The sequence below is a fragment of the Quercus suber genome, unplaced genomic scaffold (genome assembly GCF_002906115.3).
Source record: "Quercus suber isolate HL8 unplaced genomic scaffold, Cork oak 2.0 scaffold_143, whole genome shotgun sequence".
NCBI classification, from domain to species: domain Eukaryota; kingdom Viridiplantae; phylum Streptophyta; class Magnoliopsida; order Fagales; family Fagaceae; genus Quercus; species Quercus suber.
The window spans coordinates 213,974-337,935 of NW_027069604.1; the positions used below are offsets into that span (position 1 = coordinate 213,974).

At 35.3% G+C, this 123,962-nt stretch overlaps 10 protein-coding genes and 2 pseudogenes across 16 annotated transcripts; 10 read left to right on the top strand and 2 right to left on the bottom strand.

Moving 5' to 3' along the window:
* Window positions 1-973: 973 nt before the first annotated feature.
* LOC112026534 (ATP-dependent Clp protease ATP-binding subunit CLPT1, chloroplastic) lies at window positions 974-8,670 on the bottom strand. Its single transcript, XM_024059225.2, has 6 exons — window positions 8,125-8,670; window positions 7,973-8,008; window positions 7,769-7,878; window positions 4,373-4,552; window positions 1,631-1,758; window positions 974-1,556 (listed from the first exon to the last, which is right to left on the bottom strand). The coding sequence occupies exons 1-6, from the start codon at window positions 8,355-8,357 to the stop codon at window positions 1,524-1,526; spliced, it is 720 nt and encodes a 239-aa protein (XP_023914993.1). The 5' UTR covers window positions 8,358-8,670; the 3' UTR covers window positions 974-1,523.
* A 15,224-nt stretch (window positions 8,671-23,894) lies between these two features.
* Window positions 23,895-28,189, top strand: LOC112026700 (protein trichome birefringence-like 18). 2 transcript variants are annotated; one of them, XM_065776850.1, is made up of 4 exons: window positions 23,895-24,195; window positions 24,475-25,447; window positions 25,991-26,265; window positions 27,099-28,189. In XM_065776850.1, exons 2-4 carry the CDS (start codon window positions 24,730-24,732, stop codon window positions 27,906-27,908), a joined length of 1,803 nt encoding a protein of 600 aa, XP_065632922.1. In that variant the 5' UTR covers window positions 23,895-24,195; window positions 24,475-24,729; the 3' UTR covers window positions 27,909-28,189. The 2 variants fall into 2 exon arrangements, with proteins under 2 accessions (XP_065632922.1, XP_023915158.2); XM_024059390.2 differs by having other exon boundaries at window positions 23,895-24,164.
* Window positions 28,190-39,891: 11,702 nt separating this feature from the next.
* On the top strand, window positions 39,892-46,319 carry LOC112026391 (65-kDa microtubule-associated protein 3). Of its 3 annotated transcripts, none has more exons than XM_024059081.2 (13): window positions 39,892-40,298; window positions 41,733-41,820; window positions 41,967-42,173; window positions 42,612-42,863; window positions 42,984-43,193; window positions 43,290-43,445; window positions 43,549-43,708; window positions 43,799-43,950; window positions 44,038-44,125; window positions 44,500-44,573; window positions 44,725-44,799; window positions 44,930-45,218; window positions 45,651-46,319. In XM_024059081.2, the coding sequence occupies exons 2-13, from the start codon at window positions 41,749-41,751 to the stop codon at window positions 46,136-46,138; spliced, it is 2,223 nt and encodes a 740-aa protein (XP_023914849.1). In that variant the 5' UTR covers window positions 39,892-40,298; window positions 41,733-41,748; the 3' UTR covers window positions 46,139-46,319. The 3 variants fall into 3 exon arrangements, with proteins under 3 accessions (XP_023914849.1, XP_023914854.1, XP_065632921.1); XM_024059086.2 differs by having other exon boundaries at window positions 41,739-41,820; XM_065776849.1 differs by lacking the exon at window positions 39,892-40,298 and adding an exon at window positions 40,540-40,628.
* Window positions 46,320-47,742: 1,423 nt separating this feature from the next.
* On the top strand, window positions 47,743-52,733 carry LOC112026407 (AT-hook motif nuclear-localized protein 3). The gene is made up of 5 exons (XM_065776826.1): window positions 47,743-48,744; window positions 50,580-50,647; window positions 51,022-51,067; window positions 51,393-51,705; window positions 52,073-52,733. Exons 1-5 carry the CDS (start codon window positions 48,345-48,347, stop codon window positions 52,257-52,259), a joined length of 1,014 nt encoding a protein of 337 aa, XP_065632898.1. The 5' UTR covers window positions 47,743-48,344; the 3' UTR covers window positions 52,260-52,733.
* Window positions 52,734-55,501: 2,768 nt separating this feature from the next.
* LOC112026836 (protein CANDIDATE G-PROTEIN COUPLED RECEPTOR 7-like) lies at window positions 55,502-57,661 on the top strand. The gene is made up of 4 exons (XM_065776827.1): window positions 55,502-56,947; window positions 56,981-57,053; window positions 57,103-57,191; window positions 57,575-57,661. The coding sequence occupies exons 1-4, from the start codon at window positions 55,502-55,504 to the stop codon at window positions 57,659-57,661; spliced, it is 1,695 nt and encodes a 564-aa protein (XP_065632899.1).
* Window positions 57,662-60,226: 2,565 nt separating this feature from the next.
* On the top strand, window positions 60,227-65,688 carry LOC136061224 (probable cinnamyl alcohol dehydrogenase 1; annotated as a pseudogene).
* A 2,422-nt stretch (window positions 65,689-68,110) lies between these two features.
* LOC112030207 (probable cinnamyl alcohol dehydrogenase 1) lies at window positions 68,111-71,646 on the top strand. Of its 2 annotated transcripts, none has more exons than XM_065776852.1 (8): window positions 68,111-68,213; window positions 68,320-68,617; window positions 68,766-68,860; window positions 69,524-69,637; window positions 69,716-69,946; window positions 70,186-70,471; window positions 70,802-70,952; window positions 71,072-71,646. In XM_065776852.1, the coding sequence occupies exons 3-8, from the start codon at window positions 68,772-68,774 to the stop codon at window positions 71,266-71,268; spliced, it is 1,068 nt and encodes a 355-aa protein (XP_065632924.1). In that variant the 5' UTR covers window positions 68,111-68,213; window positions 68,320-68,617; window positions 68,766-68,771; the 3' UTR covers window positions 71,269-71,646. The 2 variants fall into 2 exon arrangements, with proteins under 2 accessions (XP_065632924.1, XP_065632923.1); XM_065776851.1 differs by having other exon boundaries at window positions 68,320-68,537.
* A 10,803-nt stretch (window positions 71,647-82,449) lies between these two features.
* On the bottom strand, window positions 82,450-83,682 carry LOC136068937 (uncharacterized). Its single transcript, XM_065776828.1, has one exon. The coding sequence runs from the start codon at window positions 83,680-83,682 to the stop codon at window positions 82,450-82,452; it is 1,233 nt and encodes a 410-aa protein (XP_065632900.1).
* A 1,967-nt stretch (window positions 83,683-85,649) lies between these two features.
* On the top strand, window positions 85,650-91,100 carry LOC112030208 (probable cinnamyl alcohol dehydrogenase 1). Of its 3 annotated transcripts, none has more exons than XM_024062902.2 (8): window positions 85,650-86,156; window positions 86,263-86,480; window positions 86,709-86,803; window positions 87,467-87,580; window positions 87,659-87,889; window positions 88,126-88,411; window positions 88,746-88,896; window positions 90,834-91,100. In XM_024062902.2, the coding sequence occupies exons 3-8, from the start codon at window positions 86,715-86,717 to the stop codon at window positions 90,932-90,934; spliced, it is 972 nt and encodes a 323-aa protein (XP_023918670.1). In that variant the 5' UTR covers window positions 85,650-86,156; window positions 86,263-86,480; window positions 86,709-86,714; the 3' UTR covers window positions 90,935-91,100. The 3 variants fall into 3 exon arrangements, with proteins under 3 accessions (XP_023918670.1, XP_023918669.1, XP_023918668.1); XM_024062901.2 differs by lacking the exon at window positions 90,834-91,100 and adding an exon at window positions 89,018-89,439 and having other exon boundaries at window positions 85,658-86,156; window positions 86,263-86,560; XM_024062900.2 differs by lacking the exon at window positions 90,834-91,100 and adding an exon at window positions 89,018-89,439 and having other exon boundaries at window positions 85,658-86,156.
* Window positions 91,101-94,223: 3,123 nt separating this feature from the next.
* On the top strand, window positions 94,224-99,515 carry LOC112030223 (probable cinnamyl alcohol dehydrogenase 1; annotated as a pseudogene).
* Window positions 99,516-108,320: 8,805 nt separating this feature from the next.
* LOC112030224 (triacylglycerol lipase 2) lies at window positions 108,321-110,654 on the top strand. Its single transcript, XM_024062913.1, has 9 exons — window positions 108,321-108,452; window positions 108,547-108,654; window positions 108,782-108,922; window positions 109,010-109,120; window positions 109,235-109,378; window positions 109,474-109,514; window positions 109,827-109,906; window positions 109,992-110,087; window positions 110,332-110,654. Exons 1-9 carry the CDS (start codon window positions 108,321-108,323, stop codon window positions 110,652-110,654), a joined length of 1,176 nt encoding a protein of 391 aa, XP_023918681.1.
* Window positions 110,655-113,772: 3,118 nt separating this feature from the next.
* Window positions 113,773-116,495, top strand: LOC112034240 (probable cinnamyl alcohol dehydrogenase 1). The gene is made up of 6 exons (XM_065776853.1): window positions 113,773-113,899; window positions 114,557-114,670; window positions 114,747-114,977; window positions 115,219-115,504; window positions 115,806-115,956; window positions 116,075-116,495. The coding sequence occupies exons 1-6, from the start codon at window positions 113,811-113,813 to the stop codon at window positions 116,269-116,271; spliced, it is 1,068 nt and encodes a 355-aa protein (XP_065632925.1). The 5' UTR covers window positions 113,773-113,810; the 3' UTR covers window positions 116,272-116,495.
* Window positions 116,496-123,962: the final 7,467 nt, after the last annotated feature.

Here is a 123,962-nt window from a genome sequence, read left to right on the forward strand (position 1 = left end):
CAGACCCTAAGTTGCTATGGGATTTTGCTGTACATTTGTGGATGTATTTTCAGTGGGTGTTTTGGGGGTTCAGTTAGAGGTTTAAGGTGGATGTTGGAGAGTGAAAGCCCTTAAGGATGGATCCAGCCTGTGGGGACAAAGGGAAATATTTTCTTTGAGTTTTTGCCTCCTTGATGATTCTTCTCTCTCCTTTAGAAAAAGATAAATATATAAGGTCTCTTTAGGGTTTAGGGACGTAAATAGAAATGAAAGTGAATAAGAATGTGATGTGTTACTTTTGAGGTCACTGGGAATCAACATTTAATTTCAATAAACCTTGACACACCCATTAAATAAAAGAAATTAACTTGATTTTGGTATAAATCACATGCATGACCTGATTAAAAAAAAGGACCAAATACAACAAAATAAATGGACCATAATAAAAATAAGACATACAATTTAGGAAAATCAGTTAAATTTCTTAATCAATTTTGATGCATAATCCTTAATGTCATGCTTGATTAAAAAGGCCTGATTTTTGCTCATGAGAAGCCGAATTAAATAGAATTTTGTGATCTTAAATATAGAACCAAAATTAATCCAATCACATAGTTAAAATTTAATTAAAACTCAACTAAATCTAACCAATCGCATGGAAATTGATGAAAATCAACAACAAAAAATGGGGTTTGGCTATTAAAATCATGAAATCCTTTAACTTTAGGGTTAAGACCTCTATCAAATTTAGAGCCAGCCAAAATACGGTATTAACACAAATGATATGATATATCAAATGAAATGAAATGGTATCACCTAAATGAAAAGATATATCAAATCAACTCTTTAAAATTCTAAATGAATATTATAGCTAAGATCAAGCTAGTCATGTAAGCTGGAGACATGACTCCAAGGAAAGAAAATAAAATCAAAATTCAAAAGTTGAACCATTGCAACAGAAACAACAAATGTGAGAAATAGATAGAAGCAAAAATGGTATGTAAAAAGCAGTGATATTTCCTTTAAAATGCTAGGCACATAGAAAAGGATAGTATGATCTTCAAGCTCTCAAAAAATCAATTCCCCTTTTTTTAGTACTATGCTGCAACTTACTCCACATCTCTACAAAGCACATTGATGAAGAAAGGGTTCATATCCATATGCATGGTCATTTCAAAAGTTCTAAGAATGCTTCAACTTTCAGAAGATATACAACAGGTAGTTGGAATAATGATGAGGATTAAGCCATTAAGGTAGAGATAAAGTGAAAATTCAAAGTTTAGAAGAAAATCTATCACTAAAGAAGGAACCGCACCCACCTGAGATTTTAAATTGCACAAAATTCCTTGTTTGAAAATTTGAAAATATCAGCACCTTCAGGTGAGTTAAAAAAGCAATTCGCATAAAAGCTGAAAGCTATCCATGTGTGGAACAACTTCCTCAATAACAAACTCTGCCAGGAAGCCATATCTTCAAGAAAGGTAGTGTAGACAGGTCCAAGCAACAAGCAAGTAGTATCTCAAAAATAAGTCCATTTGACTCTCCTACTTATGGCTCCAAACAATATCCACATCCATCTGCATCAACAAAAGTAACATTAATAGTCTTATCAAGGAGGTTAGTCACTTGTTATCAAAGCATATAGACTTACAGATTTGGCAAGCTCTTTGGCTTTCTCATCATCAAAACCAAGGGAAGCCATGATCTTGTGACCTGCTGAATCTTTTTCCGACCAAATTCCAAGAAGCATATGAGTAACCGTTATCTCCCCACTTTCACCTGCATTTCAAACCTTAGTTATGCAGAAAATATTCCCACTGCCTCAATTTTTACATACTAAACCTTATTGCAAGGAGGTTCATTGAACCATCCTCAATTTCTACATTTCCACCACATACAGGGCTACGAGATTCATAGGCACAATGAATTGAGTCTACAAAACATGGTAATTACATTCTCCCATACTTGAAAGAGCAATGCTAAGGGACAAGTCATGATCACACATAGATACACTATCAATCACAAATATTTGTTACACAAGTGAGCATTGATAGCATTAAAAGGCATTGGTGAGCAACAAGAGGCAGAGAAGGTAGACAAACTCAAATAGTACACATACATTCCAGGATCTCTGCAATGAAATTAATATCATGGCTCAATTCAGATTATTTGAGTTCCAAAAAATAAGAAAATTAAGGTATATCACAGAGATATGAGTTAAACACAACTTTTTCACTATTGATCAGTAAGAGGAAATATATTACAATGAAAATAAATGTACATAAATTTCAAGGAGACAAACTCAACTGTCGTCTAGGAATATCCCAGAAAACAAAGTACTAACAACTCAAACTTTTATTCTCTCCTCAAAGGTGTTCTTGCCCCTCGAACATTCATCTGTCTCTCTCACTCCAAATGTTCTAAAAGATGCAAGAAGGCACAACATTCCACACCCTTTCCAAAAAGAACTTGGTTTTCTCCTCCAACACATAAGCAAATTACACACCAGTCTCAGCATCACCCACCCCACACCAAATATCACAAAAGCAAAATTCCACATCTCTGCAGCCATCTCACAATGAAGGAGCAAATTATCTACATTTTCCCATTATTCTTACACATGCAACACCAATACAAAATCACGATATTGTGTTTTAAAAGATTATTCACTATTATAATTTTCCCCCAAGCTGCAATCCAAACAAAAACGGGACTCTCTAGGTGTGTTACCTTTCCAAATGGCCTTCCAAGTAAACTTCACTACAAAATTCCCCTCTCAAGGACACATAGTATGACCAACCAATAAATGGCTCATACCTATTCAACTTCCACCTCAATCTTTCTACTGTGTCATCATGCCTTCTACTTGAATATAATAGCTCAAAGAAGTAAGAATAATTTGTTACACCCCTAACTATAGGTTTTTTTTTTTTTTTTTTTTTTTAACTTTTATTCTCTCCTCAAAGGTGTTCTTGCCCCTCGAACATTCATCTGTCTCTCTCACTCCAAATGTTCTAAAAGATGCAAGAAGGCACAACATTCCACACCCTTTCCAAAAAGAACTTGGTTTTCTCCTCCAACACATAAGCAAATCACACACCAGTCTCAGCATCACCCACCCCACACCAAATATCACAAAAGCAAAATTCCACATCTCTGCAGCCATCTCACAATGAAGGAGCAAATTATCTACATTTTCCCATTATTCTTACACATGCAACACCAATACAAAATCACGATATTGTGTTTTAAGAGATTATTCACTATTATAATTTTCCCCCGAGCTGCAATCCAAACAAAAACAGGACTCTCTAGGTGTGTTACCTTTCCAAATGGCCTTCCAAGTAAACTTCACTACAAAATTCCCCTCTCAAGGACACATAGTATGACCAACCAATAAAGCGCTCATACCTATTCAAATTCCACCTCAATTTTTCTACTGTGTCATCATGCCTTCTACTTGAATATAATAGCTCAAAGAAGTAAGAATAATTTGTTACACCCCTAACTATAGGTTTTATACTTCACGTGCCAGCCAACAACACAAAGGAGCCTAAAGAATTACAAATAATAACTAATCATGTATAGAAGCATAAAGACTCCTTTAACTCAACAATGGAATTACTATGAGTAAAATCCGACGCTTCGGACAAGTCAAACAAGGTCCCAATCAACAAAGAGTGCAATTGAGTCACCGAACATTCCACATCTTCAAAACTAAGCCAGTTATGTTCCCTCCACAACATCCACATCAGACATAGGGTCTAAAATGCAATTTTTTCTATAATCTATAATTGCTTCCAACATGACAGTAAACTTTTGGTTTTATACCCTAGGCAAGTTAAAATTGAGTTGATAGACCAAAACTAGTGAGTCCAATAGAATTATGTGACCTTGCAATAGTCTCACTTGCATGCCAATTAAGTCTCCAATATAAACTTTGAAGTAAAATTCCACAAGGCTGGATATGACTTTCGACTATGATCGATCTCACCTTTAAGAATACCACAAGATTAATGTTAATTTGCACAATTCATGACATACAGCAACTATCTTTGTACATCATCCTTAGTGTGCGTTTGGCTACAGATTAAAAAGTCAACTTATTTTACTATTCAACTTATTTTTGCTACTATTTATGAGCTCCACTACACTTTTTGGTACTATTTATGGGTCCCACTGTACTATTTCAGCTAACTTTTACCTTTATCTACAGTACTTTCAACAAAAAGTTTTCAATTTCAACAAAATAAGCAGATCACAAACAGACCTTTAGTAAAAGAAAACAAATCAAAGAAAATTTCAAACCATATTTAAAGTTAAAATTTGCAAAAATCCCAATACAGCATAATCATGAAATCCAGAAATTTGATAAATAGAATCCCAAGACTACCTGACTTCAATTTCTCAGCAACAGCCCAATCAAGTGCCCTCTGAGCCGGTTCAGTCAATGGAGGATGCTCAGGGCTAAAATTATACATGTCAGATCTTCCAAGTAAGTTGACAGTTTCTTCTCGCACCTTAAAAAGTGTGATTCCATTAGCCCTCAAAAACTTTGCAGCTATACTAGTTCCTGTAAAAGATTTTTTTTTTTTTTTAAATTATCAACAAAATATTTCTAGTTCAGCAAAGCATACAGCAGCCAGTGACAGAGGCATGATGTGAGTTCATAAAATGAATTAACTCTTGTACTTCATTAACATTTAACATATCCTCCCAAAAGAAATTTTCACATGGGGAAGTTTTACCAAAATAGTGAAAATAAAGTAATCCCACGCTTTTAACAATATAAAATATTTACATTAGAGCATCCAAGAATCAAGGATGCCAATCCTTACAATTGTTTCAGGGCAAATGATGGGCACTTGGTTATTTTCTAACAAGAAGAATTCATTGCTTTTTTCTTATATAAACTAATGGCACAATATATAGACACACGCATGCATGTACATTGTATATAGGGCTGCAAGCTATAAACAAGCAAAGTTGAGCCGAGTATTGAAAGTTTAGGCTTAATTCATTTAATTTTATTTTGATCATGAGCCGAGCTCAAAGTCATCATCAATCTAGATTGCTTGTTCAAACTGGGTTCATTCTCTTGCCGAACAAGCTCGGTTTTGTTCATAAGCTACTTAATTAACTTATTATTTTTCCATATATAGTAAACATTGCGACTAAATTTTTTTTATCCCCTTCATAAATCTATGCTAATCATTAATAACTAAATAAATTTTGAAATTGTATAAATTGATTTAATTAGATATACTAATTTCATTATGAACTAATAAAGTAGTGTTTAAAATTACATATAATTTTTACTACAAAACTAACTATTTATATTATCAATAAATAAAAATATAATTTGTTATTTTATGAAATTATTTTCAAACTTACAAAATCTATCTCAAGTTTATATAAGTATATTTCATACGTGTATACATATAAAGATATAATATTACATATACTTAAACCAAGTCACATATTCATGAGCTTGCTCAAAAATATATTATACTTATCAAAAGAAAAAAAACACATTATTATATTTTAGCTTGGCTTGCTTAAGAGTCAAGCCTAAACATGTGTTTGAGCTTGGCTTGTTTGCTAAATAAACGAACATAAACAAGCTACAGTTCAATTACAACCCTAATTGTATATTTTCCCTCTCTACTTCAAATGTTCAGAAAGCAATTGCCACAACAAAAAAGCAAATAAGTGAAGGGTTATTTTGTTATAGCTTCAAATTTAACATGTTCATTCCAAAATGCTGAAGCTTTCTCTCTGAAAGCTCATCATGAGAAAATGCTCTATTTATTAAGAGGACCACACTTCATCATGTGCAGTTTTTTATTATTAAGGACATATTTCTATGGACCATGAATCAGTAGCTCAAAACCATACATCTGAGAGAATGATTTTTTTTTTTTTTGGTCCAGATAGCAGATACCTAATGTGGGAAGAAAAGAAGCTACTGGAATTTGTCAGAGAAAATGACTCCATGGTTTTTTTTTTGTTTTTTCCTCTTTTTTGACTTGCAAATCATTCTTTAGCATTCACTTATTTTTTGCAAATGACACTAACTACTAGATGCAGAAGGCAACACTTCCTTATTAAAGCCAGCAAAGCAGGATAATTGCAAGAGCAGCTTCTGGTGCTTACCCAGATAATGATTCATATCATCAGAAAATTGCACTTGAATACCCAAAAAAAAAAAAAAAAAAAAGCAGACAAACCAAAGAACCTCAACAGATGTTTGTTCCAATTAATTGAACTATTCATAAAAAAGAAACCACTATATTTGAAGGGTACTTCACTGCTCTCTATCTGTTGTTAGTTCTCTCATCTTGGTTAAAAAGTGCAAGGTGTATATCTAATTGCATAGACAACTAACTTGGATGATCCTAAACAGCATTGAGCAGGCTCCATGAAGCAATAATCTCTCAGAGAAAATTTACATGGGCCAAAGTAAAAGAAAAGAAGAGGGGGATCAATTGCCAGATATCAAAAGAGAAACAGAGCAAAACATGTAAAATTGTATGGAAATTTTATTGATATTAACAAGAACTTGAGCTGATCATTTGGACCTTTGAATTTTAAATGTGGATCTTGGACCTATGAATGGTAATGATCCCAAAAATCAAATAAAGAAAAAAGGAAGTGAGCTAGAAAAAAAGAGAAGAAACTAGGATAAAAAATAAGTGAAGTGACTTGGACTTTTTTGTTATCAATAACCACAAACCAATTATATACGTCAAGTTCCAGTAAATTTTCAGAAGTATTTCATGAACATTTCTTCAAATAGGACTCCAGAATGATCCAAGCGGCCTGAGTTCAGACATGGTACCTGGCTTCTTTGGAGGTTCTCTCAAAGCACGTGCAAATGTCAAACAAACTGAGCTCAATAAATTTATAAGCTCCTCATTTTTCTTAGCTGAGATTGTGCATAGCACGACTTGCAACTTTTTTTAGCTAAATATTACTCATATCAAATATATTAGTTGTACATCAAAAGATTAGGATTGCTGAGCAATCACTTATTTGACTTCTAAGATCACATCAATAAGGGAATTCCTGGAATTGACTAAAGTTTGTCTAGATGGCCTATTAGTGTAATTATATTTATGATCTTATACACATTCACACACAAACATAGACATATATGACTTATTTTGATGTAAAGGTTACAACATTTGGCAATCATCCTAACTCTGTAAGCAGTTGACAAATATTTTCTAGAACTCCAGACAGAAATGCACCACTTACCTTCTTGTCAACCTTTTATTGTTTTGAACCGTGGGTTATTTCAGTGAAAAAATTAAGCTAAGAATATTTCCATGAGTTTGAGTTGAGCTCAAATTCAAGTTCAACCCTTAGCTTCAGCTCGTTAAACTAATAGTTAGCAAAGCTGGATTACAATCAGACCTGTATGTAACCACTAGTCAAACTCCACCAAACTGTGGTCAACTCGAGCCTAGCTCAAACACTTTTTCAAGTTAATCAAGCCGAACTTAAGCATGCCCTCAGCTCAGCTCATAAGTAATGTAGCTCTGTTGCCAATTTTTTAAACCTTTTTTCTTCACCCTTTCAAAATTCTTGAAAATTCACATTCCTAGTCTGTGAATGCAGGTCCCACAAGTTTTAGTTTCCATCAACTATGGTTTCAATGCAACATTTTTATGAAGAACACCATGCTATAAATGCATTCAGGAAGCTAACAAAGCAACTAGATTGAGAAAAAAAGAAAAACAATGCAAGCTAAGAGCAACCTTTAGAGTTGTCAAAAATCACTAACCCTCAACCAAAATCCCCATGAGAAGCGATTCGGTCCCAGTATTCGGATACTTGATCTTCCTCGCCTCCAATTCCGCCATCCCAAACGACTTTATCGCCCTCGCCGACCATCTATTCACATTGCCCCAATCCCAAACAATCACTCACCCAACAGACAAAACAAAAACTAAACACACATAAACATAAATTGAAATTTCAAACTCACTTTGGGGTTTTCTCAGAAGAAGCCCCTTCTGGTTTCCTGGAAAGAAGAAAAAACAGAACCAGACAATTCATTTCCATGAAACCCTATGATAACTCCAACAATACATACATGCATACATTTACATGATAGAAATTGAGAGAAACTGAAATTACCGAATTGGGAGACTGGAGAGGACGGTGGCGATGGTCGGGCGATGCTTGGAGACGAGAGGTTTGGAAGTGGAGGGTTGAATGGAGAGCTTATTTCCAATTAGAGAGCTGACCAAATTGTTAAGAGGGTTGAGACGCCATGGAAGAGTGAGAGAAGAAGATGAAGAAGAAGAATCGGAAGTGAGTCGGTGACAAGATTGAGAGATTGGGAGCGCCGAGAGGGTGTGGGAAGTCATTTCTGAGTGAAATGGAAAAAAAAAACCTAGCGGATTGGAAATTGGAATGGAACTGGAAGGCCGTTGGGTTCAAGCTACGGACTTCAGAGAGAGTTTGAATGTGATTGGGTTTCTGGAATTTTCTTTTTTCGTTTTCTTTTTCTTTTGGCGGGTTTTGGATTTATGAGTTGGAGTGTGGGAGCAAGCAAAGTAGATTGGAGTAGGAGTGTAGGACTGTTGGAGTGGAGTGTGGGAGTCTCTCTCTCCTTCGAACTGAACCAGTATGGTGCGTTTGTTTCCTTTGAAATTTGGTTAGGACTTACGACCATTCTCCATTTGGACGGTTTGGTTAACGTTTTTAAACACATTTTTTCAGTTTTTAAATAATATTATACGTATTTTTATACATTTTATATATATATATTATCAAAAAATATAAATAACATTACTAGAATAACATTGCTAAATGAGCCCGTTTTAGGTAAAATTTCGTCGGAATTTAGTAAAAATGTGGTATAAAACTTGTGTTTTATACCATTAAATAAAATATTATCAATTCAATTTTTTACTTAAAACTCAATACATCCTACTACATCTAGATAACATCTTAATAAACACCCAATTGGATTGGATTTTCGTATGGATATTATAATTGTTTGAGTATGATTATGTCTATTCTTCAATATGTAATATGATGATGTGGCATGTTGGGATTATAAATAATTGTTTGAGTGTGATTATGCCTATTCTTTAATATGTGATATGATGATGTAGCATGTTAGGATTATAAAGTGTAAAACCCTTAATTTGCATCATCCAACCATAGGATGTCACATTAGCATTTTACAAAATAACGAATAGGTAATATCTCACACAATCGATGCCCACCGTAGTCCTAAACCCGTTTACTCTCTCTTAGCCAAACAACCGTCCATATCAGCCTCTCACTAGGTGCTGCCTCCATTGTCACCTCCCTTCACGTCTCACTGATCTCTAAACCCACCATTTCAAACCAACCCAGAAATGAAACCCATAAACCCAACCTTAACCACTTTCTCAAAGTCAAAATCAATGGTGAGTTCACCGTCAATTGTGGTGGTGGTGCTTTGGCAAAGGAGTGAGTTCCTCACAATGAGAATCATAGNGGAAGAGTGAGAGAAGAAGATGAAGAAGAAGAATCGGAAGTGAGTCGGTGACAAGATTGAGAGATTGGGAGCGCCGAGAGGGTGTGGGAAGTCATTTCTGAGTGAAATGGAAAAAAAAAACCTAGCGGATTGGAAATTGGAATGGAACTGGAAGGCCGTTGGGTTCAAGCTACGGACTTCAGAGAGAGTTTGAATGTGATTGGGTTTCTGGAATTTTCTTTTTTCGTTTTCTTTTTCTTTTGGCGGGTTTTGGATTTATGAGTTGGAGTGTGGGAGCAAGCAAAGTAGATTGGAGTAGGAGTGTAGGACTGTTGGAGTGGAGGTGTGGAGTCTCTCTCTCCTTCGAACTGAACCAGTATGGTGCGTTTGTTCCTTTGAAATTTGGTTAGGACTTACGACCATTCTCCATTTGGACGGTTTGGTTAACGTTTTTAAACACATTTTTTCAGTTTTTAAATAATATTATACGTATTTTTATACATTTTATATATATATATTATCAAAAAATATAAATAACATTACTAGAATAACATTGCTAAATGAGCCCGTTTTAGGTAAAATTTCGTCGGAATTTAGTAAAAATGTGGTAATAAACTTGTGTTTTATACCATTAAATAAAATATTATCAATTCAATTTTTTACTTAAAACTCAATACATCCTACTACATCTAGATAACATCTTAATAAACACCCAATTGGATTGGATTTTCGTATGGATATTATAATTGTTTGAGTATGATTATGTCTATTCTTCAATATGTAATATGATGATGTGGCATGTTGGGATTATAAATAATTGTTTGAGTGTGATTATGCCTATTCTTTAATATGTGATATGATGATGTAGCATGTTAGGATTATAAAGTGTAAAACCCTTAATTTGCATCATCCAACCATAGGATGTCACATTAGCATTTTACAAAATAACGAATAGGTAATATCTCACACAATCGATGCCCACCGTAGTCCTAAACCCGTTTACTCTCTCTTAGCCAAACAACCTCCATATCAGCCTCTCACTAGGTGCTGCCTCCATTGTCACCTCCCTTCACGTCTCACTGATCTCTAAACCCACCATTTCAAACCAACCCAGAAATGAAACCCATAAACCCAACCTTAACCACTTTCTCAAAGTCAAAATCAATGGTGAGTTCACCGTCAATTTGGTGTGGTGCTTAACGCAAAGGAGTGAGTTCCTCACAATGAGAACATACATGAGGAGAGAGAAGAAGAACAACATCTAGTCCCAAACCAATCCACATCTCATCGATGAAGATGATCATGATGATCTACTCACTTTGAATTAGAGGTTGTGGCAATGAGGTTGATGTTGACGATATGGGGTCGTGCGCTGAGAATGGGTTGCTAATATGTTGGTTTGATTTTTAATAGGTATTAGAAACTTTTTTTATATATACAAGATGAAATTCTACTATAGCTAATCTAAGTATATATATATTATGTGAATCTCCCTCCTAGAAACTTGAATTCCAGCCTTCCCCCCCCCCACACTCCACAAGTACTTATACTTATGGGGTGTAGTTGTGCCTATTATTTAATATGTAATATGATGATGTGTATGTTAAGATTGGAAGGTGTAAACTGGGTTTAATATTACATCCTTATATATATATATATATATATATATTTTTTTTTTTTTTTATAGAAGAGGGAGATTTCAATTGATTTATATAGCTATTAGCAAATTTTTACTTAAAAAAAATTATAGTTGTTTTACTTTGTAAGTTTTAAATGAAAATGTCTTTATGTTGAGTGTTGACTAAAACATTTTTTTCTTAGAAAATATCTTGTATTTTTTTCAATTTTATGAAATATAACAATGCTTCATGAAATTATATATAAACGATAAATTAATTGGTATTAAATTGTTAGGTTTAGTGCCTCCCGTCAAGGCTGACTCTAGGCCTAGGCCACTTAGGCCATGGAATAAGGGCACTCTTAAAAAAAAAAGGCACACAAATGTGGGGGCCAATAAGTTATTTTTTCACATAAAAAAAGAAAAAGAAAAAAGAGAGAGCTGTACATTTTTTTCATTCACTTTTAAGAAGCTCATATAAAAAACGATTGATACTAAAAATACTTCAAGTTTTATTACATAGGCCTTACAAATTATCATGTCACTAATCCAAAAAAGTAATTCAAATATTGATTTTTGTCTTTTGGTTGAAGTGTAACAAATCACATTATTTTTCACATCATTTTGTAAGTTTTTATAGTAAAATTTATAATAACTTTAGCATTTTACCAATAAATAATTATAGATTAATAGAAATCAAACTAAATCACCATTAAGTACCTTCTTTATAAATTTAAAATAAATAAATAAAATAAAAAATAAAACCACTGTAAGGACCAAATTCGATACCCCAACCCAAAAGATGAATGGACTTAGGCCCAAAAAGCTCAAAACAATGAATTTAAAGAGAATGTGTTGAAAAACTGGGCTTTAGTGAATTAGACAATAAATAAGGTAGATCTTGATGATAATAGAATGAAAATAGACAAGTTTAGACATGAGCAAATTATCCTCAACAAAGTACGAGGAGAATGGTTCCTTTGTATTGATAATCAAGTTAGGTTACAAGTTTTATTCTGTATTGCTACAATGTTTTTCTCTCTTTTTTCCAATCCCCCTTTTCTCAGGGGCCCTTTACATTATATATTTTCCTTTCAATGATCTTGGTCCTCTATTTGTTGATCATCCAGTGAGTGCTTGTCCCATTAGACACCATCTCTGGCCCTCTGTGAGTTGGGATAGCCAAGGCAATACTGTACATAGATCTTCTTCACATAAATGCGGCTAGAAAGTTAGCTGCAGCGCATTCAATGCGGTGGCAGCAGTTTTTCCTCAGATATTTCTGAGCTTCCACCCCTCTTGTACATTTAGAATACGTGTCCCTATCAGTAGAATCTCCTGGAAGGTCACTTTGAACGATAGGATATACATTTGATCTGTTCTTTGTTTATTCGAGGAGATACTCCTGCTCGAACCATCTTTCCTAGCATTTCCGTTTGCATCTTACTCATGGGATTCTGAGCTTAACACTCTCACTACTGTTTATCTGTCCTCGGACCAACCAACGTCCTTAGCCAAGGCCCAAGGCTCAATTTACAATTTTAAACCCTTATCCCTACAATAGCCCCTTAAACCTCCAGCTTTTTCCTCTTATCCGAGGAGAAAAACTGGGGTTTTGATTTTTGAGAGTTAAGTCCATTTGTTTATTTGATTTACACATGTGAGAACGCCGTTTAGCGTGCCTCATAATTGTTCCTAATGCTTCGGAGCCCGTGATGCGTTATTAATTACTCTAGGCAGCGCTTTGTTCCCCACATCCTACGGCTAGATGCAAATCCAACGGCAGGCGTTTCCCCTGGAATTTTGAGCGGGACAACTCCCACTCAATTTCACTCCCTATATAAGGCGCCTAGAGGGCTTATTTTTTCTCACTTTACAAAACTCTCAAACACTCAAGGACTCCCACACTCTCAAGAACTCTCAAACTCTCTAACTTTCAAGAACTTCCCACCCTCCAAACTTTCAAGAAGTTCCTGCAATGTCACTCATTCCTTTTCTCGTAAGTTTTCATTTTTTCTAGGTTCTTTTCTCCTCAGCCAGTCTCCTCAGCCCTCTATTCTTCGTTTCCTTTCTTTAAAAATTTCATCCACCTCCCTTTACTTTAACCAAATGGGTAGGTTTAAGCACCTAATGAACTCTCCCGCTGGTATGGAGTGCTTTAGGGCTAAATACCACATTTCTCAGGGGGTTGCCCTGCGGTACTATGCTCTCGATCAGATAGTTATGGATAGGAAAGAGGGGGAAGTCGCCATTCCTATAATTTCCCTTATTGAAGGAGGAATGACGCTCCCTGCGGATAGAGTGAGCTATGCCTTAGTAGTAGGAGGGTTATTCTTGGCCTTAGCATCAACATCCTTGATCTTGAGGACGGCTTCCTTGCCCTTAGCTTCTAGCAGGGTTTTGGTCTCCTTACCCTTATCCTCAAGAGGAGGTCCCCCCGACCAACTTCTCAGCCCTCAGCCATTTCAACCCCCTGGCTTTGGCTACTAGCCTTGTTTGGCCTTTAGTGGACTTTTGGAGGAGGAAGAGAGGCCTGGGAGATGGAGGGCTATCCCGAGAGAGGGAGAGTTGGAGCAAAAAGAGGAGGGAGATCCGCTGTAATCTCTCGAATGTCCTCATGATAGAACACGTTCTCAGCAAGTCTCAACTCGGAGGTAACAGGAACTCCTGCTCGGTTAAGCGCTTTCGCCCACAAGTCGTCACAGTAGTCTCTGCATACCTCTGCCAGCTCCTCCACCAGTCGGGTCTAAGTCTCTTGCACCCCACTGTCATAAAACTGCTTGTTCTGAGGCCTCAGCAGCTTTTTTGATTGCCTAAGCTGCTTCCTTAGCATTCTGCAAGTTTGCCTTCAACTCTAAGACCAGCTACCTTTGAGTGGCCAATTATATCTTTGTGAGATGAAGCTTCTTGCGTTGGTCATCGGCTTGGGTCTCAACATTTTTCAAACCTGCCTCGGCACTCAGGCGTGCGCTTTTCTCGGCAACCAGCTTGGTGGCAAGCTCCTTGTTCTTTTGCTTAGATGAACCCAGAGCCTTGTTGGCCTCAGCACGAAGATTGGCCTCGGCCTTGGCCTCATTCCATGCGTCCTTGAGCCATTCCTCGGCCACGAAGACTTGCTGGGTAACCTACACAAAAATACAACAAAGGAATCACACTTAGCATTGAAAAGGGGTAAATCAACGTTTATCTAAAAGATTTGACAAAGAACTTACAAAGGCAAGATCCCTCTTCAAAGACATGAAGAGGTCTGGCTGCCTCATATGCCGAAGGGCATTCATGTCCTTGGGCAGGAGGAGGGGTTGCTTCAAGGCTTCAACGACGTAGGCTGAGTTCCCTCTTTGGAAATCCCGGATAGAGGCATTCCATGGGATGGCAGCGCCATCCAACTCTAGCTGAGAAGCCCAGTGTATTGTTGCTGGCGCACCTTAGCCCCAGTTGGCTCCTCCTTGCTGTCCACAAAAGAGGTTAGCTTGTCTTTGGCCATTTTTTGCTACTTGGCCCCCTTTTGTGGAACCACCTCTCCCTCCTTCAACTCCTGCTCCTTCCTTTTCTTTTTTAGGTTGAGGATGTGGAGCAGGCCAAGCTCAGTCGTGGGAGGAGGAAGGGGAGGGGGTAGTGCAAGAGAAGGCTGAGATCCTAAGGTGGCCTGGGGGCTTGTCCCCCTGCCTTTGAGGAGATCGTGCAATCCTTTCTTCTTATTATCCAACGGCGTCTCCTCTTGTTCTAAGGAGTCGTTGTCAACACGTGCAGTGACGAGTTTGGGGGAATGGGCGGCTGAATATCTGTCTAATTCGCCATTGGAATCTGGAAGATTGATTATGAGATCTGCCTGTTCCTCTTTCTCCTCCTCAAACTGAAATTGCTCAATCTCAGCTTCCAAAGATAAGTGAGAGGAAGCAGTCTCTTCCTTCAAGATTGCTACTACAGAAAGAGCGTGGTGAAGGGGCAGTGCAACAAGTGGGAGATCTTCTCGGGCTAGGAAGCCGTGGATCGAAATGTCTATCCTTTACAGTCGAGGATCACCTGCCTTGATGGCGTTGCCGATGTCCTGGAAAGCGTCCAAGAGCAGCACGAAATCAAAGATGAGATGGACCGCTCTCTATGGCCCGTCTTCACTTACGAAAACCTCGGATCTTAAGATTTTGTTGAGTGCCGTGACGTTAACTAGGCTAAGTCGAGGCGCTATGTGCCGTTTATTTGCAAAATAGCTGAGGAGCAAAGGTATGGTCAAACCAATACAATTTTATCATCAAAGGAAAATGAAATATTAGAAAGAAGAGTAGCAGAGTGGGAAAAACTAAATCCCGTTTCATGGGACCTAACTATGAGGTGCCCTACCTGACTCTCCCTCACAAGTTAGGCAGTGAAGACCGTCGTGCCACTCCTCGGAGGCAATGAGGTAATCGTCCTTCAGGCCCTTGTTGGACTTGGGAAGACAAGAGATAAGCCTAACAACAGAGGACCTGGACTTGAGGTAAAACCCTGAGTCAGCAAGTGAGTGACACTCATACATATGGACGACATCGTGCCAGGTGAGACCTAGACCCATCTGCTCATTAAGAGCATCAACGCTACCCAAGACTCTAAATAGGTTGGGCGCACACTGATAAGGACATAACCTATGGTTAAGAAGGTAATATCGGGTCACCCTACTCATAAGGGTTGTCATTCCTCCTTTAATAAAGGCAATCATAGGAATGACGACTTCTCCCTTTCTCCTATCCGTAACTATCTGATCAAAAGCACAGTACCGTAGGGCAACCTCCTAGGGAATGTGGTATTTAGCCCTAAAGCCCTCCATACCAACGGGAGAGTTCACTAGGTGCTTAAACCTACCCACTTGGTAAAACTAAAGGGAAGTGGACGAAGTTTTTAAAGAAAGGAAATGAATAATAGAGGGCCGAGGAGACTGGCCGAGGAGAAAAGAACCTAGAAAAAATGAAAACTTACGAGAAAAGGAACGAGTGACACTGCGGGAACTTCTTAAAAGTTGGGAGGGTGGGAAGTTCTTAAAAGCTTGAGAGTTTGAGAGTTCTTGAGAGTGTGAGAGTCCTTGAGTGTTTGAGAGTTTTGTAAAGTGAGGAAAAATGAGCCCCTCTAGGCACCTTATATAGGGAGTGAAATTGAGTGGGAGTTATCCCGCTCAAAGTTTCACGGGAAACGCCTACCGTTGGATCTGCATCTCGCCGTTGGATGCAAGGAACAAAGTACCGCCTGGAGCAATTAATAACGCATCGCGGGTTTCAAAGTGTCAGGAACAATTATGAGGCACGCGAAATGGTGTTCTCACATGTGCAAATCAAATAAACAAATGGACTTAACTCTCAAAAATCAAAACCCTAGTTTTTCTCCTCGGGTAAGAGGAAAAAACCGAAGTTTTAAGGGGCTATTGTAGGGATAAAGGCTTAAAATTGTATATTGGGCCTTGGACCTTGACTGAGGACATTGGTTGGTCCGAAAACGAATAAACAGTAATGAGGGTATTTAGCTCAGAATCCCATGAGTAAAATGCAAACAGAAATAATGGGGAATATGGTCTGAAGAGAAGTATCTCCTTGAATAAACAAAGAACAGATCAAATGTATGTCCTATCGTTCAAAGTGACCTTTCAAGAGATTCCACTGATATAGATGTGTATTCTAAACGTACAAGAGGGATGGAAGCTCATAAATATCTGAGAAAAAGCTGATGCCACTGCATTGAATGTGCTGCAGCTAACTTTCTAGCCACATTTATGTGGAGAAAATCTCTGAACAGTGCTGCCTTGGCTATCCCAACTCACAGAGGGCCAGAGAAGGTGTCTGACGGGACAATCACTCAAGTAGTGACCTAAATAATCAACAAATGAAGGGCCAAGATCATTGAAAGAAAAATATATAATGTAAGGGACCCCTGAGAAAGGGGAGATTGGAAAATAGAGAGAAAAACACTATAGCAATCCAGAATAAAACTTGTAACCTAACTTGATTATCAATACAAAGGAACCATTCTCCTCGGACTTTGCCGAGGACGATTTGCTCAAGTTTAAACTTGTCTATTTTCATTCTATTATCATCAAGATCTACTTTATTTGTTGACTAATTTACTAAAGCCCAGTTTTTCAACCCAATTTCTATAAAATCATTGTTTTGGGCTTTTTGGGCCTAAATTCATCCATCTTTTGGGCTGAGGAATCGAATCTGGTCCTTACAACCACCATTAAGTAAATGGAAGATGCTAAATTATTACAAATTTGACTACAAAATAAATATAAACTAATATGGTGAAAATAGACCAGTGCCACTTAATCAATATAATAAATAAATGTTTGAATCAATTTATTATAATTGATTACACATAAGTCAGTAAGGCATATGTGATAAAATTTGAAATATCCTTAATATCACTCAAGTGAATTAGTCATATAAACAAAAAGTAAGAATAATGGATTTGAAATAAAAAAGTTATAATGCAAAATATTAACTAAATTGATTTTTAATTAACTAAATACTATTATTTAAGTGATGTTTAAATACACAAAGGTTCATTTAAAATTTTGTTTAAAACCTCAAATTATATTGAGTCAGCCTTACCTCTAGCACACTGAACATGTTAAGATGGTGATACATGTTCAAAAGTAAACAAGTATCTTCACCTCAACGGTAGAATAATAAATATGAAGTTCAAATTGCCTACTAAAAAAAATCATTACAACTTATTCAATCAAAAAGGAAGGGGGAAAAACAAACATATAGACATTTCAGTTGTGAGAAAAGGGTATTTTAGTCTTTATATGTATGTTTAATTACATATTTAATCAACAATTTTTGCCCCAAGTTATAAATGCTTATTAAATGGTCTATATCCTTTAAAATGTTTCATTTTAGCATTATACTATTAAATTTGTGAAAAAAAAAACTTTGAGATTTTGTTAAGCAATCAAAATTTAATAAATTCCATCTGAAGTTATCATTTAATCAAATATTCACCTTAAAAAAAAAAAAATCAAAATACTCATCTATGAGATTTTTTTTAGATAGCTGCGCTGTTTTCATGTCTTTTTAGTTAAGGACACGTCCCTTCCTCTCTTTTTTTATTTTTTGTTGCTAAATCACTTCCTCTCTTTTTTGATTGTAAACTTCGGCCAGAATATAATAGTAATGTAAAGTTTACCCTCCAAAATGGGCTTGTTTCTGTGGAAAAATGGGCAATGTTTAATAAGTGTCAACTTGGTACTATACAGTATACACCAATAAGGCAATAACTCGAATTCATAAACAATGATTACAATTTACAAGCGCCTTTCCCAGCATATGAACCAAGAAAAAACTTGATAGAAAGGAATAGCTTTGGGCGATCGTGAGGGTTGGGCTTGTTTATAATGTGAACCAATTTGAAATTTCCATGTCAAACGTAAGTATTAGGAAACATCTCACATTTAAGAATTGATAGCTCTACCATATTATTAAATAAGTAGGTACAGTTCACATCTAAGTATTAACTACTATTCTTATTTTATTTTATTTTTTTTAAAAGCACAACTTGATAAGGTGTGGGATGCCTCTCTTTTTTTCCTCTTCACCTATACTGAAAATGCATAACCACCATGGAAGGCGCCAAGAAAACCTCATCTGAGTCCTGATTTTAAGTAAACAATTTGTAAACGTCTCTCATATTAGCATTGATGCTACATTTAAGCTATATCAACAAAATGAACAATACAACTCTTTTTTCTTTTTCTTTTTTTAAATGAGCGAATACAAAACATATCAAATCTAATAAGTGTCAATGCCTATAGATTTTTATAAAGGAAACTTGTATATAAAAGAAATTCATAATGAGTTTAATTAGTTCAATTTGTAATTTTTTTTTTTTTTTGGCTGAACAATGGGAGTGGATTCAAATCCACTTATATACAAAAGAAATTCATTGGTTTCTTGATTTAATGACAATGAGTAATCATTATAAAATGAACACCATAGTTTTCAAATTCTCATATCATAGATATAAAAGGAAAATGGAAATTGAAACCCTTTATATCGGTACTATAAGAGCACATCCAGCAACTTCTTTATATTTTTGTACTGTTTGAACAGTGAATAGTGATATTTACCTTTTACCTACCTACTTTTTCAAATATATCTTCCAACAAATTCTCTATTATTTCTCTATCTCATTTAAATATTATTTCTTCATTAGTTATTTATTCATTTTTTAACACACATATTCCAATGCCCCCATCCCCACTCCTTTCTTTGCTAATTTTTTATTATGTTTTATTCTTTTGCTAATGAACAGTAGCACATCAAGTTTGGAGAATGACTGTTCATTAGCAAAATTTCTTTTTGAGTTTTAAAGAAACTGTTGGAGCTCATTTTTCCTCTTTTTTTGGTTTCATTCTCTATATTTTGGCTTTACCTACTCTATTGGAGATGCTCTAAAGCTTCTAGAATGCAACGAATTATGTATAAGTCCTGTAATTGTTTACGATTAATATGTAAAGAATAAAATACTTTCCCAATTAAGAAAAAAATATGGAAAAAAAAGAGTTATGACATGTTTAGAATTAACTTAAATAATAAACTTTTATGTCAAAAAATAATAAATATATCCATTTAAAAAGGAAAAAAAAGGAGAAGGAAAAGAAAACAATAAATTACTCTCTAAAAATCCTATATTTTATGATTGATTTCAAATTAAATCTTACAGTTTAATTTTTTTTAAGTAAATAAAAAATTTTAAGACAATTACCAATTAAATCCTACTATTTTTTGTTAAATTTTTTTTTTTAAAATTAAACCTTAGTTAAATTCGTCTCAATTTAAACCTCCAATCAAATATTCATTATTTTTTTAAAATTAAACTATAGTTTAAATCCTACATTTTAAAAATTCAAATATTCAATCTGAAACTATCAAAATTATAAAATTTAATGTATGACACAATCTTAAAATTTTAAAATTTAGGATCTGTTTGGATACCGTTTATTTTTCTGAAACTAAAAATTTATTGCTTAAAGTACTGTAGATAAAGGTAAAAGTTAGTTGAAATAATATAGTGAGATCCATAAATAGTTCCAAAAAGTGCAGTGGAGCCCATGAATTGTAACAAAAATAAGCTGAAGAGTAAAATAATTTATAATTTTAATCCACATCCAAACGCGCACTTAGGATGTGTTTAAATACCGTTTATTGCTGAAAACTGAAAAAATTATAGTAAAATAATTTTTAAAGTGTGAATAGTGCCATGAGACTCATTCTTAACTAAAATTTTGCTGAAAAAAGAGGTTTGTAGATCCCGTAAACAGTGCACAGGACCCACTAACAGATGCTGGACACAGCTGAAAAATCATTTCAGCTGTATCCAAACGTTCACTTAGTATATGTTTGGATTGGGCTTATTTCCTACGCATTTGAGTTTCCTTTTTTTTTTTATTTTTATGCACGCGTTTTGGCTTTTAGGAGACAAAGTGCATTGTTCACACACTGTTTACTGTTTATGCACTGTTCATGGGACATACAACCACTTTATTCATAAAAAAATATTAAAAATGGGTTTCACGGCACTATTCACACATTTAAAAATTATTTTGATACAAATGTTTTCAGTTTTCAACAAAATAAATGATATAAAAACGAACTTTTAATATGAAACTTTACAACCATACAATTTAATTCAAAATTATCCCAAAAGGTCAAGAATAGAATATTTAAAATGTAACTAAAAAAAAAAAAACCCAATCATGTCATGTGCTAGTCAAGCTGTTGCAGGCATAGGCTAAAAGTCAAAGCAGCCGGCACTTGGCACATGGTCCACGAGTACAAGCGGCGCACTCTCAATTTGATTGCCCAATGGCCATTGTGAATGTAGTCGAGACACACATGATCCAATGGACAAGCTGCGAACCCCAATTAATCAAAGGAAGGATAGGTAGCATTAAATTGTTCCACCTCCGTAATTGCAACGGCAACAAACAAAGCCACGAATAGAGCAATTAACAATTGACCTGGATACCTTTAAAAACAAACACAATTATATATATATATATATAATTTAAAATTTAATTGAATTTAGACTTTTTAAATTTTGTACTCAATAATTCACTTGCCACAAAAATTAAAAAATTAGATAAGACATATGGTACAATATTAAACTTCAATTAAAATTTAATTTATAATCTAATTGAATTTAGACTCTTTCATTTTTGCACCTAATAATTTACTTGACACAAATTAAAAATTAGATGAAAAATGTAGTGTAAAATTAGACTCAAATTTAGAATTTAATTAGATTTTCTCTCATGCTATTAATATATATACAGCATTTAATCAAAAAAAAAAAAAAGTAATCTTCAACAAATGCATATGACCTTAAAAAAAAAAAAAATAATAATGCATTCTTTTTTTTCAAAGACTCTCACTTTCAACTTCAAGTCACTTAGTGGGAGTCATTTTCTAATTTAATTTTCATGAATTAAATCTTTCAAAACTAACATGAACGAGTCAATATTTGATTTTGAGGAATCCCATTAATAGATTTTTGTTTTTTGTTTTTTTGGGATGAGTACATTAATAGATGATTTTATTGGTTGATATGTCTATGTTTATGTTTTAAATACTAAAACAAAGATTGTTTTCAATGTGACAAAAAGATTAATAACTAGTGTCTTTTTCTTTTTCTTTTTTCTTTTTTCAAAATAAGAAAGAAAGTAAAAGGCACATTTATTTTCAACGTGTAAACAAATTTACAACCATTGTAACCATCTTAAGTTCATTTATTGCTTTCCCAGCCTTCAAGGGTTTAATTGCTAATGGGGAATAAAATGCAAAGAGGTTATGCTCGCTTAAGTTCTTTTACAACCGTAACAAAATTTCACAACAAGTCAATGTGTCAATTAATTATCAAAATAAAAGAAAATAAAATTATACGAGACTCACCATAACTCAAAATAAATATGTTATAAAAATGTTGTGATTTTTTGTTGTTCTTCTAAACTTATTCTTCTCATTTTGCTACAAAAAGCAATGATTAATTTTTTTTGATAATTCAAATTCATACTAGGGAAAAGAGGGATTTGAACCATAAACATATGTGTTAGAAGTATTGGGAGGTGCCAGTTGAACTAAAAAAAAAATTGATAAAAAAAACTAAAAGATTATTGACAAAACATTGATTAAATAAAAAGGCTAGCCTTAAAAAAGCAGTAAAAGTTATGGCCATTACATGGATGAATTGAATAAGGAACTTTTTGTACAAATAATTTTATCTTTTTTTCTTATAAGTTACCATAATTTTTAAGTAAAGTTTGTTGTGCGACTTTATATTAAAATATTGTTTCTTCTTGGTTAGGTGCATGTGCGTTTGCTTTTCACAATTTCTAGAAAATTGAACAAAGAGAAATTCTTTGTTTGTTAAATGAAGGCCAATGATTAATTAAAAGAAAAATAGTTGTAATTCACTCTTGTTTTATCTTAAAAGCTATCACACAAAGATGTCTACATCTGTAAAAACACGCGCATAACACATCGCTATATGAGGACATTGTCTAGTTGATTAATAAGGGTCTGTTTGGTAGAGGAGTTTAAGTAATGTTGTTTGTATTTTTTTGATGTATATGTGGATGAAAAAATATGTGAAAATACATGTAATGTTATTTAAAAACTGAAAATATGTGTTTGAGTATGCTTACCAAACAGGCTTAAAAGCTCATTTCCCTACTTTGCTATTTCTAGATGATATAAATTTTAGATCCTAATTTTCATTGCATCTTTTTCTAATTATTATTTTAATTTTTTACGGATTCTTTTTTTATACACTACTCATTATTAAAGTTTCACTCTTTTTGTGCTTTCTAATGAATTTTATTGACTTGTAAAAATAAAGACAAAGTTTGTCTACAACTCTATTCAATATCTCCATATTATATGTAAATTTTGACATATTCACAATTGAATTGCATTTTCTTTTTACATATTTCATACATGCAAAATTTTTAGAAAATCAAAGATCAATAACTATGTCATCAATCAAATGTTCAAATTTTAAGTTTTTGTAGTTTAAAATTATGCATGAAAAATAAATTTCTTGATTGAATAGTAAACAATATTAAATTAGTATGACATTTGATATGCGTGTTAATTGTTAAGAATATAAAGAACATGTAATCCAATAGTTAATTTTTAAATTATGTAGTAATGTTAAATTGTTTTGTGAGAGTTGTAACCATTTGTTACAACTAAGTTTGTAGCCTATATATATATATGTATATATATAAAAGTCTAAAAAAGTAAAATGGACAAATAAAAACCCTCTGTCCAAATAAAATCAAATAATAATTAAAGATTATTGCGTTATTCGACCGCTTAGGGCTGTTTTGTAATAACATATTATATATATATATATTTTTTTATAATATAATAGTATATAAATTTATAATTTGTGTTTTATTATAATTATTGTGCTTTACGATCAATTCAATAAGACATGAATGTTTCATAAAAAATAATAATAATAATAAAGACATCAATGAATTTATTTTGGTGTAAGCAATATTAAATTCGAGATCCCTCATCCCTTATTGCTAAGATCATTTTTTTTTTTTTTGAGAATGTATTGCTAAGATCATTTAATACCTTTTTAAATCTTAATCAGTTAAACTACTAATAACCGTAACGAGATCAGTTAAGCTAACACTACCACCTTTTTTACACTTTCAAAAGTTAAAGTGATAATTAAATCAAGGGTACTATAGTAAATACGCCTCTCTCTCTCTCTCCCCCTTTCTCTACATAAACATTAGAGTTTCCAACATAAAATAAACATCGCTTTTTGCTAATAAACGATAACTCTCGGAAAAAAAAAAAAACATAGCACACGGAGGGAAAAAAACAAAACCCAACAACAAAGAGGAAAGTTTCATAGAACCGTGTTCACATCAACATTCTTTTTTTTTTTTTTTTTTTCGAAATCGTACGGAAATTATACCGTGTCTGTATTGACGCTTCGCATTGCTAATTGCTAATCTGGTTTCTCCTAACTCCACGGCGGCATTTCAAGTTTCTGCGAACTCGATGTTTATGAAGAATTTCACTTCCACGCGTCATTAAGGTTATTGCTTCTTCTCCATTTTATTACGAAGGTTATTTTGCTTCTTCCTCCATTTCGATTCCGCCGAAAATTTCCTCTAACGTTAACTGTTCGAAATTAATATTCTCTTTTCTTAATATGCTCCATACAATTTTTTTTTGACGTTGGAAGTGAATTATGTCTTTTTATGTGAGGTTTTTTTGGCTAAAAAAAAAAATTTGAGCAATGTATTAGTCAAAGTTTGATAAGTTTCGGTTATTTTCCAGATTTCTGATATTTCTATTTTATTTTTTTATAATTTAAAATTCGTGGTATTTGATGTGTTCTATAGGATCTATATGCAAGAAAAAGCGGCTGTTTTGAGAAGCAATTTTCGAAGAGAATTGGAAAGCCAGAAGTCTGTGCGGATTGAGATTTTGGAAAGAACAAGTCTGGTTATGTACCTTCTATGTATGTATGTATGTATGTGTTGTGCATTTAATTGTTTGTCGTGAATTGCTTTGTAGTTAATCTAGTTTTGGAAGGCCCCCCTGGAGGTTTTTGTAATTTTGATTACTGTACGACTTGGTTTTTGTTTGGGAAAGCTATGACTTGGGCCTCTCCAAAAGGCTCTTCTAGGATGGCTGCATATCCCCGCAGTGTAACTTGGATTGTGGTTTCGGTGGGAGGATTGGCATTCTTTTTAATTTTTGCTTCTTGGATTTTAATCTCGTACCCGATTGGTTCCACGGTTCGTTTGTATTTCTATGGTGTTGATAGTTCGCAGAAAGTGAATTTGTCGATCTATCCTGGAAATCAGACGACCACCATTGTTCCAAGTGACGATAAGGATGTAAATATAGTTGTTAATAATACACCATCTGAGTCTGATTTACGAGTGCCTGTGGACTCGAATGGTGGTGCATCAAGGGATAAGAGTAATTTCATTCCCAAGTCTAATTCACAGGTGCCCATCAGTTCGATGGATAAGAGTAATTTGGCTCCCGAGTCTAATTCACAGGTGCCCATCAGTTCAATTAGTCCACCGGTTTCTTTGGAGAACAAGGAGATAAAAGATCATACAGCACCTCTTCCTGCATTGTCTCCTGCTTTTACAAAAGAAGAGGATGTCAAGCCTGGTGCTGATCCCTCCAAAGTTACAAAGAGTGTTGAGATTGATGATTCTTTGAGTTTACCAAATAAGTCCAATTCTGTAGGTATGGGATCAAATGATACTGCAGCTTCCTCTGATTCCAAATCTGGGGTTGTGCAAAGTTCTTCTAGTCGGTCCGGCAATGATACCAAGAATGCGCCAGTTGATACAGGTAGCTACAAACCTCTTTTTGCTTTGAATCAGTTCTTTAACCACTATTTTTCCATATGAATTTATTACTTATTATATCATTGTGCTTTTCCTTTTAAGGAATATTATTTTGATTTGGAACTCTTCAGATATTAACTTCTCAGATGTTGGCCTATCATGTTACCTGTTTGCTGAAGTGTAACTTGCTATCATTATTGGGTTTATCTGACAGCTATTTGTTAACTGTTCACTTATTATGTCTTCACTTGATGCTTCCATTTGTTGTAAACTTTCCTGATCTAGTTACAAAATCTTCTTTCAGCTAGTAGACAAGATCAAAATTCAACAAATTAGTAATTCTTCTTAGTTAGATAATTATTACCTTGTCCTTCATTATTATTAGTACCATGTCTTTCCTAGCATGTTCCTTTCTATATTAATTAATATTAAATGCCTGCCATGAGCTAAATTGTTCCATTGTTGAAAGGTATTACTTTTTCCCTTTTTTTCTTTTTCTGTATCTCTTCTAAGCTTTCAGTCTGTATTTACATTGTCCACTATGCAGGATGTGATCTCTACCATGGAAGTTGGATTTATGATACAACAGGGCCATTATACACAAACAATACGTGCCCTGTATTGACACAGATGCAGAATTGCCAGGGGAATGGGAGGCCTGACAAGGAGTACGAGAATTGGCGATGGAAGCCCTCTCAGTGTGACATCCCTCGATTTGATCCAAAGAAATTTCTGGAGTTAATGAGAGGGAAGACACTAGCTTTCATTGGTGATTCAGTTGCTCGAAACCAGATGGAATCAATGCTGTGCATTCTCTGGCAGGCAATCACCTTATACTTCATATTTAGTCATTTATTAGGAGATTTAAAAAATAATTTTGGCCATTTAGAATTTTGTATTTTTAATTGAAAGTACTTCACTAAGGGTTGGCCACATGGATATATATATATATATATATATCTGGACTAATTCCTAGCCATAAACAAGCAGACACACCCACCCACCACGCACACCCACACAAATGCAAAGAAAAGAAAAACAAAATGATGATGTAAACTAAATTTCTTAGCCTAATTCATATCTTGTCCTTGTTTTGTCTTTGTAAGTTTAGGTCCTCTTTGGCTTGACTTGGCCTGAGTCAGTAGTTAAACCCTGTTAGTGTTATATCCTTTTAATGACTTGAATTTTAAAATAAATAAATAAACTATTCTATAAATAACTTTATAGGCCTAGTTCGAGTTTGATCTGGCCATGGGGTAACAGTTTTAGTCTCAAATCGACCTAAATTAATTGCTGCACCCAGTTAATGTTGTATATTTGTAGTGGCATGTGGAGAAGTAGCCTACAGTTTGAGTATAATGGGAGTATTGGCTAATTATTAGTATGATTTACACTGTGCCTGACCTTGTCTGGGTAATTGCCATTGTTAGTGACTTCCAGGTTAGATTTTCAGGCTTAGATTGGACTAAAATATTTAGGCCCATTCTAGGCAGGCAAAATTTAGGCTCAGTCGCTCAGATTAGTATGTTTACCTCTTCTATAAGAGCAAGGTTTACAAGAAAATGTTTTTTTATTTGCATCATATTTGATGGTTCAGTTTTTAAGTCTGGCAGTAGTTTTTTTCCCTAATAGAAAATATTATGGAATATTTTCAGGTAGAAGCTCCTATAAACCGAGGGAACCGGAGAATGCAGCGGTATTTTTTCAGGTCAACATCTGTAACAATTGCTCGGATATGGTCCTCATGGCTTATCAAGCAAACATCTGAACCATTTGATTTTGCTCCAGCGGGAGTGGCCAAACTACACCTTGATGCCCCTGATGATAACTTCATGGAATTCATTCCAAAGTTTGATGTGATTGTCCTGTCTTCTGGCCACTGGTTTGCCAAGCAGTCAGTCTACATCTTGAACAATGAGATTGTGGGCGGACAGTTGTGGTGGCCTGACAAGTCTCGGCCTAAAAAGGTTAATAATGTTGATGCATTTGGGATATCTGTTGAGACAATTCTCACTTCTCTTGTTACACACCCAAATTATAAGGGGCTTACCATTGTTCGTTCCTATTCTCCTGATCATTATGAGGGTGGGGCCTGGAATACAGGTGGGTCCTGCACTGGAAAGACAAAGCCACTTGCAGTTGGTAAGTTGGTAGAAAATGGCTTTACAAAAATAATGTATGAAAAACAGGTTTCAGGTTTCAATCATGCAATTAAGAAGGCAACAAACAAATCAAAGTTGAGGTTGATGGATATCACTGAAGCCTTTGGGTACCGCCATGATGGACATCCAGGACCCTATCGAAACCCTGATCCAAATAAGATCACAAAACGCGGCCCAGATGGAAAGCCCCCACCTCAGGATTGCTTACATTGGTGCATGCCAGGTCCAGTTGATACCTGGAACGAAATTGTGAATGAAATCATTAGGAGAGAATATGAGGGCAATAAGAACTTTCCTTCATGAAGGGTGTTTTGTTGCCAAGCAGCCTGCATTGTTGTGTTTCTGTAACTACAAGGACAATTGATTCTGTAAGATATAATTTATATTCAGGGAGGTGGTAAATTTTGTGCATTTGTTCTTTTATTATTTAAAATATATTGTAGAGAAGCTGTTGTAACGGATGGGAGGATTAGCCGCTAGTATATGAGTTTTTCTTCTCTTCTCAATTATTAAGTCCATGTGTACTCTTGGAGAAACTAATTGCTGTTTTGCTTCATGATATATTGTATTTATTTGTGACTTCATCTAGTAGCACAAAGCTTTGCCCAAAAATCATCACTACTGCCTGGCTATTCCTGAGAATTGGGTAGACAGTTACAGGATGCAACTTATGTCGGTGGGTTTGAGCAAGGTAATAAGTTAAGCTGATTGTCTTCTTTTTGGAATAACATTTAAATGCATTCCAACTCAGGTTTATTGCTGCCTTTTGATGCTCAAGTCAATTTCTGAACTTAGTCCTTTGCACATCTGGCTCTTACAATACTGCATTAGACCATGGTCAGGTTAGATGAGGGATTTCTTTGTTACATTTATTGCCGTCCACTACAACATTTTCTGACATGTTTTGATAAGATATTCCCTGTGAGTAGGCTGGTCTACATACTATATTTGTATTTGCAAGTAGTCATGAAATTTTCTCTTTCTGATATATATAATCTTGTAATTTTATCTCGGATGCTTATATTAGATGAAAAGCACAATTGAAGTACAATTTATTATTTGTTCTTGTTCTTGTATTTCCTGATCTCAGCAAAGTGATACTGATACCATCTCATAAATCTAACTGTAATAGTTGCTTTTGCTTATCCTGCTTTTACACATTATTAACTTTTTTTCATTTTAATATTGCAAAGACACAAACATATTTTTCTTTTAAACGTTTTTGCCTTCCATATTCATTTTCCCTGCAAATTGGTCTGAGGTCCTGCTACATACCATAGCAAACAAAGCGTATTTTCGACGTGATTGAATTTTCAAGCCAGTTGAACATGGGGATCAATGGAGTGTAGGGGTACTACATGGGTGCAAGTAGTGATTGCTCTTCTATGGATTTATTAATCCTTAATCACTCAAGAAACTTATTGGAATCTGACTGGCTGAAATTTGTTTAGATCATTAAAGATCTGAAGAAAGCCAAAGGAACTGCCTTTTTGCAGCTATTACTGTGAGCCAGTCGTAGGATCTGAATTGCCATTCATTTGACAAATATACTATTCCTTTTCTTATTTTAGTTTTAATTGAAAATGTCAGATATACCATTTCAAATAAACAAAAGGAAAATATAAATAAATAAAACCCTCAGCAAAAAATACATATAGACACGATTAGTGTAAGTATGATATCGATATTAAGTGCCCGTTTGCACTTTCCTCTGGCAAAAAGTGTTTTTTGAAACCAAATAGATAATATATACATTTGGTAAAACTATTAAAAGCGCTTTTTCTAAAAAGCTGATTTTTGAAATATGAAGAAATTTCACTTTAACACAACACAGCTCGCAAGAGCCTTTTGCAAAAGCCAATGCGCGTTCATAAATATTACCGTTGAGAGGCTATCTTTAATTACCAAATTGCCCAAACATTTTATTGGAAACCTAATTCACCTCACACCAGATTCCTCTCATCTCATCTTCAGAACAAGCCTTTTCGTGTTGCTACACAATCCTCTCCGTGCTGCTGCAGGTAAAAGTCTCTCTTGCCTCATCTGTCTGCGATTCTTCTTCTTCTTCTTCTCCTCCTTTGTATATATTTTTTTAAAATTTTATTTATGTCTATATCTGATTTGAGAAAACCACTAGGTACCACTAATTTGCTACCAAAAACTGATCTGCTACCAAAAACTACCAGGTATCACCAAAGATTCTAAAATATTTGTTGAAAAATTTTCAGATCTGTGCATGTTTTATTTGTTCTTGCTAATGATCTATTTGTTCTTTTTTGGGTACTGAAAAAATTTGTGGGTACATGCTTTGTATTTTTTTTTTTTTTCCTTTTGTGGATATATGCTCTGTCTTTATATGCTCTGTATATTTCCATGTTCAAGTCACCTTTTAATTTATGACAAAAAATTGTCCAACCCCCCTTTCTTTGTTCAAGTCACTTTGGATTGAGATTTGATTTTTTAAGTTTAAGCACAATATCAAAATTAAGCACTTTTTAATTACTTTTTATTTTCTTCCATACTAACTCACACTGGTCTATTGATAAAATCAACTTACAAAAATGTTTTGAGTATAAGTCGCCAACTTTTTTTTTACGGAAAAATTAATGGATGCTCTTAGGATATTGATTTAGGATTTTTTTTTTTGAAAAAAAAAAAAAACAATTAACTTTTTTGACTTTTTATATTTTTCATAAAATTGGTATTTAATTTTTTCTAAAATGACTTTTAGCAAATGTCATAAGTGCACTTGTTAACTAGACTCTCCCTTGAATCCGATTCGAATCAAAGACATGAGAAGCTATATATTATCTCCATCTCCAATTATTACTGCTATGGTCATTAATAACTAGTGCCTTAGTACATAATTTGATTGGAGGATTCATTTGTGTTTGACAATAGATTAAAAACTAACTTGTTTCTTAAATTATTTACTGTTTATGGATCTTATCCTACTTTTTATCCCGGCTTTAGTTCAAATAATTTAATTTTCAATTTTTTAAGAATAAGTTAGCTTTTATTTTATGTTTTTGTTTGTTTGTTTGTTTGTTTGTGGGCTAAAGTGAAGAATGGGAGTCCACAATCCATTGAGTTGGATGGACAGAGCAATGGAGTGTGTACTTTAGGTTAGGCAGAGCTGAGGAATGGACCGAGCAATGCAGAGTAGGCAGAGCTGGGGAAGCTTCTTGTCTTCTTATCTTTACTACTGAGGTTGCCGTCTTTGCCTGCAGCGCGTGAACTCGTCCTTTTCCCTCTTGTATTCTTTTGCTTGCAAATTGCAATGCACTAGAGAGTGGATTCCTCCGTTTTGTCACGGTTCCCATTAAAGTAGTAATTTTTTCGCCTTGTATAAGGAGTAAGGAAAAGGATTGGGGCTCAATATAATATTTTAACCTGGTTACTTTTTCCTTCTTTTTTTTGATGATTTGATTTTTTTTTTTTTGTTTGTTTGAGAATTTGATTGATAATTATATTGTTTGAGGAAGATGACTTAAATCTTGGATATATTTTTTTAAAACATTAGAGAAGTGTCACTTAAGTTACAAAACATTTTAGGTTACTTGTGGTTGCTTGTTAAAGCATTTGCACCGGTCAATGCAAAATAGAAAAAAAGAAAAAGAAAAAAGAAGCTCAATTTTGTACATCTAAACCCCAAAATTACTCATATTAGTCAAGTTAAAGATGTGTAAATTTCTAGAGTTGCTACAGTAACCATGTAAGTTTACACTGACACTGTTAATTTTGCATTTAGTTTTTTTATTTTTTCTTTATCCTAAGGGTAAAGGAAGAAAACGGATGCTAGTTCTTGTATCTTGTATGTGAAGAAAGACGAATAATTTAAAAAATCAAATAAAATTGATATTTTAATGAAATAGAGTGTATAATAAATAGTAATATGATATGGGTATTTTTGAAAATTAGTCATGTAAAATTGGAAAAAATAGGCTCTTATACTAAAATAAGTATAATTTTTTACACAAACTGATGTGAATGCTCTTAATATGTAAAACAAGTTGTTATATGATAGTTTTTGACATGAAGTGGGGAAAGAAAGAGTTATGAAATTAATAATTAAACAATTTCAATTTAGAAGAAAAAAAAAAGTTGTACTCAATGACATAAAATTTATTTACCCAAAAAAAAAAACATAAAATTAATTTTAAAAATATTTATGGGAAAAATTAATTTAAAATGATATATCATAAAAAGTATAAAAGAAAAAAAAAGTTATTAAGTAGGTACCTTAATTTTTTTAATTAAATTTAAATATTTGGTTGCATTGAAATTAATTGTCCTTAAAAAAATAACATTATTTGTGTTTTATTGATCAATAAAACTAAGTGTTTGAGTTCAATTAGAGAATCTACTGTATTGCATTTTGCACAAGAATTTGTACCTAAGTTTACCCAAATTTTATTTATTTATTTAAAAAAGTGCTGTAGAGTAAAAAAAACTTGACGGCACTTGTTGTCTTGAAATAATTATATGATTATAAGTGCCAATGAATGACTGATTTGAGGCCAATAAGTTTATGCAATGTGGTTTATAAGCTTGTCTCAAAAACTCTAGCTAATCGTCTTAAAGCTATTCTTCCTTATATTATTTCAGAAAATCAAAGTGCATTCATAGCTAATAGGCTTATCACTGACAATGTATTGGTGGCATATGAGATTATGCATTTCCTGAAGCACAAGAAATGGGGGAATGATAGTTTTATGGCTGCGAAGTTAGACATGAGTAAAGCTTTTGACAGAGTTGAATGGACATTTGTCGAAAAAGTCATGAGGAAGATGGGATTTAATGAGAATTGGATTGCTTTAGTGATGAAGTGCATTTCCTCTGTGTCGTACTCAGTCATCATCAATGGCACAACATATGGAAATATTGTTCCTACTAGGGGACTTCGACAAGGCGACTCGCTATCTCTGTATCTATTCCTATTATGTGCAGAGGGCTTCTCTGCCCTCATTAATGAGGCGGCAAGGAATAATTAGCTCAATGGCATCTCCATTTATAGAGGGGCTCCAAGGATCACTCATCTCTTCTTCACAGACAATAGCCTTCTTTTCTGTAATGCCAATAGTAATGAGTGCAACAAGCTGAAAGAAATTCTTAGTAAGTATGAGTCAGCTTCAGGGCAGAAAATCAACACCGACAAATCTTCTATATTTTTCAGCCCAAATACCTCCCAAGAACTCAAAGATGAGATTCTAAGCATTCTGGGGTCAATGCAGGACTCTAGTCATACTAAGTACCTTGGCCTCCCCTCTATTATTAGCAAATCAAAGAAGCTTGTCTTTGCGGAGATCAAGGAAAAGGTAAGCAAGAAGCTGGCTGGCTGGAAGGGTAAATTGCTCTCAATGGGGGGAAAGGAAATACTTATCAAGGTAGTGGCCCAAGCCATTCCCATTTACACGATGAGTTGCTTTCAACTCCCAAAGAGTTTCTGTGATGTCTTAGAAAAAATGATGAGGAGTTTTTTGTGGGGGCAGAAGCATCAGGAGTCCAAAATGGCCTGGGTTGGTTGGAAGACAATGTGCAAACCCAAGTCATAAGGGGGCATGGGTTTTAGAAACTTGCAGGCCTTTAATCTTACTTTGCTCTCAAAACAAGCTTGGAGAATCCTTTCAAATCCAAGCTTCCTAGCTGCCCGCATCCTCAAGGCAAAATATTTCCCATTCTATGACATTCTCCATGCAAATCTAGGCAGCAGCCCCTCGTTCACCTGGTGGAGTATTTATAATAGCCTGGAGGTTTTATGGAGTGGAATAAGATGGAGAGTGGGAAATGGGCGTCTAATCCATATTTGGGATGACAAATGGCTCCCAAGCCCCTCTACATACAAGGTCATTTCCCCCCCTCACCCCATTGTAGACTACCCAATGGTCTCCTCCCTCATTGATCCGGTGACTAGATGGTGGAATGTTGAAATTGTCCAAGCACTTTTCTTGCCTTTTGAGGCTGATTTGATCTTGAAAATCCCACTATGTCACAATCTGCTTGAAGACAAACTCATTTGGATAGGGAACAAGAGAGGTGTTTTTACAGTTAAGAGTGCCCATTACATGGCATCCAATCTCCTTGACATGAGGGAAGAAGGGGAATGTTCCTCTGGTGATTCAAATGCTCGGATTTGGAGGAAAATCTGGTCCCTAAAGCTCCTGGCGAAGATTAAGATTTTCTCTTGGCGTGCTTGTGTAAATGGCCTTCACGTGCTCACCAATATGGCTGCAAAAGGCATATAAATCTCTAGTATCTGCCCAATTTGTGATGAGGAGCCAGAAACCCTTATTCATGCTTTAATCTCTTGCGACTTTGCACTCTCGGTTTGGTCCTTATGGCAAGACTGTCCCATCGAGAAACTGCTAAATGTGAAAGATTTCAATGAGTTAGCATGCCATTTTTGTTCTTCTCCAATGGACAAGCACCTGGATTTTTTTTTTGCCATTGCCTGGTCGATTTGGTATAATAGAAATAAGATTATTCATGATGGGGGTGGTCTGCCCCCTATTAAGATCTGGGTTTCTGCCAAGACTGTTGTTGAAGATTTCAAAGAGGCTACCACGTGGGATTTTCCCATTTTGCAGTCCCCTCATCGTGGCTGGGTTGCTCCCCCGTCGGGCTTTATCAAGGTTAACGTGGATGGTGCTTCTTCCATTGATGGCAGCGACAACTCTGGTGTCTGGGTGATCATTCGTGATGAAGCAGGTGGGGTGGTTGCCGCTCTCTGTAAGGCTCTGCCATCGCATTACCCAGCTGAGTGCACTGAGTTTTTTGCTCTGGAGCATGGTGTACTCTTGGCTCAAGAGTTGAATCTTTCACATGTTATTTTTGAGTTTGATGCTACCTTAGTCATCTCAGCAGTCTCTCAAGGCCATTATGGTGGCTTAATGGGTCATCTAGTTCAAAGCATTCAGCTCGCAAGGTCTTATTTTTCCTGTTGCTTATTTCAACACATGAAAAGGGATTACAACAGGGCTGCCCACGAGCTAGCCCAAGTTGCTAAATGTAACCAAGTTTCTAATCTTTGGAAGGGTGTTATCCCACCTTTTTTAGTTTGTTTCAATCAAGCCTAGGATGAGTCTGTTAGCTATTAGCCTGTGTTGTACTCCTTTTCTTTGTGAATGCAATTATCAGTTTCTTCTAAAAAAAAGAAAAAGTGTCAATGACTTTTACACCAAACGGCAACCACATGCTGATTGTAATGGACTTGATTCCATGTTCAATAACTATTAAAAATATATAGAAAAAACAAGTAATTTAATGTGGGGATAGCAATACGTGTTCATGTGTCGAGTTCATGTCATGTTGACTTATAAGTATTTGACTATATGAATTGACATTAATTCGACATGTTTATTAAACAGGTCAAGATTTCTCAATTCTAATACAACTTGTTTATTAAACAAGTCAGTGGTGTTAACCTGTTTATCAGACTTTATTAAAGCAAGAAAAAAAAATCTTTGTATCAACCAAATTGATATGAACTATTGAAAACCAAAAAATAATTTTTTTAAAATATAAAATTCATAATTAACAAGTAATTTCATCACAAATAATCATTTAAAACAAAAAAAATATCTTAATATCAGAAATAATTGGATCATAATATGTTAAAGAAAATAACTACAATAACTAATAAGTTTATAAACCTAGAGTTTTGAAGAGTATATTGGTAAAATGACATTTAATTATACGGGTTAGACGGGTTGAACACGAACACGACACGTTTATTAAATAGGTCAGTCGTGTCAATTCAAATATGATACGAACTCATTAAGTCTCAACCTATTACCTACTAATTTCGTGTCGTCTCTACGGCTCATGTTGAATTTTACTACCCATACATTTATCTTACAGTCATATTTTCACTCATTTTTAAACAGATAAGACTATCCAAAGTTTCAAACCCACAAAGTCACAATTAAAGTGACCGTGACAAATTAGCAAAAAAAAAAAATGTGTGGCAATAAATCAACTTTTTTAAGCTACCGAAGATAGATGAAGTTTGAATGAGAAAATTAATTCACCACCACAAAGCAGACGAAACCTATGAACTAGGATCTTGCCTACCCCGCTCACACGCACTCAACCAGTCAAAAACACGGGAAATTAACACTATCTGATTTTACAAACCGCAAATAGGTCCCCTCACAATCTCCGCTTCGTTGCTTACGTGGCAACACCACATTAGCCACACCAGCTGTACCAAACTCTGCAACCGTAACAGACGATTTTTTTTTTAAGTCTCTCACCTCTCACACGCTCATACTCGCCCTCTTGAGATTTTTGAAATTCAAAAACATCCTCAGAATCTTCAAAATCTCCACAGGGCCACCGGTACATAAATGTACATAAACATCATTAAAAAAAATAAAACACAACAACACAAAACCAAATTCCAAAATCAAACAAACGCTCTCTTCTTCAACGGTCCCTTTTTGCCTTTTTCTCTTTCAAACGGCTATTTCTCTCTCTCTCTCTCTCTCTCTCTCTCTCTCTATCGCTTTCTCTTTCTCTCTCTAAAAAATAACACTTTCTAATTCCATCTTCAAACTCCAAATTTCAAATCTCAAATCCCAACACACTTTCCTAGGACGACGAAGACACACATTTTTCCCTCTCAAGAAACCGCTTCAACTTTCCTAGGAAAATAGAATTGCTGTTCCTTGTTCAGGTTTGTTTCCAGATCTTGTTCTTTTGTTTTTGTTTTTTTTTGCAGCTTCTTATAATCTCTGTTTGGTTACCGAGAAAATTGAGTACATCTGTCTAAATTTAGGTAGTTTTCTCTGCTTAGGATGCGGAAACTAATAGCGCACACTAATATACTACGTACCTGTTACCGTAATTTTGTTTTCTATTTTTAGATATAATAATACTAATAGAGGCGAGTGGAAAACCTATCTGCTTTGTTGTTTTTTTTTTCGAACACATTTTGTTTTGTTTTTGTTTTTGTTTATCTTTCTCACCTCAGCTTTCTTCATCGATCAAACGGAATGTCCTATGGTTCGTTTCTATCTTTCGATTTTGAGTCATATTTTTTGGCTTCAATTTTATTGGGTTGAGCTTGATTTTGAATGTTTGTGGGTATCAATTTTGTAGAAGGAAGAAGAAGAAGAAGTTGTGATTTAGCGTGTGATTTCTGAGTAATTGAGATTTGAATTAGGGTTTAAGGAAATTGGGAATCGTTAAGTAATTTTGGTGTTTGTATGTGGTGTATGACTTTTTTTGTTTGGTAAATATATTTGTGTTTGTAATCAATTGCTTTGCTTTGATAGTGAAGGATACTGGGTATTAAGGAAAATTTGGGTCATTTAAAATCTTCCAAGTTTTCTAAAGAGTATGTCTTAACTCTTAAGAATGTCATTTGAAGGATTTGGGTTTTTCAATTAGATGCTCAGTCTGTCTACATAATGTGAAATTAAGAAGGGTGTTGGTCAAAATGCTGAGATTACTTTTGCATTGTAGTGATGGGCTTTGAATTTAAGAGATACTGAATAAACCCGGCTTTGATGGGTGTCTGGCAGCAAGCCATACAGTTGGATTATCATTATGCCTTACTTTGATGCATTGTATTTGAGAGAAAATGAATAAGTTGGCTTTCATTTTGCACTCTGTATGAAGAGTATGCAATGAATACATTTCACTGTTAAGTGACAACCGTTATTGTTTCTGGATTACCATTTCAATGGGAACAACTGTTTGCCATGTTTTAATGTAGTGAAGAAACTATTTATTTTGCTTTCAGAAACATCCATGAATTTGTACATTCCTTATTTTTCTTTTGTATTTTTAATTGAGAGATGGAGGAGAAAAGTGGGGACTAAATGTTGGATAAATTGCAAATCTCTGTTGCAATGTTGACCATGATATATCTTTTATAGTTAATTTGAAACTATACTTTTCCAATTTCTTTGTTATGTTTATTGAGAAATTTTTTTGGCAGTTGCAGTTGCTTCAATATGTCTAATCCTCAAGCTGATCCACTTATGCAAGTGGAAACAACATGTGGATCCCTTCTATATGAACTTCAGGTTCTTTTTGAATTTTTAATGCGCAGCAATTCTTTGTTTTTTTTTTTTTTATAATCTTTTCCCCTTCTGTTACAAAACAGTTTGAAATAGTCTTGAATGTATTGTTAGCTGAAAATGATTTCTTTCTGATTTATTTTTAAACTCAGATCATTTGGGATGAAGTTGGGGAGTCTGATACTGATAGGGATAAGATGCTACTTGAGCTTGAACAAGAATGTTTAGAAGTATACAGGAGAAAGGTAGATGTGGCAAATCGATCTAGAGCTCAGCTACGACAGGCAATAGCTGATTCTGAAGCAGACTTAGCTGCCATCTGTTCTGCAATGGGGGAGCGACCAGTACATATTAGGCAGGTTAGAAATGATGAGTACATGATTTATTCTGGCTTGTCTGTTTTGTGAATGACTATACTAGGATTTAATTGCTTATTTTAAACTTTGAGTTTGTTTAACCTAGACTATCCAAAAGGTGAAACAATTAGCACTATAGCTAAATTACATTCTTTAAAAATTATGAGAAAGTTTGAAGTTACTCATTGGGCTTGATAGGTTAGAACATGATTAAATTATTTGTACCAAATAAGAAACTTTGAAAGAATAAATGTGCAAATAATTGTTTAGTATTAGTATAGTACAGCATGGGTAGAGAATACTTTACAAGATATGAATTTTTTTTTACGTGATGAAGCAGGTGGGGTGGTTGCCGCTCTCTGTAAGGCTCTGCCATCGCATTACCCAGCTGAGTGCACTGAGTTTTTTGCTCTGGAGCATGGTGTACTCTTGGCTCAAGAGTTGAATCTTTCACATGTTATTTTTGAGTTTGATGCTACCTTAGTCATCTCAGCAGTCTCTCAAGGCCATTATGGTGGCTTAATGGGTCATCTAGTTCAAAGCATTCAGCTCGCAAGGTCTTATTTTTCCTGTTGCTTATTTCAACACATGAAAAGGGATTACAACAGGGCTGCCCACGAGCTAGCCCAAGTTGCTAAATGTAACCAAGTTTCTAATCTTTGGAAGGGTGTTATCCCACCTTTTTTAGTTTGTTTCAATCAAGCCTAGGATGAGTCTGTTAGCTATTAGCCTGTGTTGTACTCCTTTTCTTTGTGAATGCAATTATCAGTTTCTTCTAAAAAAAAGAAAAAGTGTCAATGACTTTTACACCAAACGGCAACCACATGCTGATTGTAATGGACTTGATTCCATGTTCAATAACTATTAAAAATATATAGAAAAAACAAGTAATTTAATGTGGGGATAGCAATACGTGTTCATGTGTCGAGTTCATGTCATGTTGACTTATAAGTATTTGACTATATGAATTGACATTAATTCGACATGTTTATTAAACAGGTCAAGATTTCTCAATTCTAATACAACTTGTTTATTAAACAAGTCAGTGGTGTTAACCTGTTTATCAGACTTTATTAAAGCAAGAAAAAAAAATCTTTGTATCAACCAAATTGATATGAACTATTGAAAACCAAAAAATAATTTTTTTAAAATATAAAATTCATAATTAACAAGTAATTTCATCACAAATAATCATTTAAAACAAAAAAAATATCTTAATATCAGAAATAATTGGATCATAATATGTTAAAGAAAATAACTACAATAACTAATAAGTTTATAAACCTAGAGTTTTGAAGAGTATATTGGTAAAATGACATTTAATTATACGGGTTAGACGGGTTGAACACGAACACGACACGTTTATTAAATAGGTCAGTCGTGTCAATTCAAATATGATACGAACTCATTAAGTCTCAACCTATTACCTACTAATTTCGTGTCGTCTCTACGGCTCATGTTGAATTTTACTACCCATACATTTATCTTACAGTCATATTTTCACTCATTTTTAAACAGATAAGACTATCCAAAGTTTCAAACCCACAAAGTCACAATTAAAGTGACCGTGACAAATTAGCAAAAAAAAAAAATGTGTGGCAATAAATCAACTTTTTTAAGCTACCGAAGATAGATGAAGTTTGAATGAGAAAATTAATTCACCACCACAAAGCAGACGAAACCTATGAACTAGGATCTTGCCTACCCCGCTCACACGCACTCAACCAGTCAAAAACACGGGAAATTAACACTATCTGATTTTACAAACCGCAAATAGGTCCCCTCACAATCTCCGCTTCGTTGCTTACGTGGCAACACCACATTAGCCACACCAGCTGTACCAAACTCTGCAACCGTAACAGACGATTTTTTTTTTAAGTCTCTCACCTCTCACACGCTCATACTCGCCCTCTTGAGATTTTTGAAATTCAAAAACATCCTCAGAATCTTCAAAATCTCCACAGGGCCACCGGTACATAAATGTACATAAACATCATTAAAAAAAATAAAACACAACAACACAAAACCAAATTCCAAAATCAAACAAACGCTCTCTTCTTCAACGGTCCCTTTTTGCCTTTTTCTCTTTCAAACGGCTATTTCTCTCTCTCTCTCTCTCTCTCTCTCTCTCTCTATCGCTTTCTCTTTCTCTCTCTAAAAAATAACACTTTCTAATTCCATCTTCAAACTCCAAATTTCAAATCTCAAATCCCAACACACTTTCCTAGGACGACGAAGACACACATTTTTCCCTCTCAAGAAACCGCTTCAACTTTCCTAGGAAAATAGAATTGTTGTTCCTTGTTCAGGTTTGTTTCCAGATCTTGTTCTTTTGTTTTTGTTTTTTTTTTGCAGCTTCTTATAATCTCTGTTTGGTTACCGAGAAAATTGAGTACATCTGTCTAAATTTAGGTAGTTTTCTCTGCTTAGGATGCGGAAACTAATAGCGCACACTAATATACTGCGTACCTGTTACCGTAATTTTGTTTTCTATTTTTAGATATAATAATACTAATAGAGGCGAGTGGAAAACCTATCTGCTTTGTTGTTTTTTTTTTCGAACACATTTTGTTTTGTTTTTGTTTTTGTTTATCTTTCTCACCTCAGCTTTCTTCATCGATCAAACGGAATGTCCTATGGTTCGTTTCTATCTTTCGATTTTGAGTCATATTTTTTGGCTTCAATTTTATTGGGTTGAGCTTGATTTTGAATGTTTGTGGGTATCAATTTTGTAGAAGGAAGAAGAAGAAGAAGTTGTGATTTAGCGTGTGATTTCTGAGTAATTGAGATTTGAATTAGGGTTTAAGGAAATTGGGAATCGTTAAGTAATTTTGGTGTTTGTATGTGGTGTATGACTTTTTTTGTTTGGTAAATATATTTGTGTTTGTAATCAATTGCTTTGCTTTGATAGTGAAGGATACTGGGTATTAAGGAAAATTTGGGTCATTTAAAATCTTCCAAGTTTTCTAAAGAGTATGTCTTAACTCTTAAGAATGTCATTTGAAGGATTTGGGTTTTTCAATTAGATGCTCAGTCTGTCTACATAATGTGAAATTAAGAAGGGTGTTGGTCAAAATGCTGAGATTACTTTTGCATTGTAGTGATGGGCTTTGAATTTAAGAGATACTGAATAAACCCGGCTTTGATGGGTGTCTGGCAGCAAGCCATACAGTTGGATTATCATTATGCCTTACTTTGATGCATTGTATTTGAGAGAAAATGAATAAGTTGGCTTTCATTTTGCACTCTGTATGAAGAGTATGCAATGAATACATTTCACTGTTAAGTGACAACCGTTATTGTTTCTGGATGGGTGTCTGGCAGCAAGCCATACAGTTGGATTATCATTATGCCTTACTTTGATGCATTGTATTTGAGAGAAAATGAATAAGTTGGCTTTCATTTTGCACTCTGTATGAAGAGTATGCAATGAATACATTTCACTGTTAAGTGACAACCGTTATTGTTTCTGGATTACCATTTCAATGGGAACAACTGTTTGCCATGTTTTAATGTAGTGAAGAAACTATTTATTTTGCTTTCAGAAACATCCATGAATTTGTACATTCCTTATTTTTCTTTTGTATTTTTAATTGAGAGATGGAGGAGAAAAGTGGGGACTAAATGTTGGATAAATTGCAAATCTCTGTTGCAATGTTGACCATGATATATCTTTTATAGTTAATTTGAAACTATACTTTTCCAATTTCTTTGTTATGTTTATTGAGAAATTTTTTTGGCAGTTGCAGTTGCTTCAATATGTCTAATCCTCAAGCTGATCCACTTATGCAAGTGGAAACAACATGTGGATCCCTTCTATATGAACTTCAGGTTCTTTTTGAATTTTTAATGCGCAGCAATTCTTTGTTTTTTTTTTTTTTATAATCTTTTCCCCTTCTGTTACAAAACAGTTTGAAATAGTCTTGAATGTATTGTTAGCTGAAAATGATTTCTTTCTGATTTATTTTTAAACTCAGATCATTTGGGATGAAGTTGGGGAGTCTGATACTGATAGGGATAAGATGCTACTTGAGCTTGAACAAGAATGTTTAGAAGTATACAGGAGAAAGGTAGATGTGGCAAATCGATCTAGAGCTCAGCTACGACAGGCAATAGCTGATTCTGAAGCAGACTTAGCTGCCATCTGTTCTGCAATGGGGGAGCGACCAGTACATATTAGGCAGGTTAGAAATGATGAGTACATGATTTATTCTGGCTTGTCTGTTTTGTGAATGACTATACTAGGATTTAATTGCTTATTTTAAACTTTGAGTTTGTTTAACCTAGACTATCCAAAAGGTGAAACAATTAGCACTATAGCTAAATTACATTCTTTAAAAATTATGAGAAAGTTTGAAGTTACTCATTGTGCTTGATAGGTTAGAACATGATTAAATTATTTGTACCAAATAAGAAACTTTGAAAGAATAAATGTGCAAATAATTGTTTAGTATTAGTATAGTACAGCATGGGTAGAGAATACTTTACAAGATATGAATTTTTTTTTTCGATCGGAATTTTTATTGCCTAGGAAATTTGAAGTTTCCTTTCTCTTCTTTTAAAGTTGGGAGTTTTTAAAACAGTGCATTTTACACAATGCCAACCCCCTTTTTTTTTCCCAGGCTGATCAGAATGCTGGAAGCTTGAAGGAAGAGCTCAGAAGAATTCTTCCACAAGTGGAGGAGATGCGGAAGAGGAAATCAGACAGAAAAAATCAATTCCTAGATGTCCTACAGCAAATACAGGAGATCTCAAATGAGATCCATGGATCCACAGAATACATATCATCTAAGATAGTTGTAGATGAAAATGATTTGTCCTTGAGAAAGCTTGAAGAATTGCACAGACAACTGCATGATCTTCAAAAAGAGAAGGTTGAATTATTTTCTTAATTCTTTTCTCATTCTTGTTTCTTTGAATTTTGTTGCCTATCATTTCAATGCTCAGTGCTCTTTGCTTACTGGTTATACTTGATCCTCTCTCTTCCCCTGTAGAGTGATCGCCTTAGGCTGGTTCAGAACCACCTGTGTACTGTGAACTCCCTTTGCTCAGTGCTTGGTCTGGATTTCAAGCAGATAGTAACTGAAGTTCACCCCAGTTTAGGTGATTCTGAAGGGTCCAAGAATATAAGTAATGATAAGATTGAGCAGTTGGCTGTTGTGATACAAAAATTGCGAGAGGTTAAACTACAGAGAATGCAGAGGGTAAATAATGGTTCAAGTTTCTTTTCAGCCTATGTTTATTTATTTAAATATTTCTTTTTCTTTGATTGAGTGTGGTTATCCTATATGCTTTGGCAGCTTCAAGATCTTGCATCTACCATGTTGGAGCTCTGGAATCTGATGGATACACCAATTGAAGAACAGCAGATGTTTCAGAATGTTACCTGTAATATAGCTGCTTCAGAACATGAAGTAACTGAACCAAACACTCTTTCTGTGGACTTCATTAATTATGTGAGTTATACATATAAATTTTATTTTGATCATATGTATTTTTATTATTTTGTCTGTTTGTAGAAGTGGATTTGTTTTATGACAAGTAAAATGTGTCATGCAGGTTGAGGCAGAAGTATCCCGGTTAGAAGAGTTGAAGTCAAGCAAAATGAAAGAGCTTGTTCTGAAGAAGAGGTCAGAGTTGGACGAGATTTGTAGAAAGACACACATGGTTCCAGAAGTAGATTGCTCAATGGAATATGCTATTGAAGCTATAGAGTCTGGTATTTGTCTTGCTGATAGTTAGTTATGTCACTCTGATACTACCTATACTTTGAGATTCTTGAATGTCTGTATCATCTATACTGATGCAGGAGCTGTGGATCCTGCTTTTATCCTTGAGCAAATTGAGCTTCAGATTGGCAGGGTTAAAGAGGAAGCTTTCAGCAGGAAAGAAATACTTGAAAGGGTGGAGAAATGGTTGGGTGCATGTGATGAGGAGAGTTGGCTTGAAGAATATAATAGGGTTAAGTGTTTTTATCATATCTTTATTCATGATTTATTTCTTTCTATCTACATCCCTTTGCTTAATTGTCATGTTTTGGTGGTTTAGGATGAGAACCGATACAATGCTGGAAGAGGTGCTCATCTTACGCTCAAGCGAGCTGAGAAAGCTCGTGCTTTGGTTAATAAACTTCCAGGTATACTGCATCATGTTGGTTTGCAGCCTGAATTGTGTATAGGATTCCCTAAAATATTCAAACATGACAGGACAAAGCTGAGTCATGAGTCCATAACTGTTTAAGCATACACTTTATCTAAAACTGGGTTCAGAAATTTGGCCAATTTTGGTATAAAGTGATGATTCTTGTATTTTTTTAGTTTCATAAGTAGAAGCAATAGGAAAACTTTGAAATATCTTATAATAGTTACAATCATTCTACTCTCTGAGTGTAATATTTTTATTAAGTTTTCTTGTTCAGCATCCTTTTTGTGCCTTTGCTTCTCCGCTTCCCTTTCCCCCAACTTTGTTTGCTGCTAACTTCAATTTTCATCTGTCTTGGTTTGCGTACAGCAATGGTTGAAGCACTGGCCTCAAAAACCATGGCATGGGAGAAGGAGAGAGGCGTTGAGTTCACATATGATGGTGTAAGTACTTCCCCTAGATCTCTTAAGGTTAAGTCTTCAAGTAGTTGGTCCCACTTGAATATATTTATATATATATATATATTCTATGTTTTCACTTAGTTGCTTCATAAAAATTTATTTGAAATTTTCCCTGTTATTTGCTGTTGTATAGATCCGTCTCTTATCTATGCTTGAAGAGTACACTTTACTACGGCAAGAGAAAGAGCAAGAACGCCGTAGGCAGCGGGTATGAATCTGTTACATCTCCCAATCAAATGCCTTAATTATATATATAACTCTTATTGACCCAGAATTTGGTACTTTTGTCTGGAAAATGTGCCCTGTTATGGTTTTCACAAATTATGTTTCTATTTCAGGACCAGAAGAAGCTCCAAGGACAGCTGATAGCAGAACAAGAGGCACTTTATGGGTCAAAACCAAGCCCTTCGAAAACCCATAGCGTTAAAAAAGCTCCTAGGATGTCAACTGGAGGTGCAAGCAGTAGAAGACTCTCAGTTGGAGGAGCAGTGCATCATACTCCCAAACATGATCCACTTCACTCTACAAAAGCTACTCCTCACTCGCGACCCATTAGGAAGAGTGACCGAGTACACCCAAATGAGCTAATGTATCCTCAAGATGATGGCATCTCAGTTTTATCTGCTGGTAGGTTTTATACTTTAATTTGAGGTACAAATGCACACTTTTACACCTAAAGAACTCTTGGTAGTTATGTCTATTTTTTTTTCTTTGGGAAAGAGAAAACAGCCGTTTATTCTTCAAGGAAGATGGGGATTGTAGTTTCTTCAATAGGGCAAGTTTAATAGGGATTTTCTATTTATGTTTTTCTTTTACGATAGGCTCAGACATTGCTGAGTTGTAGAAGTACTCTTGAGTCTTGATGGCTAACACAGGTAAGGGCGTTTATGAATTAAATGGATGATTTAGGCACGATTCCATTGTTTGGTCAGAAGTCAGGGCCACATTAGTGTTAATTGTTCTGATAATTCTTTGGTGTGTTCTGTGGTACCTCTGAGAAACACATTATGAAAGTTTGTACTATTAGTGTTTGTCTTGAGTTTTCCGTTGTTTATGCAGGTAGGAGAGGCTTGGATGTTGCTGGTCTCCCTGTAAAAAAGCACTCATTTGGTAGTAATGCAAGTGCTCGTGAAGTAGAGTCACCCATGGTGCGGATACCATTCTCACCCATCTCTTCCACAACATCGTCAAAAGCTAACAACACAACAAATTTGTCAGATGATATGAACTTGACACATGGTGAGACGACGTTGCAGAAAACGCTTCCAACTAACAATATGCAATTTAGTACCCCCACCAAGACTACTACTACTTCTATGGCAGATGATGAGAATAAAACTCCAAAGGCAATGCCAATTCCTGTCCCCGCAACGCCTTTAACAGTGTCAGTCCCAATGCAGACAGCTATGACTCCGGCTCCTCCACCCACTTTTGGCACCAAGGTAGTTGAAGACCTTCCTGAAGAGATTGAATATTCATTCGAGGAAATTAGAGCTGGTTTTGTGCTTTCCAAAACACATGTAAAGTCGATGATGATACAAGTATGATAAAGCTCTAGGTGGATTTGGATTTAATTTGTTGTTTTAGCCATTCTCTTCACTGTTATTCTTTTTGGTATTTGTGATGGCTAAGTCAATTATAATTGGCTTTTCTGATTTGTAATATACATTGCCTACGAGTACTTACTTGAATGTGGAATATGAAGTGAACTTGTCCTCTCCTGTTTAATTTTCTCTCCCACTGGTGTGCTTAAGTTGCAATATCGTTTGTTCATGCTTTCAGGACAATATCTCCTCCTGTTAATTATTTTGGGTAAAAAAAAATTTACAATTCGAGGAAAATTCATTTTAGAGCAGTCTGTTTTGTATAGAATTTCCTTCCTGAAATTTGTGTGTTCAAGGAGAATTTAACCTATAGAATAAAAAGTAACATAGAAAATTCATTTTTCCTAGTTGTATAAACGTGTATAAGTATTTTCAATTTTTTGACAAAATATTGTTCCTGGTCAAATTTGTACTTTTTTATACTGCAAGTCTGCAACCTATAAATATATAAACAAAAATAGTGAAATTTGAAAGGCTTCAATTAATTAAAGATTTGTTGGTTTACGAAGTTTCACCACTAGCTAGCACGAATTTACTTCAGCTCTAGTTCAGTTGGTAAGAATTGGCCAATCACATTCATTTTAAAACATAAATAATTGTTGGTCAATCCCAAAAGATGAAGAGACCTTAGAGTAATGCAAAAATAAAATAAAAATGTCTTATTTGGGCGAGTGGAAACAGTCATTGATGGAATTTTTTTTTTAAGCAATTGTTTCTTTGTTTTTTGTTTTTAAAGAAAATTAAATTTCACTCTGGTGAACTTTAAATTATAACTAAAAAAATTTCATCAATTTTCTTATTCTTCAATTCACTCCATTGATTTTATACCCAGTGTAACATGCAAATAAAAATTTCCAATCTACTTTAAAATGACTACTTAATTAACTAAAAAGAAAAGAAAAAACCCACAAAATCCACATGCACATATTTAACTCTTTTTTTTTTATTAATTTTATTTTTGAACTCCTATCAAGAAGTGATTTTGGTACTCTAATGTGATTTATTCATTTATATATTTTAAATAGGAAAGGTGGTTGCTGGTGATGGAACTGTTGGACAGGTTCTATATAATTATAATATTATCATGCTTGCTACTTATATAAAGATTGAGAAAAATAAACTAAAAAAAAAGGAGAGAGCATGAAGTTACAGTGGCATTAACAGTAGATTCCTCCAAATGAGAGGGCGTTTAGTTTAAGTTAAAATTTTCTTTTGTAGTCAAACTTTAATTTAACTGAAAAGACAAAGAAACTTGTCAGTAGTTGGAGAAATGCAATGGTTCTAACGTTAGCTTTACAGCTTTGAAATATTTCTTTTTTAAGCTTTAAAATAAATAAATGCCTATTTAAAAATTAAAAAAAATTAAAGCATTTTTTCTTTTTCCCACATTAACATTATTATTTTTTTAATATTCAAATTTAGTATCTCTGTCATTTATTAAATTACCTTTATTGAATTTCCAAGACGGACGTGAACCATTTTATTAACCAAAATGTATACTTTGAATATTGCAATTAAAATATTAATTATTAATCAAATTCACAATATTTAATTACATATGTAAATTATTTTTTTATTTTTTTAATTTTTCCGATTTTTTCCACTTTATTTATTTCTCCTCCTTTTCCTGCAAAACCCTAATTCATACTACCACTTTTCATGAATTTCTATGCCAAGAATTTGTGATTTTTTCCCTGTAATTCTTGCAATTTTTTTGGTGTAATTCAGTGTCACCTTTGAATTCCTCTGCATTTTCCTGCAATGGCGGAGAATTTCAGCCACTGAATGTGTGTTGTTTCACACAGAGCAAAACCCAGCTGTAGGAATTTGTAGTTTTGAGCTTTTGATGGTTCAGCACTTGAATTGGGTTTTAGGTGTTGAGGGAGGGTTTTAGAAGCTTCATTTCCACTGCATTTTTTCTGGGTTTCTTTTATTGTATTTGAACTCAAACTGGGTTTTGGTTAAACAGAAAAAAAGTTTCAAGCTTTTTGAAACTGTTTTCATGTTTCTGGGTTTTTTGAGTTAGAAAAAGTTTGAATCTTTGATGAGTAGGCTTCAGTGTTTTTAAAAGGGTTTAGGGTTTTAAGCTTTGGAGGGTTTTGTTTTTTTTTTTAGGGGGTTTTGCTTGTATAAAAATTTGAATATATCTATGGAGGAGAAAGAGAGCTCTGGTTCTGGGGTTGCAGTGAAGGGTGAGGAGGCCCCAGATGGCTTCCGGGTTGCTCCAAGAACTGAAAACCCGACCCAATTAGCAGGGCCCCCCACAATTGTGGCTGCTTCACCGGTGAGTGTGGCGGCGCCCAGTACAGAAGGGAAGAAGAAGAGGGGTAGGCCTAGAAAGTATGGTCCTGATGGGGCTGGAGCTAGAGCTGGAGCGGGGGCTGGGGCTGGGGCTGTGGCTGGGGCAAAGGCTGCCTCACTAGCATTGTCACCGATGCCGATTTCATCTTCAATACCTCTTACCGGAGAGTTTTCGGCCTGGAAACGGGGTAGAGGGCGGCCAGTCGACTCGGTCAAGAAGTCACATAAGTATGAGTATGAAAGCCCAGGTAAGAATTAATATGGATCATGTTCTTCTTGCTATATAAACTTTTTTTTTTTTTTTTTCTATTTTTGGATTTTGAAAATCTTGAAATTTTTAGTCACTGTTAGGCTTTTTTTTTTTTAATTTTTTACTGTTACATTTAGGACCATGATCTGTTGGTATTGGTTACTTGGGTTGAGATGAGTCAGAGTTGTTTGTACAATTTTAAGGTACAAAGTGTTTGATGTTTGCAATGTTGATAATTTTGTAAAGTTAAAGAGCTAGTGGCTAGTGGTTGGTTTTTGTGGTGCATTGTTGGTTATTTGGTGTGCGTTCAATTTCTGCAGTGGAATTTAAGAGGATGTGTTTTGGATTTGGTGAGTGGGAGTGGACCCTTATCTCAGATTCCCCTTTAGATCTGGAATTAATGGTAATTGTAAGAAGGAAGGGGTTTTTTTGGGTCAATGTTTTTTTCTCTTCTGGCTAGAATATTGTAGTTCTTGCCTTTTTTTTTTTTTTGGACAGGAAGATAGCGTAATCTTAGAAGGAAGTAGAGTGAGAATGATTGAAGGTGCCAGGTTGTTCAATAGGTAAATTCCACTAGTTAGCTGATGTGACTGTGATTGAACTGGTCCTAGCTGAGTAATCAATTCTTAATAACCCGCTTACTTTATTGCAGGATGTATGAAAGCCTCATTAACTAGTCTGAGATAAGAAGGCAACAGAAAATCAAGAAAATTTTGAGCAAAGATTAAATTGGGGGAAATGATATGGGATTGGCATGTACCTACTAGGGGGAGGAAGATGCTGAACAGATAGACTTATTTTTGGTTAATTGTGATAAAGCTACAAATTCAACTCATCATGAAGTTATTTTCTCCATGACACCCATACCTCAAAGATTGGGTTATAATTCAATTGTAAACAATTAATGTACTTTCCCGCCTCTACATTGAAACATCAATGCTTTCTAAAACTAACTTCTAGAAATTTTAATTTAAAGTCCTAACTTGAATTTAATTTTAAACCTAAAATTGATTTAAAGCCCATAACATATTGAAAAACAGTGGAAACAGTAGGATGAGAGAAGTCATGGATCTCTGTCCAATGATTCTATTTGAGCTCCTGTTTAATTATAATGACCAGTTTACCCCAGATAATTAAGTAAACTATTTTGAATTCTTTAATATTGTGATATTTAAATTGTGCACAACTTGTAAAAACTAGAATCTCTTTAGAAGCTATCATAAAGGCAAATCCTGTTGTGTATTCAACTAGGTACTAGACTTGGGGGGACTCTTTGTGAATGCAAAAATCTTTGACAAATGATGGTCAATTTCATAATCTTTCTTCACTTATGAAATATAGAGTACTAAATACCGACTGAATGATTAGGAATGAAAGAGGTGCAAATTATATTTCATTTTGGCTCTAGACCAATTCAAGTTGAACACTACATAAAAGTTCCTGGTTGGTTGTGTCTTCATTTTCTTATTTAATTTTTTGTTCGGGGCTTATTTATGATTTGGATTCTTAATTTCATCCAATTAGTTAGCACAGCTTTCTCCAGGCTTACCTTATAGAGATGAACTGGGAAATCTTCATAGATATTCCATCCGTTAGGCTTCTTAAATTGAGACTTTCATTTTTCTGGCTTCAACAGTGATAACTTAATGAGAAGCCCCTTTGGTTGTCAATCAAATTGGAAAAATGAGTGTGGAAAGGTAGTTTAGTCGGAATGCTATTTTGAAGATTTTGTTAGTGTTTGAATAATTATACAGGTTAAGGGTTAAGTTTTTTGAGTAAAATGAGAGTTCCAGTATGGTTTTACTGATTTTTTTTGCTAAATTTGTATTGTAGGTGAAAGAATTGCATACTCCGTTGGTGCAAATTTTACACCCCACGTGATCACTGTTAATGCTGGAGAGGTATGCTCTGCTAAATATATGTGAAATTGAATTGCTGTTTTGGTCAGCAAGTGTCTAATTTTTATTTGTTCATTTTCATCATTTGGGCTTTGTTGGATTGTGGTTCTGATTGTTGTTTTGTGCCAATTGGTCTCGTTTGAAATGGGAGGTCATATAAATGGCATGACTTGTTTTACTCCTATATGGACCGATATATATCTTATGTAGGAAGTATTGCCAACACTATGAAAAAATCTGACTTCTGGCTTAGGAAATCAGTTACCTGACATCCCTATTTGAAATAGTTGTTGAGGGTGACTTCATCTGTTCTTTCCAAATATTTAGTGAACAGTGTATGTTGTACTTCTCTACATTTCTGATATTTGTTCTGGCAGGATGTTACAATGAAGGTCATGTCCTTCTCTCANTTATTCTGGAAAGGTTTTGAAAATATCCCAATCTTGTGGTTTATGTTTTTCAAATATGATCTGAAATAGTTTATCTGTTGATCCTTATTTTGTTTGGCATTCATTCAAAAGACACTGATTTATAATCTATTGGGCTTACTTTTAATGCAAGGGCCATAAGTGTGTCTTGCAGGCCTGGTTTACTTTGGGGGTTCAATGGTTGGTTGCACTGTGAGTCATGAATAAATAAATTAACTGACCCCTTCAATATTACTATTAACTTGGCTAACTTATGAATAGCCTTGTAGCCTAGTGGTTTTTCACTATTTCTCATCCTTTTATGGTGGAGATCTGATGATCACCTGTGGTGGGAGAAGGATTAATGGGTTCAATGTTATGCAACCATATGGCCAAGAAAAGCCGATTTTGTGCTTTTAGAGTATTATCCTTTCATATGATGTGGCATTATCACTCTGTAGAAACCATTGAGCTTTTCTGGTTGTTTTTACAGGGTCGTTTTGAGATACTTTCCTTGTGTGGATCATTTATGCCTACTGACAATGGAGGAACGAAAAGCAGATCTGGTGGGATGAGTGTCTCTTTGGCTGGGCCAGACGGTCGAGTGGTGGGAGGAGGACTTGCTGGTCTATTAGTAGCTGCGGCCCTGTGCAGGTACATTTATTTCCTTTAGAAGAAAAATGAAAGGACAAGGAAAGAAGATTACAGGTCATTTAGTTATTGATGTTGATTTCAAGCTGTAAATCCTATTTTATATTTAAAATAAGAAATTTTTATTTTTGTCTTGATGTAAAGTAAGTCATGTAGAAGAGAGTAATGATGACATACAATAACCTCCGTAGATAACCTTTCGCTCTTACATAAGAATACTTAGTGGTTATGCCTATATGCCCAAGTTCAGCTTTAAATTTATGTGTGCATGTCTATATATATACACACAGGTGTGTACAATATTTTGATTTCGTCATTAACTATTTAATTAATTGTGTTTGGATTCTTCTGAGCGGTTTGAATGCATCAGGTTGTTGTGGGCAGTTTTCTACCAGGGCACCAGCAGGAGCAGAAGCCCAAGAAGCAAAGAATTGAACCTACATCAACTATCCCTGCCAGTCCTCGCTATGATGAAGAAACAAGAGGAGTCTATGGGGAGTAAAGCCTATTCTCACTTCTTCTACGGCCTTTCATGGAGACAATTCAGCTTCTATTAACCCCATTCAGGGCTTTAGGAACTCAGCTGTTGACATTAAGACTTCTATGCCTGAAGAGGGATCTAAAGGCCCCAGCCAGTTGAACTGTGAGGTTTCTTGTTGATCATGTTTGCTTGTTGTATGTTGGTTGTGGCTTGATTGTTTTCAGTGGACACTACAGCATTTAGGCTCACTCAAAATTTGTCTGACACCAATATAAACTTGTTGGCTATTTTGTTCAGGACAAACTAGGATTCAATCTCATGTTGGTTTTAACCCCACGAGTTGTGCTCTTTTCTTATTAGATATTAGGTAGGACTCTTGTTGATTTAGGTTATTCTGTTGCTTTTGTCATCCTGTATTTTTTCTAGTGTTGTCTTACTCATTGGTGTAGCATTAGATGTATGAAACCTGCTATGTCATTCTATTATTCTGATTGTAGTTCGTTGTATCTGAATGATTGAGTTTAAGTTGATGTTGTTGTGATGGTTTTTAGTATGTGTATTTGATAAAATTATAGATGTCATATTGAAGCACTAAAAAGTCAGTTATTCCCTATTGGATAATGAGTTTACATGCTCATGTTCCAGAGGGATGTCATTTATAAGGATTGAAGTGGTATTTGGTCGTTTGCCTATTCAAGATGTTAATGAATTCGAAGTCTTATTCCAATTGACTATACATTGTTGATTCCAAGTGTAAATTAGAGAGTAAATCTTTAAAGAAAAAGAGCTATTAATTCTTCTCAATGTATTATTCCTTCAAATGCCTCGCCTCTTTAGACTTAACTTTTTCCAATCTTTGAGCAAATTTTATGCGAGAATTGACAATAGTACTAATGTACTATGACAGGGCCAAGCGAAATTTAAATAAAAACATAACTTTCATGCGCAATAAAAAGGATTTGTAAAAAAAAAAAAAATCAAAATCAAAATCCAATACAGCATTGGAAAAGAAAAGGAAAGAAAAATTTGTACTTCTTAAGCTTGAAGGCAATTACTCTAAAAGACGGTAATCACTAATCACAGGAGAGCCAGCCCGTTCCCCATCAAAATAAAACTCTACTTAGTGAAATTGAGTTGGGGAGAGGCTTCTAATAAAAGGCAAAACTTATGTATAAGAGGCTTCTAATAAAAGGCAAAACTTATGTATAATTTATTAGATGACGTATTTTAGGCTTTCCAATTAAATTTAAATACATGACAATTCAAATTCAAAGGGAAAAAAAAAAAATCACAACAATGGATTAATTCTGTATAAGCATGACTACTAATAAGCGCTACAATTGAATACATTTGCGCCAAATTAATGCAGATTTTTTATTTTGAGAAAGAGAAAGGGGTCCTTCAAAGGTTTTTTTTTTTTGAGAAGAAAGGAGTCCCTGAAAGTAGAAACACAACATGAAAATTATGAAATCCCAGAGCGGTATAATGAGGTAGTGGGACATGCCAAAGGAATAGAACAACACGAGTTTGTCACTAGTACTGAGGACCACTTGGAATGATGTTGTGAAAGGGAACGAGCTCTGGCGTACTTCGGTTCATTTTTGTCAACTTTGGTCCATTTTGGTACAGAATGATTTATTTCAGTCCAATTTGGTCTATTTTTGCTAGTTCGGTCCATTCAGTCCAATTCAATCTGTTTTGTTCCACTTTAGTCGATTTGGTCCACTTATGATGATTTGGGAGGAGAGGTTTGTGTAAAAAGGAAAGTTGCTTCATTGACAATTATGTCACATTCTCACGTAATGTTGATAGCTATTGAAAAAAAATTACATTTTTCTTATATTATTAAAGTTTTGTAATTTTTTTTTTCTAATATTAGGGTATGTTTGGTAGACTATTATAAATATTGTATTGTAATAGTTATTCATATGGTTTAGTTATTCAATAGTTTTGTTATGTTTTTATTACAGGAAATAATAATTTCTTATAGATAATTATTCTTTAAAATGAGAAATAACTATTCATCTATAAAAAGAGCGTAATAATTATTCCTTAGTATGTGTATTAATTTTTAAAATTAATACTATTTATAAATAAACAAACTTTCCATATACATATAACAATTATGAAAATAAAAAGTCATTAAAAATAACTAATCTTTCTTTCAAATTTAAAAATATTATTTTTTAGGAAATAAAATTATATGAGTAAGATATTTTTTAAAATATGGGGCCCGTGGGCCTGATAGCCTCGGCCCATCGGGTAGTAGGCCCAAGGCCCATGCCGAGGAACACTGACTATTCAAGGCTAAATTGGGGAAAGCCTCTTTTCCCAATCCACGCCGAGGACCACCTCATCCTCGGCCTGACAAGGGTGATTTTCGGGAAAGACCAGGCCCAAAGTAAGCTGTCACCCTCGCATTTAATGCATTCACCTAACCCCCTTGGCCGCATTAATGGGGATATAACCCCTTAGCAGGGCAACGTTGATCAGAGTGAACCATTCGAGTACTGATAAGGCCTCTGATGGGACGGACGGCCAGAAGAGAGGCAAATGAATGATCAACAGATGGAACAAGGAGATAGGAAGATAAAGACTATATAAAGAAAACAAGTAAAGTAAAAGAGAGAGGAGGAAAAAAGAGAAGAAAAAGGCTTCCTCGGCCAAGGGCCGAGGAGCCTCCTCCCAGTTGTATAGACACTCTGAATATCTTTTTACAAATAAAGGTTCATGCTTGATGAACGACGGTCAGCGCCTAAACCTTTGACCCACTCTCTATAAATTTATTGTTTGGGCTTGATTGGGCTGAAAACCCATTCACACTCAAGGTCAATCTAAACTGAGTCCCTACATAAAATATATCTTAAATTTTATTTTAATGTTACAATTTAAACAATTTGAATTAGACATTTCATTATCTTCAAGGTTCTATTTTTGTGTTATCACCAAACAAATAAATAGTAATAAGTATTACATTGTAGTATCTTGTATTCCTTGTAATACCTATTCTTATTTTTATGTAATTACAATTACAGTCTACTAAATGTGCCATAAGTAATAAATTTACTTATATTTATTTTATCTTTAAGCCATTCAAGGCGTATAGAAGATAACCGTTTGTAAAAAGCACTAGAAGCATATTTTAACCTCACATTACATTATTTACAAAATGCATTTAATATCACTAATACCAGTAATAAAATTTATGGTTTTCTCGTAAAAAAAATAAATCACATGAAAATTTAGCGAAAAGAACAAAAAACTTGTTTGCTAATATTAACCTTTCGAATTATAACTCTATAAGTATAGAATTGATACATGTATGAGTTTGTTCAGTCTCTCTTCCAAATCGTTGGCAAACCGTTCTTCTCTTTTGCTGTTACCACTTATGAGCCATTCATATCCAACCAAACACAGCAATCTGCAAATTATTGTTTTCAGTTTGAACCACCTTTAGCAACATATAAGATTATTCGATCTCTACCTTTGGATACCATTTTTTCATTTTTGAAGTTTCAGTCCCATATTTACTGTATGGAAATCTTCAACTTTTTCCCTCTAAGCCATCATCCTATGCTTCAAGTCTCGTTTGTTTTACTCATAATTTCAACCATTCCCTTTGCTATATCTGACATCAAGGACAAACACATTGTTGATGACTCCCGAAAAACTTTTGCCTTACAGAGATTTGGATTCTTGAAAGATGGTCACGCCTTGATTTCAATAAAAGATATCTCATGGAAATCAAAGACTCACAAGGCACAACTAAACCTAAATTCCATGGGATTTTACACATACAAAAGTTCATTTCTGTTCCCAATTATAATGGAGTCCATAAGCAACAACTACTCCTGCATTTTATCGAGCAAATATGTGCAAGTGTTGTCCACATTTGAAAAGCTCACCACCAACTCATCAGCCTATAATGTTTCCACTGCCATTGATGAACCCGACGAATATATTCTGAGTTTTTGTAATTGCCAACCAGAATTTGAAGTATCAATGTATGTCCACACTGAGATGTACAATTTGAAACATGGCGAAAAGGAGTTCCTTTCTGCAGGCAAAACCAATTTGCCAATCCTCTATTTTCTCTTATTTCTTATATATACAAGTTTTTTCGTTATATGGGTCTTCACATGCATTAAACAAAGACCAATTACTGAAAAAATCCATACAATTATGGGTGCATTACTTCTCTTCAAGATGCTTTCAATGATATCTGCTTTTGAAGACTATATGTACGTGAGAAAAACGGGCACTCCTCATGGTTGGGATATAGCATTTTATGTTTTTGGGTTACTCAAAAGTTTACTGCTTTTTACTGTCATTGTGCTTATAGGCACAGGGTGGTGCTTCCTGAAACCTCACCTACAAGTCCGAGAGAAGAAGGTTTTAATGATAGTAATGCCATTACAGGTTGTTGCGAATATTGCTTATGTTATTCTGAAGGAAAAAGGTCCAACAACGATGGAGTGGTTTATGCTTTACATTACATGGAACCGCACTTTCTTGCTGGTTGATCTAGTCTGTTGTTGTGCCGTTTTTTTCCCAATAATCTGGTCAATTAGAAGCTTACGAGAAGCATCCAAAACAGATGGCAAGGCAGCTAGGAATCTTGAAAAACTAAAGCTGTTCAAGCAATTCTACATGGTTTTGGTGGGGTACTTGTATTTTACAAGGGTTGCAGTTCCGGCAATTGATGAAAGGTTGAATTATAGATATGAATGGGTTGGGGATGCCACAGAAGAGTGTGCAAGCTTGGCTTTTTATGTGTTTATTTTCTATAACTTTAAGCCAATTGAAAGGAATCCATACTTGGTGATTGATGAAGAGGAAGAGAATGCGGCAGGCCAGTTGTTGGAAGACGGTACATTAATTTGAACTCTAGGCTTTGAGCTGGTATGTTGTCTCTCCAGGTCTATTCTACACTGGGATGAGATTCACCATTCAAGCTTCTTGGATCTTGAGAAAGAAGAGTAAAGACTCATACTTCAGCCATGTTGTGGTTTCTTCTTATTTTTTACAAGTCGTGATGTAGTTACAGAGTGCATTCACTATTTTATTTGTAAACAAGAATTGAAAAGCATGTATTTTGTTGTCAAATGAAAGTAGCTGTAATTTCTCGACGTTGCCATGACAAATTACCTTTTGATGATGCCGAAAAAACCACCAGTGAGCCACACGGTCCTCGCACACTCGAAACAGCACCTGCACAACACAAAAGCTGAAGGCCTTAAGAGGAGTACCGGTATGGTACCGGCCAAATACCCTCCGAAGGTCAAGTTAGAACTTCTCACAACTCTAAAGCGCTAGAGCGGGGTCAATTATGCGTACCTTGGCTTGTGAGGGTATTGGGATTTTTATGTGTTTATTTTCTATAACTTTAAGCCAATTGAAAGGAATCCATACTTGGTGATTGATGAAGAGGAAGAGAATGCGGCAGGCCAGTTGTTGGAAGACGGTACATTAATTTGAACTCTAGGCTTTGAGCTGGTATGTTGTCTCTCCAGGTCTATTCTACACTGGGATGAGATTCACCATTCAAGCTTCTTGGATCTTGAGAAAGAAGACTAAAGACTCATACTTCAGCCATGTTGTGGTTTCTTCTTATTTTTTACAAGTCGTGATGTAGTTACAGAGTGCATTCACTATTTTATTTGTAAACAAGAATTGAAAAGCATGTATTTTGTTGTCAAATGAAAGGAGCTGTAATTTCTCGACGTTGCCATGACAAATTACCTTTAATCACAAAAACATAAAACTATCAATGATTGAAAACCATTACCGTAACTTCTGTCTTCCAAAAGGACCAAAACGCGTGAAAGCAAAAAAAGAAGAAAAAAACGCAACACAAAAAAACGCAACGCAACAAAACTCTGTAGCCAAACCCTCACTAATGTCCGACCGTGGATGTGAGTGCGTGGAGAAAGCATGGTCTTAAAACTTCTAGTTGTACCTTGATCAAAAATAAAAAATAATTTCTGGTTGTACCAAAGGTCTTGGGCCCAGCATGGGCTCTCACCTTTGGAGAAATGGGCAAAGCGTCATAATCATTTATTAATGCAAGGGAAAAAAAAAAAAAGAATTAGAAACTTTTCATAAAAAAAATATAATTTTTTATTTTATTTATTTATTTACCGTTTTTTATATTTTTTATGAAAATTGTATCAATTTTTTTTTAAAAAAATAGTCTATTAACAAATACTCTAAATGTATCCATTAACAAGACTCTTAGTCAATATAATTATGTGTTATATTAATTTGAAGATTAGGTTGTTTATTATTACGGGCACTCTAATCCACACAGTTTTGTACACACGTCACAAAACAACAAAACTCTACTTGAAGTCATGAGGATAATCTTAATTTGTATGTAAGTTGAATCTGATTGGTGGGACGATTACTTGGAAGGTTTAACTTAAGGGTCACGCTAACGAGTGCCCTTAGGACAATAGTTAACAATCAATTTTAAGAAAATTTTGACACTACTTTTATAAAAAATGAAAAAAGCAGTTAAAACATTAATTATTTTTTTCTCTAGAAAAACTTTTTGTAAATGGATTGTTAATTAATGCCTTAAAGGCATCTATTAACATGTCCCTTACTTTAAAAGTTCAATAATGTCATTGCTTACGTCAATGTGCCCTTAATTTCTTTGTACTAAAGAATTAATAATGTAAAATTTAGTACTATATATTACTGGGGCTGCGCTACCTGTGGTGTGGAGGTGGTTACTATCATAATGCAATAAACAATATGATTGATTTGTTCTTTGTTTAATAAAATAGTAATATAGTGATGGTTCTTTGTTAATTTATAGGTGGACTGGTAAATGGATTACTGAACTAATGATTGTATGTAGTCAGGTGTAAGGTAAAGAGCTGTGGAATCATTTTGTCTACCTACAAATAGGAGACTAAGAGGTTTATTTCATTCTCCTACTGAACTATCAAACCTGTTTAGTTACTCTTACTTGGATTGGTCTTTGGTCTTTGAACTTTGAAGTATATTCTCTTTCTCTCTCATGTAAGTCAACACAAACTTAGTAGCAATTCATGTGTTTCAATCACTTAAAACTTCTAGTTGTACCTTGATCAAAAATAAAAAATAATTTCTGGTTGTACCAAAGGTCTTGGGCCCAGCATGGGCTCTCACCTTTGGAGAAATGGGCAAAGCGTCATAATCATTTATTAATGCAAGGGAAAAAAAAAAGAATTAGAAACTTTTCATAAAAAAACTATAATTTTTTATTTTATTTATTTTTTACCTTTTTTATATTTTTTATGAAAATTGTATCAATTTTTTTTAAAAATAGTCTATTAACAAATACTCGTGTATCCATAAACAAGACCCTTAGTCAATATAATTATGTATTATATTAATTTGAAGATCAGGTTGTTTATTATTACAGACACTCTAATCTACATAGTTTTGTACACACGTCACAAAACAACAAAACTCTACTTGAAGTTATGAGGATAATCTTAATTTGTATGTAAGTTGAATCTGATTGGTGGGACGACTACTTGGAAGGTTTAACTTAAGGGTCATGCTAACGAGTGCCCTTAGAACAATAGTTAACAATCAATTTTAAGAAAATTTTGACACTATTTTTATGAAAAATAAAAAAAGCAGTTAAAACATTAATTATTTTTTTCTCTAGAAAAATTTTTTGTAAATGGATTGTTAACTAATGCCTTAAAGGCATCTGTTAGCATGTCCCTTATTTTAAAAGTTCAATGATGTCATTGCTTACGTCAATGTGCCCTTAATTTCTTTGTACTAAAGAATTAATAATGTAAAATTTAGTACTATATATTACTGGGGCTGCGCTACCTGTGGTGTGGAGGTGATTACTATCATAATGCAATAAACAATATGATTGATTTGTTCTTTGTTTAATAAAATAGTAATATAGTGATGGTTCTTTGTTAATTTATAGGTGGACTGGTAAATGGATTACTGAACTAATGATTGTATGTAGTCAGGTGTAAGGTAAAGAGCTGTGGAATCATTTTGTCTACCTACAAATAGGAGACTAAGAGGTTTATTTCATTCTCCTACTGAACTATCAAACCTGTTTAGTTACTCTTACTTGGATTGGTCTTTGGTCTTTGAACTTTGAAGTATATTCTCTTTCTCTCTCATGTAAGTCAACACAAACTTAGTAGCAATTCATGTGTTTCAATCTGTAATCTGTTACAGTCATTACCTTTTGTTTTATTTGAATATAACTTGTTCAGGCTATGATTTGAAGTAATATATGGTGCCAATATTCACTGTGTTACATGTCTTATAAGATGATATTTGATTCCTTTATGGTAAACCAGTGAACAATGAGCTCCTTGAGTGCAAATGAAGATTGTCTTGGATGGGCAGCAAGAGATGCATCTGGCTTTTTATCACCTTACAGCTTCAACCGCAGGTATATATTTAGTTCAATTTTTTTTTACGGGTTAAAAAAAAAAAAAGATTACTCGTCTTTAAAGGAAGGAAAAAAAGAAGCCTCTATGTTTACACATTATTTATTAAGGAAACACTTGTCCTTCATTGTTTTAACATACAAATCCATCATCTTGAAGGCTATAAAAAAAATAAAACAAAATTGAAGCCATCTCTGTAACATATTCTATTCTACTTTCATGAAATGCCCTCACTTCAAATTACTTTTGATGATGGTGCATAAACCTTGAATTGCCAATTCAAAATATTGGATTTGTTCATGAAAAAGTGTTTAGAAATATGAGTGGAGGCCTCAAATTTTATTAAGCGATCAAACAGGCCTCAAGTGTTTGTTCTCATTTCAACTTTTCTTGAATAATTTTATTTTGGGGTGCTAAAGTCAACATTTCTTGATTTGTCTATGCACTAGGTAGTAGCAAAATCATTGCACCTAATTTCTTGACCTTTTCTCAAATGTCAAATAGTTGATGTCATTTTTAAGAAAAAGAAAAGAATTTCTACTTGGATATTGTTTCTTTGAGCATGCCTTGCAGATCTTATACTCTTGCTTTTACCCCCACTTTATTTTATTTTTATTATTTTGATCCCAAAAATGTCTTGCCAAGCAAGTTTTTAAGCCAATGACTGATCATATAATGTCCTATGAAGCATGGATTAACAGTCAAGTTCACTCGCATATACATATAATGCAGCAGAACACACTATACTTACAGAATTATATGATGATGGATGATTCCTTTCATGAGGTACATGCATAAAACAAACAAAAGAAAAGAAAAACTTTGTTCTTGAATGCACATAGATATCATCCTCTTTGTACATTGTGTCATTTTATTTAGGTATTTTTATTCTCTTTGATGTTCATAATGGAAATAACTTGATAAAGTTAATGGAAATTATTAAAAATTTCACCTGAAAGTGAATTTCAAATGTTGTTTTCAATTTCATTAGTTGACAGTAAAGATCCTATGCCTGAGTTCTTATATGATTTTAAGAACCATGATTAATAATGTTTGAAATTTGCATTGCTTGATTGTAAAATGCAGTTTGTTCTGATCAAGAATTAACTTGGGAAATTTTCTGATTAGGGCTCTAAGGAGTGATGATGTTTCAATAAAAATTACACACTGTGGAGTTTGTTATGCTGATGTAGCTTGGACCAGGAATGGACATGGGGATTCAAAGTATCCTTTGGTGCCTGGGTAAGTAGACAAACTGTGTATACTATAAGAAGTATTAAAATTTTATGAACTGATATAAATGTAATATTTGCACACCAGACATGAGATTGTTGGAATTGTGAAAGAGGTCGGTTCTAATGTTAATCGCTTCAAAGTTGGTGACCATGTTGGAGTAGGAACTTACGTCAATTCGTGTAGAGATTGCGAGTATTGTAACGATGAAGAAGAAGTTTATTGCATAAAAGGATCAGTTTTAACCTTTAATGGGGTGGATGATGATGGTACCATTACAAAAGGAGGTTATTCCAACTATATTGTTGTCCATGATAGGTTAGTATTCTTTGATGCTACTGTATTCTCTCTTTCTTCATTTTCCTATGGATGCAAAATTCCCTATTACATAATAATACAACACCACCCCCCCCCCCCCCCCCCCCCCCCCCCAAAAGAAAAAAAAAAGCCATACAAGCCCTAACGGAATTTTGGGGGGCATTACAGGCAGACATGGTAAAATAGGCCGAAATTAGCTGACCCGACCTGAACTCGTTCGTTTTGGCCCGACCCGAACCCCTTTATTTTGGCCTGATTGAATTAAATATGGTCCAACCCACAGCTAGCCCTTTTTTGCGAGCCCTCACGAGCATTCCTATAACAACTATTGCATTTGAATCAAGTTTTAACACAGGGAAAAAAATTCTTACTCTGTATCAATCACATCTTTTGCCTAAGAATGTAGAAGCTACGTTGTGCACTAAAAAATTGGCATTTATTTGTTTTTTTTTAATGTGAAAAATATGGGCCAACTCGACCCAACTTGCTCGCAATGCAAGTGACCCGACTTGACCCAGTCTGCTTGCAACACGATTGACCCAACCCAACCCGACCATTCGCCATGTATAGGGCCAACACGACCTAAACCAATTTTAAACATTTTTTTTCTAAAAAAATATTTAGACTACATGCCAAGGTGCTAGGTACATAGACATAGGCACAAAGCATTGCACTGACACTATAGCCATTTAGTAGCCACTCATGGCAATGGCCATGCCCCCATTTATTAAAAAAAAGTAATTAAAATGAAAAAAAAATACAAAAGGCAAAAGCATCTACGAGCCTACGACTACACGTCTACACTACTAAACGTCTAACACTAATTTAAATACTAAGTAGTAGAGGAATGAAATACAAAAGTATAATAGTAACACATGTATAATAGTAACACAAATAGTCTAATAATAGTAGGTGCCCACTTAACTGGGAAAAAAAAACGAAGGGTATTATGTACAATTCATTTCCTTGATTGAAATTGAGATGATAACCCAAATGAATTTGATTATTTTGTGTGTTTCCAAAGTAACTCTTATCAATTAGCACTATTCTAATGTGAACTTTTATTTTAGGAATAATTCACTGAACTGGTTATATATAAAATAATAATATCTATTTTGTATGATCCAAGTATGAAATTAATGCTCTATATGATCCAAGTATGAAATTAATGAAGTCAAGACACTTAATACAATAGAGAGAAACACAAAACAAGCATAACACTCTTCCTTGGGCTTGTCCGAGGTGGCAATGTTCATATATTATTTGCTCAAAACTTGGTACAAGTTGATACTCTTTATCTTTTCAGTCAAGTTTTATTGTTCAAACCTCTTTCCTCGAGGGGTTCCCTTCCTTTATATAGTCCCTCCTAATGCATCTGAGCTCTCCACCTATACGTTTATGGGTAGCAATTGGGATGCTTATCCCATCAGGACCCTGTTGNAAATGTCAAATAGTTGATGTCATTTTTAAGAAAAAGAAAAGAATTTCTACTTGGATATTGTTTCTTTGAGCATGCCTTGCAGATCTTATACTCTTGCTTTTACCCCCACTTTATTTTATTTTTATTATTTTGATCCCAAAAATGTCTTGCCAAGCAAGTTTTTAAGCCAATGACTGATCATATAATGTCCTATGAAGCATGGATTAACAGTCAAGTTCACTCGCATATACATATAATGCAGCAGAACACACTATACTTACAGAATTATATGATGATGGATGATTCCTTTCATGAGGTACATGCATAAAACAAACAAAAGAAAAGAAAAACTTTGTTCTTGAATGCACATAGATATCATCCTCTTTGTACATTGTGTCATTTTATTTAGGTATTTTTATTCTCTTTGATGTTCATAATGGAAATAACTTGATAAAGTTAATGGAAATTATTAAAAATTTCACCTGAAAGTGAATTTCAAATGTTGTTTTCAATTTCATTAGTTGACAGTAAAGATCCTATGCCTGAGTTCTTATATGATTTTAAGAACCATGATTAATAATGTTTGAAATTTGCATTGCTTGATTGTAAAATGCAGTTTGTTCTGATCAAGAATTAACTTGGGAAATTTTCTGATTAGGGCTCTAAGGAGTGATGATGTTTCAATAAAAATTACACACTGTGGAGTTTGTTATGCTGATGTAGCTTGGACCAGGAATGGACATGGGGATTCAAAGTATCCTTTGGTGCCTGGGTAAGTAGACAAACTGTGTATACTATAAGAAGTATTAGAATTTTATGAACTGATATAAATGTAATATTTGCACACCAGACATGAGATTGTTGGAATTGTGAAAGGGGTCGGTTCTAATGTTAATCGCTTCAAAGTTGGTGACCATGTTGGAGTAGGAACTTACGTCAATTCGTGTAGAGATTGCGAGTATTGTAACGATGAAGAAGAAGTTTATTGCATAAAAGGATCAGTTTTAACCTTTAATGGGGTGGATGATGATGGTACTATTACAAAAGGAGGTTATTCCAACTATATTGTTGTCCATGATAGGTTAGTATTCTTTGATGCTACTGTATTCTCTCTTTCTTCATTTTCCTATGGATGCAAAATTCCCTATTACAACACCACCCTCCCCCCCCCCAAAAAAAACCCTGGTTTAAATAAATGTGTCTGTTGAATTTGATAATTTGATGTGATAATTTTGACCTTTAGCTTTATACTCATGGGATTGGCAAGTTTTTCACAAATTAAGAATATTAGTTTTGGTCTTGCAGGTACTGCTTTAGGATACCTGATGGCTATCCATTGGCTTCAGCAGCTCCTTTGCTTTGTGCTGGAATTACCGTGTACAGTCCCATGATACGCCACAAGATGAACCAACCTGGTAAATCTCTGGGCGTGATTGGACTTGGAGGTCTTGGTCACATGGCGGTGAAGTTTGGAAAGGCTTTTGGGTTGAATGTGACTATTCTCAGCACTAGCATTTCCAAGAAAGAGAAGCTCTAACTTTGCTTGGTGCAGACAAAGTTTGTGGTCTCATCTGACCAGAATTTATTGATCTTTTGATAGGAATGAAAACCGTTTCTGGTAGCGTTACAGGTGGTACAAAGTTGACACAAGAAATGATAGACTTCTGTGCTGCTCATAAAGTTTACCCAAACATAGAAGTAATTCCAATTCACTATGCAAATGAAGCTCTTGAGAGGCTAATAAAGAGAGATGTGAAGTATCGGTTTGTAATCGATATTGAGAACTCCTTGAAATGATACTGCTAAAGGCACAAGGAAAATTCCTCTTCTCGATACTTATGTTCATATTTTAGGTTTAGTGAAGGTATTGGATCAAATGTTGAATGATTGGCTCTTCGTGGTTGGATGGTGAGCATTTACTTGTATAAAAGTGTCCGGTGTTGATCTTCTGCATCATGCAAGTGGTTAACTAGCTTGAAATAAGTGAATTGGCTGTTGAGTGGTATTGTGAGGAATGGTTTTACTTGCATACTAGTGAAGAAGTGAATGGGTTGTTGAGCAATATTGTTAGTAGTGGTTTAATAAAAATTAGTAGTGTGAACTGTGAACTCATAAATTGTGAACCCTTTTGTATCATAGTCCTGTCAACTGTGCATGTGCATGTGCTTGTGGGAGCAATTTTTTTTTTTTTTGGGAAAAGTAATATCATATGGACAAAACTTATGTATAGTATCTTAGGTGCTGTTTCTTAGGTTCTCCTCTTAAGATTCTGTCACGTGGCTACTTAACTTAAAAAATATACTTCCATTAATGTGAAAAAAGCCACATGACAGAATTTTAAGAGAGGAACCTAAAAAATAGCACCTAAGTACTATACCTAAGTCTTGATCATATCATATTACGCCATCTGTCACCTCATTAACCATATAATTATTCTTTATTTTATTTATTTTTTATTCCTAAATTTTGTTGACAATATTAAATATATAAATAGAGTGACTTTACGCATTCATCTTAGTGGTTTTAACTTTACATATAACTTTGTCTTTATATATTCATATACTTTAATTTAAATGTTTATAACTAAAAAATAAAATCAGTGAATAATAAAAAATAAAAAACAATGTCAATACATATTTATCTACACTATATATAATATTGAAGTTTTGCAATAAATTTAATTTACAAATCTCTTTTTCCACTGCGTTACTAGCATCCTTTCTTATTTTTTACTTTTTACAATTTTTTTACTTTATTCAACCTTTCATCTTCTTCAACCATTGTCTTCTTCTTTCAATTTTTCATCTCCTTCAATCATTGTCTTTTTAAAATTTTCATTAGATTCATTTTAAAATTTTCTTCATCTTTTTAAATTCCACCGTTTCTAAATTTTCTCAATCATTGTTTTTTTAAATTTTTAACCTTTCGTTTACTTCAACCATTCTTCTTCCACCTTAATTTTCTTATAAATTTCTTTTTATTTCATTTCTAACTTTCTCCTATGTTCATTTCAAGTTGTTTATGACAAAAAAGGTCAATACTCTCTCTCTCTCTCTCTCCCAATTTGTTTCTATTTCGATGGATTCTTTTATTGTTTCAACCCTTTTTTTGCACTAATGGTGTTTTTTTTTTGTTGTTGTTGTTGTTGTTGTTGTTGTTGTTGTTGTTGTTGTTATTGATTTAATTTTCTCATCACATTTGTTTATCTTTCTCGCAAATTCGTATCAACTTTTATGTAAATTTATGTATTTTGGTATTCTAATTCCTTATCACAAGTTCTTTTTCTTTATTCCAATGGTTTGATTTGATTTGGATTAATAATGAGTTGTTTTGCATGTTTGAATTTGATTTTTTTTTTTAGTAATCCATTTAGATGTTAAACTATGAGACTTTACTTATTTTTTTTTTTTAAATACTTTTAATTGGAAAATTTTGTAGTTCTTGTGGAAAAAGTACTCTAAATAGTTGTATTAAAAGTACCATATATTGCCACTTATTTAGACAAAAGTAAAGATTAGTCAAACAAAAATAATTGGATGAATGACATATTTTTAACTTTTGCAATTGTATTATTATTATTATTTTTTAAGGATGCATGTATTTGCTAATAATTGTTTATTTGTAATCTTTTTGGGTGGGCAATTTTGTAGTTTTTGCAGAGAAAAATAATCTCTATAGATTATCAACAACAAATTGTTTTCGTAATTGGTCCAATTATTTATTGTTAAGCGACGATTGATATGAAATTTTGTTTGCTTGAAATGTATCTTCATATGGGTATGTTTTGATTCAATATATATTTATGAATGTATTAAGATAAGTACTATATTTAAGAAGAGAGATCATAATCCTACTTTGTAAATTTCAAAAGAGATAGATTGGTTCGATATTAAAGATAAATTGAACTCTTTTTTTTAATGGTAGGAAAACTCCATTTTTATCATTTATTTCTAACTGTCATCATTGGAAAATTTTAAATCCCCCCTATATTCTATCACTAGCAAATTAGCTCATAATGTGAGTAGATGAAAATTTTGATATAAAAAGAATGTAATATATATATATACACATATATAATTTTTTATTAATAAAGAACAAAAAATTCATTATTTATGAATATTTTTTAAAAATAAATTATATATTATATTTCATTACAAAATGCTAAGATATTCTCGCACATTGGGCGGGGTTGCAACTAGTTATAAGTTAAAAATAAAGCATCTAGTAAAAACTGTCATATATAGAGAGACACTTGAGTGCTCTAGGCCGATGCGGATAAAAACAAGAGATTCATCAAAAATAGATAAATAATTGAGAGTGAAATGCAATTTTTTGCGGTTGCTTGGAGGGGGCAGAGAGAACACGTTATTATGGCAAATTACTGTTAATTTCAAAAACTCAAACAATTAGGAATTGGTGAATTGGATCAAGTGTAAGTCTGGGGTCTTGGAAAATTGCAAAAAAAAAAAAAAAAATTGTATGTCTCTTTCACAAATAATAACTTTTAACATTAAAAAAAAGGGTTNCAAAGACCGTTCGCTCCAACATTAATGTAGATCTTCGATTTGGCAGCGGTGATGTTGCTGAGAGAGGAAGTTTGAGACAAAACAGAGGAGAATGGGTGATAAATAAAGTGGGGTTGACGTGGTTTTATTTTTGACCATTAGATATATTATTTGACTAATTTTGTAACTATACTCTACGAGAGGACTAATGACTTCTTTCTTAATTTTATACAGGGTGATTGGTAAATGGGTTACTGAACAAATGATCGAATGTAGTCGGGTGTAAGATAAAGTTCTGTGAAATCATCTTGTCTACCTACTTATAGTAGACTTTTGCAAGACTTTGAATCCGCGTGCTAATACGTAGTGATACTATCAAACCTATTAAAAGTCGTCTTACTTGGTTTGGATCTTTGGACTGGAGTAATATTCTCTCTCTCTCTCTGTGTCTGGTAAGCCAACACAAACTGAATAGCAATTCATGTGTTTCAATCTGAAATCTGTCAGACAGTGCCTTTTTATGATATATATGGTATACACAGCCTTTGGCTCTTATTTTATTTTGTTCTCTCTTTTGAAGTAAATATAAGTTGCCAATACTCACAATTTTGTCTTATGATAGAAAGTCAATTTCTTGATTTTATTATAAGCTGATATTTGATTGCTTTATGCTAAAACAGTGAAAAATGAGCTCCTTGAGTGCAAACGAAGATTGCCTTGGATGGGCAGCAAGAGATGCATCTGGCGTTTTATCACCTTACAGCTTCAACCGCAGGTATATATATAAGAAGCCTCTATGTTTACACGTAGTTTATTAAGGAAAAGTTTGGTTGTCAACGAATTTGAACACTGACATTCATTGTTTTAACAAACAAATCCATCATCTTGAAGGGGGCTATAAAAAAAATAAAACGAAATTGAAGCCATTTCTGTAAAATAGTCAGCTCTACTTTCATGAAATGTCCTCGCTTCAAATTTCTTTTGATGATGGTACGTAAATCTTGAATTGTCAATTCAAAATATTGGATTTGTTCATGAAAAAGTGTTTAGAAATATGAGAGGAGCCAACCAATTTTATTGAGCGACCAAACAGGCCTCAAAGTGTTTGTTCTCATTTCAACTTTTCTTGAATAATTTTATTTTGGGGTGCTAAAGTCAACATCTCTTTTTTTGTCTATGCACTAGGTAGTAGCAAAATCATTGAACCTACTCTTTTGTCAATTGACAAATAGGTGATGTCATTTTTTAAGAAAAAGAATAAAATTTCTACTTGGATTTCAAATGTTGTTTTCCATATCATTAGTTGACAATAATGATCCTATGCCTGAGTTCTTATAGATTTTGAGAACCCTGATTAATAATTTTTGAATTTGCATTGCTTGATTGTTATATGCTGTTTGTTCTGGTCAAGAATTAACTTGGGAAATTTTCTGATCAGGGCCGTAAGGAGTGATGATGTTTCAATAAAAATTACACACTGTGGAATTTGTTATGCTGATGTAGCTTCGACCAGGAATGAACATGGGGATTCAAAGTATCCTTTGGTGCCTGGGTAAGTGGACAAACTGTGTATACTATGAGAAGTTTTAGATTTTTATGAACTGATATAAATGTAATATTTGCACACCAGACATGAGATTGTTGGCATTGTGCAAGAGGTCGGTTCTAATGTTAATCGCTTCAAAGTTGGTGACCACGTTGGAGTAGGAACTCATGTCAATTCATGTAGAGATTGTGAGTATTGTAACGATGAAGAAGAAGTTTATTGCGTAAAAATACCTGTTTTAACCTTTAATTGGGTGGATGATGATGGTACTATTACAAAAGGAGGATATTCCAGCTATATTGTTGTCCATGATAGGTAAGTATTCTTTGATGCTACTGTATTCTCTTTCTTCATTTTCCTATAGATGCAAAATTCACTATTACATAATAATACAAACCACCCCCCCCCCCCCAACCCAAAAACAAAACCCTGGTTTAAATAAATGTTTTTGCTGAATTTGATAATTTGATGTGATAATTGTGACCTTTTAGCTTTATACTCATGGGATTTGGCAAGTTTTTCACAAATTAAGAATATTAGTTTTGGTCCTGCAGGTACTGCTTCAGGATACCTGATGACTATCCATTGGCTTCAGCAGCTCCTTTGCTTTGTGCTGGAATCACTGTGTATAGTCCCATGATACGCCACAAGATGAATCAACTTGGTAAATCTCTGGGAGTGATTGGACTTGGAGGTCTTGGTCACATGGCAGTGAAGTTTGGGAAGGCATTTGGGTTGAATGTAACTGTTCTCAGCACTAGCATATCCAAGAAAAAGGAAGCTCTAACTTTGCTTGGTGCAGACAAATTTGTGGTCTCATCTGACCAAGAGCAGATGAAGGTAGATTTACATAAAATTTCTTATAAAGATTTTTTAATTTTATGGACAATCTGAATTTATTGAAAAAAAAAACACATGACAACAAGTCTTAGAAGGGGCATGGCATGATTGTCCACATCAATAGGCCCTAATTCAATATCCATTTCTGAATCTTGGCCATTGTTTAAGAAATTGAATCATGAGCAACAGTATCGTACTTTATCATCATTCTCACTATGATTTTCCAATCTTGATTATAGAGCATTTGTTGTCCTATTAACATTAGCAATATTGAAATTGTTTACCTATCTTTATGGATTGTTGTATTGATTGTTAGCATGCTATTTACAGGCCGAGGCTAAGTCATTAGACTTTATAATTGACACTGCAGCTGGTGATCACCCATTTGATCCATACATGTCATTGTTGAAAACTGGTGGTGTTTTGGTCCTAGTGGCATTCCCAAGTGAAGTCAAATTCCATCCTGCAAGCCTTAACATAGGTACTTTGAAAACTGTCAGTTTTTGAAGAGTTTAATGTAATTTTAAGAACTCTTTTAGTTGGTGATAGCTTTCTGGGCTTGAGCGTAATATTGAACAACTTTCATTGATCTTTTGACAGGAATGAAAACCGTTTCTGGTAGTGTTATAGGTGGTACAAAGTCGACACAAGAAATGATAGACTTCTGTAGTGCTCATAAAATTTACCCAAACATAGAAGTAATTCCAATTCACTATGCAAATGAAGCTCTTGAGAGGCTAATAAAGAGAGATGTGAGGTATTGGTTTGTGATTGATATTGAGAACTCCTTGAAATGATACTGCTAAAGGCACAAGGAAAATTCCTCTTCTCGATATTTATGTTCATATTTTAGGTACATTGAAGGTATTGGATCAAATGTTGAAACTTTGACAAGTTGTTGAGTGGTATTGTGAGGAATGGTTTTACTTGCATACTAGCCTGAAATAAGTGAATGGGTTGTTGAGCAATATTGTGAGGGATGGTTTAATAAAAATTAGATGTGTGAACTTTTAAATTGTGAACCCTTTTGTATCATAGTCTTGTCACTTGTGCTATGCAGTGCAGGTGCTTGTGGAAACAATATATATGGTAAAGTAATATGTAAATTACACCCTCTATGTTTGGGTTGACTCAGATATTATCCTTGATATATAATATTTTGATCTTAGTCCAAATATTTGACATCATTTTTAATAATTTTGTTCTTTTGTTTGTCACTACCCTATTTTCCCACCAATTAATCATGACATATCTTGAGTACTGATAGGCCAAGAATGTATTGAGCATTTGTGATAAATTAACCAATTGATTTAGCCAAGTTAATTAATTAATTCAATTAACATACAAAATGCATAGTAGCACAAACAAATCACCAATTAACTAATATGCAGCGGAAAATAAATTGACATGGTGATTTGTTTATGAATGGGGAAAACTTACACGGTAAAAATCCTACCGGGTGATTTTAAGGTCACCACTCTCGAGAATCTACTATTATCAAAACAAGCGATTACAAATAAAGGAATCCCAGTACCTTATACCAACCTACAGTTGAACATTTATCCTAATACCCAATTGGACTTGTTCTATAGTGACAATCTCTCATTTTCAATGCACGGCTCTCAATACATGACTAACTAATAGATGCACAGATCTCAGTACGCGACTTGATCACCAACTTATGAAGGATGTTGGCTGCAAAGTTCTTCAGTTCATCCAGACGATGAAGATCAAGAAGCTCTTTGGTCACAAAACCATAAACTGTACAAGCACAACAACTTTTTCAAGAGAAAGATGAACTAGGGCAAATTCTGCCTCCGACTACAATTTGCATGAACAAAACTTTGCTATACACTCGCGCAACTGTGCAACCTTTGATGACCCTTAAAATAATCTTTATATATGTTTAGGGTTGTGAGAAAAGAAAGCCTAAACACATACTCATGGATTGGAGTGAAATCAATTCTGAAAAACTGAATTTCATAAACCTCAACAAATAAGCTATCTATCGAGCTTCGGGTTGAAACAATTTTTAAATCTCGATATATGCTAGCTGTTGAGCTTTAAAATCCAGCACTTCTTCACTTGTTTCTTGAACAGATTTGTATGGCTTTAATACTTGATCTTGAAACCTTGTTCCTTGAAGTATTAAACACATTATGGATTTACCCAATTACAAGTAAAGTGCGTTTTGTCAACAGATTAACCAATTTTAAATTGACGTATGTTCCTAACATCAAATTACATATGTCCTAACAAGTGCGAAACATGAGCCATCTTTTTTTTTTATACTATATTTTACCCAAACTATATCTCATCTATATAATATCTTCAAGCCTAACTTTTGTTGAGCCATATTAGGGTAGCATTTCAATTCACTTCGGTCAATTCAATGCAAAAACTATATATATTTTTGTTTCCCTTAAACCCAAAAGAGTAGCCATATCTCTTTTCTCCATTCAATTTTTAGTTCACATGATTTGTAGTTGTCCTTGCTTAATCAATGTCGATTCAATTTTTTGTGATTGGTTTGCTAGGGCTAGGGTGGAAACGCTTTTGTTATATGCTTTTTTAATTTCCATGGCTTGGTGGGAAGGTGTTGTTGAAACTATATCTCACGATTTTGTCCTAGCTTCTTATATGTTTTTTTTTTTAGTACTCACAAGTCGTCCCATAAACAAGTTTGTGGCGACATTGTAGAAATGATTGTAGTACATACTAGACTCACTCATCCGTAGTCTTTCCCTTTGTTTTTGTTCTGCTAAGTTTAGTTGGGTTCAGAGATTGGACAATGCAGTAGCACATGAAACTGCCAAATTCTCTCTAATCTCCTTTCAGCCTTTTATTTCAATAATGGTAATCTCCCTCTTGTTATTGAGTCTATTTGTAAGGTGGATTACCTTTCTTGTCATCTTCAGGTTTAATTTTATTGCAGATTATCAAAAAGACTCACTCCTGTGGCAGTGGCAAGATCATATATATTTTAAATGAAAAATGTTAAAAAATGCTCCAAGTATTGATTTCAAATTTTCTAAAAAAAAAAAAAAAAAACTATTTTTAGAAATATTTTATGGAAAAATGATAAAAAAAATAATTTTTTAACAAATTTTTATATTTCTTATAAAAGTGGTGTTAAATTTTTTTTGATATGGTTTATCAACTAGAGAAAATTGACTTAGAGCATTCACAGGAAAGCATTTAAAAAATTTATAGCTTTTAATAACTCAAAACACTATTCATCTATTTTAACAACTCACTTTATAATACACCCTACAGTATAGGTTTTATATTAATATTCAATACATTAAATAATATAAATAATACAATAAAATAATATATTTAACACAATAACCAATAATCACAATCATCAATACATTAAGGCTTTATTTGGATATAGCTTATTTTGCAAAAACTGAAAACTTATTACTGAAAGTACTATAGATAGAGGTAAAAGTTAGTTAAAATAATATTGTGGGGTCATGAATAATAGTAAAAATAAGTTAAATAGTGAAATAATTGATAATTTTCATTACTTCCCAAATGCACGCTAAAATTCATTTTTTTAATACTCTATATTAAAATATTATTTTTTGTTTTGAGTTTTGAGCTAAAGCGCTGCTAATTATTAAGGTTTTCAGACTCGAACTGTTTATTGAACTGTAAAAAGGAGAAGTTTAAGGTTTTTGAGATTAAATCGAGATCGAACCGTGATGACATAATAATTAATTAATATGAAATTAATAAAAATTAATAATCTTGACTAAACATTAAAAAAAAATTCAAGTATTTCGAGACTACTAAAAATAAAATGTATTTTTTACACTTTAATATGAATTTTAAATAAATATTTTCTTATCATTTGTGTAAGGCCTCAAATTGGATTGGATCCAAAGTATACATGAGTTTTCAGCCCAACAAGCCCAAACAATAAATTTTTAGAGCATGGGTACAAGAACTAGTTCTGTTCGACAGGAAAGGTTATATTCACTGATTAATAAGGGATATGTAAGGCTGATAGTATGAGAAAAATTCTCCTCGGCTAGGTTTTAGTGAGCCTCTCTTATGCATGGAATATCTGTTCTTTCTTTTTTCTCCTTCCATCAATATCATCCGTTTCCATGTTATATACTCCGTTCTTTTCTCCATTTCCATCGTACACGTGTAGTTCTCATCTTGGGAACTCCTTTCTGTCCCATCCAGCACTTACCGGAACCTTTGCTCAGTGGCCATAAAGTTGCTTAGTTACTGTTCAGGTATCATCTCCACATTAATGCGGCCAGAGGGTTAGCTAGAAAGCATTTAATGTGGAGGTGATAGCCTTAGAAGATATTTGCTACCTTCCCCGACTCCTCCTTAGGTTTATACTCAATTTCCAGTTCAGATACAACTTTGCAGAGTTCCTAAATAAAATGAAAGTTACGTTCACCTTGGACTTTGATGTCCTCGGACGTGTGTCATGCCACTATACACGATATCCATCCCTTTCTCATATATTATCCCCTCAATAATTCTTTTACACTATCCTCAGATAACTAAGCGTCCTCGGATTGGGCCGTTGGGCCCTGAGCCCACTTCTGAGAATTCCTATACCCTTTTAAATAACAGGCCCCACAATAACCCCTTAAAATCTCGCTTTTTGTTACCTCGAGAAAAAGGGAGATTTTGATATCCTGCCCTCATTTATTTCGTAGACTTTCCCTGCTTTCAGAACGTCCTTTTGCTTGCCCAAGGCATGCTCCTGACGTTTCGGCGTCAAGAGCACGCCATTATTAAACGATGACTGCTTTGTTGTCCCACACGTTCAACGACTTGATGCAAATCTAACGGTGGGGGATCCTTTGCATTTATGGGCGGGATTTTTCTCGCTCCCAATTTCTGTGCCCTTATAAAGTGCCTTTCAAATCAAATCTCTCTTCAGTTACAAATTACACCGTCTCAGCACATATTCATTGAATCTGTCTCTCTCTCATTACTCCACGCTCTCATAAATACTAGGAGCTCGTCCGAGGAGCTTATTTTCCAAACCTGTAAGTTTCCTTAACCCTCCCTAGTTTTCCATCTTCTGCGTCAGTTTTTCTTTACTACTGTTAGAAAATGGGTAGGTTTAAGTATCTAGTTGATTCCGAGGAGCAAATAGAATCATTTAGGGCTAAGTATAGGATTCCCCCAACAGTGGGTATGAGATACGCTTCCCCACAAACTTGGTTACACAATAGAAAAACGGGGGAAGTAGTCATCCCTATGATAGCTTTTATCGAGGGAGGGATGACTATCCCAATGGGTAGTCTGACTAGAAGTTACCTCAGGTTTTTCAGATTATCTCCCACACAGTGCGCCTCGAATATGTTCAGGGTGCTTGGGAGTATAGAGGCTCCAAATGCCTCGTACAGTTTAGGTTTGACCCATCACGATGTGAACTGGGTATATAACCTCAATCACTTGAAGGATCAGGGATATTACCTTAAGTCTAGGTACCCTGCAGTAAGATTGATCCAGTGCCTCCCTACCTCAAACAAGGGTTTCAAAGACGATTTCCTTATTTTCTTCGGGGAGTGGCATGATGGTTTGCCTTGTCCGACGGAAGAGGGACAACCAGGTGGGGTTCCTAGGATGTACACCCCTTATAAGTCAGATTAAATTTTTAATTGAAGCTATTTTTATTTCTGACAAAAATTTCCTCTCATGTTTTAATGATTTTGCAGACAAGCGCGCCACTAAACGTAATTTCAGGCTGATCAATAGGGAGAGCTTAGACAGAATCCTACGATCCGAGGTGTATGTGAATCCCTCCGACGGCCAATTAAGAGCAGCACATTTAATACTAAAGTACGACCCCGTTTCAAAAGCCTTTCAGGTTCCTAAGTATGTGATAAAGGCAAAAGACCCTCGGCTCCACCGTATCAGTGCAGCCTTTGAGGGATTCATCGTTCCTGAGGGCACTCCCATTCCTGAAGGTGTACCCTTCACTGAACCATCGCCTAAGGCCATTCCCTCTACAGGAGCTTCATCATCACGCTCCGTTCCCCAAAAAGTGAGAGAGGGAGAAGAAGAAAGAGAAAAAGAGGCAGAAGAAAGGGAAGAAGAAGAAGAAGAAGAAGAAACTTCGGAAGGACTTGTAGAGTTGTCTGATTCTGCCGACGAATTCGAAGTTTTCAACCAACCCCAATCTCCCGAGGTGACCTCTGAGAAAATGGGTATCCAAAGGAGAAGCTAGAGGGGCTTGAAAGACGTAATCGAGGGCCAGCCTGGCAGGGTGGTGAAAAAGTAAGTTCAGACCAACCCCCTACCTTTTCCTCCTCTACATCCTTAGTCACCCCAACCAACTGTGACCGAGCCCAGCGATCCAAAGAGGAGGAGAGAACCAAAGGGTAAAGAAGTGACGGACGCAGGGAGGCCTCACCCTACCCATGAAGATGAGGACCAAAGAGCTGCTAAGCAGTAGAAAACAAGCCATGGGTCACAGCGAAGGGTGGATAAGACAACCACTCAGTCCTCGGAACCTGGGGCCTGGCTCCCAGCCCCTATGCTCGATGAGAAGCCTCTGAGGGAGGATGCTTCAATTAGGGACTTTAGTGACAGACTTGGGTGCCGAGTCGCCTCAGCATTAGAGGAGACACTTCTTCTTCCCAGGGACATGGCTGAGTTGAGAGCAATCAAGAGAAACGAGGTCTTTCAAAATACCAAAAGATATTTGGGCATGGTATGACGCTTTTATCGTTATATTTTTATTTTCTGTTATCATACACATTTTTCTGTTATGTATTTTTAATTCCTTTTACTCTAGGTCGTTCAAGCCACCTTCAGGCTGGAGGAGATAGCTGAATCCTGCCACCAGCAAATAGACGAGGAGAGGAAGAAAAGGATAGCAGCTGTGCGCACCCTCAATGCTTCTGAGCAAAACATCGTGCAACTGAAGAAGAGGTTAACTGCCGAAGAAAGTGGTCGGAAGAGTGCTGACTCAGCTCTGGAGGGGTTCCAAAGATAGGCCGAGGACCAAAGGCAGCTTCTGCGTGACGCCAATGCCCAGCTAGTAACCTCTAAGGAACAGGTGCTAGCTCTCTGCAGAAACAACTGGAGGAAGTCCAGAAGCTCAGAAATCAGGCTGAAAAAGCCAAAGCTGAGGCCGAAAAAGAATGAGACGTCGCTGAGCAGCGTGGTTACGATGTGGGCGTTGCTGAGACAGAGGACACTTTCCGAGCTGAGGTGCCCGTTGTGTGCCAGGAGTACTGTTCCTTGACCTGGCAAGAGGCTCTCAACCAAGCTGGGGTTGAATCCTCATCAGAGTTAAGGAAACCTGAAAATGTTTATCTCCCCCCAGCTATTCGGGCCTCCACTCCCTCTACTCCACAAGGGGAGGCATCCTCTACAGCTGCTGAGCCACCTAAGGAAGTTCAAACTCAGGCTTTTCCCTCGCTCAATCAGTAAGAGCAGCCACAAATGCCTGAAAAAGCAAAGGATCTGTCCTCGGCTAAAGAAGTAGAAGGGCCCAAAAAAGGAGCGGCCTCTCCAACTTTTGAACAGGCCTTAGCCTCAACCACCCTGCCTGTTGGAGAAGCTCCTAAGGCGCAGGAAAAGGACGTTCCTCCTAAGGCAGCTGGCAAGGCCCCTCCACCCAAGCTCCAAATAAAGTTAACCAAATAATTACTTGAAATCAAATTCCTTTTAGTGTCCTTTTCATTTCATTCCCCCCCCCCCCTTTTTTTTTTTAAATCCTTTTAAGGATGTTCCTGGTTGCAATGTGTACTTCTTTTTGAAAACTTATAAGAGATATTAGGGTTTCGTTTATCACTTATATAATTTCCTGTATGACTGCTCTTCATTACTTACGCTTATTTATCTACTTTTCTTATGATCTCGGACTGTAAAAGGATGAAAGTTGACATTATAGGGAAGAATCATAACTTTATACACAATCATTGAGAACTCAAAACAAGCTATAATAGTGACCTCCACGGCCTTATAAAGGCTTCCTGTAGTATTCAATAAAAAGGTATACGTACTTAGGATAGCACTTTTACATTTCATCCAGAGAGGTATTGACCCCCTTGAAACGCTTTAAGTGATGCTCATAGTATTTACTTCGATATGTATCTCTAGTCACACGAACCCCTTTTAGAAGACATAGATTCCAACTGAGTTTGATGCATAAATAGTTCGTTATACCTTAACCCAAAAGTAATACCGAGGACCTAATATAGCTTAGTTTCGGTTTAACACTTCTATTTATAGTGTACTAATTTCCACTAAGTTGTGATCCGAGGACCTGACATGACTTAGCTTCTGTTTAATACTTCCGTTGATAGTGTACTAATTTCCACTAAGTTGTGGTCCGAGGACCTGACATGACTTAGCTTCTGTTTAACACTCCCATTTATAGTGTACTAATTTCCACTAAGTTGTGGTCCGAGGACCTGACATGACTTAGCTTCTGTTTAATACTTCCATTTATAGTGTACTAATTTCCACTAAGTTGTGGTCCGAGGACCTGACATGACTTAGCTTCTGTTTAATACTTTCATTTATAGTGTACTAATTTCTACTAAGTTGTGGTCCGAGGACCTGACATGACTTAGCTTCTGTTTAATACTTCCATTTATTTTAGAAACATATATTGCATGAGCAGGATAAATTATAAAGGAAAGTAAAGTACAACTTGTTAATAATAATACCTTTTCAGGTTGCTTACATTCCAGGGATAGAGTATAGTTTTTTCATCTAAATCTTCTAAATAGTAAGCCCCTATTCCTGCTACAGATGTAATACGATATGGCCCCTCCCAATTGGGCCCCAACTTTCCCCAGGCTGGGTTCTTGGTATTTCCCAAGACCTTCCTCAACACCAAGTCTCCTAGAGCTAATGGCCTTAGTTTGACATTTGCATCATAGCTCTGCTTCAGCTTGTGCTGGTAGTACACTAATTGAACCATAGCTTTCTCTCGTCGCTCATCTATCAAGTCTAAACTTTTCCTCAACAGCTCATCATTTTCATCTGGGGTGAAATTACTAGTTCTCAGTGTTGGAAAGCCCGTTTCAATAGGGATCACGACCTCAGCTCCATACGTCATTGAGAATGGAGTCTCCCCTGTTGATCGTCGGGGCGTTGTTTTATACGCCCAGAGAACATGCGGAAGCTCTTCCACCCATCTTCCCTTTGCATCATCCAGCCTTTTCTTAAGTCCACTCACTATGTCTTTGTTGACAGCCTCGGCCTGTCCATTTCCCTGTGGATATGCTAGGGTAGAATACCTATTTTTTATCCCCAAGTCAGAACAATACCTTCTAAAAGCCTTGCTGTCAAATTGTAGACCGTTGTCTGAGATGAGAGTTTGAGAAACCCCAAATCGAGTAATGATATTCCTTAATAGGAATCTTTTGACGTCCACATCCCTGATGTTAGCCAGAGGCTCAGCTTCAACCCCTTCGTGAAATAATCCGTGCCAATTAGCAGGTACTTCTTATTTCCTACTGCTCTAGGGAAAGGGCCAACGATATCCAAGCCCCACTGAGCGAAAGGCCAAGGACTAGAAAGAGGATTGAGAACTCCTCCAGGATGATGAGTATTTAGCGCGAACCTTTGGCATTGATCACATTTCCTTACATACTCCTGCGCTTCCTTTTGCATGCCTGGCCACCAGTACCCTTGGGTAATTGCCCTGTGAGACAAAGACCTTCTTCCAGTGTGACTACCACAACTTCCTTCATGTAGCTCTTCTAGAAGATCCTTCGACGCTTCAGGGCGTACACAGAGCAGATAAGGTCCAGAGTAAGAGCGTTTGTACAACTTCTTATCCTCGGATAGCCAAAAATGGGGAGCCTTCCTCCGTATCTTTTCTGCCTCTGACTTGTCCTCGGGCAGTATGTCCTTCTCAAGGAATAGTATTATAGGATCCATCAAACTACGCGCTGAACTGATTTGGTTGACCTGTAACGTTTCCGTTGTTATTTGGGTAGGTGTGCCCAAGTCCTCGACCATGATCATCCGAGGTAAGTTTTGAGCCGAGGAGGTGGCAAGAGTAGCTAAAGAGTCCGCATGGGCATTTCCACTCCTAGGGACATGGGTTATTTTAAAGAATTCAAAATTGGCTTGCATACGCCTAACCTGGCTCAAGTATTCCTGCATTCTTGTATCTCGAGCCTCCAGTTCCCCTCTGACCTGGCCCACAACAAGCCCCGAGTCCGAGAAGATTTCCACAATTTTTTCACCCAGCTTATTGACCATTGCCATCCCTATTAGTAAAGCTTCATATTCTGCCTCGTTATTAGTAGCTGAGAATCCTAGCCTTAGAGACTTCTCAATGATGACTTCCTCAGGAGAAATCAGTACAAGTCCCACTCCAGACCCCCGCTAATTTGCTGCCCCATCCACATACACCGTCCAGGATGAAATAGGTTACGCAGAGATGATGCCAACCGATTTTTCATCCATGCCACCTGGGCTTGTCTCTATTTCTTCAGGACCTTCAGTAAACTTGGCCACTAGATCGGCGAGCACTTGACCCTTCACGGAAGTACGGGGCATATACTTGACATCAAAAGCCCCCAAAATTGTGCCCCACTTGGCAATCCTACCAGTATAGTCTGCACTTCGAAGTACTGCTTTGATCGGATATTGAGTCAGGACAACCACTGTATGCGCCTGAAAATAATGGGAAAGTTTTCTGGTAGCATGCACCACTGCTAAAATGGCCTTTTCCAATGGCAGGTAGCGTATTTCGGCCTCGTGAAGAGACTTACTCACATAGTAGACCGGCCGCTGTACTCCATTGTCCACTCGTATCAGAACAAAACTAATCGCATAAGTGGTGATCACTAGGTAGGAAAAAAGAACCTCGTCTACCCCGGGGCTAGACATGATGGGTGGCCGAGATAGATACTCCTTCAGCTGCTGAAATGCTAAGGCACACTCCTCAATCCATTCGTATCCTTTCCACTTGTGGAGCAGCAAGAAAAAAGGCCTGCACCTATCCGCCGACCTAGATATGAATCTATTCAATGCGGCGGTCATCCCGATCAGCCTCTGGACCTCCTTGGGATTCCGAGGTGGTTGCAAGTTAGCTATGGCCTTAATTTGATCAGGGTTGACCTCAATTCCCCTATGAGTCACCATGTAACCCAGGAACTTACCTGAACTTACTCCAAATGAGCATTTGGATGCGTTCAGCCGCAATTTATGCCTTCTTAAAATCTCAAAAGTGTGGTTAAGGTCCGTCACGTGCTCGGCCACTACCTTACTCTTTACGACCATATCATCCATATAAATCTCAATGTTTCTACCCAACTGCGGCTCAAACATTTTCGTCATCATTCTTTGGTAGGTAGACCCCGCGTTCTTCAGACCAAAGGGCATTACCTTATAGTGATAATTTCCAGTGGGAGTGAGAAAAGCGGTCTTCTCCTAGTTGCACAATGCCAGTGGGATTTGATGGTAGCCTTGAAAGGCGTCTAGGAAACTCATCCGAGGATGACCTGCTGTTGCATCCACCAACTGATCTATATGGGGCATCGGAAAAGAGTCCTTTGGGCACGCTCTGTTGAGGTCCGTAAAATCAACACACACACACACACACGCCATTTTTCATTTTTCTTTTTCACTACGACTGTATTGGCCAACCACTGAGGGTAAAATACCTCCTTGATAGCCCCAGCTTGCTTTAACTTGGTCACCTCGTCTTTAATGGCCTCGACGTGTACCCTGGACGGACGCCGAGGTGGTTGTTTCTTTGGAATACACGGGGGATTGACGTTCAGATGATGACAAATGAACTCCGGATCCACTCCCGGGGCTTCATAGGCACTCCATACAAACACATCAACGTTTCTCCTAAGAACCTTAACCAACTGCTCTTTCTCTGGCAAAGGCAACTGAGCCCCGACCTGAAAGTACTTCTCTGGATCATCACCAACGCTCACCCTTTCCAAATCTTCACACCTCATTTCCTCTGCGGAAGCGCCGAACTGGGCTCCCTGAATCCTTAATTGCTATAAATCATCCTCGGCTGCAGTTGAAGTACTTGTCTCTGGCCGATGTTGAATGGCCATTGTCATGCACTGCCTAGCCATGGTCTGATTTCCCAAAATTTCTGAAACCTCGCCTCCCGAGGGATACTTCACTTTCTGATGAAGAGTGGAAGAAACGGCCCCCAAAGCATGAAACCAAGGTCTGCCCAAAATAGCCGTATACGGAGAAAAAGCATCAATCACAATAAAATCCACCTCCGCCATATCTGAACCAGTCTGCACAGGTAATCTAACCATCCCCAACGGAGCGACTGATTTGCCCTCGAAGCCCACCAGCGGGGAACTGTATGTTGTCAGATCTTCAGGTTTCAAATTCAGCCCCCTGAATAAATCAGGGTACATCACCTCGGCGGCACTTACATCATCAACCATCACTCTTCTCACGTCATACCTTCCGATCCTAATCGTAACCACCAAAGCATCATCATGCGGTTGTATGGTTCCTCTCTTATCCTCTTCTGAGAAGCCTAACACCAACGAGGTGCCCGGTCTGGCTCTTTTCGGCCTCGAACTGGAGCCCTCCTCCGAGCACTGAGACACAAACATTACCTGGGAAGGGCAAGACCCAGTTCTCCCTGGGGCAGCAAATATAACGTTTATCGTGCCCAAAGGGGGTCCCCTCGAAGCATCCCCCTGAAACGCCGAGCCTACGTAGCCTCCTCGGCCGCCGGAGTGATGCAGAAGTTGGGTCAACTTCCCCTCTTGCACCAACTGTTCTAAGTGGTCCCACAGATTTTTACAATCTTCGGTGATATGTCCATGGTCTTGATGGTACTGGCAATAAAGGTTCCGATTACGCTTCGCAGGATCCCCCGCCATCTTATTGGGCCACCTAAAGAACGGCTCGTCCTTTATCTTCTCCAGAACTTGCTGCACTGGTTCTCGGAACACGGCACTAACCGCCTGGGAGTTGGCAGGTCCTGATTGCCCCCCAAAGTCCCTCCGAGGTCGGTTGTTATTATACCGGTCTGGCCTGAAATCCCTCCTCTCCTGAGTTACTGCCTTAGACTTTCCTCTGCCCTGCATCTGATCCTCATCTACTTTTCTATATTTGTCTATTCGATCCATAAGTTGACGCACACTAGTAGCAGGCTTGCCAGTCAGAGACTTCCTCAGACGGTGCTCGGTTGGAAGACCTTCCTTAAAAGTGTTCATAGCCACGTCATCGTGAGCTTCATCTATCTCGTTGAACATTTCCCAATATCTGTCCGAGTAGGCTTTCAGGGTTTCCCCCTCCCGCATAGACTGGATAGTAGCGATCCCAGGGGTTGAACAACCCTCCTACATGTAATGAAACGGGCACCAAAAGCCTGGGTGAGCTTCTCAAAAGAGTCAATAGTATTAGTTCTTAGGCCATTAAACCATCTCATTGCCACTGGACCCAAGCTAGATGGGAAAACCTTGCACATTAAGGCCTCATCCCTGGCATGAATAGCCATTCTTTGATTGTAGTGGCTAACATATTCTACTGGGTCTGTTCGACCATTATAAATGGTGAACACAGGCTGGTGGAATCGCCGGGGAAGACTAGCGTCCTCAATACGTCGAGTGAAGGGCGACTTAGAGACCTGACTCAAAGCTTTGTTCAAGGCGTCATTCCCCTGACCCTGGTGAGGCGGACTCTTATTCCTTCGCCCATGATGGTACTCCTCCTCACACGAAAAAGATTTGCTGGGTGGAGTTCTCGACCTTCGCCTATAACTGGTGTCATCCGACTCCTCAGAGGAGTGCCCAGAGTTATGAGCCTCACGCCTCTGTCGCTCATGTCGCAACTCCCTCTTCAACTTGTCAATCTCATGCTGCATATTTCCTTCGCCCTTTACAGGGGAAACATGGCCTTTCCCCCGAGAGCGACTTCTATCTGTATTAATTGTTTGTGTACTTCCCTCACGATCCCCCCTGTGTTCGTGGGCTACCAATGGATTACTGTGCTGAGAGCCCCTAGACTCTGCCCGGTGCTGATTAGCATCCACCTGTTGCGGGCCCGTCAATGGTTGCTGCGGTACTCCTCCTTCCATCGCGAGTATCACGCTTGCCTTTCCTTCTCAACAGATCAAGTTCTTCCCACAGACGGTGCCAATTGTAAGGCCTCAAATTGGATTGGACCCAGAGTATGCATGAGTTTTCAGCCCAACAAGCCCAAACAATAAATTTTTAGAGCATGGGTACAAGAACTAGTTCTGTTCGACAGGAAAGGTTATATTCGCTGATTAATAAGGGATATGTAAGGCTGATCGTATGAGAAAAATTCTCCTCGGCTAGGTTTTAGTGAGCCTCTCTTATGCATGGAATATCTGTTCTTTCTTTTTTCTCCTTCCATCAATATCATCCGTTTCCATGTTATATACTCCGTTCTTTTCTCCATTTCCATCGTACACGTGTAGTTCTCATCTTGGGAACTCCTTTCTGTTCCATCCAGCACTTACCGGAACCTTTGCTCAGTGGCCATAAAGCTGCTTAGTTAGCTGGAAAGCATTTAATGTGGAGGTGATAGCCTTGGAAGATATTTGCTACCTTCCCCGACTCCTCCTTAGGTTTATACTCAATTTTCAGTTCAGATACAACTTTGCAGAGTCTCCTAAATAAAATGAAAGTTACGTTCACCTCGGACTTTGATGTCCTCGGACGTGTGTCATGCCACTATACACGATATCCATCCTTTTCTCCTATATTATCCTCTCAATAATTCTTTTACACTATCCTCGGATAACTAAGCGTCCTCGAATTGGACCGTTGGGCCCTGAGCCGACTTCTGAGAATTCCTACACCCTTTTAAATAACAGGCCCCACAATTTGTAATATTTTAATAAATTTGTACGTTAGTGAACATAACAGTATCTTTGAAAGCCATGATTTATACCATTAAAATATTTTAACTATTTATCAACTATTGAAAACTCCCTCAAAAAAAAAAAAAAAAAAACTATTGAAAGGGACGGTACAATTTTAAAGGTGGCTAGCTGTTAGGCATTCCAAATCATATATATTTTCTTCTCATTTATAATATTTTAATAAATTTGTACATTAGTCAACATAACAGTATCTTTGAAAGCCATGATTTATACCATGATAATATTTTAACTATTTATCAACCATTGAAAGGAACGGAACAATTTTAAAGGTGGCTAACTGTTAGGCATTTGAGCATCTGATCTGACCGTGCCTTTGAAAAATGAGAAGTATCTACACTGCCTTTGAAAACAAAAAAAGAAGAAAAGAAAAGCTTGTCTCTCGCCCAAACAATATTTTGCAGAACCCAGTCTCTCTCTCTCTCTCTCTCTCTCTCTCTCTCTCCTTGAAATCTCTTGTTCATCTTTTCTCTTAGACCAAAATCACAAAGTAAAGATGTCATCTAGTACACTGTGGAGCTGCGCTGTGAAGAACGAAGTCCATAGTGAGATCCCGAAGAAATGGCAGATCTGGTTGTTTTGGACCACCATTTTTTAGGGGGAAAAAATGGCAGTTCCGTCAATTCAACCAATCGCGAGACTCAGACGCAAGCTGCAGCAGCAACCGTCCTTCCTCCTCCGTCAGAATCCCTTCTTCCTTCGATCTCCTCTACAAAGACCGTTCGCTCCAACATTAATGTAGATCTTCGATTTGGCAGCGGTGATGTTGCTGAGAGAGGAAGTTTGAGACAAAACAGAGGAGAATGGGTGATAAATAAAGTGGGGTTGACGTGGTTTTATTTTTGACCATTAGATATATTATTTGACTAATTTTGTAACTATACTCTACGAGAGGACTAATGACTTCTTTCTTAATTTTATACAGGGTGATTGGTAAATGGGTTACTGAACAAATGATCGAATGTAGTCGGGTGTAAGATAAAGTTCTGTGAAATCATCTTGTCTACCTACTTATAGTAGACTTTTGCAAGACTTTGAATCCGCGTGCTAATACGTAGTGATACTATCAAACCTATTAAAAGTCGTCTTACTTGGTTTGGATCTTTGGACTGGAGTAATATTCTCTCTCTCTCTCTGTGTCTGGTAAGCCAACACAAACTGAATAGCAATTCATGTGTTTCAATCTGAAATCTGTCAGACAGTGCCTTTTTATGATATATATGGTATACACAGCCTTTGGCTCTTATTTTATTTTGTTCTCTCTTTTGAAGTAAATATAAGTTGCCAATACTCACAATTTTGTCTTATGATAGAAAGTCAATTTCTTGATTTTATTATAAGCTGATATTTGATTGCTTTATGCTAAAACAGTGAAAAATGAGCTCCTTGAGTGCAAACGAAGATTGCCTTGGATGGGCAGCAAGAGATGCATCTGGCGTTTTATCACCTTACAGCTTCAACCGCAGGTATATATATAAGAAGCCTCTATGTTTACACGTAGTTTATTAAGGAAAAGTTTGGTTGTCAACGAATTTGAACACTGACATTCATTGTTTTAACAAACAAATCCATCATCTTGAAGGGGGCTATAAAAAAAATAAAACGAAATTGAAGCCATTTCTGTAAAATAGTCAGCTCTACTTTCATGAAATGTCCTCGCTTCAAATTTCTTTTGATGATGGTACGTAAATCTTGAATTGTCAATTCAAAATATTGGATTTGTTCATGAAAAAGTGTTTAGAAATATGAGAGGAGCCAACCAATTTTATTGAGCGACCAAACAGGCCTCAAAGTGTTTGTTCTCATTTCAACTTTTCTTGAATAATTTTATTTTGGGGTGCTAAAGTCAACATCTCTTTTTTTGTCTATGCACTAGGTAGTAGCAAAATCATTGAACCTACTCTTTTGTCAATTGACAAATAGGTGATGTCATTTTTTAAGAAAAAGAATAAAATTTCTACTTGGATTTCAAATGTTGTTTTCCATATCATTAGTTGACAATAATGATCCTATGCCTGAGTTCTTATAGATTTTGAGAACCCTGATTAATAATTTTTGAATTTGCATTGCTTGATTGTTATATGCTGTTTGTTCTGGTCAAGAATTAACTTGGGAAATTTTCTGATCAGGGCCGTAAGGAGTGATGATGTTTCAATAAAAATTACACACTGTGGAATTTGTTATGCTGATGTAGCTTCGACCAGGAATGAACATGGGGATTCAAAGTATCCTTTGGTGCCTGGGTAAGTGGACAAACTGTGTATACTATGAGAAGTTTTAGATTTTTATGAACTGATATAAATGTAATATTTGCACACCAGACATGAGATTGTTGGCATTGTGCAAGAGGTCGGTTCTAATGTTAATCGCTTCAAAGTTGGTGACCACGTTGGAGTAGGAACTCATGTCAATTCATGTAGAGATTGTGAGTATTGTAACGATGAAGAAGAAGTTTATTGCGTAAAAATACCTGTTTTAACCTTTAATTGGGTGGATGATGATGGTACTATTACAAAAGGAGGATATTCCAGCTATATTGTTGTCCATGATAGGTAAGTATTCTTTGATGCTACTGTATTCTCTTTCTTCATTTTCCTATAGATGCAAAATTCACTATTACATAATAATACAAACCACCCCCCCTCCCCCAACCCAAAAACAAAACCCTGGTTTAAATAAATGTTTCTGCTGAAGGCAATTTGATGTGATAATTGTGACCTTTTAGCTTTATACTCATGGGATTTGGCAAGTTTTTCACAAATTAAGAATATAAGTTTTGGTCTTGCAGGTACTGCTTCAGGATGCCTGATGACTATCCATTGGCTTCAGCAGCTCCTTTGCTTTGTGCTGGAATCACCGTGTACAGTCCCATGATACGCCACAAGATGAACCAACCTGGTAAATCTCTGGGAGTGATTGGACTTGGAGGTCTTGGTCACATGGCAGTGAAGTTTGGGAAGGCGTTTGGGTTGAATGTGACTGTTCTCAGCACTAGCATATCCAAGAAAGAGGAAGCTCTAACTTTGCTTGGTGCAGACAAATTTGTGGTCTCATCTGACGAAGAGCAGATGAAGGTAGATTTACTTTAAATTTGTTATAAAGATTTTTTTTTTTAAATTTTATGAACAAGCTGAATTTATTAAAAAAAACACACGACAACAAGTCTTACAAGCGGCATGGCATGATTTTCCACATCAGTAGGCCCTAATTCAATATCCGTTTCAGAATCTGTGGCCATTATTTAAGAAATTGAACCACGAGTGACAGTATCGTACCTTATCATCATTCTCACTCTGATTTTCCAATCCTGATTATAGAGAATTTATTGCCTTATTAACATTATCAATATTGAAATTAATTACCTGTCTTTATGGATTGTTGTATTGATTGTTAGCATGCTATTTACAGGCCGAGGCTAAGTCATTAGACTTTATAATTGACACAGCTGCTGGTGATCACCCATTTGATCCATACATGTCACTGTTGAAAACTGGTGGTGTTCTGGTCCTAGTGGCATTCCCAAGTGAAGTCAAATTCCATCCTGCAAGCCTTAACATAGGTACTTTGAAAACTATTAGTTTTGAAGAGTTAAATGCAATTTTTAGAACTCTTTTAGTTGGTGATACCTTTCTAGGCTTGAGTGTAATAATATTGAACAACATTCATTGATCGTTTGACAGGAATGAAAACCGTTTCTGGTAGCATTGCAGGTGGTACAAAGTTGACACAAGAAATGATAAACTTCTGTGATGCTCATAAAATTTACCCAAACATAGAAGTAATTCCAATTCACTATGCAAATGAAGCTCTTGAGAGGCTAATAAAGAGAGACGTGAGGTATCGGTTTGTGATTGATATTGAGAACTCCCTAAAATGATACTGCTAAAGTCACAAGGAAAATTCCTCTTCACGATATGTATGTTCATATTTTAGGTACATTGAAGGTATTGAATCAAATGTTGAAACTTTGATAGGTTGTTGAGTGGTATTGTGAGGAATGGTTTTACTTGCATACTAGCCTGAAATAAGTGAATGAGTTGTTGAGCAATATTGTGAGGAATGGTTTAATAAAAATTAGAAGAGTGAACTTTTAAATTGTGAACCCTTTTTATCATAGTCCTGTCACTTGTGCAGGTGCTTGTGGGAACAATATATATATATATATATGTGTGTGTGTGTGTGTGTGTGTGTGTGTGTGTGTGGTAAAGTAATATGTAAATTACACTCTTTATGTTTTGGTTGACTAAGATTTTATCCTTGATATATAATAATTTGATCTTAGTCCAAACATTTGACAACATTTTTAATAATGTTCTTCTTCTGTTTGTCACTGCCCTGTTTTCCCCCCAATTAAATCATGATGTATCTTGAGCATGAAACAGGAGACATCTTTTTTTTATACTCTATTTTACCCAGTCTATATCTATATAATATCTTCAAGTTTAAACATAATATTTATTGTTGTTATGCTTTTGTTGAGCCAAGGTAGCATTTCGGTCCACTTTAGTCCGTTCGATCCAGAAACTATATATATTTCTATTTCCCTTAAACCCAAAAGAGTAGCCATATATCTTTTCTCCATTCAATTTTTAGTTCAAACGACTTGTAGTTGTCCTAGCTTCATCAATGTCGATTCAATTTTTTGTGATTGGTCTGCTAGGGCTAGGATTGAAACACTTTTGTTATAAGCTTTTTTAATTTCCATGGCTTGGTGGGAAGGTGTTGATGAAATTCATCTTCTTATTGCTCCTGCTAATTACCACTGGATTCCGTGGTCTTGTGTTTCGTTTACTTTTTCTACTTTTACCTCTGAAAAACATATATTCCATTGAGCACATCGTAATATTTGAAATCTTATTCATGGTAGATCTGGCTAGAGGGATTTGAAGAAAGTGATATCTTATTTATTGGTTAGATTATGGGTGCAATTATAGATACTGAATATGATATGTAGTGTAAGATTGCAATTTGAAAAATATGGCAACAAGTGGGGGAGTGGCAATTTGAACCCTGGTTCTCCATTAATGTCGCCAACTACAAGGTTCTTGGCAATACCATGAAATTCGATGACTGATAAGACTAGATCTTGCAGTTGTTGAGTATATTGACATTTTTTATGACCTGTTAGAAACTTAATAAGACAATATACAATGCGTATGGTAGGCGTGTTTGATGTGAATACAGAACACAAATTCCTGATGGTGTACAGAATGTGTGCACCTGGGATGTTTATTGTTATGTTTGGCTTTTAGAGAACTCTTTAGTTTACAAATCAGAAGAGAGGATAACATCTTTTGTGTATTTTTGAGTATTTCATTTCATAGACAAGGCAGTAATAAAAATCAAAGGGTGGTTTTTGTGATTCTAAATTTTTGTTAATGACTCCTGTTTTTTTGGTCACATCTTTTTTCCAAGCTGTTTAACTTTCATTCATCAAACTGAGTATTCTCACGTTTTTGGCTGTAAAATTTTAGTTCCAGGGGAAATAGTTGACAGGAAACACAGCTTGCTATCACTTAGTCAATGGGCTGCTTGGTTTAAATAAATCCTATGGATCTTGGTTTGTGGGGTATTATGTTTGTGAAAGTAGATGCTAGATTTTCACGATTACAGTTCAAAATTTGCTTGTAGGAAATTTTAATTTGGAGTGGATATATTTAGCATCATCAAGTAAGTGATGTGAGATTGCAAGCTACCATTATATTTCCTTTGTCTATTGTTACACTTCCTCTTTACATTAAATAAATTCTTTTGCTTTATTTTATTTTATTTATTTATAATTATATTGTTCTCATGTTTGTGCTAGTTCTGTTATCATAGTCTAGTTAACAGAATGAAGGTACAATTGAAATTTATAGTGGTTTGGTTTTGATAAGAAACAAAAATCCTGTTCTGATTTTTCCCACTGCTTTAACTTTTTATTATCTCTGTTTCCTAGAGAAAGATCCTGTCCTTATACTTGTTCCTAGCTATTATCCATATGTGTTTATTTTTCCTAGTTTCTATAACCAATAAACCAAGCACTATAGAATTACCCAAAAAAAACCAAGTGAAGCAGTATAGAATTTTGTGAAAAGTTTTCAATTTTGCTTCGAGAAAGTTATGGTTTGAATTGAGGTTGACAAGGACCTTTTGTAGATTTGCTTTTCTGACTTTATTTTGATTAGTTGAATAGTAATCTGAAATTTTAATCCATAACCCAAGATTTGCGAGAAGATTTTCCACGTCAACTTCAACGCAATACTACTTTAAACAATTTTGTTAAGTATAATGACTACTGGTTCTTGGGCAAGTAATGTTTACTCTAATATTAATATTAGAAATTCATTCATAACTAACTTGTCAATACTTATAGGAATATGATTTTAAATAAAGAATTTCATTTACTGCTGAATGTATGAGTATGAAGCTATTGCTCACATCTGCATAGTACTTACACTAAGCCTCTTAACCTCGTGCACTTGCAGAATTAGAAGTGTCTAGTTCACACTAATCATGGGGAGTTATTTGCCGATTAATTTGATCATTTGATTTAGAGGAGAGAGCAGCCAAGATAGCACAAGAAACAATAAAATTTTTAAGATTTTCCCTTAAAAGAAAGAAGAAAAAAAAAAAGAAAAAAAGAAAAAAAAAAGAAAAAGCAAGATTTACAGGAGAGAGCAGCCAAGATAGCACAAGAAACAATAAAATTTTTAAGATTTTCCCTTAAAAGAAAGAAGAAAAGAAAAGAAAAAAAAAAAAAAAAAAAAAAAACAAAAGCAAAAGATTAAGATGCAACAGACATATGGTGGGAGGATATTCCCCATCTCACCAATGTTATATTGACAGATGTATAGTCATTTTAATTTCAAGCAATCAAACACTATTTTTTTTTTTTTTTTTAAGAAAAAAAGTATGCTAAAGTGTTCAGTACTTCCTATGCACTAAACTTAATACGATGTGGACATGTGACAATTTAGTGCACAAGACACTAGACCCAAATCATGTCCATTAAATGGAGGTTACCCAAAATCAAGCATCTTATAATCAATTTTAATTTAAACAATCTAATAATAATAATCAAATCATTATAATCCAATTTAAAAATATAGGGTTTAAATTTATTTTTTTACTTACCTAAAACTCTCACTCAAATTGATAGATATGGTATGCACTACATAGTTTTTATCTTGGGACGTACCACTTCGTGGGATAGTATATTATATCTTTTTCTTTTATTTATTTATTTATTATTTTTTTGAAGGAGATGGTATATCTTTTTTTGATAAGTAAGAAGGCATATATTTCAATCTTTTACACTTTAATATACCCACAAGTTCTTAAAAAATGCAACAAGATCTATTCTCATTCTGATTATCAGGGGAGGAAATCTAGGTGCTAAGCAACTACAAAATCAGCTAGGGATATTTGGTTGTTCCTTATGTTTCTAATTTAATGCTTTCAGGTCAGGAAATCATTGGACAAAAATACCGCAGGCTCTAATCCCCCAAGATTAGTATATATCCTTGCCAGGAGCGTTTACCACGAGAATACTACAGGCTCTAGTAGATCACGTCACTTGTCCACCATACCACTAAAAGACTCCCACTTGTTTAAAATTACTGAGTCAGTAATCACTTTTTGTTTATTTATTTATTTATTTTTTTTAACTTAGCAATTTTAAATAGGTGTGAATCTTATAGTGGAATGGTAGACCACGTCACTTGTCTACCATTCCACTAAAAAGCTTCCACTTCTTTAAAATTGTTGAGTCAGTAATCACTTTCTGTTAAAAAAAAAAAATTTAACTTAACAATTTTAAACAAGTGTAAGTCTTTTAGTGGATTGGTGGACCATGTCACTTGTCCACCATGTAAAACTTATAATTTCTCGTTTACCACAATTGACCAGGTCTTAAGTGGTGTTAACTTACTTACTCTGAGAGAGAGAGAGAGAGAGAGAGAGAGAGAGAGAGAATATTGAGAGCAGGTCACCTAATCTCATCACGCACAAAGATAGTGCAGTTAGCATGAGCTAATATCTTCCACAATCTCATCACGCACCATGTGGATCTTATAATTTCTCGCTTACCATAATTGACCAGGTCTCAAGTGGTGTTAGCTTACTTACTGAGAGAGAGAGAGACTCTCTCTCTCTCTCTCTCTCTCTCTCTCTCTCTCTCTCTCTCTCTCTCTGAGAAGGTCACCTAATCTCATCATGTACAAAGATAGTGCAGTTAGCATTAGCTAACATCTTCCAGCACTAAAATGGTGGAGTTAGCACGTACTGTAAGTTAGTAGCTAATTTTTGTGGGATTTTAGAACATGAGATTCATCAAAAATAAATAAGTAATTGAGAGTGGAATGCAATTTTTCGCTATTGCTTGGGAGGCAGAGAGAACACGTTACGATGGCATATTACCGTTAATTCCAAAAACTCAAATAGTTAGGAATAGGTGAATTGGATTAAGCGAACGTCTACGGTCTTGGAAAAATGCAAAAAAACAAACTTTTTGTATGTCAAATAATCTAACTTTTAACATTTAAAAAAAAAAAAAGGTTAACTTTTAGCTTTTTTGTCATGAATTTAATATAAAAATTACCAAAAATCACATTTTTTTAATAAATAATATGTAAATAAGTTACAGAAAATTTTAGTACCTAGACTGTCATAAGATCAGAAGAATGAACACCATTACCGCAGTGCATATGTGACTTGTGAGTGCATGAATGATAGGCCACATACGAATTGACCCCTTGTGATAAATTAACCAATTAATTTAGTCAAGTGAATTAATTAAGTTAATTAACATTCAAACACGTGGTAGCACAAACAAATCACCAATAAACTAATTATGCAGCGAAAAATAAATAACACGGAAATTTGTTTACGAATGGCGAAAACTTGATGGCAAAAACCCCACCAGATGATTTTCAGGCCATCACTCCCGAAATTCCACTATTATCACAACAAGTAGTTACAAGTAAAGGAATCTCAAGTACCTTATCAACTTATAGTTGAACCCTTACTCCAATACCCAATTGGACTTGTTCTGTAGTGACAATTTTTCCTTTTTGATGCATGGCTCCCAAGTACGTGACTAACTAATGTGCGAATCCCAATACACGACTTCAATCACTAACTAGAAAGAGTTGTTGGCTGCAAAGTTCTTCAGTTCATCCACGATGAAGATCAAGAAGATGCTTGGTTACAAAACCCAAAGGTGTACATACACAACAACTTTTTCAAAAGAGATGAACTAGGGCAAAATTTTGTCTCCGGTCACAAATTGCTTGAACAGACTTTACTCAATGCTTGTGCAACTTTTGTACTCTTTGACGGCCCTTAAAACAATCCTTTTATATGTCTAGGATTAGGAGAAAAGAAGGCACAAACACATAAACACTGATTAGAGTCAAAACATAATTAAAATTCTATTTTTCATAAACCTCGACAGATACCCTATCTATCGAGCTGCTGTCGAGCCATGGGACTGGAAAACTCTATAGGTCTCGATAGATGCTAGCTGTCGAGATTTAGTGACAGACATTTTTCAGCTTGAATCTTGGACAGACTTGAAGGCTTCAACACTTGATCTTGAAACATGGTTTCTTGAAGTATTTCAACACATCCTAGATCTACCTAAATACAAGTAAAGTGCGTTTTATCAAAAGATTAACCAATTACATAAAATCATGACATATGTTCTTAACATATGAACCACATATGTCCTAACAATCTCCCCCTTTGACAATCTGTGACAAAACCACAGGTTTTATTATGAGTTTCTTCCTTTATATTTTTGAGAAAGTGGGGGTGTTTCTTCCTTTATATATATATATATATCATTCAATTAATCTAATTTTTTGCAATAATTGATACTCCCTCCGTCTCACTTTGTTTGTCCTGTTTGAAAAGTCAAATTTTTTAAGGAAACATCATTTATTGTCTTGTCTACCTTTTAAAATTGTATATATTTTCAAAACTACCCTTAAATAAATTTATTAAAAAATTAAATTATTAATAAAATAGGGGTATAATAGGAACATTAGTAAATTAATGACTTTTATTTTTAGAAACAGGACAATATTTTAGGACATCCCAAAATGGAATAGAGGACAAACAAAGTGGGACGGAAGTAGTATATAATTGTTAAGTTTCATTTCAAATATAATAATACTTTCATAGTACACTTTGAGCCATAGTATGTATGTTAACGTGTATTAGGATATGTGGGCTTTAGGCCCACCTTGTTTACTTGTATTGCACACTCTGCCTCCTATATAAAGGCACTCATATATATTCTATTATTTGAGAAATACAATACAATTATTCAAGTACTTCTTGGGTCTTGAAATCACTTATTCTGCAAATGGACTTTATATTACTCAAGCCAAGTATGCCTCTGAACTCTTATTTCGAGCTGGACTCACTAATAGTAAGACCGTTGACACTCTAGTTGAGCTAAATGCTCATCTGACTCCATCAAGGGGGAAACCATTGTCTAATCCCTCTCTTTACAGACGCTTGGTTGGCAACCTAGTTTATTTCACTGTCACTCGTCCAGACATTTCCTATGCTGTTCACCAGGTGAGCCAGTATCTATTTGCTCCACGATTGACTCACTATCCTGTTGTTTTGCGCATTCTTCGATACCTAAAGGACACTCTTTTTTACGGTCTTTTCTACTCTGCTCAATCTCCTCTTATTCTCCGTGTAGTTTCTGATGCTGATTGGGCAGGAGATCCCATTGATCGCAGGTCCACCACTGGTTATTGCTTTCTTCTTGGCTCTTCTCTGATTCCTTAGCGAAGCAAGAAACAAACTCATGTGGCCCGCTCTAATGCTGAAGCAGAATATCGTGCTCTTGCTGATACCACATCTGCGCTTCTTTAGCTACGATGGCTTCTTAAAGATTTAGGTGTGTCCACATTCTCTACTACTCCTCTTTATTGTGACAACCAGAGTGTCATTCATATTACTCACAATGAGTCTTCCATAAACAAACTAAATACATCGAGATCGATTGTCATTTTATATGTTATCATCTTGTCTATGGTGCTCTCAAGCTAATCTCAGTCTCCTCTAAAGATCAACTTGCAGATATCTTCACCAAGTCACATCCTAAGAGATGTCTTCGTACTCTAGTTGACAACTTCAAGTTGGTCTCACATTCACCTTGAGTTTGAGGGGGACAGTTAACGTGTATTAAGATATGTGGGCTTTAGACCGACCTTGTTTACTTGTATAGCATACTTACTTGTACTGCATACTCTACCTCCTATATAAAAGCACAGTTTTGAAACTTGGACCGGACCGTTCGATCCGACCGGAAAAATCTCGAACCGGCCACTTTTTCGGTCTGTTAACCATGAAGAACTGTTTTATGAAAAAAGCAGTGAACCGTACAAACTACGGTCAGATAGCTCGGTTTTGTGAACCGTGACCGGTTCAGGTGGTTCACACTGGTCCTTTGTTTCAAGCCTTAAACGGCACCGTTTTGGACTCTCTTCCTTGTTTTTTTTTTTTCCTATACGGCATCGTTTGGACTTTGGAATTAGATCATTCTCTCAAACAAGAAACCTTCGCCTCACTCTTTCAATCAAGAAACCCTCGGTAAGTTGCTAACATACCTTACCAAAAAAATCTCAACCAAAAAAAAAAAAAAAAAAAAAGAAGAAGAAGAAGAAGGAAAGAAATGAAGTAAACAAACGTACCTTACAAAAAAAAATAAAGCAAAACAAAAAAGCCATGGTAAGAAACTTGAGTGAGAAGTGGAGAAAAGTAAGATGAGAAGCACTGGTAAGTTGAACTGTTGACGAAGACACACACAAAGGAAAAATGTAGAAGAAAGAGGAAGACAACATAAAATAACAAAGATGAAAGGAAATTTAAAACTGAGTCTAAGAAGAGTGGAAATCGAGGAGTACGTGTGACTTCACTGACTTAACGTGTGTGGATGAGAAAATAGAATAGAAAAGAAAAGAAAAGAAAAGAGAGTGAACCAGCTGGTGACTTGACGTGTGTGGACGAGAAAATAGAAGAGAAAAAAAAGAAAAGAAAAGGGAGTGAACTAGCTGGTGACTTGAGAGTAATATAAAATATTGAAAACATAATAGGTTGGGCAGGGTGCAAGCCCACTTTCATTTTGTACATTTTGCTTTTTGTTTTTTGTTTTTTGTTTTTTTTTTTTCCATTAAAAGAATTAATTAGTATACTTTAATAAAATAATAGTAGTTTAAGTAAGTGATCATATTAGTTCTAAGATAACAAGTTTTATAAATGTATTAAAATATAAATTTTTATAAATTTTTTTTGGAAGTAATAAGATATGAAATTATATATATATATATTTGCAGTAGTTTCGAAATTGTACACTGAAATGAGCCAGTATCGAATTGGTACCGAAACATTCAATTCCAATAGACAATCTGAAATAGTATTCATAACATTGGTTTTATGTATTTTGTAAAAAACAATGCGTAATGAATTACACATTGTTACTGTGAAGTGGTCAGTTCTGTGAAAGCCATTATTATTGTGAAATTAACGATGAAGAAGAAATTAATTGCGTAAAAAGACCAGTTTTAACTTTTAATGGGGTGGTTGATGATGGTACTATTACAAAAAGAGGATATTCCAGCTATATTGTTGTCCATGATAGGTAAGTATTCTTTGATACTACTGTATTCTCTTTCTTCATTTTCCTATAGATGCAAAATTCACTATTACATAATAATATGAAACCCTCCCCCCCCCCCCCCCCCCACAAAAAAAAAAAAAAAACAAAAACAAAACCTTGGTTTAAATAAATGTTTCTGCTGAATTTGATAATTTGATGGGATAATTGTGACCTTATGGGATTTGGCAAGTTTTTCACAAATTAAGAATATTAGTTGTGGTCTTGTAGGTATTGCTTCAGGATACCTGATGACTATCCATCGGCTTTAGCAACTCCTTTGCTTTGTGCTGAATCACCGTGTACAGTCCCATGATATGCCACAAGATGAACCAACCAGGTAAATCTCTGGGAGTGATTGGACTTGGAGGTCTTGGTCGCATGGCAATGAAGTTTGGGAAGGCGTTTGGGTTGAATGTGACTGTTCTCAGCACTAGCATATCCAAGAAAGAGGAAGCTCTAACATTACTTGGTGCAGACAAATTTGTGGTCTCATCTGACCAAGAGCAGATGAAGGTAGATTTACATAAAATTTCTTATAAAGATTTTTTAATTTTATGAACAAGATGAATTTATTGAAAAAAAAAAAAAAAACACACGACAACAAGTCTTACAAGGGGCATGGCATGATTTTCCACATTAGTAGGCCCTAATTCAATATCCATTTCTGAATCTATGGCCATTATTTAAGAAATTGAACCATGAGGGACAATATCGTACCTTATCATCATTCTCACTATGATTTTCCAATTTTGATTATAGAGCATTTATTGCCTTATTAACATTAGCAATATTGAAATTATTTACCTATCTTTATGGATTGTTGTATTGATTGTTAGCATGCTATTTACAAGCCAAGGCTAAGTCATTAGACTTTATGATTGACAAAGCAGCTGGTGATCACCCATTTGATCCATACATGTCACTATTGAAAACTGGTGGTGTTCTGGTCCTAGTGGCATTCCCAAGTGAAGTCAAATTCCATCCTGCAAGCCTTAACATAGGTACTTTGAAAACTGTTAGTTTTGAAGTTTAATGCAATTTTAAGAACTCTTTTAGTTGGTGATAGCTTTCTAGGCTTGAGTGTAATATTGAACAACATTCATTGATCTTTTGACAGGAATGAAAACTGTTTCTGGTAGTGTTATAGGTGATACAAAGTCGACACAAGAAATGATAGACTATTGTAGAGCTCAGAAAATTTACCCAAACATAGAAGTAATTCCAATTCACTATGCAAATGAAGCTCTTGAGAGGCTAATAAAGAGAGACGTGAGGTATTGGTTTGTGACCGATGTTGAGAACTCCCTGAAATGATACTGCTAAAGGCACAAGGAAAATTCCTCTTCACGATATTTATGTTCATATTTTAGGTACATTGAAGGTATTGGATCAAATATTGAAACTCTGATAGGTTGTTGAGTGGTATTGTGAGGAATGGTTTTACTTGCATACTAGCCTGAAATAAGTGAATGTATTGTTGAGCAATATTGTGAGGAATGGTTTAATAAAAATCAGAATTGTGAACCCTTTTGTATCATAGTCTTGTCACCTGTGCTGTGTAGGTGCTTGTGGAAACAATATACATATGGTAAAGTAATATGTAAATTACACCCTCTCTGTTTGGGTTGACTTAGATTTTATCCTTGATATATAATATTTTGATCTTAGTCCAAACGTTTGACATCATTTTTAAAAATGTTGTTCTTTTATTTGTCACTACCCTATTTTCTCGCCAATTAATCATGACGTATCTTGAGCACAAAACACGAGACATCTTTTTTTTTTTTTTTAATACTATATTTTACCCAATCTATATCTCATCTATATAATATCTTCAAGCTTAACTTTTGTTGAGTCATATCGGGGTAGCATTTAGGTCCACTTCAGTCAATTCGATGCAGAAACTATAAATATTTTTGTTTCCCTTAAACTGAAAAGAGTAGCCATATCTCTTTTCTCCATTCAATTTTTAGTTCAAACGACTTGTAGTTGTCCTAGCTTCATCAATGTCGATTCAATTTTTTGTGATTGGTTTGCTAGGGCTAGGGTTGAAACACTTTTGTTACATGCTTTTTTAATTGCCATGGCTTGGTGGGAAGGTGTTGATGAAATCCATCTTCTTATTGCTCCTGCCAATTACCACTGGATTCCGTGGCCTTGTGTTTCGTTTACTTGTTCTTCTTTTACCTTTGAATAACATATATTCCATTGAGCACATCGTAATATTTGAAATCTTATTCATGGTAGATTTGGCTTTAGAGGGATTTGAGAAAAGCGATATCTTATTCATTGGTTAGAATTTGGGTGCAATTATAGATACTGAAAATGATACGTAGTGTAAGATTGCAATTTGAAAAATATGGCAACAAGTGGGGGAGTGGCGATCTGAACCCAGGTTTTCTATTAATGTCGCCGAGCTACATGGCTCTTGGCAATACCATGAAATTTGATACTTTTACCTTTGCACAACATATATTCCATTGATCATATCGTAATATTTGAAATCTTATTCATGGTAGATCCAGCTTTAGAGGGATTTGAAAAAAGTGATATCTTATTTATTGGTTAGTGATGGGTGCAATTATAGATACTGAATATGATACGTAGTGTAAGATTGCAATTGAAAAATATGGCAACAAGTGGCAGAGTGGCGATTTGAACCCTAGTTCTCCGCTAATGTTGTTGAGCTACAAGGTTCTTGGCAATACCGTGAAATTTGATGACTGATAAGATTAGATCTTACAGTCGTTGACTATACTGACATTCTTTATGACCTATTAGACACTTAATAAGACAATATACAATGCATTTGGTAGGTGAGTTTGATGTGAATACTGTACACAAATTCTGGATGGTGTCCAGAATGTTTATGCCTAGGATGTTTACTGTTATGTTTGGCTTTTAGAGAACTCTTTAGTTTAAAAGTCAAAAGAGAGGATAACATCTTTTTATGTATTTCTGAGTATTTCATTTCATAGACAAGGCAGTAATAAAAATCAAAGGGTGGTTTTTGTGATTCTAAATTTTTGTTAATGACTCCTCTTTTTTTGGTCATATCCTTTTTCCAAGCCGTTTGACTTTCATTCATCAAACTGAGCACTCTCACATTTTTTGGCTGTAAAATTTTTAGTTCCAGGGGAAATAGTTGTTAAAAATTCTCATGTATAAGCTAAGATGTTCAAACTTTTAAATCTTTTCACTTAGTCAATGGGCTGCTTCAAGAATTTCACTGGTTTAAATCAATCCTATGGCTTGGTTTATGGGGGATTATGTTTGTGAAATTAGATGCTAGATTTTCACGATTACAATTCAAAATTTGTTTGTAGGAAATTTTAATTTGGAGTGGATATATTTAGCATCATCAAGTATGTGTTGTGAGATTGCAACCTCCCATTATATTTCCTTTTTCTATTGTTACACTTCCTTTTTACATTAAACTAGTATGTAGCCCCGTGCTACCGTACGAGAATGGATATATTATTAATCATGAGTTTATTCATGTTTAAAAGACTCAGTTAAGTCTAAATTCATATTATTAACCAGAAAATTTCATTAATAAAACTTAGCAGTATATATATTTTACACAGAAAGATGAACCTTGGTGACAATGTTTATCCAAAAGATCCATTCACGCTTTTGAATCTTCAATCTCTATTGGTGATTGAAATTTTCGTAGCTTAAAAAATTTAAAATATTTTGAAAAAAAAAACCCTCAGAGTTGTACTCATTTTGTAGTTTTACGATGGGTCATTTTGTAACATGATGGACATTTGTGTGAAGAAAAAACCTCTGAAGTTTCATTGCCGATAAAAGAAATTCTCTCTAATCTCTTTTTTATAGAGAGATGGGTTTGTGCGTGTTTTTATACATCCTTCATAGTTGTATTATCACGAAGCAGGTCCAATGGATTTAGATTAGTACTACTGATTCCCAAAGCATGAGTGTTTAATGTGTTATTAATTTCATCTCATTGGCTTCTACATGACAGCAAAATTAAAAATAATTAGATTGTACACGTGTATAGTAAAATTGGACTCCAATTTCAGATTCTAATTGAACAATTGAAATGATAATATATGATAGTAACAACAATAGGAAAATTCAAATAAAATTTCGGATTAAATTGTAACAATCTAAATAAAAAATTTCAGTAGAAAGATAGGGTGGAGTGATCCACTCCAAGAAGGCAACCAAACTTGCGTAAATATAGAATAATAAATCTCTCTCCGGAAAATTTACATTGTTCATAACCTTTACCTTCACTGAAAATTTTAAAAACGTAGTGACTCACATCTACCATCCAGACATCTACAACCGGGTCATCTCCAATTCGCGTGAGATTCCATTGATTACTAAGTTCTTTTGCAGCCTGCAAAAAGTATCATCCATCGGTTCACAGCAGTGCTTTCTTCATTGTTACAGGTGCCAAACTTGAACAAAAAGCCAAATATAAGGACAGTGAATTTTAGGCATAATGTGTATCTATTCACATATTAGCAATTTATAACAAATGTAAAGATGCAAACTTTGTAAGTGAATAGTAAACAAAACTCAGTGTCAGAACCAAGAAGAAAGCACTTTAATTCGAAACTCAATGCAAATGTAAAGATGCAAACTTTGTAAGCAATTTATAACAAAGATGCAAACTCTGGTTTTGCTATCTTTTTGGAAATTATGCAATGTACCCAAACCAAGTTCTTATCACCGATATTAATCTCTTTGATTTTCACATTTGACTGCAAAATCAAGAAAAAACTTAATTAGCACAGTAACTCACTTGACCCGATACATAGAAGTAGTTTTAATGAGAATGGGCCCACATACATTTATCTTTTTGGAAATTATGTAATGTACCCAAACCAAGTTCTTATCACCGATATTAATCTCTTTGGTTTTCACGTTTGACTGCAAAATTAAGAAAAAACTTAATTAGCACAGTAACTTACTTGACCCGATGTATAGAAGTGGTTTTAATGAGAATGAGCCCACATACATTTAACCACATGATGCAAAATTTAACTTCAATTTCAGATTCTAGTCACATGGCACAAAATTAGAACTCTAATTTGGTGTGTACACGTGACACACAATTAGAGTTCTAATTTGGAATTCAATTTCACACTCTCTCTACTTCACCTATTATTATATATATAGATAAGTGCTTTTCTTTTTTTAATTATTTTGTTCTCATGTTTATGCTAGTTCTATTATCATAGTCTAGTTAACAGAATGAAGGTACAATTGAAATTTATAGTGGTTTGGTTTTGATCAGAAACAAAAATCTCAGATTTTTCCCACTGCTTTTAACTTTTTTATTTTCTCTGTTTCCTAGTGAAATATCCTATCCTTATACTTGTTCCTAGCTATTATCTATATGTGTTTATTTTTCCTAGTTTCCATAACCATGAAACCAAGCACTATAAAATCTATATTCTATATCATATACTATATATAATAGCAGAAGTTGAGAAAAAGTTGATTCCTACAATTAAGGAGGTGCTGCCATGTAGGCAAAATGCCCACTTAGAAAACAGCCATGTATACAATTTATTCTTTAAAATACTGCACGGTGCATTTGGAGAGACTCCTTTTCATCAAATGTTTATATAAAAACACAAACCGGCTTATCCAAAAAAAAAAAAAAAAAACACAAACCCAAACGCCATATTTCCCGATCGAAAGTTCAGAGTCATCCTCACTTCCATCTCTTTGTTGCAACTCCATATAAACACAGATTAGAACAGCGTGTTCCAAACCAACAAACAGAATCTTCCTCTCATCAAACATTTTTATAAAAACAAAAACCCACTTATCAAAAAAGAAAAAAGAACACAAACCCAAAATCCCTAACGCTGTATTCCTGATCAAAAGTTCAGAATCACTCTAACTTCCGTTTCTTCTCTGCAACTCCATATAAACATAGGTCAGAATAGCGGGTTCAATTCTCCCCTCTCAAATTCTCTCTGTTCCTTGTCTTATTGCTTGCATGTTCCGTTCCAAACCAACAAAATGGAGGAAAAAAGAAAATCCAAAAGGAAGCGGAAAAAAAAAAAAAAAAAAAAAACTGTGAAAACTTAAAAACTTTGTTCATTCTCTGCAACAACAGATGATTCAGATGCTATCCCATTCCTTCTCTACAATAACAAACAATTTAGAAGGTAAGCATGCTTTTTTTTTTCCCCCTTTTTTTTCTATTCAATTTCTGTTTCAAATTGTATAAAACTATTCGCAAATCCTTTTCTGACAATTCATATCTATTTCTCTTCTATTTTCTCCCAATTTGGGTGATTTACCAAAGGACTGCGTGGCTTTGATTCTGGGAATTGAAGTTGCCCTTGAATTATAAAGTTCTTCTTCAGAAAGTGTTCAATGATTGTACTAAGGTATTGCTCTCTCTATCTCTCTACGTGTGTTTGTTTTCTGTTTGGGTGTTGAGAAAGTGATGTAGAATAGACAGCACATGCCTTCTTGGAGCAGCAGGGACGCAGGAAGGCACAACGCAAGATAAAAGGGAGGTGCCAGTAAGGGCCATCGAGGTAACAGTATAACGATCTAAAAAAAAACGCTAACCACATCTATGCTATACCTCAAAAGGACTATTCACAGTTGAAACTTCTTGTAGTTGTTAATAAAACTCAAATCTTCCCAGTAAATACCCGATGTAGAACCCATCACACACCCACACATATCACACAATCAATCAAATTGGGGTATCACAATCTCCCCCACTTAAATCCCTAACGTCCTCATTAGGGCCCACTTTGTGGAGTAGTGTCCCTGAGCCCACATGAAATTACCAACCTGGCTCTGATACCATAAGTAACAACCCAAGAAAAAGCGCTAGCCACATCTGCGCTATACCTCAAAAGGACTAGTCACAATTGAGGCTCCTTGCAATTGTTAATAAAACCTAGTTTAATCCAGTAAATACCCGATGTGGGACTTATCACACACCCACACACATCAGAGCGTATTTCCTTGGGTCGTTACATATGGTATCAGAGTGTATTGTGATGCCCCAATTTGATTGATACCATATGTAACGACGCAAGGAAATACGCTCTGATGTGTGTAGGTGTGTGATTAGTCCCACATCGGGTATTTATTGGGTAGATCTGGGCTTTATTAACAACTACAATGAGCCTCAATTGCGACTATTGTTTTGAAGGTATGACGCAGATGTGGCTAGCGCTTTTCCTTGGATTGTTACAAATAGTGTCAGAATTGCATGAAATTTGGCAGGTTGAAGGAAAATGGCGTTCTGATCCAAATGCCATGAACCTTGCCAAAATTTAGGCAAATTCCTTTATTAAGGCCCTGATAACAGTGTTTTTGCTATTTATAGTAATACTTGTTTTTCCTTAATAACTTTTAGTTTAAAAGTCAGAATAAGATCCTGTTTGTTTTGGGATGACCCTTAAGGTCAGTAGTTTATGATTATGCATTACTCAATTTTGCCATTTTTGGTAAATTTCAGTATTTTGTCACCTAATCACGTAATTGGTGCAAATTAGGGTTTTTAGACATTTATCTCAGTATTTATATGTTTTGTAGCCGTCAGAAGGCAAATTAGACTATTATCAATAAACACAGACGTTTTGTCAAATTTTCTTTTGGTGGATTCTAGTTTTATTTTTTTTTGTGGATTCAAGGAAACCCCTCGTGGATTCGAGGTTTACTACCAGAAACTAACAGTTTAGTTTCTGTTCCATCAAGATAGCGTTGTGTGTGCTTTTCTTCAGGCTTCTACAACATCACAAAGGAGACTGGAGATAAAATAGCAAGATCGACTGGTTCCTTTGTCTCTCAAATAAAAATGTTAAGCCTAAGATTGAAGCGGTTCCTCTGTATTATCTTGATCAGAGCTTCTACTAGAAGACCTTAGCAATTTCTTCAACTTCTTTACATATTTGATGAGCTTCTCCATTTCATAGGCCTCTCTGCTTTGTTTTCAAGACTTATCTTTCTCTCCGCAGGTTTCTAATAGAGTTGGCTCTATATACTCATAACAAATGGGGAGTACCAAACTGTAGTGTTGGCGTCTTGGGGAATATGTGGAAGCTTTGTGAAGGCTCTGCGTTGTTCATCAAGCTTGATTGCATCTATAGTTTCATGTATGAATAAGAAGCCTCATTGTGCTTGTCTTTTACTCTCTAATATATATTATTTAACGCCTTACTATTTGGGCTTAAAAGAGGCCTAAATAGTATCCAGAGAATAAAGAACTGCTCTAATAAGAACTTTCCAAAATGCGTAATATTTCCCATCGAAGAGAGGGGGTGCATTAAGCGATTTTCCAAGCTATAGAAGAATGGGGGTCACAGATCACGCCATAGAAATTAATCACAAACAAATGTACTCTCTTTGATACTAATGGAAAGATAAGCTCACACAATATCAAAAATTTAGACCTTCAATATCCAATTCTTAATCATTTTTAATCCTAACTAACAATAAGCGTACCAATATAAGTGATTAGCCAATTTCACTATCCATGCACATCAATAAACAATATAAAGCAAGAAAGTATTATAGAGTGCAGAAAATAAAAGACCAAATCAAACGAAAACACCAAAATGTTTTTTCAAAGAGGAAATTGGAGACCCAAGTGAAAAACCTTTCCATCAACCCTCCAAGTCGGAACTCCACTATAGAATAGATACAATACAAACTTGAAGCAGAACTTCCAAGCCTAAATCTCCCAAAGTACTTGAGTCCTCCAAGGTCTAGCTAGCATCCAACTTAGCTGAGCCTTTTCTTCTAAAAAGTTATGCCGGTTGAGTGACCAACTGCTAGTCACCAAGTGAAGTTAGGATTTGTGGTTTGGATCTCCAAAGGTTCCCACAACCAACAACTCACTAACACTCAGAATATGTGTAGGTGGTGAAGGTAGCAATCTCCTCTTTAAGAAAAAAGCATGGTGAGAGGGATAAAAAAGAGAAAAGTTGTAGATTCTAACAACAGAAAAATGGCTTCTCTCTCTCTCTCTCTCTCTCTCTCTCTCTCTCTCTCTCTCTCTCTCTCTCTCTCTAAAGTGAGCAACACATCACTCACAAAATCACTATCAGTATTCTCTCTAGGATTTTTTTTCTCAATTTTTGGAGATTTAGAGAATTGGAAAGCACGAGTGTGTATTGTGTGTTGTTTTGGAAATGAGTTGTCTACAGATGAGATCAATTTGTCCTGACTCTAATTGCGAACTAATTGTGAGCTAGCTAGGTCGCGAAATGTTGCGACACATAGAGGACAAAAAAACTCCCCCTTTCTTGATGCATGGCAACTTTGCGAGCAATCTTTGTCCCGAGCAAGCCACAAACCCACTCTAAACTGCTTTGACAAACCTTTTTCTAGGGCTAAAGCAAACCAACTAAGACAACATGTAATCCCACCAAAAAATATATCAAAATATGGAGAATTACATATAAATTTGGTACAAAATAAAACCAACACAAATACATCAAAATGAGACTAATTAATAAAACAAAACTAATTTTGATTTTATTTTAATTATCACTTCCAATAAGTATCAACTCACTTCTTAAAATATTTACAAATCAATTATCATCTAATTAACTTTTTCTTTTGAATTAATTAACGTACTTTTAGTACCCTTAACTTAAAATTTTGCATATGCCATTCTAAGTTTTGTAGAAGAAAAAAAGCTTAAAATTTTAAAGTTCTCTAGATGAAAAAAATTATAAATTAAAAAAAAAAAAAGAGGTGAAATAACACCCTACTTTTTGAGGTTTGAATGAAATCAAAGCATTAGTCGTTTCATTAATAACAGTATAGAAAATTTCAAATTTTGAAAGGTTTTGCTTGACCTAGTCCTATCCATGGCAAGTGAACGATTTTTTAGTTAAATACTGTTTCTTGTCAACAAACTTCCAAAATAAACATTCCCAACAGCAAATTTTTAGACAACCAGAATGGCAAGCAAACAGCTTCTTAACAACAATTTGAGTGCGCTTGTATAAACTGTTAGAAAATTGTGTTTTGAATTTAAAATTAGAGTTTGTAAAAAAGTTGTGAGAAGTTGTGGTTGCAAAGCTGAGTTTTAAGTTTTAAAAACGTTCTTTTAATTTTCTAGAACACCTAACCAAACATACCTTTCATCTATAAAAGCCAAGTTGTAGGGAGAGAAAGATGGAACTTACTCGCATTGAGTTACAAAACGTTCTATATTCATTTTGATATTAAAATACACCATCATGAAACATATGTAATTCAAGTCACCAAACAACATACTATTCTGTCTGTATTTGAATTCTTCAAGCTTAAATTGCTAGAAGTGTGAAAGTTGTTACACCACTGAAATGAGAATGGATTACACATCAACCACTCTACTTCTAGCTATTCTATTATTTGCATCAGCAGTTGCTCATGACATTAGTCATGATAGTCTATGCAAATCCATGGTGGAGACAAAAGGCTATATTTGTGAAGAACATAAAGTATCTACCAGGATTGCGTGATTTTTAGTTTATATAGCCTTTTCATTTTGTGACTTATACTAGTGTCTAATGTGATTAAATTTTGATGGTTCAGGTAACAACAAAAGATGGTTATATTCTTGGCGTGCAGAGGATTCCGGTGGGGAGGACTAGTAAGACGGCAAATAGGCCACCGGTTTTGTTACAACATGGGATTTTCATGGTTAGGAGTTAGAACCCTCGATCCCATATATTTGAACTATGTTTCTTTTTGTATGTGTGCTCGAGGTATTTTTATGCATGGAAGAATATAACATCAATAAACTAAGACGAGTTATGGTTGGTCACAGGATGCTGCAACGTGGCTGTTCAATTCTCCAAATAAATCTCTGGCTTTCATCTTAGCAGATAATGGGTTTGATGTGTGGATAGGCAACAATCGAGGAACAATATCTAGCCGTGGACATACTTCACTCAGTGCTAATGATCTGGTTCTCTTTGTTTTAACAAAATGTCGACTGCATTATATGAACCACATTGAAATACTTTGTAATTTTTAATCTCTTCTTACTATATAGGCTTACTGGGATTGGACGTGGGAACAATTAGTCAATGATGATCTTCCTGCTATGTATGACTATATACATAATCAGACAGGGCAGAAACTGTACTATGTTGGGCATTCCATGGTAAATATGGGGAATAGTTGCTACCATATATTCTACTTACGGACGTTACTTATCTTTCTGGGTTTTGCTAGGCATATGATCGGTGAAAGTAAGGCCAATTTTTCTAATTTGTAGGGAACTTTGCTTGCTTTAGCCTCCTTTTCCCAAGAGAAGCTGGTGAACCTGACAAAATCCGCTGCTTTGCTTTGCCCAATTGCTTATACAGGTCAGGTGTCCTCGGTGTTTGCAAGGGCTATTGCCAATACACATCTAGCCCAAGTAAGGCAAATTATGAAACTCTCCTGTTCAATTCTGAAGCCCATATTTTGTTATTTACGAATTCAATATCATAACTCTTTTTTGAAACTTAACAGCGCGCATACTTGCTGGGTCTCGGTGAATTCATTGCTGGAGGGTGAGGAAGCAATAAGCCATCTTAATTCAGTACCATCTTGCATTTGCTTGGAAAAAAAAAAAAAGGAAAAAAAACTTGCACATTCTTGCAATTAATGATTAAAGGTTTTGTTTTTTTGGTATTGTCTTTTCGGCCATTTCCTGAGTAATTTTTCAACGAAAGAATGAGACTGGTGATTTCTATCTATGATATTTCGACATTAATCAATATGTACAACTATTCTCACTTGCTGAGACTTGTTTAAAGATTTTCGAAAGTTACCCAAATTGTGAAAAATTAGACCACTAACCATCTTCTTTTCCTAGTAAACAGGTCGGTTGCTGGCAAACTTCTGGAAGGTGTCTGCCACTTACCATCCATTGACTGTAGCAACCTGGTATCCACTGTTGCAGGTTGTTTTCACTTGCCTTAACTTCATAATATATAATCTCCCTTTCCCTAACACTACTGATTTACATGTGACATTTCTATTTATAGGCCCAAATTGCTGCATAAAGCCTTCCACCTATGATGTTTTTCTGGAACATACACCCCAGTCAACGTCAACAAAGAACGTAGTCCATTTGTCTCAGAGTAAGTCTCTGAATTTTGGATACTCCACTAAGCTCGCCTTTGTCTTTTTTAAACCTTGAATTTTATGAATATAAAAATAAACCTATACGTGCATATCTCATTGTCATTTAGCCGTTCAAGTAATAGGTTAATAGTCAGAGTCGTTTTACTTCGAATGTAATTGAAAGGTTAATTTAATTGAATTCCTTAGAACACAAGGACTTTATAAATGTATTAATTCTACGTATTTTTAAATTTTGGATAGTGCTTCTAGCTGGAAACATAGCAAAGTATGACTACGGGGACGACAGTGAGAACAAGAAGCACTACGGGCAGTGCACTCCTCCTCTGTACAATCTGACACGCATTCCAAAAGACATTCCTCTTTTCATTGGTTATGGAGGGAAGGATTCGCTTTCTGACGTTAATGACGTGAAGCTTTTGCTTGACAACCTTAAGGATCATCAGAAGGACAAGCTCGTGCTTCAGTACAGAGATGACTATGCTCATTTTGATTTCGTTATGGCTGAGAATGCGGAAAGTGTTGTATATGATCCTCTGTTGGCTTTCTTGAGGACCCAAACTTGATTTTCAAAACTCTTTAAGAGATCCTCTACAGATGATTCTTTGGTCCAGTCAAAAGTTTCACATTATTATTTGTACTGCACATTAGATTTGATTTTAACTCTATATTTGGTTAAACCTTTTTTTTTTCTTTTGGCCCTATAAGGTTGTGAAATAAGGTTCTACATTTGTAATCTGATGTAGAACTCTTTGAATTATGAATGAAGGTTTGGCAAAGATTATTTTTGCCAACTTATTTTACTATGCAATTTATTTTTGTTACTATTTTGCTAACTTATTTTTGCCAGCTTATTTCGTCCATATATTTTCACGCAATTCTCACTTTAGTCCCTATCTTTTATTTTCACCGCTTTTAATTCCTAAAATCAAAAAAGCGATCTCGTTTTTGTCCCTACCATCAGTGCCGTCTGACGCTTAGGACTTTGCCGTTAAGGCACTGACGGTAAGGACAAAAACAAGATCCTTTTTTTGATTTTAGGGACTAAAAGCGGAGAAAATAAAATATATTGACCAAAGTGAAAATCGTGTGAAAATGTAAGGACGAAAATAGGTTTTCGCCTTTTATATTTATAAAAAACGTGTTAAAATACAAACAATGTTGCATTTAAAAAAAAAAAAAAAAATCTAATTCATTTAGGTGGATTTCATTTGATTGGAGAACCTAAATATACTACCACCAACTACTGTGCCAAAATCTTACCCATTACCACACATATACTGCTTTCAATAATTGATTCATTAGTAATTTTTAATATCAAATTTTAAAACGAAATGTCGTTAGAAAAATAAAAGGACCTCTTTTATGTTGCTCAATAGTGCTGTAACTTAACAGCCAAAAATAATATTTATTTTACCTTTAAACATAATTTACAAATTTTTATTACAAAGACCCTTCAACGTCCCCTGTTTTCAATTATCTAATAAATCAGTTCATGAAAGTATATATATTACCTTTCCGTTTATTTCAAAACTTACACCATCCCAGTCCTAATCAAACATGAAGCTTTCAAATCATTTGCCTCTCACAACCAAATACTTCAATTATTTATGACAATTTCCCATTTTAAAAAATATAATGAATCTATCATCTCTTCTCCATAATATTCTAATATTCTTACAATTAAAATCATACAAATATATTATTGTTATCAACTAAAATTATTAAAAAAAATCTATATTACGTCATCCTGTTTAAACATAATTTATATGAATCTATTAAAAAATGGTGGCAAGTATATCTTTCATTGTAAAAAGGCAAAGGTTGAAGAGAATGAAGATTGAACAATTCAAACGACTCCTACACTAATGAACATTACTCACACGCTACTTCAAGGTCTGTCTTCAAGTAGCCACTTGTTTATGTTATTACACCATATCATGGGACAAGATATAAATCTTAAAAACAAACTAACAATCACCAAAATTAATAACTTTGTCTTAAGTAACTGATGCGGACATTAATCAATTTGCAGCTATTTACATGTATTTAATAATACATTTTTTGGGTCCCTGCTGTATAGATATTGTCATAGGAACGTTATAGGTTATGCTATTTAGCATATACAGATTATTAGGATAGGGTACATATGTTAGTGTCTTTTGTCTTGTTTTGTAGAGATTTATTTTCCCTATCTCTGTTCGTTTGGATGCCTCTCTTTCAGTTACTTCTGCCAAAATTCAATACTTGCTCATCAATAGATATCCAACGGTTGTAAGTGAACTTTTGTTGCTTGCTATTCTCCTTATCCAACTAGTCAAGAAAATGAATAAACTTCTCCCCTTCTCTACTCCGATTTAAAGAACAGAAAATCAACTTGCAAGTGGTAAGGTAATACTTTCTTAATTACTTCATGATTTGCCTAAATGAAGTTTCACATTTCTTCTAATTGGGAAGTAGTTGCTTTGTCATATTGATATGAGCATACTATACTTTTTCAGACGGTAATTTAACTTAGTTGGTATTTTTGTTTTTTTCCTAAATTTTTAGTATTACATATACAAATTTTAGAAGTCATAATTTCTCTGGAATGAAATTTAACTTTTTAAATATGGGGATACAAAATAAATTGAACTTGAACCAAATTGTAGGCATGAAAAGTGTGTTTAAAGGAAAATAAATGTTTCTCAATTTTATAATATAGTATTAAAATATGTATTTTTTAGTACATTAATTTCTTAATATGTGTTCTTTGTTTTAAAAAACAACTGCAAGCGATTTAATCCACTAACTAAAAAAATAAAAGTTCTTCACCACATCAATCTGATTGGACTGCTTCAAAATCCTTTATTCCTTCGAAAAGATGAAGAAAACTCATTCATCGATGCTTTGGGGCTAGAAACAAACAAGCACTATTTTGGGTCGGAGCTCACAAATATTTTGTGCAAGGTAAAACTAAAGCAAGAAAAGAAATCCTTCTTCAAACCAACAAAGAAGGGGACAAAAATGCAAAATATGGACTTGCAATTGCACTCTTATGTGAATCAAATGAGGAAGGAATCCAACTACTAATATCAATTCTAAACCAACAAGATGGGGAACAACTGCTGCAAAACAATCGACAAATCTTTCGACATATAACTTTTGGAACAAGCACATTTTGCATCCCTAAAAACCAAACATACAAGAAAAATGGAGTGAGTCATTGGGATCGTGATTGCCCTTACCCTTATAGAAACGAAGAATTACATGTGACATGCAAAATGTACTCAATTAACTTGGAAATGTACAAATTAGCAAACCAAGTATGGCAGAAATTATGTTCCAAAAAATTAATTCAACAATAAAATTTCATCTTTCTATTTCAAATACTAATCTCTAATAATACAAAATAAATTCCATGACCAAAACATCCAATCACCATAAAAGAAATTATCAAGCGCAACACGCAGGTCCGCAACTAGTTTCTTATAAAAATGGTGTCAAAATTTTTCTAATATGATTTATTAACAAGAATACTGCTAGAGATATAAACTTTTTTACAAAAAAAATTACAAACTATTGATGTGGTAAGTGATTATTAGTAAATAAAAAAGTGATGTTAACAGTGGACATAGANATATAAGTTGCCAATATTCACAGTTTTGTTTTACGCTAGAAAGTCAATTTCTTGATTTTATTATAAGCTGATATTTGATTGCTTTATGGTAAACCAGTGAAAAATGAGCTCCTTGAGTGCAAATGAAGATTGCCTTGGATGGGCAGCAAGAGATGCATCTGGCGTTTTGTCACCTTACAGCTTCAACCGCAGGTATATAAGAAGCCTCTATGTTTACACATAGTTTATTAAGGAAAAGTTTGGTTGTCCATGAATTTGAACACTAATATTCATTGTTTTAACATACAAATCCATCATCTTGAAGGGGGCTATTAAAAAAATAAAACGAAATTGAAGCCATTTCTGTAACATAGTCAGCTCTACTTTCATGAAATGTCCTCACTTCAAATTACTTTCGATGATGGTACGTAAATCTTGAATTGCCAATAAGTATTGGATTTGTTCATGAAAAAGTGTTTAGAAATATGAGTGTAGCCATCAAATTTTATTGAGCGACCAAACAGGCCTCAAGTGTTAGTTCTCATTTCAACTTTTCTTGGATAATTTTATTTTGGGGGTGCTAAAGTCAACATTTCTTGATTTGTCTATGCACTATGTAGTTGCAAAACCATTGCACCTACTCTTTTATCAAATATCAAATAGGTGATGTCATTTTTTAAGAAAAAGAATAGAATTTCTACTTGGATTTCAAATGTTGTTTTCCATATCATTAGTTGACAATAATGATCCTATGCCTGAGTTCTTATATGATTTGAGAACCATGATTAATAATGTTTGAAATTTGCATTGCTTGATTGTTATATGCTGTTTGTTCTGATCGAGAATTAACCTGGGAAATGTTCTGATCAGGACTGTAAGGAGTGATGATGTTTCAATAAAAATTACACACTGTGGAGTTTGTTATGCTGATGTAGCTTGGACCAGGAATAAACATGGGGATTCAAAGTATCCTTTGGTGCCTGGGTAAGTGGACAAGCTGTATACTATGAGAAGTTTTAGATTTTTATGAACTGATATAAATTTAATATTTGCACACCAGACATGAGATTGTTGGCATTGTGCAAGAGGTTGGTTCTAGTGTTAACCGCTTCAAAGTTGGTGACCACGTTGGAGTAGGAACTTATGTCAATTCATGTAGAGATTGTGAGTACTGTAACGATGAAGAAGAAATTAATTGCGTAAAAAGACCAGTTTTAACCTTTAATGGGGTGGATGATGATGGTACTATTACAAAAGGAGGATATTCCAGCTATATTGTTGTCCATGATAGGTAAGTATTCTTTGATACTACTGTATTCTCTTTCTTCATTTTCCTATAGATGCAAAATTCACTATTACATAATAATATGAAACCCTCCCCCCCCCCCCCCCAAAAAAAACAAAACCCTGGTTTAAATAAAAGTTTCTGCTGAATTTGATAATTTGATGTGATAATTGTGACCTTTTAGCCTTACACTCATGGGATTTGGCAAGTTTTTCACAAATTAAGAATATTAGTTTTGGTCTTGCAGGTACTGCTTCAGGATACCTGATGACTATCCATTGGCTTCAGCAGCTCCTTTGCTTTGTGCTGGAATTACCGTGTACAGTCCCATGATACGCCACAAAATGAACCAACCTGGTAAATCTCTGGGAGTGATCGGACTTGGAGGTCTTGGTCACATGGCAGTGAAGTTTGGGAAGGCATTTGGGTTGAATGTGACTGTTCTCAGCACTAGCATATCCAAGAAAGAGGAAGCTCTAACTTTGCTTTGGGCAGACAAATTTGTGATCTCATCTGACCAAGAGCAGATGAAGGTAGATTTACATACAATTTCTTATAAAGATTTTTAATTTTATGAACAAGCTGAATTTATTGAAAAAAAAAACACACAACAAGAAGTCATCAGTAGGCCCTAATTCAATATCCATTTCTAAATCTTGGCCATTATTTAAGAAATTGAACCATGAGCAACAGTATCGTACCTTATCATTATTCTCACTCTGATTTTCCAATCCTGATTATAGAGCATTTGTTGCCCTATTAACATTAGCAATATTGAAATTGTTTACCTATCTTTATGGATTGTTGTATTGATTGTTAGCATGTTATTTACAGGTCGAGGCTAAGTCATTAGATTTTATAATTGACACTGCAGCTGGTGATCACCCATTTGATCCATACTTGTCACTGTTGAAAACTGGTGGTGTTCTAGTCCTAGTGGCATTCCCAAGTGAAGTCAAATTCCATCCTGCAAGCCTTAACATAGGTACTTTGAAAACTATCAGTTTTGAAGAGTTTAATGCAATTTTAAGAACTCTTTTAGTTGGTGATAGCTTTCTAGGCTTGAGTGTAATATTGAACAACATTCATTGATCTTTTGACAGGAATGAAAACCATTTCTGGTAGCATTACAGGTGGTACAAAGTTGACACGAGAAATGATAGACTTCTGTAGTGCTCATAAAATTTACCCAAACATAGAAGTAATTCCAATTCACTATGCAAATGAAGCTCTTGAGAGGCTAATAAAGAGAGACGTGAGGTATCGGTTTGTGATCGATATTAAGAACTCCATAAAATGATACTGCTAAAAGCACAAGAAAAATTCCTCTTCTTGATATTATGTTCATATTTTAGGTACATTGAAGGTATTGGATCAAATGTTGAAACTCTAACAGATTGTTGAGTGGTATTGTGAGGAATGGTTTTACTTGCATACTAGCCTGAAATAAGTGAATGGATTGTTGAGCAATATTGTGAGGAATGATTTAATAAAAATTAGAAGTGTGAACTTTTAAATTGTGAACCCTTTGTATCATAGTCTTGTCACCTGTGTTGTGCAAGTGCTTGTGGGAACAATATATATATGGTAAAGTAATATGTAAATTTCATCCTCTATGTTTGGGTCGACTCAGATTTTATCCTCGACATATAATATTTTGATCTTAGTCCAAACATTTGACCTCATTTTTAATAATGTTGTTTTTTTGTTTGTCACTACCCTATTCCCCCCCCCCCCCCCCACCCAAATAATCATTGACGTATCTTGAGCACGAAACATGAGACATTTATTTTATACTATATAATTGTTGGGAATAAATTCTATATAACTGGGAATAAATTTTCGCAAGCACAGCAGAAGCACAAGAACACAAAGATTTACGTAAAAAACCCTTTCTCCTTGATGGGAAAAATCACGAAACAAACTTCGAATAATTTCACTATATTAAATAGAGATTACAACACTTAAATTCACACATTGCTCTCTTTCTCACTATGTATCTCTCACATCATAATATTTGAAATCTTATTCATGATAGATCAGGCTTTATAGAGGGATTTGAAAAAAGTGATATCTTATTTATTTGTTAGTGATGGGTGCAATTATAGATAATATGATACATAGTGTAAGATTGCAATTTGAAAAATATGGCAACAAGTGAAGGAGTGGCGATTTGAACCCTAGTTCTATGCTACAAGGCTCTTGGCAATACCATAAAATTTGATGATCGATAAGACTAGATCTTGCAGTCGTTGACTATACTGACATTTTTATGACCTCTTAGACACTTAATAAGACAATATACAATGCATTTGGTAGGTGAGTTTGATGTGAATACAGTACACAAATTTCGGATGGTGTACAAAATGTTTATGCCTAGGATGTTTACTATTATGTTTGACTTTTAGAGAACTCTTTAGTTTACAAATCAAAAGAGAGGATAACATCTTTAATATATTTCTGAGTATTTCATTTCATCTTTAAAAATCAAAGGGTGGTTTTTGTGATTCTAAATTTTTGTTAAGGACTCCTCTTTTTTTGGTCATATCCTTTTTCCAAGCTGTTTGACTTTCATTCATCAAACTGAGTATTCTCAAGTTTTTTGGCTGTAAAATTTTTAGTTCCAGGGGAAATAGTTGTTAAAATTTCTCATATATAAGCTAAGATGTTGAAACTTTTAAATCTTTTCACTAATTTGATAGGAAACACAGCTTGCTATCACTTAGTCAATGGGCTGCTTCAAGAATTTCTGGTTTAAATCAATCCTATGGATCTTGGTTTGTGGGGGATTATGTTTGTGAAAGTAGGTGCTAGATTTTCACGATTACAATTCAAAATTTGCTTGTAGGAAATTTTAATTTGGAGTAAATATATTTAGCATTGTAGGGTCACAATTTAGGGCCCAAGCTCAAAGAAGAATTGGATGATGGCCCAATGAGCCCAATACAATAAATTTGTAGAGAATGGGTTAAAGAGCTAAGTTTTAATGAAGTTAATAACGGCTAGTATGGATTTAGAAGATGATCAAGCAAGAATAAGACTCATTGGATTGAATAAATTCACTATCCGATGAGATAATTCAAAGTATAAATCAATATAACTGTTTATAAATACAACTTTGATTACTACAGTGTTTTTTTTTTTTTTTTCCTTTTTCTTTTCTTTTCTTTTTCTTCCTCCCCTTTCTCGTGGAAGGTCTCTCACATTATATTGTTCCTCTCAAGCCATCCTAATCCTACACTTGTCAATCATCTAAACTTTCACTTGAGTGTCTGTCCCAGCATACACCTTCTTTGACTTTCTGTGAGCAGTAGTAGTTGAGATTGCACTGTTCAGGGGTCCTTTCAACATAAATGCGGCCAGAAAAGTAGCTGCAATGTATTTAATGTGATGTTACAGTTTTTTCTTTAGATATTTTTGAGTTCTTATCACTCCAGTACATGCTTGAAGCACATCTTCACCTTGTAAACCTCCTGATATGTCACCTAGGTTGCTGGACTATAGATTCAAACTGTATTTGTTGTGTCCGAGGAGTATTTGTTGTGTCCGAGGAGGATTCAAACTGTGTTCCTTCTTTGTGAGACTTTAAACTTAGGGTATCTCTTAATCACTTACCCCTCCTCGTACAAGCTCACGTTCCCAGATGAGGCCCAAGGCCCAATATACAAATTTGGGCCTTTATCCCTACAATAGGCCCTAAAAATTCCAGTTTTTCCCTCACATCCGAGGAGAAAAAAATGGGATTTTGATTTGCTTCAAATTCAAGGGCTGGGAATATAAAAATCCTTGAGTTTACACGTGTGGGAGTATAGTTTTGTACACTTCATAATTGCTACTGACATTTCGGAATCCGCAAAGCGCCATTAATTGCTCTAGGTGGCGTTATGTCCCTTACATCTAACGGTGAGGCATTAATCTGACGGCTGGTATTTTTCCTCAGGGTTTGGGCGGGATAACTCCCACTCATTCTTTGCCCTCTATATAAAGCCTTGAAGGAAAATCATTTTTCATTTACTTTACAAACTCTCAAGCTCTCCAGCGATCTCAAGCATTCAAATTCACAAGACCTGTTAAATCGTTAAGCTTACCATACCTATTTCCCTAGAAATCTTTGAGAGTTTTTCTAAAGGTTTCAAGGATCATCACTCACCTTAGTTCACGTAAGTTTTGATTTCTCCGAACCTTTCTTTTTCTCCTTGGCCAATCTCCTCGACCTTCAAATTCTTATTTCTCCAGTTGTCATCGTCGGTGTTTTCCTCTTTAATTTGTTTGAAATTGGTAGATTTAAGCATTTAGTGAATAGCTCTGCCAAGATAGAGATTTTTAAAAAAGAATACCATATATCGCAGGAAGTCGCCCTGTGGTACTGTTCCCCAGAGGAAATAGTAACCAACTGAGAAGAGGGGGAAGTCATAATCCCTATGATAACTTTCATAGAAGGGGGAATGACTCTCCCTATGGGTAGTATTACAAGGGACTATCTCTGCAACCATAGGATATGCCCTCACCAATGGCACCTAACCTTTTTAGGATCCTAGGAAGTGTTGATGCTCTGAACGAGCATTTGGGTTTGAGGCTCACCTAGCACGACGTGGTCCACATGTACGAGTGTCACAAACAAAAAAGGGTAGGATTTTACCTCAAATCTCGATCTGATATTGTCAGGCTCATCTCGTGTCTCCCCATATCTAACAAGGGGATGAAAGACGACTACCTGATTGCTTCGGAGGCGTGGCATGATGGTCTTCATTGCCCAGTCGAAGAGGGAGAGTCAGGTGGAACATCTTAGATTTAGGTCTCCTAACAATTAGGGATGGCAACGGGTCGGGTTCGGGCCGGGTTTTTTCATACCCGGACCCGACCCGCGGGGCAAGGCCCGTAGCCCGGACCCGGCCCGTTTAGGGTACCGGGTTTTTTCCCGGGGCCCGGACCAAGCCGAGAAACCCTGCGATATGTGATAAAACGGGAACCAAATGCCTGGGTGAGCTCCTTGAAGGAACTTATAAAGTCTGCTCTCAGGCTATCGAACCACCTCATTGCGACTAGTCCCAGGCTAGATGGGAAAACCTTACACATTAAGGCTTTGTCCTTGGAATAGATAGTCATCCTCTAGTTGAAATGGCTCATATGCTTCATAGGGTCTGTTCGACCATTGTAGATGGTGAACATTGGCTAATAAAAGCGCTGAGGAAGTCTTGCCTCTTCAATCTTATGCGTGAAAGGGGACCTGGAGATTTGGTTTAGGGCCCTGCTCATAGCGTCGTTTCCTACACCTCTACGTGACGGGCTTCGAAACCGCCGCTCACGACGATGTTCCTCTTCATAGGAGAAAGATTTGCTGGGTGGGGTTCGAGACTTCCGCCTATAACTAACGTCCTCTTCACTATCAAAAGAAACATCAGAGTTCAAAGAAGCTTGTTTCCTCTTTGCATGGCGTAACTCTCTTTTTAACTGATCGATCTCCAGTTGCATGCTCTTATTGTTCTTTTAATGGGAGATATGGCTCCCCCACGAGGTTGACTCCTGTCAGGGTGTGTGGTGTGGATACTTCCTTCACAGTCACCTCTCTGCTCAAGGTTAAGGAAATGGTCATCGTGCTGGGATCCTCTCGACTCTACTTGTAGTGGATCTGGTTCTGCCATAGTTAACCATTGCTTTCAATATCACCCAAGCTCTTTCCCATAGACGGCGCCAATTGTAGGGTCACAATTTAGGGCCCAAGCCCACAGAAGAATTGGATGATGGCCCAATGAGCCTAATACAATAAATTTGTAGATAATGGGTTAAAGAGCTAAGTTTTAATGAAATTAATAACGACTAGTATGGATTTAGAAGATGATCAAGCAAGAATAAGACTCATTAGATTGAATAAATTTACCGTCCGAGGAGATAATTCAGAGTATAAATCAATATAACTGTTTATAAATACAACTTTAATTACTATAGTATTTCTTTTCCCTTTTTCTTTTCTTTTCTTTTTCTTCCCCCCCCCCCTTCTCTCGTGGAAGGTCTCTCACATTATATAGTTCATCTCAAGCCACCCTGATCCTACACTTGTCGATCATCTAAACTTTCACTTGAGTGCCTGTCCCTTCAAACGCCTTCTTTGGCTTTTTGTAAGCAGTAGTAGCTGATACTGCACTGTTCAGGGGTCTTCTCCACATAAATATGACTAGAAAAATAGCTACAATGCATTTAATGTAGTGGTAGCAGCTTTTCCTTTAAATATTTTTGAGTTCTTATCACTCCAATACATGCTTGAAGCACATCTTCACTGTGTAAACCTCCTAATATGTCACCTACATTGCTGGACTATAGATTCGAACTGTATTTGTTGTGTCCAAGGAGGATTTACTCCTCGGACCGTTCTCCATCTATTCCTTCTTTGTGAGACTTTAAACTTGGGGTCTCTCTCAATCACTTACCCCTCCTTGGACACGCCCACGTTCCCAGATGAGGCCCAAGGCCCAATATACAAATTTGGGTCTATATCCCTACAAGTAGCATCAGGTATGTGTTGTGAGATTGCAACCTATCATTATATTTCCTTTGTCTATTGTTACACTTCCTCTTTACATTAAATAAATGCTTTTCTTTTTTTTCTTCCTTTTTTTATAATTATATTGTTCTCATGTTTATGCTAGTTCTGTTATCATAGTCTAGTTAACAGAATGAAGGTACAATTGAAATTTATAGTGGCATCAGGTATGTGTTGTGAGATTGCAACCTATCATTATATTTCCTTTGTCTATTGTTACACTTCCTCTTTACATTAAATAAATGCTTTTCTTTTTTTTCTTTCCTTTTTTTATAATTATATTGTTCTCATGTTTATGCTAGTTCTGTTATCATAGTCTAGTTAACAGAATGAAGGTACAATTGAAATTTATAGTGGTTTAGTTTTGATCAGAAACAAAATTCCTCTTCTGATTTTTTCCCACTGCTTTAACTTTTTATGATCTCTGTTTCCTGATGAAAGATCCTGTCCTTATACTTGTTCCTAGCTATTATCTATATGTGTTTATTTTTCCTAGTTTCTATAACCAATAAACCAAGCACTATAGAATTACCCAAAAAAAACCAAGTGAAGCAGTATAGAATTTTGTGAAAAGTTTTCAATTTTGCTTCGAGAAAGTTATGGTTTGAATTGAGGTTGACAAGGACCTTTTGTAGATTTGCTTTTCTGACTTTATTTTGATTAGTTGAATAGTAATCTGAAATTTTAATCCATAACCCAAGATTTGCGAGAAGATTTTCCACGTCAACTTCAACGCAATACTACTTTAAACAATTTTGTTAAGTATAATGACTACTGGTTCTTGGGCAAGTAATGTTTACTCTAATATTAATATTAGAAATTCATTCATAACTAACTTGTCAATACTTATAGGAATATGATTTTAAATAAAGAATTTCATTTACTGCTGAATGTATGAGTATGAAGCTATTGCTCACATCTGCATAGTACTTACACTAAGCCTCTTAACCTCGTGCACTTGCAGAATTAGAAGTGTCTAGTTCACACTAATCATGGGGAGTTATTTGCCGATTAATTTGATCATTTGATTTAGAGGAGAGAGCAGCCAAGATAGCACAAGAAACAATAAAATTTTTAAGATTTTCCCTTAAAAGAAAGAAGAAAAAAAAAAAGAAAAAAAGAAAAAAAAAAGAAAAAGCAAGATTTACAGGAGAGAGCAGCCAAGATAGCACAAGAAACAATAAAATTTTTAAGATTTTCCCTTAAAAGAAAGAAGAAAAGAAAAGAAAAAAAAAAAAAAAAAACAAAAAACAAAAGCAAAAGATTAAGATGCAACAGACATATGGTGGGAGGATATTCCCCATCTCACCAATGTTATATTGACAGATGTATAGTCATTTTAATTTCAAGCAATCAAACACTATTTTTTTTTTTTTTTTTAAGAAAAAAAGTATGCTAAAGTGTTCAGTACTTCCTATGCACTAAACTTAATACGATGTGGACATGTGACAATTTAGTGCACAAGACACTAGACCCAAATCATGTCCATTAAATGGAGGTTACCCAAAATCAAGCATCTTATAATCAATTTTAATTTAAACAATCTAATAATAATAATCAAATCATTATAATCCAATTTAAAAATATAGGGTTTAAATTTATTTTTTTACTTACCTAAAACTCTCACTCAAATTGATAGATATGGTATGCACTACATAGTTTTTATCTTGGGACGTACCACTTCGTGGGATAGTATATTATATCTTTTTCTTTTATTTATTTATTTATTATTTTTTTGAAGGAGATGGTATATCTTTTTTTGATAAGTAAGAAGGCATATATTTCAATCTTTTACACTTTAATATACCCACAAGTTCTTAAAAAATGCAACAAGATCTATTCTCATTCTGATTATCAGGGGAGGAAATCTAGGTGCTAAGCAACTACAAAATCAGCTAGGGATATTTGGTTGTTCCTTATGTTTCTAATTTAATGCTTTCAGGTCAGGAAATCATTGGACAAAAATACCGCAGGCTCTAATCCCCCAAGATTAGTATATATCCTTGCCAGGAGCGTTTACCACGAGAATACTACAGGCTCTAGTAGATCACGTCACTTGTCCACCATACCACTAAAAGACTCCCACTTGTTTAAAATTACTGAGTCAGTAATCACTTTTTGTTTATTTATTTATTTATTTTTTTTAACTTAGCAATTTTAAATAGGTGTGAATCTTATAGTGGAATGGTAGACCACGTCACTTGTCTACCATTCCACTAAAAAGCTTCCACTTCTTTAAAATTGTTGAGTCAGTAATCACTTTCTGTTAAAAAAAAAAAATTTAACTTAACAATTTTAAACAAGTGTAAGTCTTTTAGTGGATTGGTGGACCATGTCACTTGTCCACCATGTAAAACTTATAATTTCTCGTTTACCACAATTGACCAGGTCTTAAGTGGTGTTAACTTACTTACTCTGAGAGAGAGAGAGAGAGAGAGAGAGAGAGAGAGAGA

Coding starts and splice junctions, on each gene's coding strand:
- LOC112026391 (XM_024059081.2), top strand. CDS start 41,749: ATGTCTAATCCTCAAGCTGATCCACTTATGCAAGTGGAAACAACATGT. Junction 43,446..43,548: donor CTGTGGACTTCATTAATTAT/GTGAGTTATACA, acceptor TGTGTCATGCAG/GTTGAGGCAGAAGTATCCCG. Junction 45,219..45,650: donor CATCTCAGTTTTATCTGCTG/GTAGGTTTTATA, acceptor TTGTTTATGCAG/GTAGGAGAGGCTTGGATGTT.
- LOC112026534 (XM_024059225.2), bottom strand. CDS start 8,357: ATGACTTCCCACACCCTCTCGGCGCTCCCAATCTCTCAATCTTGTCAC. Junction 4,553..7,768: donor CATGGGGATTTTGGTTGAGG/GTTAGTGATTTT, acceptor AATCTTTTACAG/GAACTAGTATAGCTGCAAAG. Junction 1,759..4,372: donor TGCTGAGAAATTGAAGTCAG/GTAGTCTTGGGA, acceptor TTTGAAATGCAG/GTGAAAGTGGGGAGATAACG.
- LOC112026700 (XM_065776850.1), top strand. CDS start 24,730: ATGACTTGGGCCTCTCCAAAAGGCTCTTCTAGGATGGCTGCATATCCC. Junction 25,448..25,990: donor GAATGCGCCAGTTGATACAG/GTAGCTACAAAC, acceptor TCCACTATGCAG/GATGTGATCTCTACCATGGA. Junction 26,266..27,098: donor TGCTGTGCATTCTCTGGCAG/GCAATCACCTTA, acceptor GAATATTTTCAG/GTAGAAGCTCCTATAAACCG.
- LOC136068937 (XM_065776828.1), bottom strand. CDS start 83,682: ATGTTCAACGAGATAGATGAAGCTCACGATGACGTGGCTATGAACACT.
- LOC112030207 (XM_065776852.1), top strand. CDS start 68,772: ATGAGCTCCTTGAGTGCAAACGAAGATTGCCTTGGATGGGCAGCAAGA. Junction 70,472..70,801: donor CTGACCAAGAGCAGATGAAG/GTAGATTTACAT, acceptor TGCTATTTACAG/GCCGAGGCTAAGTCATTAGA. Junction 70,953..71,071: donor TCCTGCAAGCCTTAACATAG/GTACTTTGAAAA, acceptor ATCTTTTGACAG/GAATGAAAACCGTTTCTGGT.
- LOC112026836 (XM_065776827.1), top strand. CDS start 55,502: ATGTATGAGTTTGTTCAGTCTCTCTTCCAAATCGTTGGCAAACCGTTC. Junction 56,948..56,980: donor CAGAAGAGTGTGCAAGCTTG/GCTTTTTATGTG, acceptor TATAACTTTAAG/CCAATTGAAAGGAATCCATA. Junction 57,054..57,102: donor AGGCCAGTTGTTGGAAGACG/GTACATTAATTT, acceptor TTGTCTCTCCAG/GTCTATTCTACACTGGGATG.
- LOC112030208 (XM_024062901.2), top strand. CDS start 86,715: ATGAGCTCCTTGAGTGCAAACGAAGATTGCCTTGGATGGGCAGCAAGA. Junction 86,804..87,466: donor CCTTACAGCTTCAACCGCAG/GTATATATATAA, acceptor TTTTCTGATCAG/GGCCGTAAGGAGTGATGATG. Junction 88,412..88,745: donor CTGACGAAGAGCAGATGAAG/GTAGATTTACTT, acceptor TGCTATTTACAG/GCCGAGGCTAAGTCATTAGA.
- LOC112034240 (XM_065776853.1), top strand. CDS start 113,811: ATGAGCTCCTTGAGTGCAAATGAAGATTGCCTTGGATGGGCAGCAAGA. Junction 114,978..115,218: donor TATATTGTTGTCCATGATAG/GTAAGTATTCTT, acceptor TTGGTCTTGCAG/GTACTGCTTCAGGATACCTG. Junction 115,505..115,805: donor CTGACCAAGAGCAGATGAAG/GTAGATTTACAT, acceptor TGTTATTTACAG/GTCGAGGCTAAGTCATTAGA.
- LOC112030224 (XM_024062913.1), top strand. CDS start 108,321: ATGGATTACACATCAACCACTCTACTTCTAGCTATTCTATTATTTGCA. Junction 109,121..109,234: donor ACTATGTTGGGCATTCCATG/GTAAATATGGGG, acceptor TCTAATTTGTAG/GGAACTTTGCTTGCTTTAGC. Junction 109,515..109,826: donor GGTGAATTCATTGCTGGAGG/GTGAGGAAGCAA, acceptor CCTAGTAAACAG/GTCGGTTGCTGGCAAACTTC.